This window comes from Microtus pennsylvanicus, chromosome 9 (assembly GCF_037038515.1).
Source record: "Microtus pennsylvanicus isolate mMicPen1 chromosome 9, mMicPen1.hap1, whole genome shotgun sequence".
Lineage (NCBI taxonomy): Eukaryota > Metazoa > Chordata > Mammalia > Rodentia > Cricetidae > Microtus > Microtus pennsylvanicus.
In genome coordinates this window covers 110,195,701-110,339,879 of record NC_134587.1, presented here as the reverse complement: position 1 = coordinate 110,339,879, position 144,179 = coordinate 110,195,701, and positions in this window count along the sequence as shown.

The window sequence follows — 144,179 nt, the reverse complement described above, 5'->3', positions numbered from 1 at the left end:
GCGATTCCAATGTTTTCAGAGGAAGGTGCTCGCTGGTAATAATAAATGTGCTGGTAAATAAGGCTGGAAATAGCTGAATATTAAATCATTAAAACTCTTCAAATAAATAAAAAGCAATTCCATTTCTCTCTCTCTCTCTTTCTCACCATATACCAGCACATCTGAACTGACTGCAACATACAAAAGAAGAAGAAACACGGAAAGAAGACATCCCTGCTGGACAGGATCTGAGATGAGAATAAATTCATCGAATGGCTGCCAACAGCATTTCATTGAGAAGAGATTCCACATTTTATGCTGTACAGTTACTTAGTTAGATAGATAGATAAAGAGAGGCCTGTGAACTGGGGTGGGCTGTGGCTTCTCAGGTCACCTCAGGTCAGGGAGGGGCTGAGGAGTGTCCCATTGGCCTTGACAATAGGCAGGAGTCAGAGGTTAATGTCAGGGCAGGGCCTGAGAGTTCCTCAAAGGGAATGAATGGAGACCCTTGCTTACCTAAGAAATGCCTGACCTTGGAAAAGGACTTGTGGAAAGCGGGCCCTTGAAACTGTGGTTTCACGTCTTACTAGAAAGCTCCCTCTTGGAAGGGAAAGTCATCGTGATATCTTACTCTTTTCCCAAGGATACCCTACCTACCCTTCTGATCATTCTTACTGAATTAAGTCTTCCACTGCAAATAAATAAATAAATAAATAATAAATGAAGTGGGTGAGTGAGTGAGTGAGTGAGTAAGTAAGTAAGTAAGTAAGTAAACAAGCAAATACGTGGATGGACAAATAAATACAAAGTTTGCTGTTGTTGACTGACTTTTGATTTCATAATGAATCTCTCTCTCTCTCTCTCTCTCTCTCACACATACACACACACACACACGCACACTAAATATACAATAAAAGGAAGCATAACACCTTTACTCAGGGGGCAGAGTGAACTCTGAAAGTTTTCCAGGCGGGGTGGGGGGGGGGAGAGACAGAATATAAGAACAAAATGAGAAACAAGGAAAAATAGTGTTGGCTGGCTGGCCGGCTTTCAGTTCCCTGACAGAAATGAGCACATTGTGGAGGAAACACAAAGTTGTTACACTATGTGGGTGTGATGAGGAGAGATTGTGAGTGAGTGTCCTGTCAGAACAAAGTTAGTCCCATAGTTGATGAAATTCATTATCCCAAAACTTCAGCAGAATATATCCCAAGTTTGCAAATGTGTGATCACCTTGTGACAGGTTGGGCTGGAGATGCTGAGAACTGGGGAGCCCTCAATGCAAGAGCAGACACTCATTCCCATGAAGAGGGAGAGAGGGAGGGAGGGAGGGATCATTCATTCCTATACTCAAGTTTAAAGAAAGATGAGTGGCTATCTATGGAGAGACCACTCACAGATATGAAAAATCATTTCCTAAAAATCAAATTTCTCAGTCAGTATGCAACTGCTATGGTGCTTCTCCTAGATAGAGCAAAACACACAAACAAACTGATTCCTTGATCTAGAGCCACAGTGCACATGCTGTGGAAAAGGGGACATGGCCAACTTGAATCACAATATTCATCAGAGCATGAAAAGAGCGTAAAAAGGACACAGAGGAGAGATAATTGTGGTCCTTCCTTCCTCCCTCCCTCCCTCCCTCCCTCCTTCCCTCAGGAAGTGACTGACAGATGAGACTTTGTCCAAGCAGGTTCTGTCTGAAATACCAGACTTGAGCTTCCCCCTCTGTGGGTATTAGCTAATCAGTCCTCCCTTCTTTCTGTAGGAAGGTGGTGCATGTCTCTCAGAACTTACCTGGTTTCCTCTGCACCAGGTGAACCAGGGAAAAGCTTTCTAAGCCTTATTCAGACCTATAGAGGCTGCGCTGTGTGTGACTTCAGAGACCTCAGGGAGTATAGGGGTGGGTGGGTGCTTGATGCTTCAGACTCATGTCATTGAAGGACATAACATAGTCTGGATTCACAGAGATTCACAACACAGAGCCATTGTCACTTACTAACAGCTCAGGACACCCAGAGCTAACAAGAAATTGCAGTCTCAGCCGGGCTTTAATCACAGCACACACACAGATCTCTGTGAATTCAAAGATGGCCTGATTTACAGAGTGAGTTTTAGGACAGCCCAAGATACACAAAGAAACCCTTTCTTGAAAAACAAAGCAAAACAGCAAAAGAAAGAAAGAAAAGGAAAAAGAAAAAAATGGCAGTCTCTTTCCACTCTCTCCTCCATTGGCTCTTAAAGAGCTCTCAAGCTGAACTGGAGACCATGGTGTCACTCAAAACTGGGAAGCCAGAAACCTTAGGGGGGTCACAGGAGTCGGACTGACTGCAGCACTTGATGCCTCAACCCTGCTAATGGCTGTGATATAAGGCATGGTAAAATACGGGCTTTGGCAGAGCGCTACTCCCCTTTCTCTATTATTATTGCTACACAACGAAAAGGACCGGGGGGGAGGGGGGTGATGATGTGCAGTCAGTGCTGGTATTGAAATCTCACTGACTCCTTCCGCACTCCTTGTCAATTCCCGACTTTGTCAAATCAACTATCGTGAATCTTTGATGTGGGTTGGCCCTTTAGGAACTCAGAGAAACAAGGCAGACAGACCTGTTTCATCCCAGAAACCTCCCAGTTCCTGAGCCCTAGCCCTGGAAGTCTCAAAGCCATCACATCCAGAAATCTCTCTAGTCCCTGCTAGTGGTGAACTCACTTCGTCTTCCCCAGGACCACTAATTATTTCTCCATGTTTTCCTGTGAGATCTGAGGCCAGCTTTCTTCTTCCTCCCTCTGGCCTCTCCACGAACGATCTCCATTCTCTAGACAACATGTCTAGAACCGAGTCTTATAGGCACCGAGAGAGTGTGTCTTGAGGGCAGTTGGCGTTTCTAGGACACGAGTGACATCACAAAATTCCAAGAGCTCTCTGGGATACCGTGGAATTTCCAGAGAAGGGACTGCTGATGTCGTGAGGCACGGCCTTTACCTCCTTGCTGATATTTCTCCCCGAACTGACCGACCAACCGACCGACCGACCGACCGGAACCTGAGGTTTCCTTTCCAGGAGTCTCTCCTCCGACACAGAGGGAGCCATTCAGGATTTCCTCCTTCCAAAACCAGAAATTTCTCTCTGCTTCATTAATATCTTCTCACTACTTCCTGAACCCATGGGGAGTTAGTTAGTTGAACACTCACTTTTTTCATGAATGACCCTTCCTCCCTCTCCTGAACATCTCATATTACTGATTCATACTCAGTAAAACAGTAATATGAGAAATTAGGCCAGGAGGACATGGAAGATGAGGGTTGAGTCTTCTGAAGTGAACAAGTACTTAGGGAAGGCTAAACTTAAGGGAATTTGACTCTGAGTGGCAAGACATGAATAGCTGCTGCCAAGGCACAGATACAGGCACCAACTGAGCCCTCGGCATCCTCCTGCATCATCAGAGCTGTGTGGGAAACTCAGCCCAAAGGAGGGGCCGTGTTCAAAGGGAGAGGGCATTTTCGAGGACAGCACTGTTTTCTTTTTCTTCTTTCTTTCTTTCTTTCTTTCTTTCTTTCATTCTTTCTTTCTTTTTTTTTTCGAGACAGGGTTGTTCTGTAGTTTTATTTTTTTGGAGCCTGTCCTGGAACTAGCTCTTGTAGACCAGGCTGGTCTTGAACTCACATGCTTTCTTTTTTTTTCTATTGGATATTTTTGACTTCTTTATCAAAGATCAGGTGTTCGAAGATGTGTGGATCGATATCCGGGTCTTCTATTTGGTTCCATTGGTCCTCCTGTCTGTTCTTATGCCAGGACCAGGCTGTTTTCAGAACTGTAGCTTACAGAGTGTTCTTGCAGGTGGGGCACAGAAGAGGTTAATTACGGTACCTTAGTTCTTCTGCTTTTCTAGCAGACCGGAGCCCAGCTGACAGGAATCCAGTAGAGATGGTGTCAAGGTTCACACTGACACTAACAGCTGTAACTTGAGCAGGATTTGTGATCCACATGAAATTTGCAATGAATTGCAGCAAATCTGTGACACTCTAACTTGCTCAGGCTCAGTATCTGAACATACAGATGTTTGCAATGATCACTGGCTTCAGGATTTTTTTTGTTGTTGTTGTTGTTGTTTTGTTTTTCCACGAGACAGGGTTTCCCTGTAGCTGAAGTTTAACGGCCTGGTGTTTTTGTGACTTACTGCTTCAAAGAACTTCTCCATTTCTTTATCCCTAAGGGAAAAGAAATATAATCACTAAATACATTTAAGTGTCTTTCAACCATTTTAGATCCCTCTGTTGAGAGTTCTCTGTTTAGGTCTGTACTCCATTTTTTAAAATTGGATTATTTGTTCTTTGGATGACCAATTTCTCGACTTCTTTGTGTATTTTGGAGATTAGTGAAGATCTTTTCCCATTCTGTAAGGCCGTCGTTTTGTCTTGTTGGCCATGTTCTTTGCTTTACAGAAGCTTTTCAGTTTCAGGAGGTCTCACTTATTAATTGTTTCTCTCAGTGTCTGTTTTTTTTTCTTTTTTTTTCTTTTTTCTTCCTTTTTTTTTTCTTTTTTTTCTTTTTTTCTTTTTTTCTTTTTTTCTTCTTCTTCTTTTCTTTTTTTTCTTTTTTTTCTCTCTTTAGTTTTTTTCTTTGTTCTTTTTGTTTTGTTTTGTTTTTCTTTTTTTTTTCTTTTTTCTTTTTTTTCTTTTTCTCTCAGTGTCTGTGCTACTGGGGTTCTATTTAGCAAGCGTTCTCCTGTGCCAATGTGTTCAAGTGCATTTGATATTTTTATTTTTATATTCTTTTATTGTGGATGAAGTCAATTATTTGAACTCTCAAATATTTTTATTGTTATTATCTCTCTATTTGTTTGCTTATTTGTGGTTGTTCAACATAAGGTTTCGTTGTGTACCCTTGTATGCCCTGGGACTCACTTTGTAGACAAGACTGGCCTCAGACTCACAGAGAGTCATCTGCCTCTGCCTCCTAGTGCTGAGATTAAAGGCATGCACTAAACACCTTTTCTATATATTTATTTTCCTAATAATTTATTTATTTTCATTTTATTGTCATTGGTGTTTTGCCTGCATGTATGTCTATCTGAGGGTGTCCGATCTTGGAGTTACCGACAGCTGTTGACTGCCATGTGGGTGGTAAGGAATTGAACCTGGGTCCTCTGGAAGAGCAGTCAGAAGTCATAACCACAGAGCCATCTCTCTCCAGCCCTCACCTTTTTTTTTTTTTTTTTTTTGAAAACGGGGTTTCTCTGTGTCACTTTGCCTGGCCTTGAATCTCAATCTGCAGAACAAGGGAGCCTTAAACTCACAGTGATCTGCCTGCCTTGGTCTCCCTGATCTTGGAGGTGTTTTTATCATCTCTCTCTCTCTCTCTTTCTCTCTCTCTCTCTCTCTCTCTCTCTCTCTCTCTCTCTCTTTCTCTGTGTGTGTGTCTGGCTATCTAGCTATCTATCCATTCATTTATTAGTTTATGTATTTATTTATTTTTTGGTTGTTCTTGTTGTTTTCTGAGACAGGATTTCTCTCTAGCATTGGAGTCTGTCCTGGATCCAGACCTGGTCACAGCTGTACCAGAAAATAAAATAAAACAAACAAACAAAAACAAAAACAAAGCAAAGCAAAAGCCAGGCAGGACTGTCTGGTTGACCTTCCCTTTTCCCCTCCCCCATGGGCTCCTCAGAGGCGGTGCGGTCTCCTGCAGGGAATCCACAGAGCCTCTGCCCAAGGCTCTCCAGGGAACCCACTCTCTCCCTTTCCCCCAGCCCCAGGGCTGCCGGCCACATCTATCTCTCAGGCGTACATCTATCTCTCAGGCGTAGGTGGCGGGCACTCTGGCTATCCAGGACGTGACAGACACAGATACACAGAAGCAGGGAGGAACGGTGCCCACTCTCTCACTAGATGCAGGCATGCAGGAGGAACAATGAAAGAATGAGAACTGGAGAGATGGAATTTCTGGAATGTCCAGAAACCACATGGTGGGGATCTAGTGACCTCTTTTGGTGACAGGGAGTACAGCACAGATTGGGTTCTTGTGCTCCTGAGATGTAACCCCCACAAGGCAGCAGCTCATAAGTGATTGTAAATCCAGTTTCACGGCGCGCGAGCGGAGGTCGGCGGCGGAGGTTGGGCGCACTTTTTTTTCCCCCCTCTCCACCTCCTTCTCCAAAGGACCGGGGTAGACCAGTAGTCCCTCCCACCGGGCGGGAGGCCATTTTTTTCCCCGGGGATGCGGCGGGTCGACCAGATGTCCCGCTGGACTCTTTTTTTTTTTTTTTTTAATGTATAATATATATTATATCTTCCTAGACCTGACGGATCGACCAGTTGTCTCTGTGCACTTCCTTTTTTTTGACGGACTGGAAGCGGGTCGACCAGTTGTCCGATTAAATATTTGGCCTTAAAATGCTAAGTACCGGGGTCGACCAGTTGGCCTTGTGAACTTGGGTCGACCAGTTGTCTTTTTCCATGTCTTGATTGACTGATGTCATTCTTCAATGTGTTGGTGGTTAGTTTATCTCTTTTGTTCTCTATGCCAACACGCCCCACTCACCAAACACTTTTTTTTTAATTTATTTATTTACTTATTTTTATTTTACTTTTTTATTATTTATTTATTTATACATACATACATACATACATACATCCTGTCTATCTGTCCAGATGGGGCAGGGGTAGAAGGGGCTAGCTATGAGAGGAAGGTGCTCGGTGGGCATCCAGTTGTAAATAAGGCTGGGAATAAATAGCTGAATATTAATTCATTTGAGTAATATTAAAACTGTTCAAGTAGAAAACAATTGCTTTCTTTTTCTGTTTGCCCAGAGATCTGACTGACTGCAACTTGGAAAGAAGACGGCCCTGCTGGACAGAGACCTCCCTCCTGCTTTGGGTGGGTCGACCAGTTTACATGTTTATTTCCACGTTTTGTCTTTTATGGATTGAATGGATGTGTCTCTCTCTTTTTTTTTTTTGGTTTTTCGAGACAGGGTTTCTCTGTGGCTTTGGAGCCTGTCCTGGAACTAGCACTGTAGACCAGGCTGGTCTCAAACTCACAGAGATCCGCCTACCTCTGCCTCCCGAGTACTGGGATTAAAGGCGTGCGCCACCATCGCCCGGCTCTCATTTTTTTTTCACGATTGCTTGCTTGCTTGCTTGCTTGCTTGCTTACTTACTTACTTACTTATCTGTTCAGCCCATCTCATTTACTTGCTTCTTTAAAAAAAATGACCCACCTAGTTATTTACTTACTTACTTACTTACTTACTTGTTCATTCATTCCTTCACTTCCTTATCTTCTTTCATATATCTGTTTATTTATCTGCTGATTTAGCGTGACTCATTTACTTATTGAATGTTTCAATTATTATTTAGTTTTATTCATTTATTCATTCTTTATGTCTATTTTTATGTATGTATTTACTTACTTTCTTAATTTTTTTTTTACCTTTTAAAATTTACTTAAATTTTTTCTTTCTTTGGGAATGTAGATTCTTTCTTCCTTTCTTCCTTTCTTTCCTTCTTTCTGTCTCCTGACTGTCACTGGCTAAGAAAATGGTGGCCTCCATGTCACTGGTCAGCATAGCAGCTCCTAAAATGGAATTTGATGAAGGGATACATAGATAGATAGATAGATAGATAGATAGATAGATAGATAGATAGATAGATAGATAGATAGATAGATAGATGGGATGCGCACACGCTCACACACACACACACACACACACACACATATGCACGCACGTGCATGACATGTACAGATGGGGGGCGATTCCAATGTTTTCAGAGGAAGGTGCTCGCTGGTAATAATAAATGTGCTGGTAAATAAGGCTGGAAATAGCTGAATATTAAATCATTAAAACTCTTCAAATAAATAAAAAGCAATTCCATTTCTCTCTCTCTCTCTTTCTCACCATATACCAGCACATCTGAACTGACTGCAATATACAAAAGAAGAAGAAACACGGAAAGAAGACATCCCTGCTGGACAGGATCTGAGATGAGAATAAATTCATCGAATGGCTGCCAACAGCATTTCATTGAGAAGAGATTCCACATTTTATGCTGTACAGTTACTTAGTTAGATAGATAGATAAAGAGAGGCCTGTGAACTGGGGTGGGGTGTGGCTTCTCAGGTCACCTCAGGTCAGGGAGGGGCTGAGGAGTGTCCCATTGGCCTTGACAATAGGCACGAGTCAGAGGTTAATGTCAGGGCAGGGCCTGAGAGTTCCTCAAAGGGAATGAATGGAGACCCTTGCTTACCTAAGAAATGCCTGACCTTGGAAAAGGACTTGTGGAAAGCGGGCCCTTGAAACTGTGGTTTCACGTCTTACTAGAAAGCTCCCTCTTGGAAGGGAAAGTCATCGTGATATCTTACTCTTTTCCCAAGGATACCCTACCTACCCTTCTGCTCATTCTTACTGAATTAAGTCTTCCACTGCAAATAAATAAATAAATAATAAATGAAGTGGGTGAGTGAGTGAGTGAGTGAGTGAGTGAGTGAGTGAGTGAGTAAGTAAACAAGCAAATACGTGGATGGACAAATAAATACAAAGTTTGCTGTTGTTGACTGACTTTTGATTTCATAATGAATCTCTCTCTCTCTCTCCCTCTCTCTCTCTCTCACACACACACACACACACACACACACACACACACACTAAATATACAATAAAAGGAAGCATAACACCTTTACTCAGGGGGCAGAGTGAACTCTGAAAGTTTTCCAGGCGGGGGGGGGAGAGACAGAATATAAGAACAAAATGAGAAACAAGGAAAAATAGTGTTGGCTGGCTGGACGGCTTTCAGTTCCCTGACAGAAATGAGCACATTGTGGAGGAAACACAAAGTTGTTACACTATGTGGGTGTGATGAGGAGAGATTGTGAGTGAGTGTCCTGTCAGAACAAAGTTAGTCCCATAGTTGATGAAATTCATTATCCCAAAACTTCAGCAGAATATATCCCAAGTTTGCAAATGTGTGATCACCTTGTGACAGGTTGGGCTGGAGATGCTGAGAACTGGGGAGCCCTCAATGCAAGAGCAGACACTCATTCCCATGAAGAGGGAGAGAGGGAGGGAGGGAGGGAGGGAGGGATCATTCATTCCTATACTCAAGTTTAAAGAAAGATGAGTGGCTATCTATGGAGAGACCACTCACAGATATGAAAAATCATTTCCTAAAAATCAAATTTCTCAGTCAGTATGCAACTGCTATGGTGCTTCTCCTAGATAGAGCAAAACACACAAACAAACTGATTCCTTGATCTAGAGCCACAGTGCACATGCTGTGGAAAAGGGGACATGGCCAACTTGAATCACAATATTCATCAGAGCATGAAAAGAGCGTAAAAAGGACACAGAGGAGAGATAATTGTGGTCCTTCCTTCCTCCCTCCCTCCCTCCCTCCCTCCTTCCCTCAGGAAGTGACTGACAGATGAGACTTTGTCCAAGCAGGTTCTGTCTGAAATACCAGACTTGAGCTTCCCCCTCTGTGGGTATTAGCTAATCAGTCCTCCCTTCTTTCTGTAGGAAGGTGGTGCATGTCTCTCAGAACTTACCTGGTTTCCTCTGCACCAGGTGAACCAGGGAAAAGCTTTCTAAGCCTTATTCAGACCTATAGAGGCTGCGCTGTGTGTGACTTCAGAGACCTCAGGGAGTATAGGGGTGGGTGGGTGCTTGATGCTTCAGACTCATGTCATTGAAGGACATAACATAGTCTGGATTCACAGAGATTCACAACACAGAGCCATTGTCACTTACTAACAGCTCAGGACACCCAGAGCTAACAAGAAATTGCAGTCTCAGCCGGGCTTTAATCACAGCACACACACAGATCTCTGTGAATTCAAAGATGGCCTGATTTACAGAGTGAGTTTTAGGACAGCCCAAGATACACAAAGAAACCCTTTCTTGAAAAACAAAGCAAAACAGCAAAAGAAAGAAAGAAAAGGAAAAAGAAAAAAATGGCAGTCTCTTTCCACTCTCTCCTCCATTGGCTCTTAAAGAGCTCTCAAGCTGAACTGGAGACCATGGTGTCACTCAAAACTGGGAAGCCAGAAACCTTAGGGGGGTCACAGGAGTCGGACTGACTGCAGCACTTGATGCCTCAACCCTGCTAATGGCTGTGATATAAGGCATGGTAAAATACGGGCTTTGGCAGAGCGCTACTCCCCTTTCTCTATTATTATTGCTACACAACGAAAAGGACCGGGGGGGGGGGGGGGGTGATGATGTGCAGTCAGTGCTGGTATTGAAATCTCACTGACTCCTTCCGCACTCCTTGTCAATTCCCGACTTTGTCAAATCAACTATCGTGAATCTTTGATGTGGGTTGGCCCTTTAGGAACTCAGAGAAACAAGGCAGACAGACCTGTTTCATCCCAGAAACCTCCCAGTTCCTGAGCCCTAGCCCTGGAAGTCTCAAAGCCATCACATCCAGAAATCTCTCTAGTCCCTGCTAGTGGTGAACTCACTTCGTCTTCCCCAGGACCACTAATTATTTCTCCATGTTTTCCTGTGAGATCTGAGGCCAGCTTTCTTCTTCCTCCCTCTGGCCTCTCCACGAACGATCTCCATTCTCTAGACAACATGTCTAGAACCGAGTCTTATAGGCACCGAGAGAGTGTGTCTTGAGGGCAGTTGGCGTTTCTAGGACACGAGTGACATCACAAAATTCCAAGAGCTCTCTGGGATACCGTGGAATTTCCAGAGAAGGGACTGCTGATGTCGTGAGGCACGGCCTTTACCTCCTTGCTGATATTTCTCCCCGAACTGACCGACCGACCGACCGACCGACCGACCGACCAACCGGAACCTGAGGTTTCCTTTCCAGGAGTCTCTCCTCCGACACAGAGGGAGCCATTCAGGATTTCCTCCTTCCAAAACCAGAAATTTCTCTCTGCTTCATTAATATCTTCTCACTACTTCCTGAACCCATGGGGAGTTAGTTAGTTGAACACTCACTTTTTTCATGAATGACCCTTCCTCCCTCTCCTGAACATCTCATATTACTGATTCATACTCAGTAAAACAGTAATATGAGAAATTAGGCCAGGAGGACATGGAAGATGAGGGTTGAGTCTTCTGAAGTGAACAAGCACTTAGGGAAGGCTAAACTTAAGGGAATTTGACTCTGAGTGGCAAGACATGAATAGCTGCTGCCAAGGCACAGATACAGGCACCAACTGGGCCCTCGGCATCCTCCTGCATCATCAGAGCTGTGTGGGAAACTCAGCCCAAAGGAGGGGCCGTGTTCAAAGGGAGAGGGCATTTTCGAGGACAGCACTGTTTTCTTTTTCTTCTTTCTTTCTTTCTTTCTTTCTTTCTTTCTTTCTTTCTTTCTTTTTTTTTTCGAGACAGGGTTGTTCTGTAGTTTTATTTTTTTGGAGCCTGTCCTGGAACTAGCTCTTGTAGACCAGGCTGGTCTTGAACTCACATGCTTTCTTTTTTTTTCTATTGGATATTTTTGACTTCTTTATCAAAGATCAGGTGTTCGAAGATGTGTGGATCGATATCCGGGTCTTCTATTTGGTTCCATTGGTCCTCCTGTCTGTTCTTATGCCAGGACCAGGCTGTTTTCAGAACTGTAGCTTACAGAGTGTTCTTGCAGGTGGGGCACAGAAGAGGTTAATTACGGTACCTTAGTTCTTCTGCTTTTCTAGCAGACCGGAGCCCAGCTGACAGGAATCCAGTAGAGATGGTGTCAAGGTTCACACTGACACTAACAGCTGTAACTTGAGCAGGATTTGTGATCCACATGAAATTTGCAATGAATTGCAGCAAATCTGTGACACTCTAACTTGCTCAGGCTCAGTATCTGAACATACAGATGTTTGCAATGATCACTGGCTTCAGGATTTTTTTTTTGTTGTTGTTGTTGTTGTTTTGTTTTTCCACGAGACAGGGTTTCCCTGTAGCTGAAGTTTAACGGCCTGGTGTTTTTGTGACTTACTGCTTCAAAGAACTTCTCCATTTCTTTATCCCTAAGGGAAAAGAAATATAATCACTAAATACATTTAAGTGTCTTTCAACCATTTTAGATCCCTCTGTTGAGAGTTCTCTGTTTAGGTCTGTACTCCATTTTTTAAAATTGGATTATTTGTTCTTTGGATGACCAATTTCTCGACTTCTTTGTGTATTTTGGAGATTAGTGAAGATCTTTTCCCATTCTGTAAGGCCGTCGTTTTGTCTTGTTGGCCATGTTCTTTGCTTTACAGAAGCTTTTCAGTTTCAGGAGGTCTCACTTATTAATTGTTTCTCTCAGTGTCTGTTTTTTTTTCTTTTTTTTTCTTTTTTCTTTCTTTTTTTTTCTTTTTTTTCTTTTTTTCTTTTTTTCTTTTTTTTCTTCTTCTTCTTTTCTTTTTTTTCTTTTTTTTCTCTCTTTAGTTTTTTTCTTTGTTCTTTTTTTTTTGTTTTGTTTTTCTTTTTTTTTTCTTTTTTCTTTTTTTTCTTTTTCTCTCAGTGTCTGTGCTACTGGGGTTCTATTTAGCAAGCGTTCTCCTGTGCCAATGTGTTCAAGTGCATTTGATATTTTTATTTTTATATTCTTTTATTGTGGATGAAGTCAATTATTTGAACTCTCAAATATTTTTATTGTTATTATCTCTCTATTTGTTTGCTTATTTGTGGTTGTTCAACATAAGGTTTCGTTGTGTACCCTTGTATGCCCTGGGACTCACTTTGTAGACAAGACTGGCCTCAGACTCACAGAGAGTCATCTGCCTCTGCCTCCTAGTGCTGAGATTGAAGGCATGCACTAAACACCTTTTCTATATATTTATTTTCCTAATAATTTATTTATTTTCATTTTATTGTCATTGGTGTTTTGCCTGCATGTATGTCTATCTGAGGGTGTCCGATCTTGGAGTTACCGACAGCTGTTGACTGCCATGTGGGTGGTAAGGAATTGAACCTGGGTCCTCTGGAAGAGCAGTCAGAACTCATAACCACAGAGCCATCTCTCTCCAGCCCTCACCTTTTTTTTTTTTTTTTTTTTTTGAAAACGGGGTTTCTCTGTGTCACTTTGCCTGGCCTTGAATCTCAATCTGCAGAACAAGGGAGCCTTAAACTCACAGTGATCTGCCTGCCTTGGTCTCCCTGATCTTGGAGGTGTTTTTATCATCTCTCTCTCTCTCTCTCTCTCTCTCTCTCTCTCTCTCTCTCTCTCTCTCTCTGTGTGTGTGTGTGTGTCTGGCTATCTAGCTATCTATCCATTCATTTATTAGTTTATGTATTTATTTATTTTTTGGTTGTTCTTGTTGTTTTCTGAGACAGGATTTCTCTCTAGCTTTGGAGTCTGTCCTGGATCCAGACCTGGTCACAGCTGTACCAGAAAATAAAATAAAACAAACAAACAAAAACAAAAACAAAGCAAAGCAAAAGCCAGGCAGGACTGTCTGGTTGACCTTCCCTTTTCCCCTCCCCCATGGGCTCCTCAGAGGCGGTGCGGCCTCCTGCAGGGAATCCACAGAGCCTCTGCCCAAGGCTCTCCAGGGAACCCACTCTCTCCCTTTCCCCCAGCCCCAGGGCTGCAGGCCACATCTATCTCTCAGGCGTACATCTATCTCTCAGGCGTAGGTGGCGGGCACTCTGGCTATCCAGGACGTGACAGACACAGATACACAGAAGCAGGGAGGAACGGTGCCCACTCTCTCACTAGATGCAGGCATGCAGGAGGAACAATGAAAGAATGAGAACTGGAGAGATGGAATTTCTGGAATGTCCAGAAACCACATGGTGGGGATCTAGTGACCTCTTTTGGTGACAGGGAGTACAGCACAGATTGGGTTCTTGTGCTCCTGAGATGTAACCCCCACAAGGCAGCAGCTCATAAGTGATTGTAAATCCAGTTTCACGGCGCGCGAGCGGAGGTCGGCGGCGGAGGTTGGGCGCACTTTTTTTCCCCCCTCTCCACCTCCTTCTCCAAAGGACCGGGGTAGACCAGTAGTCCCTCCCACCGGGCGGGAGGCCATTTTTTTCCCCAGGGATGCGGCGGGTCGACCAGATGTCCCGCTGGACTCTTTTTTTTTTTTTTTTTTAATGTATAATATATATTATATCTTCCTAGACCTGACGGATCGACCAGTTGTCTCTGTGCACTTCCTTTTTTTTGACGGACTGGAAGCGGGTCGACCAGTTGTCCGATTAAATATTTGGCCTTAAAATGCTAAGTACCGGGGTCGACCAGTTGGCCTTGTGAACTTGGGTCGACCAGTTGTCTTTTTCCATGTCTTGATTGACTGATGTCATTCTTCAATGTGTTGGTGGTTAGTTTATCTCTTTTGTTCTCTATGCCAACACGCCCCACTCACCAAACACTTTTTTTTTAATTTATTTATTTACTTATTTTTATTTTACTTTTTTATTATTTATTTATTTATACATACATACATACATACATACATCCTGTCTATCTGTCCAGATGGGGCAGGGGTAGAAGGGGCTAGCTATGAGAGGAAGGTGCTCGGTGGGCATCCAGTTGTAAATAAGGCTGGGAATAAATAGCTGAATATTAATTCATTTGAGTAATATTAAAACTGTTCAAGTAGAAAACAATTGCTTTCTTTTTCTGTTTGCCCAGAGATCTGACTGACTGCAACTTGGAAAGAAGACGGCCCTGCTGGACAGAGACCTCCCTCCTGCTTTGGGTGGGTCGACCAGTTTACATGTTTATTTCCACGTTTTGTCTTTTATGGATTGAATGGATGTGTCTCTCTCTTTTTTTTTTTTGGTTTTTCGAGACAGGGTTTCTCTGTGGCTTTGGAGCCTGTCCTGGAACTAGCACTGTAGACCAGGCTGGTCTCAAACTCACAGAGATCCGCCTACCTCTGCCTCCCGAGTACTGGGATTAAAGGCGTGCGCCACCATCGCCCGGCTCTCATTTTTTTTTCACGATTGCTTGCTTGCTTGCTTGCTTGCTTGCTTACTTACTTACTTACTTATCTGTTCAGCCCATCTCATTTACTTGCTTCTTTAAAAAAAATGACCCACCTAGTTATTTACTTACTTACTTACTTACTTACTTACTTACTTACTTGTTCATTCATTCCTTCACTTCCTTATCTTCTTTCATATATCTGTTTATTTATCTGCTGATTTAGCGTGACTCATTTACTTATTGAATGTTTCAATTATTATTTAGTTTTATTCATTTATTCATTCTTTATGTCTATTTTTATGTATGTATTTACTTACTTTCTTAATTTTTTTTTTACTTTTTAAAATTTACTTAAATTTTTTCTTTCTTTGGGAATGTAGATTCTTTCTTCCTTTCTTCCTTTCTTTCCTTCTTTCTGTCTCCTGACTGTCACTGGCTAAGAAAATGGTGGCCTCCATGTCACTGGTCAGCATAGCAGCTCCTAAAATGGAATTTGATGAAGGGATACATAGATAGATAGATAGATAGATAGATAGATAGATAGATAGATAGATAGATAGATAGATAGATGGGATGCGCACACGCTCACACACACACACACACACACACACACACACACACACATATGCACGCACGTGCATGACATGTACAGATGGGGGGCGATTCCAATGTTTTCAGAGGAAGGTGCTCGCTGGTAATAATAAATGTGCTGGTAAATAAGGCTGGAAATAGCTGAATATTAAATCATTAAAACTCTTCAAATAAATAAAAAGCAATTCCATTTCTCTCTCTCTCTCTTTCTCACCATATACCAGCACATCTGAACTGACTGCAACATACAAAAGAAGAAGAAACACGGAAAGAAGACATCCCTGCTGGACAGGATCTGAGATGAGAATAAATTCATCGAATGGCTGCCAACAGCATTTCATTGAGAAGAGATTCCACATTTTATGCTGTACAGTTACTTAGTTAGATAGATAGATAAAGAGAGGCCTGTGAACTGGGGTGGGGTGTGGCTTCTCAGGTCACCTCAGGTCAGGGAGGGGCTGAGGAGTGTCCCATTGGCCTTGACAATAGGCACGAGTCAGAGGTTAATGTCAGGGCAGGGCCTGAGAGTTCCTCAAAGGGAATGAATGGAGACCCTTGCTTACCTAAGAAATGCCTGACCTTGGAAAAGGACTTGTGGAAAGCGGGCCCTTGAAACTGTGGTTTCACGTCTTACTAGAAAGCTCCCTCTTGGAAGGGAAAGTCATCGTGATATCTTACTCTTTTCCCAAGGATACCCTACCTACCCTTCTGATCATTCTTACTGAATTAAGTCTTCCACTGCAAATAAATAAATAAATAATAAATGAAGTGGGTGAGTGAATGAGTGAGTGAGTAAGTAAACAAGCAAATACGTGGATGGACAAATAAATACAAAGTTTGCTGTTGTTGACTGACTTTTGATTTCATAATGAATCTCTCTCTCTCTCTCCCTCTCTCTCTCTCTCTCTCTCACACACACACACACACACACACACACACACACACACTAAATATACAATAAAAGGAAGCATAACACCTTTACTCAGGGGGCAGAGTGAACTCTGAAAGTTTTCCAGGCGGGGGGGGGAGAGACAGAATATAAGAACAAAATGAGAAACAAGGAAAAATAGTGTTGGCTGGCTGGACGGCTTTCAGTTCCCTGACAGAAATGAGCACATTGTGGAGGAAACACAAAGTTGTTACACTATGTGGGTGTGATGAGGAGAGATTGTGAGTGAGTGTCCTGTCAGAACAAAGTTAGTCCCATAGTTGATGAAATTCATTATCCCAAAACTTCAGCAGAATATATCCCAAGTTTGCAAATGTGTGATCACCTTGTGACAGGTTGGGCTGGAGATGCTGAGAACTGGGGAGCCCTCAATGCAAGAGCAGACACTCATTCCCATGAAGAGGGAGAGAGGGAGGGAGGGAGGGATCATTCATTCCTATACTCAAGTTTAAAGAAAGATGAGTGGCTATCTATGGAGAGACCACTCACAGATATGAAAAATCATTTCCTAAAAATCAAATTTCTCAGTCAGTATGCAACTGCTATGGTGCTTCTCCTAGATAGAGCAAAACACACAAACAAACTGATTCCTTGATCTAGAGCCACAGTGCACATGCTGTGGAAAAGGGGACATGGCCAACTTGAATCACAATATTCATCAGAGCATGAAAAGAGCGTAAAAAGGACACAGAGGAGAGATAATTGTGGTCCTTCCTTCCTCCCTCCCTCCCTCCCTCCCTCCTTCCCTCAGGAAGTGACTGACAGATGAGACTTTGTCCAAGCAGGTTCTGTCTGAAATACCAGACTTGAGCTTCCCCCTCTGTGGGTATTAGCTAATCAGTCCTCCCTTCTTTCTGTAGGAAGGTGGTGCATGTCTCTCAGAACTTACCTGGTTTCCTCTGCACCAGGTGAACCAGGGAAAAGCTTTCTAAGCCTTATTCAGACCTATAGAGGCTGCGCTGTGTGTGACTTCAGAGACCTCAGGGAGTATAGGGGTGGGTGGGTGCTTGATGCTTCAGACTCATGTCATTGAAGGACATAACATAGTCTGGATTCACAGAGATTCACAACACAGAGCCATTGTCACTTACTAACAGCTCAGGACACCCAGAGCTAACAAGAAATTGCAGTCTCAGCCGGGCTTTAATCACAGCACACACACAGATCTCTGTGAATTCAAAGATGGCCTGATTTACAGAGTGAGTTTTAGGACAGCCCAAGATACACAAAGAAACCCTTTCTTGAAAAACAAAGCAAAACAGCAAAAGAAAGAAAGAAAAGGAAAAAGAAAAAAATGGCAGTCTCTTTCCACTCTCTCCTCCATTGGCTCTTAAAGAGCTCTCAAGCTGAACTGGAGACCATGGTGTCACTCAAAACTGGGAAGCCAGAAACCTTAGGGGGGTCACAGGAGTCGGACTGACTGCAGCACTTGATGCCTCAACCCTGCTAATGGCTGTGATATAAGGCATGGTAAAATACGGGCTTTGGCAGAGCGCTACTCCCCTTTCTCTATTATTATTGCTACACAACGAAAAGGACCGGGGGGGGGGGGGTGATGATGTGCAGTCAGTGCTGGTAATGAAATATCACTGACTCCTTCCGCACTCCTTGTCAATTCCCGACTTTGTCAAATCAACTATCGTGAATCTTTGATGTGGGTGGGCACTTTAGGAACTCAGAGAAACAAGGCAGACAGACCTGTTTCATCCCAGAAACCTCCCAGTTCCTGAGCCCTAGCCCTGGAAGTCTCAAAGCCATCACATCCAGAAATCTCTCTAGTCCCTGCTAGTGGTGAACTCACTTCGTCTTCCCCAGGACCACTAATTATTTCTCCATGTTTTCCTGTGAGATCTGAGGCCAGCTTTCTTCTTCCTCCCTCTGGCCTCTCCACGAACGATCTCCATTCTCTAGACAACATGTCTAGAACCGAGTCTTATAGGCACCGAGAGAGTGTGTCTTGAGGGCAGTTGGCGTTTCTAGGACACGAGTGACATCACAAAATTCCGAGAGCTCTCTGGGATACCGTGGAATTTCCAGAGAAGGGACTGCTGATGTCGTGAGGCACGGCCTTTACCTCCTTGCTGATATTTCTCCCCGAACTGACCGACCGACCGACCGACCGACCGACCAACCGGAACCTGAGGTTTCCTTTCCAGGAGTCTCTCCTCCGACACAGAGGGAGCCATTCAGGATTTCCTCCTTCCAAAACCAGAAATTTCTCTCTGCTTCATTAATATCTTCTCACTACTTCCTGAACCCATGGGGAGTTAGTTAGTTGAACACTCACTTTTTTCATGAATGACCCTTCCTCCCTCTCCTGAACATCTCATATTACTGATTCATACTCAGTAAAACAGTAATATGAGAAATTAGGCCAGGAGGACATGGAAGATGAGGGTTGAGTCTTCTGAAGTGAACAAGCACTTAGGGAAGGCTAAACTTAAGGGAATTTGACTCTGAGTGGCAAGACATGAATAGCTGCTGCCAAGGCACAGATACAGGCACCAACTGGGCCCTCGGCATCCTCCTGCATCATCAGAGCTGTGTGGGAAACTCAGCCCAAAGGAGGGGCCGTGTTCAAAGGGAGAGGGCATTTTCGAGGACAGCACTGTTTTCTTTTTCTTCTTTCTTTCTTTCTTTTTTTTTTCGAGACAGGGTTGTTCTGTAGTTTTATTTTTTTGGAGCCTGTCCTGGAACTAGCTCTTGTAGACCAGGCTGGTCTTGAACTCACATGCTTTCTTTTTTTTTCTATTGGATATTTTTGACTTCTTTATCAAAGATCAGGTGTTCGAAGATGTGTGGATCGATATCCGGGTCTTCTATTTGGTTCCATTGGTCCTCCTGTCTGTTCTTATGCCAGGACCAGGCTGTTTTCAGAACTGTAGCTTACAGAGTGTTCTTGCAGGTGGGGCACAGAAGAGGTTAATTACGGTACCTTAGTTCTTCTGCTTTTCTAGCAGACCGGAGCCCAGCTGACAGGAATCCAGTAGAGATGGTGTCAAGGTTCACACTGACACTAACAGCTGTAACTTGAGCAGGATTTGTGATCCACATGAAATTTGCAATGAATTGCAGCAAATCTGTGACACTCTAACTTGCTCAGGCTCAGTATCTGAACATACAGATGTTTGCAATGATCACTGGCTTCAGGATTTTTTGTTGTTGTTGTTGTTGTTGTTTTGTTTTTCCACGAGACAGGGTTTCCCTGTAGCTGAAGTTTAACGGCCTGGTGTTTTTGTGACTTACTGCTTCAAAGAACTTCTCCATTTCTTTATCCCTAAGGGAAAAGAAATATAATCACTAAATACATTTAAGTGTCTTTCAACCATTTTAGATCCCTCTGTTGAGAGTTCTCTGTTTAGGTCTGTACTCCATTTTTTAAAATTGGATTATTTGTTCTTTGGATGACCAATTTCTCGACTTCTTTGTGTATTTTGGAGATTAGTGAAGATCTTTTCCCATTCTGTAAGGCCGTCGTTTTGTCTTGTTGGCCATGTTCTTTGCTTTACAGAAGCTTTTCAGTTTCAGGAGGTCTCACTTATTAATTGTTTCTCTCAGTGTCTGTTTTTTTTTCTTTTTTCTTTCTTTTTTTTTCTTTTTTTTCTTTTTTTCTTTTTTGTCTTCTTCTTCTTTTCTTTTTTTTCTTTTTTTTCTCCCTTTAGTTTTTTTCTTTGTTCTTTTTTTTGTTTTGTATTTCTTTTTTTTTCTTTTTTCTTTTTTTTCTTTTTCTCTCAGTGTCTGTGCTACTGGGGTTCTATTTAGCAAGCGTTCTCCTGTGCCAATGTGTTCAAGTGCATTTGATATTTTTATTTTTATATTCTTTTATTGTGGATGAAGTCAATTATTTGAACTCTCAAATATTTTTATTGTTATTATCTCTCTATTTGTTTGCTTATTTGTGGTTGTTCAACATAAGGTTTCGTTGTGTACCCTTGTATGCCCTGGGACTCACTTTGTAGACAAGACTGGCCTCAGACTCACAGAGAGTCATCTGCCTCTGCCTCCTAGTGCTGAGGTTGAAGGCATGCACTAAACACCTTTTCTATATATTTATTTTCCTAATAATTTATTTATTTTCATTTTATTGTCATTGGTGTTTTGCCTGCATGTATGTCTATCTGAGGGTGTCCGATCTTGGAGTTACCGACAGCTGTTGACTGCCATGTGGGTGGTAAGGAATTGAACCTGGGTCCTCTGGAAGAGCAGTCAGAATTCTTAACCACAGAGCCATCTCTCTCCAGCCCTCACCTTTTTTTTTTTTTTTTGAAAACGGGGTTTCTCTGTGTCACTTTGCCTGGCCTTGAATCTCAATCTGCAGAACAAGGGAGCCTTAAACTCACAGTGATCTGCCTGCCTTGGTCTCCCTGATCTTGGAGGTGTTTTTATCATCTCTCTCTCTCTCTCTCTCTCTCTCTCTCTCTCTCTCTCTCTCTCTCTGTGTGTGTGTGTCTGGCTATCTAGCTATCTATCCATTCATTTATTAGTTTATGTATTTATTTATTTTTTGGTTGTTCTTGTTGTTTTCTGAGACAGGATTTCTCTCTAGCTTTGGAGTCTGTCCTGGATCCAGACCTGGTCACAGCTGTACCAGAAAATAAAATAAAACAAACAAACAAAAACAAAAACAAAGCAAAGCAAAAGCCAGGCAGGACTGTCTGGTTGACCTTCCCTTTTCCCCTCCCCCATGGGCTCCTCAGAGGCGGTGCGGCCTCCTGCAGGGAATCCACAGAGCCTCTGCCCAAGGCTCTCCAGGGAACCCACTCTCTCCCTTTCCCCCAGCCCCAGGGCTGCAGGCCACATCTATCTCTCAGGCGTACATCTATCTCTCAGGCGTAGGTGGCGGGCACTCTGGCTATCCAGGACGTGACAGACACAGATACACAGAAGCAGGGAGGAACGGTGCCCACTCTCTCACTAGATGCAGGCATGCAGGAGGAACAATGAAAGAATGAGAACTGGAGAGATGGAATTTCTGGAATGTCCAGAAACCACATGGTGGGGATCTAGTGACCTCTTTTGGTGACAGGGAGTACAGCACAGATTGGGTTCTTGTGCTCCTGAGATGTAACCCCCACAAGGCAGCAGCTCATAAGTGATTGTAAATCCAGTTTCACGCCGGGCGGTGGTGGCACACGCCTTTAATCCCAGCACTCGGGAGGCAGAGGCAGGCGGATCTCTGTGAGTTCGAGACCAGCCTGGTCTACAAGAGCTAGTTCCAGGACAGGCTCCAAAACTACAGAGAAACCCTGTCTCGAAAAAACAAAAAAAAAAAAAAAAAAAATCCAGTTTCACGGCGCGCAAGTGGAGGTCGGCGGCGGAGGTTGGGCGCACTTTTTTTTCCCCCCTCTCCACCTCCTTCTCCAAAGGACCGGGGTAGACCAGTAGTCCCTCCCACCGGGCGGGAGGCCATTTTTTTCCCTGGGGATGCGGCGGGTCGACCAGATGTCCCGCTGGACTCTTTTTTTTTTTTTTTTTTTTTAATGTATAATATATATTATATCTTCCTAGACCTGACGGATCGACCAGTTGTCTCTGTGCACTTCCTTTTTTTTGACGGACTGGAAGCGGGTCGACCAGTTGTCCGATTAAATATTTGGCCTTAAAATGCTAAGTACCGGGGTCGACCAGTTGGCCTTGTGAACTTGGGTCGACCAGTTGTCTTTTTCCATGTCTTGATTGACTGATGTCATTCTTCAATGTGTTGGTGGTTAGTTTATCTCTTTTGTTCTCTATGCCAACACGCCCCACTCACCAAACACTTTTTTTTAATTTATTTATTTACTTATTTTTATTTTACTTTTTTATTATTTATTTATTTATACATACATACATACATACATACATCCTGTCTATCTGTCCAGATGGGGCAGGGGTAGAAGGGGCTAGCTATGAGAGGAAGGTGCTCGGTGGGCATCCAGTTGTAAATAAGGCTGGGAATAAATAGCTGAATATTAATTCATTTGAGTAATATTAAAACTGTTCAAGTAGAAAACAATTGCTTTCTTTTTCTGTTTGCCCAGAGATCTGACTGACTGCAACTTGGAAAGAAGACGGCCCTGCTGGACAGAGACCTCCCTCCTGCTTTGGGTGGGTCGACCAGTTTACATGTTTATTTCCACGTTTTGTCTTTTATGGATTGAATGGATGTGTCTCTCTTTTTTTTTTTTTGGTTTTTCGAGACAGGGTTTCTCTGTGGCTTTGGAGCCTGTCCTGGAACTAGCACTGTAGACCAGGCTGGTCTCAAACTCACAGAGATCCGCCTACCTCTGCCTCCCGAGTACTGGGATTAAAGGCGTGCGCCACCATCGCCCGGCTCTCATTTTTTTTTCACGATTGCTTGCTTGCTTGCTTGCTTACTTACTTACTTACTTATCTGTTCAGCCCATCTCATTTACTTGCTTCTTTAAAAAAAATGACCCACCTAGTTATTTACTTACTTACTTACTTACTTACTTACTTACTTGTTCATTCATTCCTTCACTTCCTTATCTTCTTTCATATATCTGTTTATTTATCTGCTGATTTAGCGTGACTCATTTACTTTTTGAATGTTTCAATTATTATTTAGTTTTATTCATTTATTCATTCTTTATGTCTATTTTTATGTATGTATTTACTTACTTTCTTAATTTTTTTTTTACTTTTTAAAATTTACTTAAATTTTTTCTTTCTTTGGGAATGTAGATTCTTTCTTCCTTTCTTCCTTTCTTTCCTTCTTTCTGTCTCCTGACTGTCACTGGCTAAGAAAATGGTGGCCTCCATGTCACTGGTCAGCATAGCAGCTCCTAAAATGGAATTTGATGAAGTGATACATAGATAGATAGATAGATAGATAGATAGATAGATAGATAGATAGATAGATAGATAGATAGATAGATGGGATGCGCACACGCTCACACACACACACACACACACACACACACATATGCACGCACGTGCATGACATGTACAGATGGGGGGCGATTCCAATGTTTTCAGAGGAAGGTGCTCGCTGGTAATAATAAATGTGCTGGTAAATAAGGCTGGAAATAGCTGAATATTAAATCATTAAAACTCTTCAAATAAATAAAAAGCAATTCCATTTCTCTCTCTCTCTCTTTCTCACCATATACCAGCACATCTGAACTGACTGCAACATACAAAAGAAGAAGAAACACGGAAAGAAGACATCCCTGCTGGACAGGATCTGAGATGAGAATAAATTCATCGAATGGCTGCCAACAGCATTTCATTGAGAAGAGATTCCACATTTTATGCTGTACAGTTACTTAGTTAGATAGATAGATAAAGAGAGGCCTGTGAACTGGGGTGGGGTGTGGCTTCTCAGGTCACCTCAGGTCAGGGAGGGGCTGAGGAGTGTCCCATTGGCCTTGACAATAGGCACGAGTCAGAGGTTAATGTCAGGGCAGGGCCTGAGAGTTCCTCAAAGGGAATGAATGGAGACCCTTGCTTACCTAAGAAATGCCTGACCTTGGAAAAGGACTTGTGGAAAGCGGGCCCTTGAAACTGTGGTTTCACGTCTTACTAGAAAGCTCCCTCTTGGAAGGGAAAGTCATCGTGATATCTTACTCTTTTCCCAAGGATACCCTACCTACCCTTCTGATCATTCTTACTGAATTAAGTCTTCCACTGCAAATAAATAAATAAATAATAAATGAAGTGGGTGAGTGAATGAGTGAGTGAGTAAGTAAACAAGCAAATACGTGGATGGACAAATAAATACAAAGTTTGCTGTTGTTGACTGACTTTTGATTTCATAATGAATCTCTCTCTCTCTCTCCCTCTCTCTCTCTCTCTCTCTCTCACACACACACACACACACACACACACACACACACACACACACTAAATATACAATAAAAGGAAGCATAACACCTTTACTCAGGGGGCAGAGTGAACTCTGAAAGTTTTCCAGGCGGGGGGGGGAGAGACAGAATATAAGAACAAAATGAGAAACAAGGAAAAATAGTGTTGGCTGGCTGGACGGCTTTCAGTTCCCTGACAGAAATGAGCACATTGTGGAGGAAACACAAAGTTGTTACACTATGTGGGTGTGATGAGGAGAGATTGTGAGTGAGTGTCCTGTCAGAACAAAGTTAGTCCCATAGTTGATGAAATTCATTATCCCAAAACTTCAGCAGAATATATCCCAAGTTTGCAAATGTGTGATCACCTTGTGACAGGTTGGGCTGGAGATGCTGAGAACTGGGGAGCCCTCAATGCAAGAGCAGACACTCATTCCCATGAAGAGGGAGAGAGGGAGGGAGGGAGGGATCATTCATTCCTATACTCAAGTTTAAAGAAAGATGAGTGGCTATCTATGGAGAGACCACTCACAGATATGAAAAATCATTTCCTAAAAATCAAATTTCTCAGTCAGTATGCAACTGCTATGGTGCTTCTCCTAGATAGAGCAAAACACACAAACAAACTGATTCCTTGATCTAGAGCCACAGTGCACATGCTGTGGAAAAGGGGACATGGCCAACTTGAATCACAATATTCATCAGAGCATGAAAAGAGCGTAAAAAGGACACAGAGGAGAGATAATTGTGGTCCTTCCTTCCTCCCTCCCTCCCTCCCTCCCTCCTTCCCTCAGGAAGTGACTGACAGATGAGACTTTGTCCAAGCAGGTTCTGTCTGAAATACCAGACTTGAGCTTCCCCCTCTGTGGGTATTAGCTAATCAGTCCTCCCTTCTTTCTGTAGGAAGGTGGTGCATGTCTCTCAGAACTTACCTGGTTTCCTCTGCACCAGGTGAACCAGGGAAAAGCTTTCTAAGCCTTATTCAGACCTATAGAGGCTGCGCTGTGTGTGACTTCAGAGACCTCAGGGAGTATAGGGGTGGGTGGGTGCTTGATGCTTCAGACTCATGTCATTGAAGGACATAACATAGTCTGGATTCACAGAGATTCACAACACAGAGCCATTGTCACTTACTAACAGCTCAGGACACCCAGAGCTAACAAGAAATTGCAGTCTCAGCCGGGCTTTAATCACAGCACACACACAGATCTCTGTGAATTCAAAGATGGCCTGATTTACAGAGTGAGTTTTAGGACAGCCCAAGATACACAAAGAAACCCTTTCTTGAAAAACAAAGCAAAACAGCAAAAGAAAGAAAGAAAAGGAAAAAGAAAAAAATGGCAGTCTCTTTCCACTCTCTCCTCCATTGGCTCTTAAAGAGCTCTCAAGCTGAACTGGAGACCATGGTGTCACTCAAAACTGGGAAGCCAGAAACCTTAGGGGGGTCACAGGAGTCGGACTGACTGCAGCACTTGATGCCTCAACCCTGCTAATGGCTGTGATATAAGGCATGGTAAAATACGGGCTTTGGCAGAGCGCTACTCCCCTTTCTCTATTATTATTGCTACACAACGAAAAGGACCGGGGGGGGGGGGGGGGGGTGATGATGTGCAGTCAGTGCTGGTATTGAAATCTCACTGACTCCTTCCGCACTCCTTGTCAATTCCCGGCTTTGTCAAATCAACTATCGTGAATCTTTGATGTGGGTTGGCCCTTTAGGAACTCAGAGAAACAAGGCAGACAGACCTGTTTCATCCCAGAAACCTCCCAGTTCCTGAGCCCTAGCCCTGGAAGTCTCAAAGCCATCACATCCAGAAATCTCTCTAGTCCCTGCTAGTGGTGAACTCACTTCGTCTTCCCCAGGACCACTAATTATTTCTCCATGTTTTCCTGTGAGATCTGAGGCCAGCTTTCTTCTTCCTCCCTCTGGCCTCTCCACGAACGATCTCCATTCTCTAGACAACATGTCTAGAACCGAGTCTTATAGGCACCGAGAGAGTGTGTCTTGAGGGCAGTTGGCGTTTCTAGGACACGAGTGACATCACAAAATTCCAAGAGCTCTCTGGGATACCGTGGAATTTCCAGAGAAGGGACTGCTGATGTCGTGAGGCACGGCCTTTACCTCCTTGCTGATATTTCTCCCCGAACTGACCGACCGACCGACCGACCGACCGACCAACCGGAACCTGAGGTTTCCTTTCCAGGAGTCTCTCCTCCGACACAGAGGGAGCCATTCAGGATTTCCTCCTTCCAAAACCAGAAATTTCTCTCTGCTTCATTAATATCTTCTCACTACTTCCTGAACCCATGGGGAGTTAGTTAGTTGAACACTCACTTTTTTCATGAATGACCCTTCCTCCCTCTCCTGAACATCTCATATTACTGATTCATACTCAGTAAAACAGTAATATGAGAAATTAGGCCAGGAGGACATGGAAGATGAGGGTTGAGTCTTCTGAAGTGAATAAGCACTTAGGGAAGGCTAAACTTAAGGGAATTTGACTCTGAGTGGCAAGACATGAATAGCTGCTGCCAAGGCACAGATACAGGCAACAACTGGGCCCTCGGCATCCTCCTGCAGCATCAGAGCTGTGTGGGAAACTCAGCCCAAAGGAGGGGCCGTGTTCAAAGGGAGAGGGCATTTTCGAGGACAGCACTGTTTTCTTTTTCTTCTTTCTTTCTTTCTTTCTTTCTTTCTTTCTTTCTTTCTTTCTTTCTTTTTTTTTTTCGAGACAGGGTTGTTCTGTAGTTTTTTTTTTTTGGAGCCTGTCCTGGAACTAGCTCTTGTAGACCAGGCTGGTCTTGAACTCACATGCTTTCTTTTTTTTTCTATTGGATATTTTTGACTTCTTTATCAAAGATCAGGTGTTCGAAAATGTGTGGATCGATATCCGGGTCTTCTATTTGGTTCCATTGGTCCTCCTGTCTGTTCTTATGCCAGGACCAGGCTGTTTTCAGAACTGTAGCTTACAGAGTGTTCTTGCAGGTGGGGCACAGAAGAGGTTAATTACGGTACCTTAGTTCTTCTGCTTTTCTAGCAGACCGGAGCCCAGCTGACAGGAATCCAGTAGAGATGGTGTCAAGGTTCACACTGACACTAACAGCTGTAACTTGAGCAGGATTTGTGATCCACATGAAATTTGCAATGAATTGCAGCAAATCTGTGACACTCTAACTTGCTCAGGCTCAGTATCGGAACATACAGATGTTTGCAATGATCACTGGCTTCAGGATTTTTTTTTTGTTGTTGTTGTTGTTTTGTTTTTCCACGAGACAGGGTTTCCCTGTAGCTGAAGTTTAACGGCCTGGTGTTTTTGTGACTTACTGCTTCAAAGAACTTCTCCATTTCTTTATCCCTAAGGGAAAAGAAATATAATCACTAAATACATTTAAGTGTCTTTCAACCATTTTAGATCCCTCTGTTGAGAGTTCTCTGTTTAGGTCTGTACTCCATTTTTTAAAATTGGATTATTTGTTCTTTGGATGACCAATTTCTCGACTTCTTTGTGTATTTTGGAGATTAGTGAAGATCTTTTCCCATTCTGTAAGGCCGTCGTTTTGTCTTGTTGGCCATGTTCTTTGCTTTACAGAAGCTTTTCAGTTTCAGGAGGTCTCACTTATTAATTGTTTCTCTCAGTGTCTGTTTTTTTTTCTTTTTTTTTCTTTTTTCTTTCTTTTTTTTTTCTTTTTTTTCTTTTTTTCTTTTTTTTTTCTTCTTCTTCTTTTCTTTTTTTTTCTTTTTTTTCTCTCTTTAGTTTTTTTCTTTGTTCTTTTTTTTGTTTTGTATTTCTTTTTCTTTCTTTTTTCTTTTTTTTCTTTTTCTCTCAGTGTCTGTGCTACTGGGGTTCTATTTAGCAAGCGTTCTCCTGTGCCAATGTGTTCAAGTGCATTTGATATTTTTATTTTTATATTCTTTTATTGTGGATGAAGTCAATTATTTGAACTCTCAAATATTTTTATTGTTATTATCTCTCTATTTGTTTGCTTATTTGTGGTTGTTCAACATAAGGTTTCGTTGTGTACCCTTGTATGCCCTGGGACTCACTTTGTAGACAAGACTGGCCTCAGACTCACAGAGAGTCATCTGCCTCTGCCTCCTAGTGCTGAGATTGAAGGCATGCACTAAACACCTTTTCTATATGTTTATTTTCCTAATAATTTATTTATTTTCATTTTATTGTCATTGGTGTTTTGCCTGCATGTATGTCTATCTGAGGGTGTCCGATCTTGGAGTTACCGACAGCTGTTGACTGCCATGTGGGTGGTAAGGAATTGAACCTGGGTCCTCTGGAAGAGCAGTCAGAATTCTTAACCACAGAGCCATCTCTCTCCAGCCCTCACCTTTTTTTTTTTTTTTGAAAACGGGGTTTCTCTGTGTCACTTTGCCTGGCCTTGAATCTCAATCTGCAGAACAAGGGAGCCTTAAACTCACAGTGATCTGCCTGCCTTGGTCTCCCTGATCTTGGAGGTGTTTTTATCATCTCTCTCTCTCTCTCTCTCTCTCTCTCTCTCTCTCTCTCTCTCTCTCTGTGTGTGTGTGTGTCTGGCTATCTAGCTATCTATCCATTCATTTATTAGTTTATGTATTTATTTATTTTTTGGTTGTTCTTGTTGTTTTCTGAGACAGGATTTCTCTCTAGCTTTGGAGTCTGTCCTGGATCCAGACCTGGTCACAGCTGTACCAGAAAATAAAATAAAACAAACAAACAAAAACAAAAACAAAGCAAAGCAAAAGCCAGGCAGGACTGTCTGGTTGACCTTCCCTTTTCCCCTCCCCCATGGGCTCCTCAGAGGCGGTGCGGCCTCCTGCAGGGAATCCACAGAGCCTCTGCCCAAGGCTCTCCAGGGAACCCACTCTCTCCCTTTCCCCCAGCCCCAGGGCTGCAGGCCACATCTATCTCTCAGGCGTACATCTATCTCTCAGGCGTAGGTGGCGGGCACTCTGGCTATCCAGGACGTGACAGACACAGATACACAGAAGCAGGGAGGAACGGTGCCCACTCTCTCACTAGATGCAGGCATGCAGGAGGAACAATGAAAGAATGAGAACTGGAGAGATGGAATTTCTGGAATGTCCAGAAACCACATGGTGGGGATCTAGTGACCTCTTTTGGTGACAGGGAGTACAGCACAGATTGGGTTCTTGTGCTCCTGAGATGTAACCCCCACAAGGCAGCAGCTCATAAGTGATTGTAAATCCAGTTTCACGGCGCGCGAGCGGAGGTCGGCGGCGGAGGTTGGGCGCACTTTTTTTTCCCCCCTCTCCACCTCCTTCTCCAAAGGACCGGGGTAGACCAGTAGTCCCTCCCACCGGGCGGGAGGCCATTTTTTTCCCCAGGGATGCGGCGGGTCGACCAGATGTCCCGCTGGACTCTTTTTTTTTTTTTTTTTTTTAATGTATAATATATATTATATCTTCCTAGACCTGACGGATCGACCAGTTGTCTCTGTGCACTTCCTTTTTTTTGACGGACTGGAAGCGGGTCGACCAGTTGTCCGATTAAATATTTGGCCTTAAAATGCTAAGTACCGGGGTCGACCAGTTGGCCTTGTGAACTTGGGTCGACCAGTTGTCTTTTTCCATGTCTTGATTGACTGATGTCATTCTTCAATGTGTTGGTGGTTAGTTTATCTCTTTTGTTCTCTATGCCAACACGCCCCACTCACCAAACACTTTTTTTTTAATTTATTTATTTACTTATTTTTATTTTACTTTTTTATTATTTATTTATTTATACATACATACATACATACATACATCCTGTCTATCTGTCCAGATGGGGCAGGGGTAGAAGGGGCTAGCTATGAGAGGAAGGTGCTCGGTGGGCATCCAGTTGTAAATAAGGCTGGGAATAAATAGCTGAATATTAATTCATTTGAGTAATATTAAAACTGTTCAAGTAGAAAACAATTGCTTTCTTTTTCTGTTTGCCCAGAGATCTGACTGACTGCAACTTGGAAAGAAGACGGCCCTGCTGGACAGAGACCTCCCTCCTGCTTTGGGTGGGTCGACCAGTTTACATGTTTATTTCCACGTTTTGTCTTTTATGGATTGAATGGATGTGTCTCTCTCTTTTTTTTTTTTTGGTTTTTCGAGACAGGGTTTCTCTGTGGCTTTGGAGCCTGTCCTGGAACTAGCACTGTAGACCAGGCTGGTCTCAAACTCACAGAGATCCGCCTACCTCTGCCTCCCGAGTACTGGGATTAAAGGCGTGCGCCACCATCGCCCGGCTCTCATTTTTTTTTCACGATTGCTTGCTTGCTTGCTTGCTTGCTTGCTTACTTACTTACTTACTTATCTGTTCAGCCCATCTCATTTACTTGCTTCTTTAAAAAAAATGACCCACCTAGTTATTTACTTACTTACTTACTTACTTACTTGTTCATTCATTCCTTCACTTCCTTATCTTCTTTCATATATCTGTTTATTTATCTGCTGATTTAGCGTGACTCATTTACTTATTGAATGTTTCAATTATTATTTAGTTTTATTCATTTATTCATTCTTTATGTCTATTTTTATGTATGTATTTACTTACTTTCTTAATTTTTTTTTTACTTTTTAAAATTTACTTAAATTTTTTCTTTCTTTGGGAATGTAGATTCTTTCTTCCTTTCTTCCTTTCTTTCCTTCTTTCTGTCTCCTGACTGTCACTGGCTAAGAAAATGGTGGCCTCCATGTCACTGGTCAGCATAGCAGCTCCTAAAATGGAATTTGATGAAGGGATACATAGATAGATAGATAGATAGATAGATAGATAGATAGATAGATAGATAGATAGATAGATAGATGGGATGCGCACACGCTCACACACAAACACACACACACACACACACACACACACACATATGCACGCACGTGCATGACATGTACAGATGGGGGGCGATTCCAATGTTTTCAGAGGAAGGTGCTCGCTGGTAATAATAAATGTGCTGGTAAATAAGGCTGGAAATAGCTGAATATTAAATCATTAAAACTCTTCAAATAAATAAAAAGCAATTCCATTTCTCTCTCTCTCTCTTTCTCACCATATACCAGCACATCTGAACTGACTGCAACATACAAAAGAAGAAGAAACACGGAAAGAAGACATCCCTGCTGGACAGGATCTGAGATGAGAATAAATTCATCGAATGGCTGCCAACAGCATTTCATTGAGAAGAGATTCCACATTTTATGCTGTACAGTTACTTAGTTAGATAGATAGATAAAGAGAGGCCTGTGAACTGGGGTGGGGTGTGGCTTCTCAGGTCACCTCAGGTCAGGGAGGGGCTGAGGAGTGTCCCATTGGCCTTGACAATAGGCACGAGTCAGAGGTTAATGTCAGGGCAGGGCCTGAGAGTTCCTCAAAGGGAATGAATGGAGACCCTTGCTTACCTAAGAAATGCCTGACCTTGGAAAAGGACTTGTGGAAAGCGGGCCCTTGAAACTGTGGTTTCACGTCTTACTAGAAAGCTCCCTCTTGGAAGGGAAAGTCATCGTGATATCTTACTCTTTTCCCAAGGATACCCTACCTACCCTTCTGATCATTCTTACTGAATTAAGTCTTCCACTGCAAATAAATAAATAAATAATAAATGAAGTGGGTGAGTGAATGAGTGAGTGAGTAAGTAAACAAGCAAATACGTGGATGGACAAATAAATACAAAGTTTGCTGTTGTTGACTGACTTTTGATTTCATAATGAATCTCTCTCTCTCTCTCCCTCTCTCTCTCTCTCTCTCTCACACACACACACACACACACACACACACACACACACACTAAATATACAATAAAAGGAAGCATAACACCTTTACTCAGGGGGCAGAGTGAACTCTGAAAGTTTTCCAGGCGGGGGGGGGAGAGACAGAATATAAGAACAAAATGAGAAACAAGGAAAAATAGTGTTGGCTGGCTGGACGGCTTTCAGTTCCCTGACAGAAATGAGCACATTGTGGAGGAAACACAAAGTTGTTACACTATGTGGGTGTGATGAGGAGAGATTGTGAGTGAGTGTCCTGTCAGAACAAAGTTAGTCCCATAGTTGATGAAATTCATTATCCCAAAACTTCAGCAGAATATATCCCAAGTTTGCAAATGTGTGATCACCTTGTGACAGGTTGGGCTGGAGATGCTGAGAACTGGGGAGCCCTCAATGCAAGAGCAGACACTCATTCCCATGAAGAGGGAGAGAGGGAGGGAGGGAGGGATCATTCATTCCTATACTCAAGTTTAAAGAAAGATGAGTGGCTATCTATGGAGAGACCACTCACAGATATGAAAAATCATTTCCTAAAAATCAAATTTCTCAGTCAGTATGCAACTGCTATGGTGCTTCTCCTAGATAGAGCAAAACACACAAACAAACTGATTCCTTGATCTAGAGCCACAGTGCACATGCTGTGGAAAAGGGGACATGGCCAACTTGAATCACAATATTCATCAGAGCATGAAAAGAGCGTAAAAAGGACACAGAGGAGAGTTAATTGTGGTCCTTCCTTCCTCCCTCCCTCCCTCCCTCCCTCCTTCCCTCAGGAAGTGACTGACAGATGAGACTTTGTCCAAGCAGGTTCTGTCTGAAATACCAGACTTGAGCTTCCCCCTCTGTGGGTATTAGCTAATCAGTCCTCCCTTCTTTCTGTGGGAAGGTGGTGCATGTCTCTCAGAACTTACCTGGTTTCCTCTGCACCAGGTGAACCAGGGAAAAGCTTTCTAAGCCTTATTCAGACCTATAGAGGCTGCGCTGTGTGTGACTTCAGAGACCTCAGGGAGTATAGGGGTGGGTGGGTGCTTGATGCTTCAGACTCATGTCATTGAAGGACATAACATAGTCTGGATTCACAGAGATTCACAACACAGAGCCATTGTCACTTACTAACAGCTCAGGACACCCAGAGCTAACAAGAAATTGCAGTCTCAGCCGGGCTTTAATCACAGCACACACACAGATCTCTGTGAATTCAAAGATGGCCTGATTTACAGAGTGAGTTTTAGGACAGCCCAAGATACACAAAGAAACCCTTTCTTGAAAAACAAAGCAAAACAGCAAAAGAAAGAAAGAAAAGGAAAAAGAAAAAAATGGCAGTCTCTTTCCACTCTCTCCTCCATTGGCTCTTAAAGAGCTCTCAAGCTGAACTGGAGACCATGGTGTCACTCAAAACTGGGAAGCCAGAAACCTTAGGGGGGTCACAGGAGTCGGACTGACTGCAGCACTTGATGCCTCAACCCTGCTAATGGCTGTGATATAAGGCATGGTAAAATACGGGCTTTGGCAGAGCGCTACTCCCCTTTCTCTATTATTATTGCTACACAACGAAAAGGACCGGGGGGGGGGGGGGTGATGATGTGCAGTCAGTGCTGGTATTGAAATCTCACTGACTCCTTCCGCACTCCTTGTCAATTCCCGACTTTGTCAAATCAACTATCGTGAATCTTTGATGTGGGTTGGCCCTTTAGGAACTCAGAGAAACAAGGCAGACAGACCTGTTTCATCCCAGAAACCTCCCAGTTCCTGAGCCCTAGCCCTGGAAGTCTCAAAGCCATCACATCCAGAAATCTCTCTAGTCCCTGCTAGTGGTGAACTCACTTCGTCTTCCCCAGGACCACTAATTATTTCTCCATGTTTTCCTGTGAGATCTGAGGCCAGCTTTCTTCTTCCTCCCTCTGGCCTCTCCACGAACGATCTCCATTCTCTAGACAACATGTCTAGAACCGAGTCTTATAGGCACCGAGAGAGTGTGTCTTGAGGGCAGTTGGCGTTTCTAGGACACGAGTGACATCACAAAATTCCGAGAGCTCTCTGGGATACCGTGGAATTTCCAGAGAAGGGACTGCTGATGTCGTGAGGCACGGCCTTTACCTCCTTGCTGATATTTCTCCCCGAACTGACCGACCGACCGACCGACCGACCGACCAACCGGAACCTGAGGTTTCCTTTCCAGGAGTCTCTCCTCCGACACAGAGGGAGCCATTCAGGATTTCCTCCTTCCAAAACCAGAAATTTCTCTCTGCTTCATTAATATCTTCTCACTACTTCCTGAACCCATGGGGAGTTAGTTAGTTGAACACTCACTTTTTTCATGAATGACCCTTCCTCCCTCTCCTGAACATCTCATATTACTGATTCATACTCAGTAAAACAGTAATATGAGAAATTAGGCCAGGAGGACATGGAAGATGAGGGTTGAGTCTTCTGAAGTGAACAAGCACTTAGGGAAGGCTAAACTTAAGGGAATTTGACTCTGAGTGGCAAGACATGAATAGCTGCTGCCAAGGCACAGATACAGGCACCAACTGGGCCCTCGGCATCCTCCTGCATCATCAGAGCTGTGTGGGAAACTCAGCCCAAAGGAGGGGCCGTGTTCAAAGGGAGAGGGCATTTTCGAGGACAGCACTGTTTTCTTTTTCTTCTTTCTTTCTTTCTTTTTTTTTTCGAGACAGGGTTGTTCTGTAGTTTTATTTTTTTGGAGCCTGTCCTGGAACTAGCTCTTGTAGACCAGGCTGGTCTTGAACTCACATGCTTTCTTTTTTTTTCTATTGGATATTTTTGACTTCTTTATCAAAGATCAGGTGTTCGAAGATGTGTGGATCGATATCCGGGTCTTCTATTTGGTTCCATTGGTCCTCCTGTCTGTTCTTATGCCAGGACCAGGCTGTTTTCAGAACTGTAGCTTACAGAGTGTTCTTGCAGGTGGGGCACAGAAGAGGTTAATTACGGTACCTTAGTTCTTCTGCTTTTCTAGCAGACCGGAGCCCAGCTGACAGGAATCCAGTAGAGATGGTGTCAAGGTTCACACTGACACTAACAGCTGTAACTTGAGCAGGATTTGTGATCCACATGAAATTTGCAATGAATTGCAGCAAATCTGTGACACTCTAACTTGCTCAGGCTCAGTATCTGAACATACAGATGTTTGCAATGATCACTGGCTTCAGGATTTTTTGTTGTTGTTGTTGTTGTTGTTTTGTTTTTCCACGAGACAGGGTTTCCCTGTAGCTGAAGTTTAACGGCCTGGTGTTTTTGTGACTTACTGCTTCAAAGAACTTCTCCATTTCTTTATCCCTAAGGGAAAAGAAATATAATCACTAAATACATTTAAGTGTCTTTCAACCATTTTAGATCCCTCTGTTGAGAGTTCTCTGTTTAGGTCTGTACTCCATTTTTTAAAATTGGATTATTTGTTCTTTGGATGACCAATTTCTCGACTTCTTTGTGTATTTTGGAGATTAGTGAAGATCTTTTCCCATTCTGTAAGGCCGTCGTTTTGTCTTGTTGGCCATGTTCTTTGCTTTACAGAAGCTTTTCAGTTTCAGGAGGTCTCACTTATTAATTGTTTCTCTCAGTGTCTGTTTTTTTTTCTTTTTTCTTTCTTTTTTTTTCTTTTTTTTCTTTTTTTCTTTTTTGTCTTCTTCTTCTTTTCTTTTTTTTCTTTTTTTTCTCCCTTTAGTTTTTTTCTTTGTTCTTTTTTTTGTTTTGTATTTCTTTTTTTTTCTTTTTTCTTTTTTTTCTTTTTCTCTCAGTGTCTGTGCTACTGGGGTTCTATTTAGCAAGCGTTCTCCTGTGCCAATGTGTTCAAGTGCATTTGATATTTTTATTTTTATATTCTTTTATTGTGGATGAAGTCAATTATTTGAACTCTCAAATATTTTTATTGTTATTATCTCTCTATTTGTTTGCTTATTTGTGGTTGTTCAACATAAGGTTTCGTTGTGTACCCTTGTATGCCCTGGGACTCACTTTGTAGACAAGACTGGCCTCAGACTCACAGAGAGTCATCTGCCTCTGCCTCCTAGTGCTGAGATTGAAGGCATGCACTAAACACCTTTTCTATATATTTATTTTCCTAATAATTTATTTATTTTCATTTTATTGTCATTGGTGTTTTGCCTGCATGTATGTCTATCTGAGGGTGTCCGATCTTGGAGTTACCGACAGCTGTTGACTGCCATGTGGGTGGTAAGGAATTGAACCTGGGTCCTCTGGAAGAGCAGTCAGAATTCTTAACCACAGAGCCATCTCTCTCCAGCCCTCACCTTTTTTTTTTTTTTTTTGAAAACGGGGTTTCTCTGTGTCACTTTGCCTGGCCTTGAATCTCAATCTGCAGAACAAGGGAGCCTTAAACTCACAGTGATCTGCCTGCCTTGGTCTCCCTGATCTTGGAGGTGTTTTTATCATCTCTCTCTCTCTCTCTCTCTCTCTCTCTCTCTCTCTCTGTGTGTGTGTGTCTGGCTATCTAGCTATCTATCCATTCATTTATTAGTTTATGTATTTATTTATTTTTTGGTTGTTCTTGTTGTTTTCTGAGACAGGATTTCTCTCTAGCTTTGGAGTCTGTCCTGGATCCAGACCTGGTCACAGCTGTACCAGAAAATAAAATAAAACAAACAAACAAAAACAAAAACAAAGCAAAGCAAAAGCCAGGCAGGACTGTCTGGTTGACCTTCCCTTTTCCCCTCCCCCATGGGCTCCTCAGAGGAGGTGCGGCCTCCTGCAGGGAATCCACAGAGCCTCTGCCCAAGGCTCTCCAGGGAACCCACTCTCTCCCTTTCCCCCAGCCCCAGGGCTGCAGGCCACATCTATCTCTCAGGCGTACATCTATCTCTCAGGCGTAGGTGGCGGGCACTCTGGCTATCCAGGACGTGACAGACACAGATACACAGAAGCAGGGAGGAACGGTGCCCACTCTCTCACTAGATGCAGGCATGCAGGAGGAACAATGAAAGAATGAGAACTGGAGAGATGGAATTTCTGGAATGTCCAGAAACCACATGGTGGGGATCTAGTGACCTCTTTTGGTGACAGGGAGTACAGCACAGATTGGGTTCTTGTGCTCCTGAGATGTAACCCCCACAAGGCAGCAGCTCATAAGTGATTGTAAATCCAGTTTCACGCCGGGCGGTGGTGGCACACGCCTTTAATCCCAGCACTCGGGAGGCAGAGGCAGGCGGATCTCTGTGAGTTCGAGACCAGCCTGGTCTACAAGAGCTAGTTCCAGGACAGGCTCCAAAACTACAGAGAAACCCTGTCTCGAAAAAACAAAAAAAAAAAAAAAAAAAATCCAGTTTCACGGCGCGCGAGTGGAGGTCGGCGGCGGAGGTTGGGCGCACTTTTTTTTCCCCCCTCTCCACCTCCTTCTCCAAAGGACCGGGGTAGACCAGTAGTCCCTCCCACCGGGCGGGAGGCCATTTTTTTCCCTGGGGATGCGGCGGGTCGACCAGATGTCCCGCTGGACTCTTTTTTTTTTTTTTTTTTTTTTTTTTAATGTATAATATATATTATATCTTCCTAGACCTGACGGATCGACCAGTTGTCTCTGTGCACTTCCTTTTTTTTGACGGACTGGAAGCGGGTCGACCAGTTGTCCGATTAAATATTTGGCCTTAAAATGCTAAGTACCGGGGTCGACCAGTTGGCCTTGTGAACTTGGGTCGACCAGTTGTCTTTTTCCATGTCTTGATTGACTGATGTCATTCTTCAATGTGTTGGTGGTTAGTTTATCTCTTTTGTTCTCTATGCCAACACGCCCCACTCACCAAACACTTTTTTTTAATTTATTTATTTACTTATTTTTATTTTACTTTTTTATTATTTATTTATTTATACATACATACATACATACATACATCCTGTCTATCTGTCCAGATGGGGCAGGGGTAGAAGGGGCTAGCTATGAGAGGAAGGTGCTCGGTGGGCATCCAGTTGTAAATAAGGCTGGGAATAAATAGCTGAATATTAATTCATTTGAGTAATATTAAAACTGTTCAAGTAGAAAACAATTGCTTTCTTTTTCTGTTTGCCCAGAGATCTGACTGACTGCAACTTGGAAAGAAGATGGCCCTGCTGGACAGAGACCTCCCTCCTGCTTTGGGTGGGTTGACCAGTTTACATGTTTATTTCCACGTTTTGTCTTTTATGGATTGAATGGATGTGTCTCTCTCTTTTTTTTTTTTGGTTTTTCGAGACAGGGTTTCTCTGTGGCTTTGGAGCCTGTCCTGGAACTAGCACTGTAGACCAGGCTGGTCTCAAACTCACAGAGATCCGCCTACCTCTGCCTCCCGAGTACTGGGATTAAAGGCGTGCGCCACCATCGCCCGGCTCTCATTTTTTTTTCACGATTGCTTGCTTGCTTGCTTGCTTACTTACTTACTTACTTATCTGTTCAGCCCATCTCATTTACTTGCTTCTTTAAAAAAAATGACCCACCTAGTTATTTACTTACTTACTTACTTACTTACTTACTTACTTGTTCATTCATTCCTTCACTTCCTTATCTTCTTTCATATATCTGTTTATTTATCTGCTGATTTAGCGTGACTCATTTACTTTTTGAATGTTTCAATTATTATTTAGTTTTATTCATTTATTCATTCTTTATGTCTATTTTTATGTATGTATTTACTTACTATCTTAATTTTTTTTTTACTTTTTAAAATTTACTTAAATTTTTTCTTTCTTTGGGAATGTAGATTCTTTCTTCCTTTCTTCCTTTCTTTCCTTCTTTCTGTCTCCTGACTGTCACTGGCTAAGAAAATGGTGGCCTCCATGTCACTGGTCAGCATAGCAGCTCCTAAAATGGAATTTGATGAAGTGATACATAGATAGATAGATAGATAGATAGATAGATAGATAGATAGATAGATAGATAGATAGATAGATAGATAGATGGGATGCGCACACGCTCACACACACACACACACACACACACACATATGCACGCACGTGCATGACATGTACAGATGGGGGGCGATTCCAATGTTTTCAGAGGAAGGTGCTCGCTGGTAATAATAAATGTGCTGGTAAATAAGGCTGGAAATAGCTGAATATTAAATCATTAAAACTCTTCAAATAAATAAAAAGCAATTCCATTTCTCTCTCTCTCTCTTTCTCACCATATACCAGCACATCTGAACTGACTGCAACATACAAAAGAAGAAGAAACACGGAAAGAAGACATCCCTGCTGGACAGGATCTGAGATGAGAATAAATTCATCGAATGGCTGCCAACAGCATTTCATTGAGAAGAGATTCCACATTTTATGCTGTACAGTTACTTAGTTAGATAGATAGATAAAGAGAGGCCTGTGAACTGGGGTGGGGTGTGGCTTCTCAGGTCACCTCAGGTCAGGGAGGGGCTGAGGAGTGTCCCATTGGCCTTGACAATAGGCACGAGTCAGAGGTTAATGTCAGGGCAGGGCCTGAGAGTTCCTCAAAGGGAATGAATGGAGACCCTTGCTTACCTAAGAAATGCCTGACCTTGGAAAAGGACTTGTGGAAAGCGGGCCCTTGAAACTGTGGTTTCACGTCTTACTAGAAAGCTCCCTCTTGGAAGGGAAAGTCATCGTGATATCTTACTCTTTTCCCAAGGATACCCTACCTACCCTTCTGATCATTCTTACTGAATTAAGTCTTCCACTGCAAATAAATAAATAAATAATAAATGAAGTGGGTGAGTGAATGAGTGAGTGAGTAAGTAAACAAGCAAATACGTGGATGGACAAATAAATACAAAGTTTGCTGTTGTTGACTGACTTTTGATTTCATAATGAATCTCTCTCTCTCTCTCCCTCTCTCTCTCTCTCTCTCTCACACACACACACACACACACACACACACACACACACACACACACACTAAATATACAATAAAAGGAAGCATAACACCTTTACTCAGGGGGCAGAGTGAACTCTGAAAGTTTTCCAGGCGGGGGGGGGAGAGACAGAATATAAGAACAAAATGAGAAACAAGGAAAAATAGTGTTGGCTGGCTGGACGGCTTTCAGTTCCCTGACAGAAATGAGCACATTGTGGAGGAAACACAAAGTTGTTACACTATGTGGGTGTGATGAGGAGAGATTGTGAGTGAGTGTCCTGTCAGAACAAAGTTAGTCCCATAGTTGATGAAATTCATTATCCCAAAACTTCAGCAGAATATATCCCAAGTTTGCAAATGTGTGATCACCTTGTGACAGGTTGGGCTGGAGATGCTGAGAACTGGGGAGCCCTCAATGCAAGAGCAGACACTCATTCCCATGAAGAGGGAGAGAGGGAGGGAGGGAGGGATCATTCATTCCTATACTCAAGTTTAAAGAAAGATGAGTGGCTATCTATGGAGAGACCACTCACAGATATGAAAAATCATTTCCTAAAAATCAAATTTCTCAGTCAGTATGCAACTGCTATGGTGCTTCTCCTAGATAGAGCAAAACACACAAACAAACTGATTCCTTGATCTAGAGCCACAGTGCACATGCTGTGGAAAAGGGGACATGGCCAACTTGAATCACAATATTCATCAGAGCATGAAAAGAGCGTAAAAAGGACACAGAGGAGAGATAATTGTGGTCCTTCCTTCCTCCCTCCCTCCCTCCCTCCCTCCTTCCCTCAGGAAGTGACTGACAGATGAGACTTTGTCCAAGCAGGTTCTGTCTGAAATACCAGACTTGAGCTTCCCCCTCTGTGGGTATTAGCTAATCAGTCCTCCCTTCTTTCTGTAGGAAGGTGGTGCATGTCTCTCAGAACTTACCTGGTTTCCTCTGCACCAGGTGAACCAGGGAAAAGCTTTCTAAGCCTTATTCAGACCTATAGAGGCTGCGCTGTGTGTGACTTCAGAGACCTCAGGGAGTATAGGGGTGGGTGGGTGCTTGATGCTTCAGACTCATGTCATTGAAGGACATAACATAGTCTGGATTCACAGAGATTCACAACACAGAGCCATTGTCACTTACTAACAGCTCAGGACACCCAGAGCTAACAAGAAATTGCAGTCTCAGCCGGGCTTTAATCACAGCACACACACAGATCTCTGTGAATTCAAAGATGGCCTGATTTACAGAGTGAGTTTTAGGACAGCCCAAGATACACAAAGAAACCCTTTCTTGAAAAACAAAGCAAAACAGCAAAAGAAAGAAAGAAAAGGAAAAAGAAAAAAATGGCAGTCTCTTTCCACTCTCTCCTCCATTGGCTCTTAAAGAGCTCTCAAGCTGAACTGGAGACCATGGTGTCACTCAAAACTGGGAAGCCAGAAACCTTAGGGGGGTCACAGGAGTCGGACTGACTGCAGCACTTGATGCCTCAACCCTGCTAATGGCTGTGATATAAGGCATGGTAAAATACGGGCTTTGGCAGAGCGCTACTCCCCTTTCTCTATTATTATTGCTACACAACGAAAAGGACCGGGGGGGGGGGGGGTGATGATGTGCAGTCAGTGCTGGTATTGAAATCTCACTGACTCCTTCCGCACTCCTTGTCAATTCCCGGCTTTGTCAAATCAACTATCGTGAATCTTTGATGTGGGTTGGCCCTTTAGGAACTCAGAGAAACAAGACAGACAGACCTGTTTCATCCCAGAAACCTCCCAGTTCCTGAGCCCTAGCCCTGGAAGTCTCAAAGCCATCACATCCAGAAATCTCTCTAGTCCCTGCTAGTGGTGAACTCACTTCGTCTTCCCCAGGACCACTAATTATTTCTCCATGTTTTCCTGTGAGATCTGAGGCCAGCTTTCTTCTTCCTCCCTCTGGCCTCTCCACGAACGATCTCCATTCTCTAGACAACATGTCTAGAACCGAGTCTTATAGGCACCGAGAGAGTGTGTCTTGAGGGCAGTTGGCGTTTCTAGGACACGAGTGACATCACAAAATTCCAAGAGCTCTCTGGGATACCGTGGAATTTCCAGAGAAGGGACTGCTGATGTCGTGAGGCACGGCCTTTACCTCCTTGCTGATATTTCTCCCCGAACTGACCGACCGACCGACCGACCGACCGACCAACCGGAACCTGAGGTTTCCTTTCCAGGAGTCTCTCCTCCGACACAGAGGGAGCCATTCAGGATTTCCTCCTTCCAAAACCAGAAATTTCTCTCTGCTTCATTAATATCTTCTCACTACTTCCTGAACCCATGGGGAGTTAGTTAGTTGAACACTCACTTTTTTCATGAATGACCCTTCCTCCCTCTCCTGAACATCTCATATTACTGATTCATACTCAGTAAAACAGTAATATGAGAAATTAGGCCAGGAGGACATGGAAGATGAGGGTTGAGTCTTCTGAAGTGAATAAGCACTTAGGGAAGGCTAAACTTAAGGGAATTTGACTCTGAGTGGCAAGACATGAATAGCTGCTGCCAAGGCACAGATACAGGCAACAACTGGGCCCTCGGCATCCTCCTGCAGCATCAGAGCTGTGTGGGAAACTCAGCCCAAAGGAGGGGCCGTGTTCAAAGGGAGAGGGCATTTTCGAGGACAGCACTGTTTTCTTTTTCTTCTTTCTTTCTTTCTTTCTTTCTTTCTTTCTTTCTTTTTTTTTTTCGAGACAGGGTTGTTCTGTAGTTTTTTTTTTTTGGAGCCTGTCCTGGAACTAGCTCTTGTAGACCAGGCTGGTCTTGAACTCACATGCTTTCTTTTTTTTTCTATTGGATATTTTTGACTTCTTTATCAAAGATCAGGTGTTCGAAAATGTGTGGATCGATATCCGGGTCTTCTATTTGGTTCCATTGGTCCTCCTGTCTGTTCTTATGCCAGGACCAGGCTGTTTTCAGAACTGTAGCTTACAGAGTGTTCTTGCAGGTGGGGCACAGAAGAGGTTAATTACGGTACCTTAGTTCTTCTGCTTTTCTAGCAGACCGGAGCCCAGCTGACAGGAATCCAGTAGAGATGGTGTCAAGGTTCACACTGACACTAACAGCTGTAACTTGAGCAGGATTTGTGATCCACATGAAATTTGCAATGAATTGCAGCAAATCTGTGACACTCTAACTTGCTCAGGCTCAGTATCGGAACATACAGATGTTTGCAATGATCACTGGCTTCAGGATTTTTTTTTTTGTTGTTGTTGTTGTTTTGTTTTTCCACGAGACAGGGTTTCCCTGTAGCTGAAGTTTAACGGCCTGGTGTTTTTGTGACTTACTGCTTCAAAGAACTTCTCCATTTCTTTATCCCTAAGGGAAAAGAAATATAATCACTAAATACATTTAAGTGTCTTTCAACCATTTTAGATCCCTCTGTTGAGAGTTCTCTGTTTAGGTCTGTACTCCATTTTTTAAAATTGGATTATTTGTTCTTTGGATGACCAATTTCTCGACTTCTTTGTGTATTTTGGAGATTAGTGAAGATCTTTTCCCATTCTGTAAGGCCGTCGTTTTGTCTTGTTGGCCATGTTCTTTGCTTTACAGAAGCTTTTCAGTTTCAGGAGGTCTCACTTATTAATTGTTTCTCTCAGTGTCTGTTTTTTTTTCTTTTTTTTTCTTTTTTCTTTCTTTTTTTTTTCTTTTTTTTCTTTTTTTCTTTTTTTTTTCTTCTTCTTCTTTTCTTTTTTTTTCTTTTTTTTCTCTCTTTAGTTTTTTTCTTTGTTCTTTTTTTTGTTTTGTATTTCTTTTTTTTTCTTTTTTCTTTTTTTTCTTTTTCTCTCAGTGTCTGTGCTACTGGGGTTCTATTTAGCAAGCGTTCTCCTGTGCCAATGTGTTCAAGTGCATTTGATATTTTTATTTTTATATTCTTTTATTGTGGATGAAGTCAATTATTTGAACTCTCAAATATTTTTATTGTTATTATCTCTCTATTTGTTTGCTTATTTGTGGTTGTTCAACATAAGGTTTCGTTGTGTACCCTTGTATGCCCTGGGACTCACTTTGTAGACAAGACTGGCCTCAGACTCACAGAGAGTCATCTGCCTCTGCCTCCTAGTGCTGAGATTGAAGGCATGCACTAAACACCTTTTCTATATATTTATTTTCCTAATAATTTATTTATTTTCATTTTATTGTCATTGGTGTTTTGCCTGCATGTATGTCTATCTGAGGGTGTCCGATCTTGGAGTTACCGACAGCTGTTGACTGCCATGTGGGTGGTAAGGAATTGAACCTGGGTCCTCTGGAAGAGCAGTCAGAATTCTTAACCACAGAGCCATCTCTCTCCAGCCCTCACCTTTTTTTTTTTTTTTGAAAACGGGGTTTCTCTGTGTCACTTTGCCTGGCCTTGAATCTCAATCTGCAGAACAAGGGAGCCTTAAACTCACAGTGATCTGCCTGCCTTGGTCTCCCTGATCTTGGAGGTGTTTTTATCATCTCTCTCTCTCTCTCTCTCTCTCTCTCTCTCTCTCTCTCTCTCTCTCTCTCTCTCTGTGTGTGTGTGTGTCTGGCTATCTAGCTATCTATCCATTCATTTATTAGTTTATGTATTTATTTATTTTTTGGTTGTTCTTGTTGTTTTCTGAGACAGGATTTCTCTCTAGCTTTGGAGTCTGTCCTGGATCCAGACCTGGTCACAGCTGTACCAGAAAATAAAATAAAACAAACAAACAAAAACAAAAACAAAGCAAAGCAAAAGCCAGGCAGGACTGTCTGGTTGACCTTCCCTTTTCCCCTCCCCCATGGGCTCCTCAGAGGCGGTGCGGCCTCCTGCAGGGAATCCACAGAGCCTCTGCCCAAGGCTCTCCAGGGAACCCACTCTCTCCCTTTCCCCCAGCCCCAGGGCTGCAGGCCACATCTATCTCTCAGGCGTACATCTATCTCTCAGGCGTAGGTGGCGGGCACTCTGGCTATCCAGGACGTGACAGACACAGATACACAGAAGCAGGGAGGAACGGTGCCCACTCTCTCACTAGATGCAGGCATGCAGGAGGAACAATGAAAGAATGAGAACTGGAGAGATGGAATTTCTGGAATGTCCAGAAACCACATGGTGGGGATCTAGTGACCTCTTTTGGTGACAGGGAGTACAGCACAGATTGGGTTCTTGTGCTCCTGAGATGTAACCCCCACAAGGCAGCAGCTCATAAGTGATTGTAAATCCAGTTTCACGCCGGGCGGTGGTGGCGCACGCCTTTAATCCCAGCACTCGGGAGGCAGAGGCAGGCGGATCTCTGTGAGTTCGAGACCAGCCTGGTCTACAAGAGCTAGTTCCAGGACAGGCTCCAAAACTACAGAGAAACCCTGTCTCGAAAAAACAAAAAAAAAAAAAAAAAAAAAAAATCCAGTTTCACGGCGCGCAAGTGGAGGTCGGCGGCGGAGGTTGGGCGCACTTTTTTTTCCCCCCTCTCCACCTCCTTCTCCAAAGGACCGGGGTAGACCAGTAGTCCCTCCCACCGGGCGGGAGGCCATTTTTTTCCCTGGGGATGCGGCGGGTCGACCAGATGTCCCGCTGGACTCTTTTTTTTTTTTTTTTTTTTTAATGTATAATATATATTATATCTTCCTAGACCTGACGGATCGACCAGTTGTCTCTGTGCACTTCCTTTTTTTTGACGGACTGGAAGCGGGTCGACCAGTTGTCCGATTAAATATTTGGCCTTAAAATGCTAAGTACCGGGGTCGACCAGTTGGCCTTGTGAACTTGGGTCGACCAGTTGTCTTTTTCCATGTCTTGATTGACTGATGTCATTCTTCAATGTGTTGGTGGTTAGTTTATCTCTTTTGTTCTCTATGCCAACACGCCCCACTCACCAAACACTTTTTTTTAATTTATTTATTTACTTATTTTTATTTTACTTTTTTATTATTTATTTATTTATACATACATACATACATACATACATCCTGTCTATCTGTCCAGATGGGGCAGGGGTAGAAGGGGCTAGCTATGAGAGGAAGGTGCTCGGTGGGCATCCAGTTGTAAATAAGGCTGGGAATAAATAGCTGAATATTAATTCATTTGAGTAATATTAAAACTGTTCAAGTAGAAAACAATTGCTTTCTTTTTCTGTTTGCCCAGAGATCTGACTGACTGCAACTTGGAAAGAAGACGGCCCTGCTGGACAGAGACCTCCCTCCTGCTTTGGGTGGGTCGACCAGTTTACATGTTTATTTCCACGTTTTGTCTTTTATGGATTGAATGGATGTGTCTCTCTCTTTTTTTTTTTTGGTTTTTCGAGACAGGGTTTCTCTGTGGCTTTGGAGCCTGTCCTGGAACTAGCACTGTAGACCAGGCTGGTCTCAAACTCACAGAGATCCGCCTACCTCTGCCTCCCGAGTACTGGGATTAAAGGCGTGCGCCACCATCGCCCGGCTCTCATTTTTTTTTCACGATTGCTTGCTTGCTTGCTTGCTTACTTACTTACTTACTTATCTGTTCAGCCCATCTCATTTACTTGCTTCTTTAAAAAAAGTGACCCACCTAGTTATTTACTTACTTACTTACTTACTTACTTACTTACTTGTTCATTCATTCCTTCACTTCCTTATCTTCTTTCATATATCTGTTTATTTATCTGCTGATTTAGCGTGACTCATTTACTTTTTGAATGTTTCAATTATTATTTAGTTTTATTCATTTATTCATTCTTTATGTCTATTTTTATGTATGTATTTACTTACTATCTTAATTTTTTTTTTACTTTTTAAAATTTACTTAAATTTTTTCTTTCTTTGGGAATGTAGATTCTTTCTTCCTTTCTTCCTTTCTTTCCTTCTTTCTGTCTCCTGACTGTCACTGGCTAAGAAAATGGTGGCCTCCATGTCACTGGTCAGCATAGCAGCTCCTAAAATGGAATTTGATGAAGTGATACATAGATAGATAGATAGATAGATAGATAGATAGATAGATAGATAGATAGATAGATAGATAGATAGATGGGATGCGCACACGCTCACACACACACACACACACACACACACATATGCACGCACGTGCATGACATGTACAGATGGGGGGCGATTCCAATGTTTTCAGAGGAAGGTGCTCGCTGGTAATAATAAATGTGCTGGTAAATAAGGCTGGAAATAGCTGAATATTAAATCATTAAAACTCTTCAAATAAATAAAAAGCAATTCCATTTCTCTCTCTCTCTCTTTCTCACCATATACCAGCACATCTGAACTGACTGCAACATACAAAAGAAGAAGAAACACGGAAAGAAGACATCCCTGCTGGACAGGATCTGAGATGAGAATAAATTCATCGAATGGCTGCCAACAGCATTTCATTGAGAAGAGATTCCACATTTTATGCTGTACAGTTACTTAGTTAGATAGATAGATAAAGAGAGGCCTGTGAACTGGGGTGGGGTGTGGCTTCTCAGGTCACCTCAGGTCAGGGAGGGGCTGAGGAGTGTCCCATTGGCCTTGACAATAGGCACGAGTCAGAGGTTAATGTCAGGGCCGGGCCTGAGAGTTCCTCAAAGGGAATGAATGGAGACCCTTGCTTACCTAAGAAATGCCTGACCTTGGAAAAGGACTTGTGGAAAGCGGGCCCTTGAAACTGTGGTTTCACGTCTTACTAGAAAGCTCCCTCTTGGAAGGGAAAGTCATCGTGATACCTTACTCTTTTCCCAAGGATACCCTACCTACCCTTCTGATCATTCTTACTGAATTAAGTCTTCCACTGCAAATAAATAAATAAATAATAAATGAAGTGGGTGAGTGAATGAGTGAGTGAGTAAGTAAACAAGCAAATACGTGGATGGACAAATAAATACAAAGTTTGCTGTTGTTGACTGACTTTTGATTTCATAATGAATCTCTCTCTCTCTCTCCCTCTCTCTCTCTCTCTCTCTCACACACACACACACACACACACACACACACACACACACACTAAATATACAATAAAAGGAAGCATAACACCTTTACTCAGGGGGCAGAGTGAACTCTGAAAGTTTTCCAGGCGGGGGGGGGAGAGACAGAATATAAGAACAAAATGAGAAACAAGGAAAAATAGTGTTGGCTGGCTGGACGGCTTTCAGTTCCCTGACAGAAATGAGCACATTGTGGAGGAAACACAAAGTTGTTACACTATGTGGGTGTGATGAGGAGAGATTGTGAGTGAGTGTCCTGTCAGAACAAAGTTAGTCCCATAGTTGATGAAATTCATTATCCCAAAACTTCAGCAGAATATATCCCAAGTTTGCAAATGTGTGATCACCTTGTGACAGGTTGGGCTGGAGATGCTGAGAACTGGGGAGCCCTCAATGCAAGAGCAGACACTCATTCCCATGAAGAGGGAGAGAGGGAGGGAGGGAGGGATCATTCATTCCTATACTCAAGTTTAAAGAAAGATGAGTGGCTATCTATGGAGAGACCACTCACAGATATGAAAAATCATTTCCTAAAAATCAAATTTCTCAGTCAGTATGCAACTGCTATGGTGCTTCTCCTAGATAGAGCAAAACACACAAACAAACTGATTCCTTGATCTAGAGCCACAGTGCACATGCTGTGGAAAAGGGGACATGGCCAACTTGAATCACAATATTCATCAGAGCATGAAAAGAGCGTAAAAAGGACACAGAGGAGAGATAATTGTGGTCCTTCCTTCCTCCCTCCCTCCCTCCCTCCCTCCTTCCCTCAGGAAGTGACTGACAGATGAGACTTTGTCCAAGCAGGTTCTGTCTGAAATACCAGACTTGAGCTTCCCCCTCTGTGGGTATTAGCTAATCAGTCCTCCCTTCTTTCTGTAGGAAGGTGGTGCATGTCTCTCAGAACTTACCTGGTTTCCTCTGCACCAGGTGAACCAGGGAAAAGCTTTCTAAGCCTTATTCAGACCTATAGAGGCTGCGCTGTGTGTGACTTCAGAGACCTCAGGGAGTATAGGGGTGGGTGGGTGCTTGATGCTTCAGACTCATGTCATTGAAGGACATAACATAGTCTGGATTCACAGAGATTCACAACACAGAGCCATTGTCACTTACTAACAGCTCAGGACACCCAGAGCTAACAAGAAATTGCAGTCTCAGCCGGGCTTTAATCACAGCACACACACAGATCTCTGTGAATTCAAAGATGGCCTGATTTACAGAGTGAGTTTTAGGACAGCCCAAGATACACAAAGAAACCCTTTCTTGAAAAACAAAGCAAAACAGCAAAAGAAAGAAAGAAAAGGAAAAAGAAAAAAATGGCAGTCTCTTTCCACTCTCTCCTCCATTGGCTCTTAAAGAGCTCTCAAGCTGAACTGGAGACCATGGTGTCACTCAAAACTGGGAAGCCAGAAACCTTAGGGGGGTCACAGGAGTCGGACTGACTGCAGCACTTGATGCCTCAACCCTGCTAATGGCTGTGATATAAGGCATGGTAAAATACGGGCTTTGGCAGAGCGCTACTCCCCTTTCTCTATTATTATTGCTACACAACGAAAAGGACCGGGGGGGGGGGGTGATGATGTGCAGTCAGTGCTGGTATTGAAATCTCACTGACTCCTTCCGCACTCCTTGTCAATTCCCGGCTTTGTCAAATCAACTATCGTGAATCTTTGATGTGGGTTGGCCCTTTAGGAACTCAGAGAAACAAGGCAGACAGACCTGTTTCATCCCAGAAACCTCCCAGTTCCTGAGCCCTAGCCCTGGAAGTCTCAAAGCCATCACATCCAGAAATCTCTCTAGTCCCTGCTAGTGGTGAACTCACTTCGTCTTCCCCAGGACCACTAATTATTTCTCCATGTTTTCCTGTGAGATCTGAGGCCAGCTTTCTTCTTCCTCCCTCTGGCCTCTCCACGAACGATCTCCATTCTCTAGACAACATGTCTAGAACCGAGTCTTATAGGCACCGAGAGAGTGTGTCTTGAGGGCAGTTGGCGTTTCTAGGACACGAGTGACATCACAAAATTCCAAGAGCTCTCTGGGATACCGTGGAATTTCCAGAGAAGGGACTGCTGATGTCGTGAGGCACGGCCTTTACCTCCTTGCTGATATTTCTCCCCGAACTGACCGACCGACCGACCGACCGACCGACCAACCGGAACCTGAGGTTTCCTTTCCAGGAGTCTCTCCTCCGACACAGAGGGAGCCATTCAGGATTTCCTCCTTCCAAAACCAGAAATTTCTCTCTGCTTCATTAATATCTTCTCACTACTTCCTGAACCCATGGGGAGTTAGTTAGTTGAACACTCACTTTTTTCATGAATGACCCTTCCTCCCTCTCCTGAACATCTCATATTACTGATTCATACTCAGTAAAACAGTAATATGAGAAATTAGGCCAGGAGGACATGGAAGATGAGGGTTGAGTCTTCTGAAGTGAATAAGCACTTAGGGAAGGCTAAACTTAAGGGAATTTGACTCTGAGTGGCAAGACATGAATAGCTGCTGCCAAGGCACAGATACAGGCAACAACTGGGCCCTCGGCATCCTCCTGCAGCATCAGAGCTGTGTGGGAAACTCAGCCCAAAGGAGGGGCCGTGTTCAAAGGGAGAGGGCATTTTCGAGGACAGCACTGTTTTCTTTTTCTTCTTTCTTTCTTTCTTTCTTTCTTTCTTTCTTTCTTTCTTTTTTTTTTTCGAGACAGGGTTGTTCTGTAGTTTTTTTTTTTTGGAGCCTGTCCTGGAACTAGCTCTTGTAGACCAGGCTGGTCTTGAACTCACATGCTTTCTTTTTTTTTCTATTGGATATTTTTGACTTCTTTATCAAAGATCAGGTGTTCGAAAATGTGTGGATCGATATCCGGGTCTTCTATTTGGTTCCATTGGTCCTCCTGTCTGTTCTTATGCCAGGACCAGGCTGTTTTCAGAACTGTAGCTTACAGAGTGTTCTTGCAGGTGGGGCACAGAAGAGGTTAATTACGGTACCTTAGTTCTTCTGCTTTTCTAGCAGACCGGAGCCCAGCTGACAGGAATCCAGTAGAGATGGTGTCAAGGTTCACACTGACACTAACAGCTGTAACTTGAGCAGGATTTGTGATCCACATGAAATTTGCAATGAATTGCAGCAAATCTGTGACACTCTAACTTGCTCAGGCTCAGTATCGGAACATACAGATGTTTGCAATGATCACTGGCTTCAGGATTTTTTTTTTTGTTGTTGTTGTTGTTTTGTTTTTCCACGAGACAGGGTTTCCCTGTAGCTGAAGTTTAACGGCCTGGTGTTTTTGTGACTTACTGCTTCAAAGAACTTCTCCATTTCTTTATCCCTAAGGGAAAAGAAATATAATCACTAAATACATTTAAGTGTCTTTCAACCATTTTAGATCCCTCTGTTGAGAGTTCTCTGTTTAGGTCTGTACTCCATTTTTTAAAATTGGATTATTTGTTCTTTGGATGACCAATTTCTCGACTTCTTTGTGTATTTTGGAGATTAGTGAAGATCTTTTCCCATTCTGTAAGGCCGTCGTTTTGTCTTGTTGGCCATGTTCTTTGCTTTACAGAAGCTTTTCAGTTTCAGGAGGTCTCACTTATTAATTGTTTCTCTCAGTGTCTGTTTTTTTTTCTTTTTTTTTCTTTTTTCTTTCTTTTTTTTTTCTTTTTTTTCTTTTTTTCTTTTTTTTTTCTTCTTCTTCTTTTCTTTTTTTTTCTTTTTTTTCTCTCTTTAGTTTTTTTCTTTGTTCTTTTTTTTGTTTTGTATTTCTTTTTTTTTCTTTTTTCTTTTTTTTCTTTTTCTCTCAGTGTCTGTGCTACTGGGGTTCTATTTAGCAAGCGTTCTCCTGTGCCAATGTGTTCAAGTGCATTTGATATTTTTATTTTTATATTCTTTTATTGTGGATGAAGTCAATTATTTGAACTCTCAAATATTTTTATTGTTATTATCTCTCTATTTGTTTGCTTATTTGTGGTTGTTCAACATAAGGTTTCGTTGTGTACCCTTGTATGCCCTGGGACTCACTTTGTAGACAAGACTGGCCTCAGACTCACAGAGAGTCATCTGCCTCTGCCTCCTAGTGCTGAGATTGAAGGCATGCACTAAACACCTTTTCTATATATTTATTTTCCTAATAATTTATTTATTTTCATTTTATTGTCATTGGTGTTTTGCCTGCATGTATGTCTATCTGAGGGTGTCCGATCTTGGAGTTACCGACAGCTGTTGACTGCCATGTGGGTGGTAAGGAATTGAACCTGGGTCCTCTGGAAGAGCAGTCAGAATTCTTAACCACAGAGCCATCTCTCTCCAGCCCTCACCTTTTTTTTTTTTTTTGAAAACGGGGTTTCTCTGTGTCACTTTGCCTGGCCTTGAATCTCAATCTGCAGAACAAGGGAGCCTTAAACTCACAGTGATCTGCCTGCCTTGGTCTCCCTGATCTTGGAGGTGTTTTTATCATCTCTCTCTCTCTCTCTCTCTCTCTCTCTCTCTCTCTCTCTCTCTCTCTCTCTCTGTGTGTGTGTGTGTGTCTGGCTATCTAGCTATCTATCCATTCATTTATTAGTTTATGTATTTATTTATTTTTTGGTTGTTCTTGTTGTTTTCTGAGACAGGATTTCTCTCTAGCTTTGGAGTCTGTCCTGGATCCAGACCTGGTCACAGCTGTACCAGAAAATAAAATAAAACAAACAAACAAAAACAAAAACAAAGCAAAGCAAAAGCCAGGCAGGACTGTCTGGTTGACCTTCCCTTTTCCCCTCCCCCATGGGCTCCTCAGAGGCGGTGCGGCCTCCTGCAGGGAATCCACAGAGCCTCTGCCCAAGGCTCTCCAGGGAACCCACTCTCTCCCTTTCCCCCAGCCCCAGGGCTGCAGGCCACATCTATCTCTCAGGCGTACATCTATCTCTCAGGCGTAGGTGGCGGGCACTCTGGCTATCCAGGACGTGACAGACACAGATACACAGAAGCAGGGAGGAACGGTGCCCACTCTCTCACTAGATGCAGGCATGCAGGAGGAACAATGAAAGAATGAGAACTGGAGAGATGGAATTTCTGGAATGTCCAGAAACCACATGGTGGGGATCTAGTGACCTCTTTTGGTGACAGGGAGTACAGCACAGATTGGGTTCTTGTGCTCCTGAGATGTAACCCCCACAAGGCAGCAGCTCATAAGTGATTGTAAATCCAGTTTCACGCCGGGCGGTGGTGGCGCACGCCTTTAATCCCAGCACTCGGGAGGCAGAGGCAGGCGGATCTCTGTGAGTTCGAGACCAGCCTGGTCTACAAGAGCTAGTTCCAGGACAGGCTCCAAAACTACAGAGAAACCCTGTCTCGAAAAAACAAAAAAAAAAAAAAAAAAAAAAAAATCCAGTTTCACGGCGCGCAAGTGGAGGTCGGCGGCGGAGGTTGGGCGCACTTTTTTTTCCCCCCTCTCCACCTCCTTCTCCAAAGGACCGGGGTAGACCAGTAGTCCCTCCCACCGGGCGGGAGGCCATTTTTTTCCCTGGGGATGCGGCGGGTCGACCAGATGTCCCGCTGGACTCTTTTTTTTTTTTTTTTTTTTTTAATGTATAATATATATTATATCTTCCTAGACCTGACGGATCGACCAGTTGTCTCTGTGCACTTCCTTTTTTTTGACGGACTGGAAGCGGGTCGACCAGTTGTCCGATTAAATATTTGGCCTTAAAATGCTAAGTACCGGGGTCGACCAGTTGGCCTTGTGAACTTGGGTCGACCAGTTGTCTTTTTCCATGTCTTGATTGACTGATGTCATTCTTCAATGTGTTGGTGGTTAGTTTATCTCTTTTGTTCTCTATGCCAACACGCCCCACTCACCAAACACTTTTTTTTAATTTATTTATTTACTTATTTTTATTTTACTTTTTTATTATTTATTTATTTATACATACATACATACATACATACATCCTGTCTATCTGTCCAGATGGGGCAGGGGTAGAAGGGGCTAGCTATGAGAGGAAGGTGCTCGGTGGGCATCCAGTTGTAAATAAGGCTGGAATAAATAGCTGAATATTAATTCATTTGAGTAATATTAAAACTGTTCAAGTAGAAAACAATTGCTTTCTTTTTCTGTTTGCCCAGAGATCTGACTGACTGCAACTTGGAAAGAAGACGGCCCTGCTGGACAGAGACCTCCCTCCTGCTTTGGGTGGGTCGACCAGTTTACATGTTTATTTCCACGTTTTGTCTTTTATGGATTGAATGGATGTGTCTCTCTCTTTTTTTTTTTTTGGTTTTTCGAGACAGGGTTTCTCTGTGGCTTTGGAGCCTGTCCTGGAACTAGCACTGTAGACCAGGCTGGTCTCAAACTCACAGAGATCCGCCTACCTCTGCCTCCCGAGTACTGGGATTAAAGGCGTGCGCCACCATCGCCCGGCTCTCATTTTTTTTTCACGATTGCTTGCTTGCTTGCTTGCTTACTTACTTACTTACTTATCTGTTCAGCCCATCTCATTTACTTGCTTCTTTAAAAAAAGTGACCCACCTAGTTATTTACTTACTTACTTACTTACTTACTTACTTACTTGTTCATTCATTCCTTCACTTCCTTATCTTCTTTCATATATCTGTTTATTTATCTGCTGATTTAGCGTGACTCATTTACTTTTTGAATGTTTCAATTATTATTTAGTTTTATTCATTTATTCATTCTTTATGTCTATTTTTATGTATGTATTTACTTACTATCTTAATTTTTTTTTTACTTTTTAAAATTTACTTAAATTTTTTCTTTCTTTGGGAATGTAGATTCTTTCTTCCTTTCTTCCTTTCTTTCCTTCTTTCTGTCTCCTGACTGTCACTGGCTAAGAAAATGGTGGCCTCCATGTCACTGGTCAGCATAGCAGCTCCTAAAATGGAATTTGATGAAGTGATACATAGATAGATAGATAGATAGATAGATAGATAGATAGATAGATAGATAGATAGATAGATAGATGGGATGCGCACACGCTCACACACACACACACACACACACACACATATGCACGCACGTGCATGACATGTACAGATGGGGGGCGATTCCAATGTTTTCAGAGGAAGGTGCTCGCTGGTAATAATAAATGTGCTGGTAAATAAGGCTGGAAATAGCTGAATATTAAATCATTAAAACTCTTCAAATAAATAAAAAGCAATTCCATTTCTCTCTCTCTCTCTTTCTCACCATATACCAGCACATCTGAACTGACTGCAACATACAAAAGAAGAAGAAACACGGAAAGAAGACATCCCTGCTGGACAGGATCTGAGATGAGAATAAATTCATCGAATGGCTGCCAACAGCATTTCATTGAGAAGAGATTCCACATTTTATGCTGTACAGTTACTTAGTTAGATAGATAGATAAAGAGAGGCCTGTGAACTGGGGTGGGGTGTGGCTTCTCAGGTCACCTCAGGTCAGGGAGGGGCTGAGGAGTGTCCCATTGGCCTTGACAATAGGCACGAGTCAGAGGTTAATGTCAGGGCCGGGCCTGAGAGTTCCTCAAAGGGAATGAATGGAGACCCTTGCTTACCTAAGAAATGCCTGACCTTGGAAAAGGACTTGTGGAAAGCGGGCCCTTGAAACTGTGGTTTCACGTCTTACTAGAAAGCTCCCTCTTGGAAGGGAAAGTCATCGTGATACCTTACTCTTTTCCCAAGGATACCCTACCTACCCTTCTGATCATTCTTACTGAATTAAGTCTTCCACTGCAAATAAATAAATAAATAATAAATGAAGTGGGTGAGTGAATGAGTGAGTGAGTAAGTAAACAAGCAAATACGTGGATGGACAATAAATACAAAGTTTGCTGTTGTTGACTGACTTTTGATTTCATAATGAATCTCTCTCCTCTCCTCCCTCTCTCCTCTTCATGATTCTCTCTCATAGCTCACCACTCACACACACACCACCTCACAAGACACACACAACTTCTAAATTGATACATTCAAGGAAGCATCACACCTCTTACTCCAGGGGCAGAGTGAACTCTGAAGTTTTCCAGAGACAGAATATAAGAACAAAATGAGAAACAAGGAAAAATAGTGTTGGCTGGCTGGACGGCTTTCAGTTCCCTGACAGAAATGAGCACATTGTGGAGGAAACACAAAGTTGTTACACTATGTGGGTGTGATGAGGAGAGATTGTGAGTGAGTGTCCTGTCAGAACAAAGTTAGTCCCATAGTTGATGAAATTCATTATCCCAAAACTTCAGCAGAATATATCCCAAGTTTGCAAATGTGTGATCACCTTGTGACAGGTTGGGCTGGAGATGCTGAGAACTGGGGAGCCCTCAATGCAAGAGCAGACACTCATTCCCATGAAGAGGGAGAGAGGGAGGGAGGGAGGGATCATTCATTCCTATACTCAAGTTTAAAGAAAGATGAGTGGCTATCTATGGAGAGACCACTCACAGATATGAAAAATCATTTCCTAAAAATCAAATTTCTCAGTCAGTATGCAACTGCTATGGTGCTTCTCCTAGATAGAGCAAAACACACAAACAAACTGATTCCTTGATCTAGAGCCACAGTGCACATGCTGTGGAAAAGGGGACATGGCCAACTTGAATCACAATATTCATCAGAGCATGAAAAGAGCGTAAAAAGGACACAGAGGAGAGATAATTGTGGTCCTTCCTTCCTCCCTCCCTCCCTCCCTCCCTCCTTCCCTCAGGAAGTGACTGACAGATGAGACTTTGTCCAAGCAGGTTCTGTCTGAAATACCAGACTTGAGCTTCCCCCTCTGTGGGTATTAGCTAATCAGTCCTCCCTTCTTTCTGTAGGAAGGTGGTGCATGTCTCTCAGAACTTACCTGGTTTCCTCTGCACCAGGTGAACCAGGGAAAAGCTTTCTAAGCCTTATTCAGACCTATAGAGGCTGCGCTGTGTGTGACTTCAGAGACCTCAGGGAGTATAGGGGTGGGTGGGTGCTTGATGCTTCAGACTCATGTCATTGAAGGACATAACATAGTCTGGATTCACAGAGATTCACAACACAGAGCCATTGTCACTTACTAACAGCTCAGGACACCCAGAGCTAACAAGAAATTGCAGTCTCAGCCGGGCTTTAATCACAGCACACACACAGATCTCTGTGAATTCAAAGATGGCCTGATTTACAGAGTGAGTTTTAGGACAGCCCAAGATACACAAAGAAACCCTTTCTTGAAAAACAAAGCAAAACAGCAAAAGAAAGAAAGAAAAGGAAAAAGAAAAAAATGGCAGTCTCTTTCCACTCTCTCCTCCATTGGCTCTTAAAGAGCTCTCAAGCTGAACTGGAGACCATGGTGTCACTCAAAACTGGGAAGCCAGAAACCTTAGGGGGGTCACAGGAGTCGGACTGACTGCAGCACTTGATGCCTCAACCCTGCTAATGGCTGTGATATAAGGCATGGTAAAATACGGGCTTTGGCAGAGCGCTACTCCCCTTTCTCTATTATTATTGCTACACAACGAAAAGGACCGGGGGGGGGGGGGGGGGGTGATGATGTGCAGTCAGTGCTGGTATTGAAATCTCACTGACTCCTTCCGCACTCCTTGTCAATTCCCGACTTTGTCAAATCAACTATCGTGAATCTTTGATGTGGGTTGGCCCTTTAGGAACTCAGAGAAACAAGGCAGACAGACCTGTTTCATCCCAGAAACCTCCCAGTTCCTGAGCCCTAGCCCTGGAAGTCTCAAAGCCATCACATCCAGAAATCTCTCTAGTCCCTGCTAGTGGTGAACTCACTTCGTCTTCCCCAGGACCACTAATTATTTCTCCATGTTTTCCTGTGAGATCTGAGGCCAGCTTTCTTCTTCCTCCCTCTGGCCTCTCCACGAACGATCTCCATTCTCTAGACAACATGTCTAGAACCGAGTCTTATAGGCACCGAGAGAGTGTGTCTTGAGGGCAGTTGGCGTTTCTAGGACACGAGTGACATCACAAAATTCCAAGAGCTCTCTGGGATACCGTGGAATTTCCAGAGAAGGGACTGCTGATGTCGTGAGGCACGGCCTTTACCTCCTTGCTGATATTTCTCCCCGAACTGACCGACCGACCGACCGACCGACCGACCGACCAACCGGAACCTGAGGTTTCCTTTCCAGGAGTCTCTCCTCCGACACAGAGGGAGCCATTCAGGATTTCCTCCTTCCAAAACCAGAAATTTCTCTCTGCTTCATTAATATCTTCTCACTACTTCCTGAACCCATGGGGAGTTAGTTAGTTGAACACTCACTTTTTTCATGAATGACCCTTCCTCCCTCTCCTGAACATCTCATATTACTGATTCATACTCAGTAAAACAGTAATATGAGAAATTAGGCCAGGAGGACATGGAAGATGAGGGTTGAGTCTTCTGAAGTGAATAAGCACTTAGGGAAGGCTAAACTTAAGGGAATTTGACTCTGAGTGGCAAGACATGAATAGCTGCTGCCAAGGCACAGATACAGGCAACAACTGGGCCCTCGGCATCCTCCTGCAGCATCAGAGCTGTGTGGGAAACTCAGCCCAAAGGAGGGGCCGTGTTCAAAGGGAGAGGGCATTTTCGAGGACAGCACTGTTTTCTTTTTCTTCTTTCTTTCTTTCTTTCTTTCTTTCTTTCTTTCTTTCTTTCTTTTTTTTTTTCGAGACAGGGTTGTTCTGTAGTTTTATTTTTTTGGAGCCTGTCCTGGAACTAGCTCTTGTAGACCAGGCTGGTCTTGAACTCACATGCTTTCTTTTTTTTTCTATTGGATATTTTTGACTTCTTTATCAAAGATCAGGTGTTCGAAAATGTGTGGATCGATATCCGGGTCTTCTATTTGGTTCCATTGGTCCTCCTGTCTGTTCTTATGCCAGGACCAGGCTGTTTTCAGAACTGTAGCTTACAGAGTGTTCTTGCAGGTGGGGCACAGAAGAGGTTAATTACGGTACCTTAGTTCTTCTGCTTTTCTAGCAGACCGGAGCCCAGCTGACAGGAATCCAGTAGAGATGGTGTCAAGGTTCACACTGACACTAACAGCTGTAACTTGAGCAGGATTTGTGATCCACATGAAATTTGCAATGAATTGCAGCAAATCTGTGACACTCTAACTTGCTCAGGCTCAGTATCGGAACATACAGATGTTTGCAATGATCACTGGCTTCAGGATTTTTTTTTTTGTTGTTGTTGTTGTTTTGTTTTTCCACGAGACAGGGTTTCCCTGTAGCTGAAGTTTAACGGCCTGGTGTTTTTGTGACTTACTGCTTCAAAGAACTTCTCCATTTCTTTATCCCTAAGGGAAAAGAAATATAATCACTAAATACATTTAAGTGTCTTTCAACCATTTTAGATCCCTCTGTTGAGAGTTCTCTGTTTAGGTCTGTACTCCATTTTTTAAAATTGGATTATTTGTTCTTTGGATGACCAATTTCTCGACTTCTTTGTGTATTTTGGAGATTAGTGAAGGTCTTTTCCCATTCTGTAAGGCCGTCGTTTTGTCTTGTTGGCCATGTTCTTTGCTTTACAGAAGCTTTTCAGTTTCAGGAGGTCTCACTTATTAATTGTTTCTCTCAGTGTCTGTTTTTTTTTCTTTTTTTTTCTTTTTTCTTTCTTTTTTTTTCTTTTTTTCTTTTTTTCTTTTTTTTTTCTTCTTCTTCTTTTCTTTTTTTTTCTTTTTTTTCTCTCTTTAGTTTTTTTCTTTGTTGTTTTTTTTGTTTTGTTTTTCTTTTTTTTTTCTTTTTTCTTTTTTTTCTTTTTCTCTCAGTGTCTGTGCTACTGGGGTTCTATTTAGCAAGCGTTCTCCTGTGCCAATGTGTTCAAGTGCATTTGATATTTTTATTTTTATATTCTTTTATTGTGGATGAAGTCAATTATTTGAACTCTCAAATATTTTTATTGTTATTATCTCTCTATTTGTTTGCTTATTTGTGGTTGTTCAACATAAGGTTTCGTTGTGTACCCTTGTATGCCCTGGGACTCACTTTGTAGACAAGACTGGCCTCAGACTCACAGAGAGTCATCTGCCTCTGCCTCCTAGTGCTGAGATTAAAGGCATGCACTAAACACCTTTTCTATATATTTATTTTCCTAATAATTTATTTATTTTCATTTTATTGTCATTGGTGTTTTGCCTGCATGTATGTCTATCTGAGGGTGTCCGATCTTGGAGTTACCGACAGCTGTTGACTGCCATGTGGGTGGTAAGGAATTGAACCTGGGTCCTCTGGAAGAGCAGTCAGAACTCTTAACCACAGAGCCATCTCTGTCCAGCCCTCACCTTTTTTTTTTTTTTTTTGAAAACGGGGTTTCTCTGTGTCACTTTGCCTGGCCTTGAATCTCAATCTGCAGAACAAGGGAGCCTTAAACTCACAGTGATCTGCCTGCCTTGGTCTCCCTGATCTTGGAGGTGTTTTTATCATCTCTCTCTCTCTCTCTCTCTCTCTCTCTCTCTCTCTCTCTCTCTCTCTCTGTGTGTGTGTGTGTGTGTGTGTGTCTGGCTATCTAGCTATCTATCCATTCATTTATTAGTTTATGTATTTATTTATTTTTTGGTTGTTCTTGTTGTTTTCTGAGACAGGATTTCTCTCTAGCTTTGGAGTCTGTCCTGGATCCAGACCTGGTCACAGCTGTACCAGAAAATAAAATAAAACAAACAAACAAAAACAAAAACAAAGCAAAGCAAAAGCCAGGCAGGACTGTCTGGTTGACCTTCCCTTTTCCCCTCCCCCATGGGCTCCTCAGAGGCGGTGCGGCCTCCTGCAGGGTATCCACAGAGCCTCTGCCCAAGGCTCTCCAGGGAACCCACTCTCTCCCTTTCCCCCAGCCCCAGGGCTGCCGGCCACATCTATCTCTCAGGCGTACATCTATCTCTCAGGCGTAGGTGGCGGGCACTCTGGCTATCCAGGACGTGACAGACACAGATACACAGAAGCAGGGAGGAACGGTGCCCACTCTCTCACTAGATGCAGGCATGCAGGAGGAACAATGAAAGAATGAGAACTGGAGAGATGGAATTTCTGGAATGTCCAGAAACCACATGGTGGGGATCTAGTGACCTCTTTTGGTGACAGGGAGTACAGCACAGATTGGGTTCTTGTGCTCCTGAGATGTAACCCCCACAAGGCAGCAGCTCATAAGTGATTGTAAATCCAGTTTCACGGCGCGCGAGCGGAGGTCGGCGGCGGAGGTTGGGCGCACTTTTTTTTCCCCCCTCTCCACCTCCTTCTCCAAAGGACCGGGGTAGACCAGTAGTCCCTCCCACCGGGCGGGAGGCCATTTTTTTCCCCGGGGATGCGGCGGGTCGACCAGATGTCCCGCTGGACTCTTTTTTTTTTTTTTTAATGTATAATATATATTATATCTTCCTAGACCTGACGGATCGACCAGTTGTCTCTGTGCACTTCCTTTTTTTTGACGGACTGGAAGCGGGTCGACCAGTTGTCCGATTAAATATTTGGCCTTAAAATGCTAAGTACCGGGGTCGACCAGTTGGCCTTGTGAACTTGGGTCGACCAGTTGTCTTTTTCCATGTCTTGATTGACTGATGTCATTCTTCAATGTGTTGGTGGTTAGTTTATCTCTTTTGTTCTCTATGCCAACACGCCCCACTCACCAAACACTTTTTTTTAATTTATTTATTTACTTATTTTTATTTTACTTTTTTATTATTTATTTATTTATACATACATACATACATACATACATCCTGTCTATCTGTCCAGATGGGGCAGGGGTAGAAGGGGCTAGCTATGAGAGGAAGGTGCTCGGTGGGCATCCAGTTGTAAATAAGGCTGGGAATAAATAGCTGAATATTAATTCATTTGAGTAATATTAAAACTGTTCAAGTAGAAAACAATTGCTTTCTTTTTCTGTTTGCCCAGAGATCTGACTGACTGCAACTTGGAAAGAAGACGGCCCTGCTGGACAGAGACCTCCCTCCTGCTTTGGGTGGGTCGACCAGTTTACATGTTTATTTCCACGTTTTGTCTTTTATGGATTGAATGGATGTGTCTCTCTTTTTTTTTTTTGGTTTTTCGAGACAGGGTTTCTCTGTGGCTTTGGAGCCTGTCCTGGAACTAGCACTGTAGACCAGGCTGGTCTCAAACTCACAGAGATCCGCCTACCTCTGCCTCCCGAGTACTGGGATTAAAGGCGTGCGCCACCATCGCCCGGCTCTCATTTTTTTTTCACGATTGCTTGCTTGCTTGCTTGCTTACTTACTTACTTACTTATCTGTTCAGCCCATCTCATTTACTTGCTTCTTTAAAAAAAGTGACCCACCTAGTTATTTACTTACTTACTTACTTACTTACTTACTTACTTGTTCATTCATTCCTTCACTTCCTTATCTTCTTTCATATATCTGTTTATTTATCTGCTGATTTAGCGTGACTCATTTACTTTTTGAATGTTTCAATTATTATTTAGTTTTATTCATTTATTCATTCTTTATGTCTATTTTTATGTATGTATTTACTTACTATCTTAATTTTTTTTTTACTTTTTAAAATTTACTTAAATTTTTTCTTTCTTTGGGAATGTAGATTCTTTCTTCCTTTCTTCCTTTCTTTCCTTCTTTCTGTCTCCTGACTGTCACTGGCTAAGAAAATGGTGGCCTCCATGTCACTGGTCAGCATAGCAGCTCCTAAAATGGAATTTGATGAAGTGATACATAGATAGATAGATAGATAGATAGATAGATAGATAGATAGATAGATAGATAGATAGATAGATGGGATGCGCACACGCTCACACACACACACACACACACACACACATATGCACGCACGTGCATGACATGTACAGATGGGGGGCGATTCCAATGTTTTCAGAGGAAGGTGCTCGCTGGTAATAATAAATGTGCTGGTAAATAAGGCTGGAAATAGCTGAATATTAAATCATTAAAACTCTTCAAATAAATAAAAAGCAATTCCATTTCTCTCTCTCTCTCTTTCTCACCATATACCAGCACATCTGAACTGACTGCAACATACAAAAGAAGAAGAAACACGGAAAGAAGACATCCCTGCTGGACAGGATCTGAGATGAGAATAAATTCATCGAATGGCTGCCAACAGCATTTCATTGAGAAGAGATTCCACATTTTATGCTGTACAGTTACTTAGTTAGATAGATAGATAAAGAGAGGCCTGTGAACTGGGGTGGGGTGTGGCTTCTCAGGTCACCTCAGGTCAGGGAGGGGCTGAGGAGTGTCCCATTGGCCTTGACAATAGGCACGAGTCAGAGGTTAATGTCAGGGCAGGGCCTGAGAGTTCCTCAAAGGGAATGAATGGAGACCCTTGCTTACCTAAGAAATGCCTGACCTTGGAAAAGGACTTGTGGAAAGCGGGCCCTTGAAACTGTGGTTTCACGTCTTACTAGAAAGCTCCCTCTTGGAAGGGAAAGTCATCGTGATACCTTACTCTTTTCCCAAGGATACCCTACCTACCCTTCTGATCATTCTTACTGAATTAAGTCTTCCACTGCAAATAAATAAATAAATAATAAATGAAGTGGGTGAGTGAATGAGTGAGTGAGTAAGTAAACAAGCAAATACGTGGATGGACAAATAAATACAAAGTTTGCTGTTGTTGACTGACTTTTGATTTCATAATGAATCTCTCTCTCTCTCTCCCTCTCTCTCTCTCTCTCTCTCTCACACACACACACACACACACACACACACACACACACACTAAATATACAATAAAAGGAAGCATAACACCTTTACTCAGGGGGCAGAGTGAACTCTGAAAGTTTTCCAGGCGGGGGGGGGAGAGACAGAATATAAGAACAAAATGAGAAACAAGGAAAAATAGTGTTGGCTGGCTGGACGGCTTTCAGTTCCCTGACAGAAATGAGCACATTGTGGAGGAAACACAAAGTTGTTACACTATGTGGGTGTGATGAGGAGAGATTGTGAGTGAGTGTCCTGTCAGAACAAAGTTAGTCCCATAGTTGATGAAATTCATTATCCCAAAACTTCAGCAGAATATATCCCAAGTTTGCAAATGTGTGATCACCTTGTGACAGGTTGGGCTGGAGATGCTGAGAACTGGGGAGCCCTCAATGCAAGAGCAGACACTCATTCCCATGAAGAGGGAGAGAGGGAGGGAGGGAGGGATCATTCATTCCTATACTCAAGTTTAAAGAAAGATGAGTGGCTATCTATGGAGAGACCACTCACAGATATGAAAAATCATTTCCTAAAAATCAAATTTCTCAGTCAGTATGCAACTGCTATGGTGCTTCTCCTAGATAGAGCAAAACACACAAACAAACTGATTCCTTGATCTAGAGCCACAGTGCACATGCTGTGGAAAAGGGGACATGGCCAACTTGAATCACAATATTCATCAGAGCATGAAAAGAGCGTAAAAAGGACACAGAGGAGAGATAATTGTGGTCCTTCCTTCCTCCCTCCCTCCCTCCCTCCCTCCTTCCCTCAGGAAGTGACTGACAGATGAGACTTTGTCCAAGCAGGTTCTGTCTGAAATACCAGACTTGAGCTTCCCCCTCTGTGGGTATTAGCTAATCAGTCCTCCCTTCTTTCTGTAGGAAGGTGGTGCATGTCTCTCAGAACTTACCTGGTTTCCTCTGCACCAGGTGAACCAGGGAAAAGCTTTCTAAGCCTTATTCAGACCTATAGAGGCTGCGCTGTGTGTGACTTCAGAGACCTCAGGGAGTATAGGGGTGGGTGGGTGCTTGATGCTTCAGACTCATGTCATTGAAGGACATAACATAGTCTGGATTCACAGAGATTCACAACACAGAGCCATTGTCACTTACTAACAGCTCAGGACACCCAGAGCTAACAAGAAATTGCAGTCTCAGCCGGGCTTTAATCACAGCACACACACAGATCTCTGTGAATTCAAAGATGGCCTGATTTACAGAGTGAGTTTTAGGACAGCCCAAGATACACAAAGAAACCCTTTCTTGAAAAACAAAGCAAAACAGCAAAAGAAAGAAAGAAAAGGAAAAAGAAAAAAATGGCAGTCTCTTTCCACTCTCTCCTCCATTGGCTCTTAAAGAGCTCTCAAGCTGAACTGGAGACCATGGTGTCACTCAAAACTGGGAAGCCAGAAACCTTAGGGGGGGTCACAGGAGTCGGACTGACTGCAGCACTTGATGCCTCAACCCTGCTAATGGCTGTGATATAAGGCATGGTAAAATACGGGCTTTGGCAGAGCGCTACTCCCCTTTCTCTATTATTATTGCTACACAACGAAAAGGACCGGGGGGGGGGGGGGGGTGATGATGTGCAGTCAGTGCTGGTATTGAAATCTCACTGACTCCTTCCGCACTCCTTGTCAATTCCCGACTTTGTCAAATCAACTATCGTGAATCTTTGATGTGGGTTGGCCCTTTAGGAACTCAGAGAAACAAGGCAGACAGACCTGTTTCATCCCAGAAACCTCCCAGTTCCTGAGCCCTAGCCCTGGAAGTCTCAAAGCCATCACATCCAGAAATCTCTCTAGTCCCTGCTAGTGGTGAACTCACTTCGTCTTCCCCAGGACCACTAATTATTTCTCCATGTTTTCCTGTGAGATCTGAGGCCAGCTTTCTTCTTCCTCCCTCTGGCCTCTCCACGAACGATCTCCATTCTCTAGACAACATGTCTAGAACCGAGTCTTATAGGCACCGAGAGAGTGTGTCTTGAGGGCAGTTGGCGTTTCTAGGACACGAGTGACATCACAAAATTCCAAGAGCTCTCTGGGATACCGTGGAATTTCCAGAGAAGGGACTGCTGATGTCGTGAGGCACGGCCTTTACCTCCTTGCTGATATTTCTCCCCGAACTGACCGACCGACCGACCGACCGACCGACCGACCAACCGGAACCTGAGGTTTCCTTTCCAGGAGTCTCTCCTCCGACACAGAGGGAGCCATTCAGGATTTCCTCCTTCCAAAACCAGAAATTTCTCTCTGCTTCATTAATATCTTCTCACTACTTCCTGAACCCATGGGGAGTTAGTTAGTTGAACACTCACTTTTTTCATGAATGACCCTTCCTCCCTCTCCTGAACATCTCATATTACTGATTCATACTCAGTAAAACAGTAATATGAGAAATTAGGCCAGGAGGACATGGAAGATGAGGGTTGAGTCTTCTGAAGTGAATAAGCACTTAGGGAAGGCTAAACTTAAGGGAATTTGACTCTGAGTGGCAAGACATGAATAGCTGCTGCCAAGGCACAGATACAGGCAACAACTGGGCCCTCGGCATCCTCCTGCAGCATCAGAGCTGTGTGGGAAACTCAGCCCAAAGGAGGGGCCGTGTTCAAAGGGAGAGGGCATTTTCGAGGACAGCACTGTTTTCTTTTTCTTCTTTCTTTCTTTCTTTCTTTCTTTCTTTCTTTCTTTCTTTTTTTTTTTCGAGACAGGGTTGTTCTGTAGTTTTATTTTTTTGGAGCCTGTCCTGGAACTAGCTCTTGTAGACCAGGCTGGTCTTGAACTCACATGCTTTCTTTTTTTTTCTATTGGATATTTTTGACTTCTTTATCAAAGATCAGGTGTTCGAAAATGTGTGGATCGATATCCGGGTCTTCTATTTGGTTCCATTGGTCCTCCTGTCTGTTCTTATGCCAGGACCAGGCTGTTTTCAGAACTGTAGCTTACAGAGTGTTCTTGCAGGTGGGGCACAGAAGAGGTTAATTACGGTACCTTAGTTCTTCTGCTTTTCTAGCAGACCGGAGCCCAGCTGACAGGAATCCAGTAGAGATGGTGTCAAGGTTCACACTGACACTAACAGCTGTAACTTGAGCAGGATTTGTGATCCACATGAAATTTGCAATGAATTGCAGCAAATCTGTGACACTCTAACTTGCTCAGGCTCAGTATCGGAACATACAGATGTTTGCAATGATCACTGGCTTCAGGATTTTTTTTTTTGTTGTTGTTGTTGTTTTGTTTTTCCACGAGACAGGGTTTCCCTGTAGCTGAAGTTTAACGGCCTGGTGTTTTTGTGACTTACTGCTTCAAAGAACTTCTCCATTTCTTTATCCCTAAGGGAAAAGAAATATAATCACTAAATACATTTAAGTGTCTTTCAACCATTTTAGATCCCTCTGTTGAGAGTTCTCTGTTTAGGTCTGTACTCCATTTTTTAAAATTGGATTATTTGTTCTTTGGATGACCAATTTCTCGACTTCTTTGTGTATTTTGGAGATTAGTGAAGGTCTTTTCCCATTCTGTAAGGCCGTCGTTTTGTCTTGTTGGCCATGTTCTTTGCTTTACAGAAGCTTTTCAGTTTCAGGAGGTCTCACTTATTAATTGTTTCTCTCAGTGTCTGTTTTTTTTTCTTTTTTTTTCTTTTTTCTTTCTTTTTTTTTCTTTTTTTCTTTTTTTCTTTTTTTTTTCTTCTTCTTCTTTTCTTTTTTTTTCTTTTTTTTCTCTCTTTAGTTTTTTTCTTTGTTGTTTTTTTTGTTTTGTTTTTCTTTTTTTTTTCTTTTTTCTTTTTTTTCTTTTTCTCTCAGTGTCTGTGCTACTGGGGTTCTATTTAGCAAGCGTTCTCCTGTGCCAATGTGTTCAAGTGCATTTGATATTTTTATTTTTATATTCTTTTATTGTGGATGAAGTCAATTATTTGAACTCTCAAATATTTTTATTGTTATTATCTCTCTATTTGTTTGCTTATTTGTGGTTGTTCAACATAAGGTTTCGTTGTGTACCCTTGTATGCCCTGGGACTCACTTTGTAGACAAGACTGGCCTCAGACTCACAGAGAGTCATCTGCCTCTGCCTCCTAGTGCTGAGATTAAAGGCATGCACTAAACACCTTTTCTATATATTTATTTTCCTAATAATTTATTTATTTTCATTTTATTGTCATTGGTGTTTTGCCTGCATGTATGTCTATCTGAGGGTGTCCGATCTTGGAGTTACCGACAGCTGTTGACTGCCATGTGGGTGGTAAGGAATTGAACCTGGGTCCTCTGGAAGAGCAGTCAGAACTCTTAACCACAGAGCCATCTCTCTCCAGCCCTCACCTTTTTTTTTTTTTTTGAAAACGGGGTTTCTCTGTGTCACTTTGCCTGGCCTTGAATCTCAATCTGCAGAACAAGGGAGCCTTAAACTCACAGTGATCTGCCTGCCTTGGTCTCCCTGATCTTGGAGGTGTTTTTATCATCTCTCTCTCTCTCTCTCTCTCTCTCTCTCTCTCTCTCTCTCTCTCTGTGTGTGTGTGTGTGTGTGTGTGTCTGGCTATCTAGCTATCTATCCATTCATTTATTAGTTTATGTATTTATTTATTTTTTGGTTGTTCTTGTTGTTTTCTGAGACAGGATTTCTCTCTAGCTTTGGAGTCTGTCCTGGATCCAGACCTGGTCACAGCTGTACCAGAAAATAAAATAAAACAAACAAACAAAAACAAAAACAAAGCAAAGCAAAAGCCAGGCAGGACTGTCTGGTTGACCTTCCCTTTTCCCCTCCCCCATGGGCTCCTCAGAGGCGGTGCGGCCTCCTGCAGGGAATCCACAGAGCCTCTGCCCAAGGCTCTCCAGGGAACCCACTCTCTCCCTTTCCCCCAGCCCCAGGGCTGCCGGCCACATCTATCTCTCAGGCATACATCTATCTCTCAGGCGTAGGTGGTGGGCACTCTGGCTATCCAGGACGTGACAGACACAGATACACAGAAGCACGGAGGAACGGTGCCCACTCTCTCACTAGATGCAGGCATGCAGGAGGAACAATGAAAGAATGAGAACTGGAGAGATGGAATTTCTGGAATGTCCAGAAACCACATGGTGGGGATCTAGTGACCTCTTTTGGTGACAGGGAGTACAGCACAGATTGGGTTCTTGTGCTCCTGAGATGTAACCCCCACAAGGCAGCAGCTCATAAGTGATTGTAAATCCAGTTTCACGGCGCGCGAGCGGAGGTCGGCGGCGGAGGTTGGGCGCACTTTTTTTTCCCCCCTCTCCACCTCCTTCTCCAAAGGACCGGGGTAGACCAGTAGTCTCTCCCACCGGGCGGGAGGCCATTTTTTTCCCCGGGGATGCGGCGGGTCGACCAGATGTCCCGCTGGACTCTTTTTTTTTTTTTTTTAATGTATAATATATATTATATCTTCCTAGACCTGACGGATCGACCAGTTGTCTCTGTGCACTTCCTTTTTTTTGACGGACTGGAAGCGGGTCGACCAGTTGTCCGATTAAATATTTGGCCTTAAAATGCTAAGTACCGGGGTCGACCAGTTGGCCTTGTGAACTTGGGTCGACCAGTTGTCTTTTTCCATGTCTTGATTGACTGATGTCATTCTTCAATGTGTTGGTGGTTAGTTTATCTCTTTTGTTCTCTATGCCAACACGCCCCACTCACCAAACACTTTTTTTTAATTTATTTATTTACTTATTTTTATTTTACTTTTTTATTATTTATTTATTTATACATACATACATACATACATACATACATACATACATACATCCTGTCTATCTGTCCAGATGGGGCAGGGGTAGAAGGGGCTAGCTATGAGAGGAAGGTGCTCGGTGGGCATCCAGTTGTAAATAAGGCTGGGAATAAATAGCTGAATATTAATTCATTTGAGTAATATTAAAACTGTTCAAGTAGAAAACAATTGCTTTCTTTTTCTGTTTGCCCAGAGATCTGACTGACTGCAACTTGGAAAGAAGACGGCCCTGCTGGACAGAGACCTCCCTCCTGCTTTGGGTGGGTCGACCAGTTTACATGTTTATTTCCACGTTTTGTCTTTTATGGATTGAATGGATGTGTCTCTCTCTTTTTTTTTTTTTTTTTGGTTTTTCGAGACAGGGTTTCTCTGTGGCTTTGGAGCCTGTCCTGGAACTAGCACTGTAGACCAGGCTGGTCTCAAACTCACAGAGATCCGCCTACCTCTGCCTCCCGAGTACTGGGATTAAAGGCGTGCGCCACCATCGCCCGGCTCTCATTTTTTTTTCACGATTGCTTGCTTGCTTGCTTGCTTGCTTGCTTACTTACTTACTTACTTATCTGTTCAGCCCATCTCATTTACTTGCTTCTTTAAAAAAAATGACCCACCTAGTTATTTACTTACTTACTTACTTACTTACTTACTTGTTCATTCATTCCTTCACTTCCTTATCTTCTTTCATATATCTGTTTATTTATCTGCTGATTTAGCGTGACTCATTTACTTATTGAATGTTTCAATTATTATTTAGTTTTATTCATTTATTCATTCTTTATGTCTATTTTTATGTATGTATTTACTTACTTTCTTAATTTTTTTTTTACTTTTTAAAATTTACTTAAATTTTTTCTTTCTTTGGGAATGTAGATTCTTTCTTCCTTTCTTTCCTTCTTTCTGTCTCCTGACTGTCACTGGCTAAGAAAATGGTGGCCTCCATGTCACTGGTCAGCATAGCAGCTCCTAAAATGGAATTTGATGAAGGGATACATAGATAGATAGATAGATAGATAGATAGATAGATAGATAGATAGATAGATAGATAGATAGATAGATGGGATGCGCACACGCTCTCACACACACACACACACACACACACACACACACACACATATGCACGCATGTGCATGACATGTACAGATGGGGGGCGATTCCAATGTTTTCAGAGGAAGGTGCTCGCTGGTAATAATAAATGTGCTGGTAAATAAGGCTGGAAATAGCTGAATATTAAATCATTAAAACTCTTCAAATAAATAAAAAGCAATTCCATTTCTCTCTCTCTCTCTTTCTCACCATATACCAGCACATCTGAACTGACTGCAACATACAAAAGAAGAAGAAACATTGAAAGAAGACATCCCTGCTGGACAGGATCTGAGATGAGAATAAATTCATCGAATGGCTGCCAACAGCATTTCATTGAGAAGAGATTCCACATTTTATGCTGTACAGTTACTTAGTTAGATAGATAGATAAAGAGAGGCCTGTGAACTGGGGTGGGGTGTGGCTTCTCAGGTCACCTCAGGTCAGGGAGGGGCTGAGGAGTGTCCCATTGGCCTTGACAATAGGCACGAGTCAGAGGTTAATGTCAGGGCAGGGCCTGAGAGTTCCTCAAAGGGAATGAATGGAGACCCTTGCTTACCTAAGAAATGCCTGACCTTGGAAAAGGACTTGTGGAAAGCGGGCCCTTGAAACTGTGGTTTCACGTCTTACTAGAAAGCTCCCTCTTGGAAGGGAAAGTCATCGTGATATCTTACTCTTTTCCCAAGGATACCCTACCTACCCTTCTGATCATTCTTACTGAATTAAGTCTTCCACTGCAAATAAATAAATAAATAATAAATGAAGTGGGTGAGTGAGTGAGTGAGTGAGTGAGTGAGTGAGTGAGTGAGTGAGTAAACAAGCAAATACGTGGATGGACAAATAAATACAAAGTTTGCTGTTGTTGACTGACTTTTGATTTCATAATGAATCTCTCTCTCTCTCTCCCTCTCTCTCTCTCTCACACACACACACACACACACACACACACTAAATATACAATAAAAGGAAGCATAACACCTTTACTCAGGGGGCAGAGTGAACTCTGAAAGTTTTCCAGGCGGGGGGGGGAGAGACAGAATATAAGAACAAAATGAGAAACAAGGAAAAATAGTGTTGGCTGGCTGGACGGCTTTCAGTTCCCTGACAGAAATGAGCACATTGTGGAGGAAACACAAAGTTGTTACACTATGTGGGTGTGATGAGGAGAGATTGTGAGTGAGTGTCCTGTCAGAACAAAGTTAGTCCCATAGTTGATGAAATTCATTATCCCAAAACTTCAGCAGAATATATCCCAAGTTTGCAAATGTGTGATCACCTTGTGACAGGTTGGGCTGGAGATGCTGAGAACTGGGGAGCCCTCAATGCAAGAGCAGACACTCATTCCCATGAAGAGGGAGAGAGGGAGGGAGGGAGGGATCATTCATTCCTATACTCAAGTTTAAAGAAAGATGAGTGGCTATCTATGGAGAGACCACTCACAGATATGAAAAATCATTTCCTAAAAATCAAATTTCTCAGTCAGTATGCAACTGCTATGGTGCTTCTCCTAGATAGAGCAAAACACACAAACAAACTGATTCCTTGATCTAGAGCCACAGTGCACATGCTGTGGAAAAGGGGACATGGCCAACTTGAATCACAATATTCATCAGAGCATGAAAAGAGCGTAAAAAGGACACAGAGGAGAGATAATTGTGGTCCTTCCTTCCTCCCTCCCTCCCTCCCTCCCTCCTTCCCTCAGGAAGTGACTGACAGATGAGACTTTGTCCAAGCAGGTTCTGTCTGAAATACCAGACTTGAGCTTCCCCCTCTGTGGGTATTAGCTAATCAGTCCTCCCTTCTTTCTGTAGGAAGGTGGTGCATGTCTCTCAGAACTTACCTGGTTTCCTCTGCACCAGGTGAACCAGGGAAAAGCTTTCTAAGCCTTATTCAGACCTATAGAGGCTGCGCTGTGTGTGACTTCAGAGACCTCAGGGAGTATAGGGGTGGGTGGGTGCTTGATGCTTCAGACTCATGTCATTGAAGGACATAACATAGTCTGGATTCACAGAGATTCACAACACAGAGCCATTGTCACTTACTAACAGCTCAGGACACCCAGAGCTAACAAGAAATTGCAGTCTCAGCCGGGCTTTAATCACAGCACACACACAGATCTCTGTGAATTCAAAGATGGCCTGATTTACAGAGTGAGTTTTAGGACAGCCCAAGATACACAAAGAAACCCTTTCTTGAAAAACAAAGCAAAACAGCAAAAGAAAGAAAGACAAGGAAAAAGAAAAAAATGGCAGTCTCTTTCCACTCTCTCCTCCATTGGCTCTTAAAGAGCTCTCAAGCTGAACTGGAGACCATGGTGTCACTCAAAACTGGGAAGCCAGAAACCTTAGGGGGGTCACAGGAGTCGGACTGACTGCAGCACTTGATGCCTCAACCCTGCTAATGGCTGTGATATAAGGTGAAGGCGTAAGTCACAAACAATGCCACACCAATTTGGGTGATATTTATTTAAAGGGGAAAAACTTACAGATCACTGTCCCAGTCAACAGCCCTCTACGCGACCAGGAGTCTAGTCGCCGGCGGAGCAGGAAGTGAAGAGAGAGAGGAGAGGGAAGTGGCCGCTTTTTTAAAGGGAGAGAGACCACGCCCCAAGGGGCTGGTATCTCAGCGGCGATAGGTTGGAGGAGTGGGAGATCCTCCCGCAACACCTCCCCCTTCTGTTTAAATAAGAGAATTCTAAACCTACTATGAAATTATATACAATAAGTACAAATATCCTATTCTAACTAGCTTAGGTCTTGTATAATAAATAACTTGGCCAAGTCATGAGAGAAAGTAACTACATTTATATAGTCTTCAACCCCATCAAAGATCTGAGAAGGGAAATAATGTTACCTGGGTAATTAGGAAGCTCAGTAAAACAACTTCCAAAACATGCAATAAATCACAGAGACAACTAGCTACCTAGGCAATCACCCAAAGTCACATTAGCAGCGTTGAAGCAACCAACTTTGGCTAAGGCCTAACATAACTGACACACCATTTTCAAAGGCAAGCAACTTTCAAAACTATCTTACCCTGTCTTGGCAGGATAAGACAGCCCTGTTTTATCCATTGATGCATGCTCTGTATCTTTGTCAGTGGTTGAGGTATGGGCATTTCTTTGCCCCAAGGCCAGTTCTGCCAAAAAGAAATGCTCCAGGTGGAGTGTCTTTGGTGCTCAACATTCTCTCGGGAATAGAGTGGTGTTGCCAGGAGCAATTGTGTCTCACTACCACAAAACTCTGAGTTAGATTAAAGGCCATTTTCTACAGCTCTTTGAAGAAGTTGAAGATTATCTATCTATACTGAGTATAATCTCTATATATCTAAAGAACCTGATTAGTCTAATTATAAATGACAAACTTAGATGACTATTAGTCTATATAATTCTCAATATCTATCTAACTTAAAGACTAAGACAATAAACGACTGTGAAACAAATGAGGACAATGACCTCCAAATATAAACAATGTACAAATATACATTGCAGTAGGTAAATATATATCAATACACAAACATTATATAAGTATCTTAATCAGAGGTAGAAATGTACACTGCAATATGGTAAATATATACAATATATATACATCAATACAATATATGTCAATACATAAAAAATGTTTTAAACAGAGGTAGAAACATGAATGCATACAATAGTCAATACAATTTAACTTTGTATCAATATACAAGAATCTATATCAATATATTTGTCTAACAACAGTAACTCACAATTACAAATCTATTATCCCATCATCCCTCTTTTTTTTTTTCAAAATGATCCCTGAGCTTATAAAATTCCTCCCCCAACCCTCAATCATATACTAATTATAATCAACCCCTAAATGATGTCCCTAAACCCAAGGGCAAACTTTACTGGGAGAGGGGACGTCGTCCTCTAAAATTACTTCCAGCTGTCATAGGGGCGACGTTCTTTCTGGGGGATCCTGTGAAAGTAAAATGATGGTTAAATTTCAAGATCAATGTCTTTTAAAATTGCCAATAGTCTCTGAGTATTTTGTGCAGGTCTGGCCAAAATGTTGTATAAGATGTGCACCATTTCAGCTAACCAAGTTGGAACTGTCTTGTGCAGCTGGTACCCAAAGCAGGTCTTGTTGTAGCGCTATCAGTATCATGACGTCATATCAACCAGGTGGAGTTGTTGTTATGGGGCCCCATCTTCTTCCTGGAAACTTCAAATGTCACTTCAGGAAAAACTCATTGTTCATTGTGAAAAACTTAAACATTAATCATATAGACATATATATACATTTTCACTGAAAGGCATGATAGATATGTTCAATGAAAAGTATGATAGATATGAAGAAAAGCAAAGATGTTTTCTAAACTCATATTTCTTTCTGTCCCATATCATGGCTCTTGACATGAGACAGAAACTCCAGAAACTCTGGGTTTTTCTCTTACTAACAGGCTTGGAATTGGAGAAGGACTGAGCCAGAGTCCAACTTCAAAACCAGCTTTATAAATTTAGAAATATGGTTTAATATTACTTACACAACCCTTTCAGTTTTCTTGATATTTCCTATCGGGCAGGTATTTTTCCATCTGTCAGTATCCAAACATCCAGGGTCCCTTGAATTTCTCAAAGATGAGTGTTTTCCTGTGGAGATAAGAACAGAACCCTGCCCCCATTCTATATGTTTTTCTTACCACCTGTATGAATATCATCATTGTGGATGAGTTGTCATTTCTCCTTTCCAAGAGGTTTCTCCTCTTCAAATCGAAACTTTATTAATTTTGATGGTATCCACAATTTTTCTTCTCCTGTGGAAACAAGAGCAAAACCCCTTCCCCAACGTAGCACATCTCCTGGCTTCCATTGAGAGGTCAGCACATCTTTGAAATAAATCGGTTGATTTAGTTCAGCAGACTTTTCCATTATCCAATGTCTCTCTGCTGCTGTCGTTCCTTTCTCATTAGCGTTAAGAAAATTCAAGGTTAATAAAGCATTATGTAATCTATTTCTGGGGGTATTTTCGGTCCCTTTCTGTTTGTTCAGCATATCCTTTATAGTACGATTTGATCTTTCTATAACTGCCTGACCTGTAGGATTATTTGGTATACCTGTAATGTGTTTTATATTATAATAATCAAAAAAGCATTTCATTTTCTTAGATACATATGCTGGACCATTATCTGTCTTTATTTGTGCAGGTATACCCATGATGGCCATAACTTCCAATAAATGTGTGATTACTGAATCAGCCTTTTCTGAGCTCAGGGCAGTAGCCCATTGAAAACCTGAATACGTGTCTATGGTATGGTGTACATATTTTAATTTACCAAATTCCATAAAGTGGAACACATCCATCTGCCAGATTTCATTTCTCTTAGTACCCTTTGGGTTACTCCCTGCAGGCAACGGTGTTTGATTATAGAAAGAACAAGTAGGACATCTCTTTATAATGTCCTTAGCTTGTTGCCAAGTAATGGAAAATTCTTTCTTTAGGCCTTTACTATTGACATGATGCTTCTTATGAAATTCTGAGGCCTGCAACACACTTCCAATCAATAATTGATCAATCTCAGCATTGCCTTGGGCTAGAGGACCAGGCAGACCTGTATGGGACCGGATGTGTGTTATGTACATCGGACAAAGCCTGTTCCTGATTATGTCTTGTACCTGGATAAACAATGAAGTCAACTCTGTGTCATCTGGTATAAATTCAGCTGTCTCAATATGCAAGATAACTCTTTCTGCATATTGTGAATCTGTAACTATATTAAGAGGTTCTTTAAAATCCCTTAGCACCATAAGAATGGCATATAATTCTGCCTTCTGGACAGAATTATAAGGGCTTTGTTCCACTTTACTCAATTCATCTGACTTGTAACCTGCTTTCCCTGATTTATTTGCATCAGTATAGAAAGTACGGGCTCCAGTTATTGGAGCATCACGTACAATTCTAGGAAGAATCCAAGAAGTTCTTTTTATGAGGTTAAGTCTACCACTTTTGGGATAGTTGCTATTAATTTCTCCCAAAAAATTAGCACAAGCTCTTTGCCACGGTTCATTGTCTTCCCATAACTTTTTTATTTCTTCAGTAGTAAAAGGCACTATAATTTCTGCTGGGTCTATACCTGCTAGTTGACGAAGTCTCAGCTTACCTTTTATAATTAATTCAGAGACTTTTTCCACATAAGTTTTTAATTTTTTACTTGGTTTATTAGGTATAAATATCCACTCTAAAATAATATCTTCCCTCTGCATTAGAATCCCTGTAGGAGAAATTCTGGAAGGCAATATGACTAGGATGCAGCTAAGATTTGGGTTCACCCTATCCACATGTGCCTCCTGTAATTTTTCCTCAATCATTGTCAGTTCCTTTTCTGCTTCAGCTGTCAGTTCTCTTGGACTATTCAAATCTTTATCACCATCTAAGGTTTTGTTTAAATGAACTACTAGATCAGGTGTTATCCCAACAGCTGGTCGTAGACTGGAAATGTCTCCTAACAATCTTTGGAAGTCATTAAGAGTCTTTAAGCGGTCTCTCCTAATTTGTGCCTTTTGCGTTTTAATTTTCTCTAACCCTATTCTGTAACCTAGGTAATTAATAGAGTTTCCTCTTTGAATCTTTTCAGGGGCAATTTGTAATCCCCACCTAGGCAAGACTTTCTTTACTTCTTCAAACATCCTTTCTAAAGTATCTTTATTTGAATCAGATAACAAGATGTCATCCATGTAATGATAAATGATGGACTTGGGGAATTGTTTACGAATTATTTCCAATGGCTTACTTACAAAATATTGGCACAGTGTAGGACTATTGAGCATACCCTGTGGGAGGACAGTCCACTGATATCTCTTATTAGGCTGAGAATTATTATAAGTAGGCACTGTGAAGGCAAATTTTTCTCTATCCTTTTCTTGTAACGGTATAGTGAAAAAACAATCTTTCAAATCAATAACTATAAGAGGCCATCCTTTTGGTAACAGAGAAGGCAAAGGAATTCCAGACTGTAGTGGGCCCATAGGTTGAATTACTTTGTTGACAGCTCTTAGATCTGTCACCATTCTCCATTTACCAGATTTCTTTTTTACAACAAACACAGGAGAACTCCAAGGGCTGGTTGATTCTTCAATATGGTGAGCATCTAGTTGCTCTTGCACCAGCTGTTCCAATGCCTGTAGTTTATCTTCAGCTAGAGGCCACTGTTTGATCCATATTGGCTTCTCAGTTAGCCATTTTAAAGGTAGGGCTGTTGGTACCTCTAAAGGTTTGGTATTTGCTGTATGTTCTTGTACAGCCTGAATGGCTGGTGACCTTTTTTCATAATACCTCATCATATCCTTCCCAGAATTATGAATTCCTGGAAATACAGGAATGTTAATCTGGGTATTCCATTGCTGTAGCAGGTCACGGCCCCATAAATTTATGGCAATATTGGCTATATATGGCCTTAGTCTTCCTATTTGCCCTTCGGGCCCTATGCATTCAACCCATCTTGTGCTTTGTTTTACACGAGATAGGGTTCCAATTCCTAGGAACTGAACATCTACCTCTTGAAGAGGCCAATTCGGATGCCAAGATTCTGGCGTAATGATACTTACATCCGCACCTGTGTCTAATAAGCCTTCAATAAAAGTGCCATTTATACAGACTCTTAGCTTTGGTCTTTGATCATTAATAGAAGTCTGCCAAAATATACGTTTACTCTGTCCTACTGGGTTTTTTGACTCATCCTCCACACGTAATTCATCATTTAGACCAGTATTACTTTTTACAGCAGAAATTGGAGCTTTTAATTTTCTTGGTGAGGCACGTTCTCCACTGTGACTGGGAATGACTGGGCCACTGTTGGCTTGGGGGCCTGCGAGAGGCCCCCCATGGAGTTTCCCGATGATATCGGATTGCCCCGTCTATCTGTTGTTGACCTACATTCGTTGGACCAATGCCTGCCTTTACCACATCTCCTACATATACCTGAAGGCTGAGGTCTCCTATTTTTGTCATTCCCAGAAGAGATATTATTCCTAGAAATTCTTTGCCTGCAATCCCTTTGTAAATGTCCTAATTTACCACAATTAAAACACCTGGCAGTTTGATGTCTCCTCATTGCTTTGGAAATCACTTCTCCTACCCAAGATTCATCATTATAGCTAAACATCTCAACATTCATCGTATGCTGAATCCATTCATCCATAGGTGCTGATCTAGACTTTAAAGGCCCAATTATCTTTTTGCATTCTATGTTTGCATTCTCAAAAGCTAGAGATTCAAGAAGTATTCGTCTAGATTCTGGGTCTGTTACCCCTATGTCCAGAGCCTTAATCAATCTTTGCAAAAAGTCAATAAAGGGTTCTCTCTGTCCCTGCCTAATTCTGGTATATGATTCAACCCTTTTTGCTGGATCTTGTATCCTATTCAAAGCATTTAAAGCTGCTTGGTGACATAGACACAGTACTTCATCGTCATAAAGAGCTTGGACCTGTGGATCAGCATATTCTCCTGCACCAAGAATTTGATCTTGGGAAACCTCAATACCTTTTGCTCTTCCTTGCTGTTCCATATGTTTGGATTCTTCTCTGAAATAAATTCCAAACATCAAGGAAGGTCCCTTATCTAAAACTGCAGACACTAACTGATGGAAATCATGGGGGATAGCTCTAGCATTAGAAGCCCAAGTCTTTATCATTTCCTTTACATATGCATTGTGCAAGCCAAAATTAACAACAGCTTGCTTAATTTCTTTCAGATCATTCATTGCTATTGGTGTCCATCTAGCTTCTCTGACTCCCTTTGAGCCTTTAGAAGTTGACGCTTTGTCAGAATTAAGTACAGGGTATGTCGCTAGAACCCTGGGTAAGCCAGTTCTAATAGCTGGTGGAGGCATTGTATCCTGTCCTTGTGCCTCCTTACTCTGTTCACCAGCTGCAATAATTTCTCCAATCTTTTCAAACCTTTTTATCATTGTCTCTCTTAAATCCTGAATCTCCTGACCTGTATATATTTCCAGTGATTTCACTGAGGTATCAATTTTTTGGTCCCCATTCTGCACCGGTGATTCCAAAGCTTTAATTTTTTCCTTCAAAGATAACATGTCCTCCTTAAACTTTTCTTGTATATCATGTAGATTCCCATCTTGGAGGTACATTCTGTCTGTTACCTTATCAAAACTTTGTGATAAACTCTGAAGGTCAAATTCAACAGCCTGAACCCTTTCAGGTAACTTTCTAATACCCTTGGATATGGAATCAATTTTGTCTGTCATAGTATCCACTTGTTCAGATAACTTCTGATTTTCAATAATTTTAATCCTGTCAATTAGTTGTTCATTATTAGTTCGTAAAGATTCTATCATTCTTAGGAGTGCCATATTCTTCTGTTCATTATTAGTTTGTAAAGATTCAATCATTCTTAGGAGTGCCATATTCTTCCTTAATGATAGAATATGGAAAAGAAAACTGAAGCCTAGTAACAAGCAAATTAAGGTATTCCCATACTCATATAAACCTTGTATGATGTAATTCATTGTATTAGTAAATATAAAATTACTAATCCATTGTATTAGTGAAAACAAAGCAGTAAAATTTGCGTTAGAAACGAAAATTGCCATATTACCTATTGTCCAGCAGGTGGCGCTGTTGCAGAATCGCGATGAAAACATGGTCCTGTTTCAGTGCCTTAGTAGATGTTAAAAACTGGAAAACGCAAGTTTCTCAACAAAGTAAATGTAATTAAATCAATTCCAGAGACGGAACCAGAAACCCAGAATCCAGGGGTAGAGAAGAGCAATCTGGAAGCTGCTTATGCCTCCACGTGACAGAGTCACCCTGAGGGGTTGCAGCTTTCAGCAACCGCGTGCTCTGGTTCGCGCCACTTTAAGAGCTGTGCTTGCGAGAGAGATTTAAAAACAATTCAGAAAAGAGCAAACCACGGGAGGCCAAGGCCGCCGCTGCAAGGCACAGGCAGTGGCTGAGGAAGCAAGGGCTCCCGCCAAGCCGAACTTGCGGCCGCCAAGCCGAACTTGCGGCCGCCAAGCCGAACTTGTGGCCGCCAAGCCGAACTTCCGGCTGCCAAGCCGAACTCGCGGCTGCGAGCCGGGAGAGGTTCTAAAACCAAACGTTGGGTGCCAAATGAAGGCGTAAGTCACAAACAATGCCACACCAATTTGGGTGATATTTATTTAAAGGGGAAAAACTTACAGATCACTGTCCCAGTCAACAGCCCTCTACGCGACCAGGAGTCTAGTCGCCGGCGGAGCAGGAAGTGAAGAGAGAGAGGAGAGGGAAGTGGCCGCTTTTTTAAAGGGAGAGAGACCACGCCCCAAGGGGCTGGTATCTCAGCGGCGATAGGTTGGAGGAGTGGGAGATCCTCCCGCAACAATAAGGCATGGTAAAATACGGGCTTTGGCAGAGCACTACTCCCCTTTCTCTATTATTATTGCTACACAACGAAAAGGACCGGGGGGGGGGGGGGGGGGGTGATGATGTGCAGTCAGTGCTGGTATTGAAATCTCACTGACTCCTTCCGCACTCCTTGTCAATTCCCGACTTTGTCAAATCAACTATCGTGAATCTTTGATGTGGGTTGGCCCTTTAGGAACTCAGAGAAACAAGGCAGACAGACCTGTTTCATCCCAGAAACCTCCCAGTTCCTGAGCCCTAGCCCTGGAAGTCTCAAAGCCATCACATCCAGAAATCTCTCTAGTCCCTGCTAGTGGTGAACTCACTTCGTCTTCCCCAGGACCACTAATTATTTCTCCATGTTTTCCTGTGAGATCTGAGGCCAGCTTTCTTCTTCCTCCCTCTGGCCTCTCCACGAACGATCTCCATTCTCTAGACAACATGTCTAGAACCGAGTCTTATAGGCACCAAGAGAGTGTGTCTTGAGGGCAGTTGGCATTTCTAGGACACGAGTGACATCACAAAATTCCGAGAGCTCTCTGGGATACCGTGGAATTTCCAGAGAAGGGACTGCTGATGTCGTGAGGCACGGCCTTTACCTCCTTGCTGATATTTCTCCCCGAACTGACCGACCGACCGACCAACCGGAACCTGAGGTTTCCTTTCCAGGAGTCTCTCCTCCGACACAGAGGGAGCCATTCAGGATTTCCTCCTTCCAAAACCAGAAATTTCTCTCTGCTTCATTAATATCTTCTCACTACTTCCTGAACCCATGGGGAGTTAGTTAGTTGAACACTCACTTTTTTCATGAATGACCCTTCCTCCCTCTCCTGAACATCTCATATTACTGATTCATACTCAGTAAAACAGTAATATGAGAAATTAGGCCAGGAGGACATGGAAGATGAGGGTTGAGTCTTCTGAAGTGAACAAGCACTTAGGGAAGGCTAAACTTAAGGGAATTTGACTCTGAGTGGCAAGACATGAATAGCTGCTGCCAAGGCACAGATACAGGCACCAACTGGGCCCTCGGCATCCTCCTGCATCATCAGAGCTGTGTGGGAAACTCAGCCCAAAGGAGGGGCCGTGTTCAAAGGGAGAGGGCATTTTCGAGGACAGCACTGTTTTCTTTTTCTTCTTTCTTTCTTTCTTTCTTTCTTTCTTTCTTTCTTTCTTTTTTTTTTCGAGACAGGGTTGTTCTGTAGTTTTATTTTTTTGGAGCCTGTCCTGGAACTAGCTCTTGTAGACCAGGCTGGTCTTGAACTCACATGCTTTCTTTTTTTTTCTATTGGATATTTTTGACTTCTTTATCAAAGATCAGGTGTTCGAAGATGTGTGGATCGATATCCGGGTCTTCTATTTGGTTCCATTGGTCCTCCTGTCTGTTCTTATGCCAGGACCAGGCTGTTTTCAGAACTGTAGCTTACAGAGTGTTCTTGCAGGTGGGGCACAGAAGAGGTTAATTACGGTACCTTAGTTCTTCTGCTTTTCTAGCAGACCGGAGCCCAGCTGACAGGAATCCAGTAGAGATGGTGTCAAGGTTCACACTGACACTAACAGCTGTAACTTGAGCAGGATTTGTGATCCACATGAAATTTGCAATGAATTGCAGCAAATCTGTGACACTCTAACTTGCTCAGGCTCAGTATCTGAACATACAGATGTTTGCAATGATCACTGGCTTCAGGATTTTTTTTTTTTGTTGTTGTTGTTTTGTTTTTCCACGAGACAGGGTTTCCCTGTAGCTGAAGTTTAACGGCCTGGTGTTTTTGTGACTTACTGCTTCAAAGAACTTCTCCATTTCTTTATCCCTAAGGGAAAAGAAATATAATCACTAAATACATTTAAGTGTCTTTCAACCATTTTAGATCCCTCTGTTGAGAGTTCTCTGTTTAGGTCTGTACTCCATTTTTTAAAATTGGATTATTTGTTCTTTGGATGACCAATTTCTCGACTTCTTTGTGTATTTTGGAGATTAGTGAAGATCTTTTCCCATTCTGTAAGGCCGTCGTTTTGTCTTGTTGGCCATGTTCTTTGCTTTACAGAAGCTTTTCAGTTTCAGGAGGTCTCACTTATTAATTGTTTCTCTCAGTGTCTGTTTTTTTTTCTTTTTTTTTCTTTTTTCTTTCTTTTTTTTTCTTTTTTTTCTTTTTTTCTTTTTTTCTTTTTTTTCTTCTTCTTCTTTTCTTTTTTTTCTTTTTTTCCTCTCTTTAGTTTTTTTCTTTGTTCTTTTTTTTTGTTTTGTTTTTCTTTTTTTTTTCTTTTTTCTTTTTTTTCTTTTTCTCTCAGTGTCTGTGCTACTGGGGTTCTATTTAGCAAGCGTTCTCCTGTGCCAATGTGTTCAAGTGCATTTGATATTTTTATTTTTATATTCTTTTATTGTGGATGAAGTCAATTATTTGAACTCTCAAATATTTTTATTGTTATTATCTCTCTATTTGTTTGCTTATTTGTGGTTGTTCAACATAAGGTTTCGTTGTGTACCCTTGTATGCCCTGGGACTCACTTTGTAGACAAGACTGGCCTCAGACTCACAGAGAGTCATCTGCCTCTGCCTCCTAGTGCTGAGATTAAAGGCATGCACTAAACACCTTTTCTATATATTTATTTTCCTAATAATTTATTTATTTTCATTTTATTGTCATTGGTGTTTTGCCTGCATGTATGTCTATCTGAGGGTGTCCGATCTTGGAGTTACCGACAGCTGTTGACTGCCATGTGGGTGGTAAGGAATTGAACCTGGGTCCTCTGGAAGAGCAGTCAGAACTCTTAACCACAGAGCCATCTCTCTCCAGCCCTCACCTTTTTTTTTTTTTTTTTTTTTTGAAAACGGGGTTTCTCTGTGTCACTTTGCCTGGCCTTGAATCTCAATCTGCAGAACAAGGGAGCCTTAAACTCACAGTGATCTGCCTGCCTTGGTCTCCCTGATCTTGGAGGTGTTTTTATCATCTCTCTCTCTCTCTCTCTCTCTCTCTCTCTCTCTCTCTCTCTCTCTCTGTGTGTGTGTGTCTGGCTATCTAGCTATCTATCCATTCATTTATTAGTTTATGTATTTATTTATTTTTTGGTTGTTCTTGTTGTTTTCTGAGACAGGATTTCTCTCTAGCTTTGGAGTCTGTCCTGGATCCAGACCTGGTCACAGCTGTACCAGAAAATAAAATAAAACAAACAAACAAAAACAAAAACAAAGCAAAGCAAAAGCCAGGCAGGACTGTCTGGTTGACCTTCCCTTTCCCCCTCCCCCATGGGCTCCTCAGAGGCGGTGCGGCCTCCTGCAGGGTATCCACAGAGCCTCTGCCCAAGGCTCTCCAGGGAACCCACTCTCTCCCTTTCCCCCAGCCCCAGGGCTGCAGGCCACATCTATCTCTCAGGCGTACATCTATCTCTCAGGCGTAGGTGGCGGGCACTCTGGCTATCCAGGACGTGACAGACACAGATACACAGAAGCAGGGAGGAACGGTGCCCACTCTCTCACTAGATGCAGGCATGCAGGAGGAACAATGAAAGAATGAGAACTGGAGAGATGGAATTTCTGGAATGTCCAGAAACCACATGGTGGGGATCTAGTGACCTCTTTTGGTGACAGGGAGTACAGCACAGATTGGGTTCTTGTGCTCCTGAGATGTAACCCCCACAAGGCAGCAGCTCATAAGTGATTGTAAATCCAGTTTCACGGCGCGCGAGCGGAGGTCGGCGGCGGAGGTTGGGCGCACTTTTTTTTCCCCCCTCTCCACCTCCTTCTCCAAAGGACCGGAGAAGACCAGTAGTCCCTCCCACCGGGCGGGAGGCCATTTTTTTCCCCAGGGATGCGGCGGGTCGACCAGATGTCCCGCTGGACTCTTTTTTTTTTTTTTTTAATGTATAATATATATTATATCTTCCTAGACCTGACGGATCGACCAGTTGTCTCTGTGCACTTCCTTTTTTTTGATGGACTGGAAGCGGGTCGACCAGTTGTCCGATTAAATATTTGGCCTTAAAATGCTAAGTACCGGGGTCGACCAGTTGGCCTTGTGAACTTGGGTCGACCAGTTGTCTTTTTCCATGTCTTGATTGACTGATGTCATTCTTCAATGTGTTGGTGGTTAGTTTATCTCTTTTGTTCTCTATGCCAACACGCCCCACTCACCAAACACTTTTTTTTTAATTTATTTATTTACTTATTTTTATTTTACTTTTTTATTATTTATTTATTTATACATACATACATACATACATACATCCTGTCTATCTGTCCAGATGGGGCAGGGGTAGAAGGGGCTAGCTATGAGAGGAAGGTGCTCGGTGGGCATCCAGTTGTAAATAAGGCTGGGAATAAATAGCTGAATATTAATTCATTTGAGTAATATTAAAACTGTTCAAGTAGAAAACAATTGCTTTCTTTTTCTGTTTGCCCAGAGATCTGACTGACTGCAACTTGGAAAGAAGACGGCCCTGCTGGACAGAGACCTCCCTCCTGCTTTGGGTGGGTCGACCAGTTTACATGTTTATTTCCACGTTTTGTCTTTTATGGATTGAATGGATGTGTCTCTCTCTTTTTTTTTTTTTGGTTTTTCGAGACAGGGTTTCTCTGTGGCTTTGGAGCCTGTCCTGGAACTAGCACTGTAGACCAGGCTGGTCTCAAACTCACAGAGATCCGCCTACCTCTGCCTCCCGAGTACTGGGATTAAAGGCGTGCGCCACCATCGCCCGGCTCTCATTTTTTTTTCACGATTGCTTGCTTGCTTGCTTGCTTGCTTGCTTACTTACTTACTTACTTATCTGTTCAGCCCATCTCATTTACTTGCTTCTTTAAAAAAAATGACCCACCTAGTTATTTACTTACTTACTTACTTACTTACTTACTTGTTCATTCATTCCTTCACTTCCTTATCTTCTTTCATATATCTGTTTATTTATCTGCTGATTTAGCGTGACTCATTTACTTATTGAATGTTTCAATTATTATTTAGTTTTATTCATTTATTCATTCTTTATGTCTATTTTTATGTATGTATTTACTTACTTTCTTAATTTTTTTTTTACTTTTTAAAATTTACTTAAATTTTTTCTTTCTTTGGGAATGTAGATTCTTTCTTCCTTTCTTTCCTTCTTTCTGTCTCCTGACTGTCACTGGCTAAGAAAATGGTGGCCTCCATGTCACTGGTCAGCATAGCAGCTCCTAAAATGGAATTTGATGAAGGGATACATAGATAGATAGATAGATAGATAGATAGATAGATAGATAGATATAGATAGATAGATAGATAGATAGATAGATGGGATGCGCACACGCTCTCACACACACACACACACACAGACACACACACATATGCACGCACGTGCATGACATGTACAGATGGGGGGCGATTCCAATGTTTTCAGAGGAAGGTGCTCGCTGGTAATAATAAATGTGCTGGTAAATAAGGCTGGAAATAGCTGAATATTAAATCATTAAAACTCTTCAAATAAATAAAAAGCAATTCCATTTCTCTCTCTCTCTCTTTCTCACCATATACCAGCACATCTGAACTGACTGCAACATACAAAAGAAGAAGAAACATTGAAAGAAGACATCCCTGCTGGACAGGATCTGAGATGAGAATAAATTCATCGAATGGCTGCCAACAGCATTTCATTGAGAAGAGATTCCACATTTTATGCTGTACAGTTACTTAGTTAGATAGATAGATAAAGAGAGGCCTGTGAACTGGGGTGGGGTGTGGCTTCTCAGGTCACCTCAGGTCAGGGAGGGGCTGAGGAGTGTCCCATTGGCCTTGACAATAGGCACGAGTCAGAGGTTAATGTCAGGGCAGGGCCTGAGAGTTCCTCAAAGGGAATGAATGGAGACCCTTGCTTACCTAAGAAATGCCTGACCTTGGAAAAGGACTTGTGGAAAGCGGGCCCTTGAAACTGTGGTTTCACGTCTTACTAGAAAGCTCCCTCTTGGAAGGGAAAGTCATCGTGATATCTTACTCTTTTCCCAAGGATACCCTACCTACCCTTCTGATCATTCTTACTGAATTAAGTCTTCCACTGCAAATAAATAAATAAATAATAAATGAAGTGGGTGAGTGAGTGAGTGAGTGAGTGAGTGAGTGAGTGAGTAAGTAAACAAGCAAATACGTGGATGGACAAATAAATACAAAGTTTGCTGTTGTTGACTGACTTTTGATTTCATAATGAATCTCTCTCTCTCTCTCCCTCTCTCTCTCTCTCTCTCACACACACACACACACACACACACACACTAAATATACAATAAAAGGAAGCATAACACCTTTACTCAGGGGGCAGAGTGAACTCTGAAAGTTTTCCAGGCGGGGGGGGGAGAGACAGAATATAAGAACAAAATGAGAAACAAGGAAAAATAGTGTTGGCTGGCTGGACGGCTTTCAGTTCCCTGACAGAAATGAGCACATTGTGGAGGAAACACAAAGTTGTTACACTATGTGGGTGTGATGAGGAGAGATTGTGAGTGAGTGTCCTGTCAGAACAAAGTTAGTCCCATAGTTGATGAAATTCATTATCCCAAAACTTCAGCAGAATATATCCCAAGTTTGCAAATGTGTGATCACCTTGTGACAGGTTGGGCTGGAGATGCTGAGAACTGGGGAGCCCTCAATGCAAGAGCAGACACTCATTCCCATGAAGAGGGAGAGAGGGAGGGAGGGAGGGATCATTCATTCCTATACTCAAGTTTAAAGAAAGATGAGTGGCTATCTATGGAGAGACCACTCACAGATATGAAAAATCATTTCCTAAAAATCAAATTTCTCAGTCAGTATGCAACTGCTATGGTGCTTCTCCTAGATAGAGCAAAACACACAAACAAACTGATTCCTTGATCTAGAGCCACAGTGCACATGCTGTGGAAAAGGGGACATGGCCAACTTGAATCACAATATTCATCAGAGCATGAAAAGAGCGTAAAAAGGACACAGAGGAGAGATAATTGTGGTCCTTCCTTCCTCCCTCCCTCCCTCCCTCCCTCCTTCCCTCAGGAAGTGACTGACAGATGAGACTTTGTCCAAGCAGGTTCTGTCTGAAATACCAGACTTGAGCTTCCCCCTCTGTGGGTATTAGCTAATCAGTCCTCCCTTCTTTCTGTAGGAAGGTGGTGCATGTCTCTCAGAACTTACCTGGTTTCCTCTGCACCAGGTGAACCAGGGAAAAGCTTTCTAAGCCTTATTCAGACCTATAGAGGCTGCGCTGTGTGTGACTTCAGAGACCTCAGGGAGTATAGGGGTGGGTGGGTGCTTGATGCTTCAGACTCATGTCATTGAAGGACATAACATAGTCTGGATTCACAGAGATTCACAACACAGAGCCATTGTCACTTACTAACAGCTCAGGACACCCAGAGCTAACAAGAAATTGCAGTCTCAGCCGGGCTTTAATCACAGCACACACACAGATCTCTGTGAATTCAAAGATGGCCTGATTTACAGAGTGAGTTTTAGGACAGCCCAAGATACACAAAGAAACCCTTTCTTGAAAAACAAAGCAAAACAGCAAAAGAAAGAAAGACAAGGAAAAAGAAAAAAATGGCAGTCTCTTTCCACTCTCTCCTCCATTGGCTCTTAAAGAGCTCTCAAGCTGAACTGGAGACCATGGTGTCACTCAAAACTGGGAAGCCAGAAACCTTAGGGGGGTCACAGGAGTCGGACTGACTGCAGCACTTGATGCCTCAACCCTGCTAATGGCTGTGATATAAGGCATGGTAAAATACGGGCTTTGGCAGAGCACTACTCCCCTTTCTCTATTATTATTGCTACACAACGAAAAGGACCGGGGGGGGGGGGTGATGATGTGCAGTCAGTGCTGGTATTGAAATCTCACTGACTCCTTCCGCACTCCTTGTCAATTCCCGACTTTGTCAAATCAACTATCGTGAATCTTTGATGTGGGTTGGCCCTTTAGGAACTCAGAGAAACAAGGCAGACAGACCTGTTTCATCCCAGAAACCTCCCAGTTCCTGAGCCCTAGCCCTGGAAGTCTCAAAGCCATCACATCCAGAAATCTCTCTAGTCCCTGCTAGTGGTGAACTCACTTCGTCTTCCCCAGGACCACTAATTATTTCTCCATGTTTTCCTGTGAGATCTGAGGCCAGCTTTCTTCTTCCTCCCTCTGGCCTCTCCACGAACGATCTCCATTCTCTAGACAACATGTCTAGAACCGAGTCTTATAGGCACCGAGAGAGTGTGTCTTGAGGGCAGTTGGCATTTCTAGGACACGAGTGACATCACAAAATTCCGAGAGCTCTCTGGGATACCGTGGAATTTCCAGAGAAGGGACTGCTGATGTCGTGAGGCACGGCCTTTACCTCCTTGCTGATATTTCTCCCCGAACTGACCGACCGACCGACCGACCGAACGACCAACCGGAACCTGAGGTTTCCTTTCCAGGAGTCTCTCCTCCGACACAGAGGGAGCCATTCAGGATTTCCTCCTTCCAAAACCAGAAATTTCTCTCTGCTTCATTAATATCTTCTCACTACTTCCTGAACCCATGGGGAGTTAGTTAGTTGAACACTCACTTTTTTCATGAATGACCCTTCCTCCCTCTCCTGAACATCTCATATTACTGATTCATACTCAGTAAAACAGTAATATGAGAAATTAGGCCAGGAGGACATGGAAGATGAGGGTTGAGTCTTCTGAAGTGAACAAGCACTTAGGGAAGGCTAAACTTAAGGGAATTTGACTCTGAGTGGCAAGACATGAATAGCTGCTGCCAAGGCACAGATACAGGCACCAACTGGGCCCTCAGCATCCTCCTGCATCATCAGAGCTGTGTGGGAAACTCAGCCCAAAGGAGGGGCCGTGTTCAAAGGGAGAGGGCATTTTCGAGGACAGCACTGTTTTCTTTTTCTTCTTTCTTTCTTTCTTTCTTTCTTTCTTTCTTTCTTTCTTTCTTTCTTTTTTTTTCGAGACAGGGTTGTTCTGTAGTTTTTTTTTTTTGGAGCCTGTCCTGGAACTAGCTCTTGTAGACCAGGCTGGTCTTGAACTCACATGCTTTCTTTTTTTTTCTATTGGATATTTTTGACTTCTTTATCAAAGATCAGGTGTTCGAAGATGTGCGGATCGATATCCGGGTCTTCTATTTGGTTCCATTGGTCCTCCTGTCTGTTCTTATGCCAGGACCAGGCTGTTTTCAGAACTGTAGCTTACAGAGTGTTCTTGCAGGTGGGGCACAGAAGAGGTTAATTACGGTACCTTAGTTCTTCTGCTTTTCTAGCAGACCGGAGCCCAGCTGACAGGAATCCAGTAGAGATGGTGTCAAGGTTCACACTGACACTAACAGCTGTAACTTGAGCAGGATTTGTGATCCACATGAAATTTGCAATGAATTGCAGCAAATCTGTGACACTCTAACTTGCTCAGGCTCAGTATCGGAACATACAGATGTTTGCAATGATCACTGGCTTCAGGATTTTTTTTTTTGTTGTTGTTGTTGTTGTTTTGTTTTTCCACGAGACAGGGTTTCCCTGTAGCTGAAGTTTAACGGCCTGGTGTTTTTGTGACTTACTGCTTCAAAGAACTTCTCCATTTCTTTATCCCTAAGGGAAAAGAAATATAATCACTAAATACATTTAAGTGTCTTTCAACCATTTTAGATCCCTCTGTTGAGAGTTCTCTGTTTAGGTCTGTACTCCATTTTTTAAAATTGGATTATTTGTTCTTTGGATGACCAATTTCTCGACTTCTTTGTGTATTTTGGAGATTAGTGAAGATCTTTTCCCATTCTGTAAGGCCGTCGTTTTGTCTTGTTGGCCATGTTCTTTGCTTTACAGAAGCTTTTCAGTTTCAGGAGGTCTCACTTATTAATTCTTTCTCTCAGTGTCTGTTTTTTTTTCTTTTTTTTCTTTCTTTTTTTTTCTTTTTTTTCTTTTTTCTTTTTTCTTTTTTTTCTTCTTCTTCTTTTCTTTTTTTTCTCTCTTTAGTTTTTTTCTTTGTTCTTTTTTTTTGTTTTGTTTTTCTTTTTTTTTCTTTTTTCTTTTTTTTCTTTTTCTCTCAGTGTCTGTGCTACTGGGGTTCTATTTAGCAAGCGTTCTCCTGTGCCAATGTGTTCAAGTGCATTTGATATTTTTATTTTTATATTCTTTTATTGTGGATGAAGTCAATTATTTGAACTCTCAAATATTTTTATTGTTATTATCTCTCTATTTGTTTGCTTATTTGTGGTTGTTCAACATAAGGTTTCGTTGTGTACCCTTGTATGCCCTGGGACTCACTTTGTAGACAAGACTGGCCTCAGACTCACAGAGAGTCATCTGCCTCTGCCTCCTAGTGCTGAGATTAAAGGCATGCACTAAACACCTTTTCTATATATTTATTTTCCTAATAATTTATTTATTTTCATTTTATTGTCATTGGTGTTTTGCCTGCATGTATGTCTATCTGAGGGTGTCCGATCTTGGAGTTACCGACAGCTGTTGACTGCCATGTGGGTGGTAAGGAATTGAACCTGGGTCCTCTGGAAGAGCAGTCAGAACTCTTAACCACAGAGCCATCTCTGTCCAGCCCTCACCTTTTTTTTTTTTTTTTGAAAACGGGGTTTCTCTGTGTCACTTTGCCTGGCCTTGAATCTCAATCTGCAGAACAAGGGAGCCTTAAACTCACAGTGATCTGCCTGCCTTGGTCTCCCTGATCTTGGAGGTGTTTTTATCATCTCTCTCTCTCTCTCTCTCTCTCTCTCTCTCTCTCTCTCTCTCTCTCTCTCTGTGTGTGTGTGTGTGTGTGTGTGTGTCTGGCTATCTAGCTATCTATCCATTCATTTATTAGTTTATGTATTTATTTATTTTTTGGTTGTTCTTGTTGTTTTCTGAGACAGGATTTCTCTCTAGCTTTGGAGTCTGTCCTGGATCCAGACCTGGTCACAGCTGTACCAGAAAATAAAATAAAACAAACAAACAAAAACAAAAACAAAGCAAAGCAAAAGCCAGGCAGGACTGTCTGGTTGACCTTCCCTTTTCCCCTCCCCCATGGGCTCCTCAGAGGCGGTGCGGCCTCCTGCAGGGTATCCACAGAGCCTCTGCCCAAGGCTCTCCAGGGAACCCACTCTCTCCCTTTCCCCCAGCCCCAGGGCTGCCGGCCACATCTATCTCTCAGGCGTACATCTATCTCTCAGGCGTAGGTGGCGGGCACTCTGGCTATCCAGGACGTGACAGACACAGATACACAGAAGCAGGGAGGAACGGTGCCCACTCTCTCACTAGATGCAGGCATGCAGGAGGAACAATGAAAGAATGAGAACTGGAGAGATGGAATTTCTGGAATGTCCAGAAACCACATGGTGGGGATCTAGTGACCTCTTTTGGTGACAGGGAGTACAGCACAGATTGGGTTCTTGTGCTCCTGAGATGTAACCCCCACAAGGCAGCAGCTCATAAGTGATTGTAAATCCAGTTTCACGGCGCGCGAGCGGAGGTCGGCGGCGGAGGTTGGGCGCACTTTTTTTTCCCCCCTCTCCACCTCCTTCTCCAAAGGACCGGGGTAGACCAGTAGTCCCTCCCACCGGGCGGGAGGCCATTTTTTTCCCCGGGGATGCGGCGGGTCGACCAGATGTCCCGCTGGACTCTTTTTTTTTTTTTTTTTAATGTATAATATATATTATATCTTCCTAGACCTGACGGATCGACCAGTTGTCTCTGTGCACTTCCTTTTTTTTGACGGACTGGAAGCGGGTCGACCAGTTGTCCGATTAAATATTTGGCCTTAAAATGCTAAGTACCGGGGTCGACCAGTTGGCCTTGTGAACTTGGGTCGACCAGTTGTCTTTTTCCATGTCTTGATTGACTGATGTCATTCTTCAATGTGTTGGTGGTTAGTTTATCTCTTTTGTTCTCTATGCCAACACGCCCCACTCACCAAACACTTTTTTTTAATTTATTTATTTACTTATTTTTATTTTACTTTTTTATTATTTATTTATTTATACATACATACATACATACATACATCCTGTCTATCTGTCCAGATGGGGCAGGGGTAGAAGGGGCTAGCTATGAGAGGAAGGTGCTCGGTGGGCATCCAGTTGTAAATAAGGCTGGGAATAAATAGCTGAATATTAATTCATTTGAGTAATATTGAAACTGTTCAAGTAGAAAACAATTGCTTTCTTTTTCTGTTTGCCCAGAGATCTGACTGACTGCAACTTGGAAAGAAGACGGCCCTGCTGGACAGAGACCTCCCTCCTGCTTTGGGTGGGTCGACCAGTTTACATGTTTATTTCCACGTTTTGTCTTTTATGGATTGAATGGATGTGTCTCTCTCTTTTTTTTTTTTGGTTTTTCGAGACAGGGTTTCTCTGTGGCTTTGGAGCCTGTCCTGGAACTAGCACTGTAGACCAGGCTGGTCTCAAACTCACAGAGATCCGCCTACCTCTGCCTCCCGAGTACTGGGATTAAAGGCGTGCGCCACCATCGCCCGGCTCTCATTTTTTTTTCACGATTGCTTGCTTGCTTGCTTGCTTGCTTGCTTACTTACTTACTTACTTATCTGTTCAGCCCATCTCATTTACTTGCTTCTTTAAAAAAAATGACCCACCTAGTTATTTACTTACTTACTTACTTACTTACTTGTTCATTCATTCCTTCACTTCCTTATCTTCTTTCATATATCTGTTTATTTATCTGCTGATTTAGCGTGACTCATTTACTTATTGAATGTTTCAATTATTATTTAGTTTTATTCATTTATTCATTCTTTATGTCTATTTTTATGTATGTATTTACTTACTTTCTTAATTTTTTTTTTACTTTTTAAAATTTACTTAAATTTTTTCTTTCTTTGGGAATGTAGATTCTTTCTTCCTTTCTTCCTTTCTTTCCTTCTTTCTGTCTCCTGACTGTCACTGGCTAAGAAAATGGTGGCCTCCATGTCACTGGTCAGCATAGCAGCTCCTAAAATGGAATTTGATGAAGGGATACATAGATAGATAGATAGATAGATAGATAGATAGATAGATAGATAGATAGATAGATAGATAGATAGATGGGATGCGCACACGCTCACACACACACACACACACACACACACATATGCACGCACGTGCATGACATGTACAGATGGGGGGCGATTCCAATGTTTTCAGAGGAAGGTGCTCGCTGGTAATAATAAATGTGCTGGTAAATAAGGCTGGAAATAGCTGAATATTAAATCATTAAAACTCTTCAAATAAATAAAAAGCAATTCCATTTCTCTCTCTCTCTCTTTCTCACCATATACCAGCACATCTGAACTGACTGCAACATACAAAAGAAGAAGAAACACGGAAAGAAGACATCCCTGCTGGACAGGATCTGAGATGAGAATAAATTCATCGAATGGCTGCCAACAGCATTTCATTGAGAAGAGATTCCACATTTTATGCTGTACAGTTACTTAGTTAGATAGATAGATAAAGAGAGGCCTGTGAACTGGGGTGGGCTGTGGCTTCTCAGGTCACCTCAGGTCAGGGAGGGGCTGAGGAGTGTCCCATTGGCCTTGACAATAGGCACGAGTCAGAGGTTAATGTCAGGGCAGGGCCTGAGAGTTCCTCAAAGGGAATGAATGGAGACCCTTGCTTACCTAAGAAATGCCTGACCTTGGAAAAGGACTTGTGGAAAGCGGGCCCTTGAAACTGTGGTTTCACGTCTTACTAGAAAGCTCCCTCTTGGAAGGGAAAGTCATCGTGATATCTTACTCTTTTCCCAAGGATACCCTACCTACCCTTCTGATCATTCTTACTGAATTAAGTCTTCCACTGCAAATAAATAAATAAATAATAAATGAAGTGGGTGAGTGAGTGAGTGAGTGAGTGAGTGAGTAAGTAAACAAGCAAATACGTGGATGGACAAATAAATACAAAGTTTGCTGTTGTTGACTGACTTTTGATTTCATAATGAATCTCTCTCTCTCTCTCCCTCTCTCTCTCTCTCTCTCTCACACACACACACACACACACACACACACACACTAAATATACAATAAAAGGAAGCATAACACCTTTACTCAGGGGGCAGAGTGAACTCTGAAAGTTTTCCAGGCGGGGGGGGGGGGGAGAGACAGAATATAAGAACAAAATGAGAAACAAGGACAAATAGTGTTGGCTGGCTGGACGGCTTTCAGTTCCCTGACAGAAATGAGCACATTGTGGAGGAAACACAAAGTTGTTACACTATGTGGGTGTGATGAGGAGAGATTGTGAGTGAGTGTCCTGTCAGAACAAAGTTAGTCCCATAGTTGATGAAATTCATTATCCCAAAACTTCAGCAGAATATATCCCAAGTTTGCAAATGTGTGATCACCTTGTGACAGGTTGGGCTGGAGATGCTGAGAACTGGGGAGCCCTCAATGCAAGAGCAGACACTCATTCCCATGAAGAGGGAGAGAGGGAGGGAGGGAGGGATCATTCATTCCTATACTCAAGTTTAAAGAAAGATGAGTGGCTATCTATGGAGAGACCACTCACAGATATGAAAAATCATTTCCTAAAAATCAAATTTCTCAGTCAGTATGCAACTGCTATGGTGCTTCTCCTAGATAGAGCAAAACACACAAACAAACTGATTCCTTGATCTAGAGCCACAGTGCACATGCTGTGGAAAAGGGGACATGGCCAACTTGAATCACAATATTCATCAGAGCATGAAAAGAGCGTAAAAAGGACACAGAGGAGAGATAATTGTGGTCCTTCCTTCCTCCCTCCCTCCCTCCCTCCCTCCTTCCCTCAGGAAGTGACTGACAGATGAGACTTTGTCCAAGCAGGTTCGGTCTGAAATACCAGACTTGAGCTTCCCCCTCTGTGGGTATTAGCTAATCAGTCCTCCCTTCTTTCTGTAGGAAGGTGGTGCATGTCTCTCAGAACTTACCTGGTTTCCTCTGCACCAGGTGAACCAGGGAAAAGCTTTTTTTTTTTTCAGACCTATAGAGGCTGCGCTGTGTGTGACTTCAGAGACCTCAGGGAGTATAGGGGTGGGTGGGTGCTTGATGCTTCAGACTCATGTCATTGAAGGACATAACATAGTCTGGATTCACAGAGATTCACAACACAGAGCCATTGTCACTTACTAACAGCTCAGGACACCCAGAGCTAACAAGAAACTGCAGTCTCAGCTGGGCTTTAATCACAGCACACACACAGATCTCTGTGAATTCAAAGATGGCCTGATTTACAGAGTGAGTTTTAGGACAGCCCAAGATACACAAAGAAACCCTTTCTTGAAAAACAAAGCAAAACAGCAAAAGAAAGAAAGAAAAGGAAAAAGAAAAAAATGGCAGTCTCTTTCCACTCTCTCCTCCATTGGCTCTTAAAGAGCTCTCAAGCTGAACTGGAGACCATGGTGTCACTCAAAACTGGGAAGCCAGAAACCTTAGGGGGGTCACAGGAGTCGGACTGACTGCAGCACTTGATGCCTCAACCCTGCTAATGGCTGTGATATAAGGCATGGTAAAATACGGGCTTTGGCAGAGCGCTACTCCCCTTTCTCTATTATTATTGCTACACAACGAAAAGGACCGGGGGGGGGGGGTGATGATGTGCAGTCAGTGCTGGTATTGAAATCTCACTGACTCCTTCCGCACTCCTTGTCAATTCCCGACTTTGTCAAATCAACTATCGTGAATCTTTGATGTGGGTTGGCCCTTTAGGAACTCAGAGAAACAAGGCAGACAGACCTGTTTCATCCCAGAAACCTCCCAGTTCCTGAGCCCTAGCCCTGGAAGTCTCAAAGCCATCACATCCAGAAATCTCTCTAGTCCCTGCTAGTGGTGAACTCACTTCGTCTTCCCCAGGACCACTAATTATTTCTCCATGTTTTCCTGTGAGATCTGAGGCCAGCTTTCTTCTTCCTCCCTCTGGCCTCTCCACGAACGATCTCCATTCTCTAGACAACATGTCTAGAACCGAGTCTTATAGGCACCGAGAGAGTGTGTCTTGAGGGCAGTTGGCGTTTCTAGGACACGAGTGACATCACAAAATTCCAAGAGCTCTCTGGGATACCGTGGAATTTCCAGAGAAGGGACTGCTGATGTCGTGAGGCACGGCCTTTACCTCCTTGCTGATATTTCTCCCCGAACTGACCGACCGACCGACCGACCGACCGACCGACCGACCAACCGGAACCTGAGGTTTCCTTTCCAGGAGTCTCTCCTCTGACACAGAGGGAGCCATTCAGGATTTCCTCCTTCCAAAACCAGAAATTTCTCTCTGCTTCATTAATATCTTCTCACTACTTCCTGAACCCATGGGGAGTTAGTTAGTTGAACACTCACTTTTTTCATGAATGACCCTTCCTCCCTCTCCTGAACATCTCATATTACTGATTCATACTCAGTAAAACAGTAATATGAGAAATTAGGCCAGGAGGACATGGAAGATGAGGGTTGAGTCTTCTGAAGTGAACAAGCACTTAGGGAAGGCTAAACTTAAGGGAATTTGACTCTGAGTGGCAAGACATGAATAGCTGCTGCCAAGGCACAGATACAGGCACCAACTGGGCCCTCGGCATCCTCCTGCATCGTCAGAGCTGTGTGGGAAACTCAGCCCAAAGGAGGGGCCGTGTTCAAAGGGAGAGGGCATTTTCGAGGACAGCACTGTTTTCTTTTTCTTCTTTCTTTCTTTCTTTCTTTCTTTCTTTCTTTCTTTCTTTCTTTCTTTTTTTTTTCGAGACAGGGTTGTTCTGTAGTTTTATTTTTTTGGAGCCTGTCCTGGAACTAGCTCTTGTAGACCAGGCTGGTCTTGAACTCACATGCTTTCTTTTTTTTTCTATTGGATATTTTTGACTTCTTTATCAAAGATCAGGTGTTCGAAGATGTGTGGATCGATATCCGGGTCTTCTATTTGGTTCCATTGGTCCTCCTGTCTGTTCTTATGCCAGGACCAGGCTGTTTTCAGAACTGTAGCTTACAGAGTGTTCTTGCAGGTGGGGCACAGAAGAGGTTAATTACGGTACCTTAGTTCTTCTGCTTTTCTAGCAGACCGGAGCCCAGCTGACAGGAATCCAGTAGAGATGGTGTCAAGGTTCACACTGACACTAACAGCTGTAACTTGAGCAGGATTTGTGATCCACATGAAATTTGCAATGAATTGCAGCAAATCTGTGACACTCTAACTTGCTCAGGCTCAGTATCTGAACATACAGATGTTTGCAATGATCACTGGCTTCAGGATTTTTTTTGTTGTTGTTGTTTTGTTTTTCCACGAGACAGGGTTTCCCTGTAGCTGAAGTTTAACGGCCTGGTGTTTTTGTGACTTACTGCTTCAAAGAACTTCTCCATTTCTTTATCCCTAAGGGAAAAGAAATATAATCACTAAATACATTTAAGTGTCTTTCAACCATTTTAGATCCCTCTGTTGAGAGTTCTCTGTTTAGGTCTGTACTCCATTTTTTAAAATTGGATTATTTGTTCTTTGGATGACCAATTTCTCGACTTCTTTGTGTATTTTGGAGATTAGTGAAGATCTTTTCCCATTCTGTAAGGCCGTCGTTTTGTCTTGTTGGCCATGTTCTTTGCTTTACAGAAGCTTTTCAGTTTCAGGAGGTCTCACTTATTAATTCTTTCTCTCAGTGTCTGTTTTTTTTTCTTTTTTTTCTTTCTTTTTTTTTCTTTTTTTTCTTTTTTCTTTTTTCTTTTTTTTCTTCTTCTTCTTTTCTTTTTTTTCTCTCTTTAGTTTTTTTCTTTGTTCTTTTTTTTTGTTTTGTTTTTCTTTTTTTTTCTTTTTTCTTTTTTTTCTTTTTCTCTCAGTGTCTGTGCTACTGGGGTTCTATTTAGCAAGCGTTCTCCTGTGCCAATGTGTTCAAGTGCATTTGATATTTTTATTTTTATATTCTTTTATTGTGGATGAAGTCAATTATTTGAACTCTCAAATATTTTTATTGTTATTATCTCTCTATTTGTTTGCTTATTTGTGGTTGTTCAACATAAGGTTTCGTTGTGTACCCTTGTATGCCCTGGGACTCACTTTGTAGACAAGACTGGCCTCAGACTCACAGAGAGTCATCTGCCTCTGCCTCCTAGTGCTGAGATTAAAGGCATGCACTAAACACCTTTTCTATATATTTATTTTCCTAATAATTTATTTATTTTCATTTTATTGTCATTGGTGTTTTGCCTGCATGTATGTCTATCTGAGGGTGTCCGATCTTGGAGTTACCGACAGCTGTTGACTGCCATGTGGGTGGTAAGGAATTGAACCTGGGTCCTCTGGAAGAGCAGTCAGAACTCTTAACCACAGAGCCATCTCTCTCCAGCCCTCACCTTTTTTTTTTTTTTTTTGAAAACGGGGTTTCTCTGTGTCACTTTGCCTGGCCTTGAATCTCAATCTGCAGAACAAGGGAGCCTTAAACTCACAGTGATCTGCCTGCCTTGGTCTCCCTGATCTTGGAGGTGTTTTTATCATCTCTCTCTCTCTCTCTCTCTCTCTCTCTCTCTCTCTCTCTCTCTCTCTGTGTGTGTGTGTGTGTGTGTGTCTGGCTATCTAGCTATCTATCCATTCATTTATTAGTTTATGTATTTATTTATTTTTTGGTTGTTCTTGTTGTTTTCTGAGACAGGATTTCTCTCTAGCTTTGGAGTCTGTCCTGGATCCAGACCTGGTCACAGCTGTACCAGAAAATAAAATAAAACAAACAAACAAAAACAAAAACAAAGCAAAGCAAAAGCCAGGCAGGACTGTCTGGTTGACCTTCCCTTTTCCCCTCCCCCATGGGCTCCTCAGAGGCGGTGCGGCCTCCTGCAGGGTATCCACAGAGCCTCTGCCCAAGGCTCTCCAGGGAACCCACTCTCTCCCTTTCCCCCAGCCCCAGGGCTGCCGGCCACATCTATCTCTCAGGCGTACATCTATCTCTCAGGCGTAGGTGGCGGGCACTCTGGCTATCCAGGACGTGACAGACACAGATACACAGAAGCAGGGAGGAACGGTGCCCACTCTCTCACTAGATGCAGGCATGCAGGAGGAACAATGAAAGAATGAGAACTGGAGAGATGGAATTTCTGGAATGTCCAGAAACCACATGGTGGGGATCTAGTGACCTCTTTTGGTGACAGGGAGTACAGCACAGATTGGGTTCTTGTGCTCCTGAGATGTAACCCCCACAAGGCAGCAGCTCATAAGTGATTGTAAATCCAGTTTCACGGCGCGCGAGCGGAGGTCGGCGGCGGAGGTTGGGCGCACTTTTTTTTCCCCCCTCTCCACCTCCTTCTCCAAAGGACCGGGGTAGACCAGTAGTCCCTCCCACCGGGCGGGAGGCCATTTTTTTCCCCGGGGATGCGGCGGGTCGACCAGATGTCCCGCTGGACTCTTTTTTTTTTTTTTAATGTATAATATATATTATATCTTCCTAGACCTGACGGATCGACCAGTTGTCTCTGTGCACTTCCTTTTTTTTGACGGACTGGAAGCGGGTCGACCAGTTGTCCGATTAAATATTTGGCCTTAAAATGCTAAGTACCGGGGTCGACCAGTTGGCCTTGTGAACTTGGGTCGACCAGTTGTCTTTTTCCATGTCTTGATTGACTGATGTCATTCTTCAATGTGTTGGTGGTTAGTTTATCTCTTTTGTTCTCTATGCCAACACGCCCCACTCACCAAACACTTTTTTTTAATTTATTTATTTACTTATTTTTATTTTACTTTTTTATTATTTATTTATTTATACATACATACATACATACATACATCCTGTCTATCTGTCCAGATGGGGCAGGGGTAGAAGGGGCTAGCTATGAGAGGAAGGTGCTCGGTGGGCATCCAGTTGTAAATAAGGCTGGGAATAAATAGCTGAATATTAATTCATTTGAGTAATATTGAAACTGTTCAAGTAGAAAACAATTGCTTTCTTTTTCTGTTTGCCCAGAGATCTGACTGACTGCAACTTGGAAAGAAGACGGCCCTGCTGGACAGAGACCTCCCTCCTGCTTTGGGTGGGTCGACCAGTTTACATGTTTATTTCCACGTTTTGTCTTTTATGGATTGAATGGATGTGTCTCTCTCTTTTTTTTTTTTGGTTTTTCGAGACAGGGTTTCTCTGTGGCTTTGGAGCCTGTCCTGGAACTAGCACTGTAGACCAGGCTGGTCTCAAACTCACAGAGATCCGCCTACCTCTGCCTCCCGAGTACTGGGATTAAAGGCGTGCGCCACCATCGCCCGGCTCTCATTTTTTTTTCACGATTGCTTGCTTGCTTGCTTGCTTGCTTGCTTACTTACTTACTTACTTATCTGTTCAGCCCATCTCATTTACTTGCTTCTTTAAAAAAAATGACCCACCTAGTTATTTACTTACTTACTTACTTACTTACTTACTTGTTCATTCATTCCTTCACTTCCTTATCTTCTTTCATATATCTGTTTATTTATCTGCTGATTTAGCGTGACTCATTTACTTATTGAATGTTTCAATTATTATTTAGTTTTATTCATTTATTCATTCTTTATGTCTATTTTTATGTATGTATTTACTTACTTTCTTAATTTTTTTTTTACTTTTTAAAATTTACTTAAATTTTTTCTTTCTTTGGGAATGTAGATTCTTTCTTCCTTTCTTCCTTTCTTTCCTTCTTTCTGTCTCCTGACTGTCACTGGCTAAGAAAATGGTGGCCTCCATGTCACTGGTCAGCATAGCAGCTCCTAAAATGGAATTTGATGAAGGGATACATAGATAGATAGATAGATAGATAGATAGATAGATAGATAGATAGATAGATAGATAGATAGATAGATAGATGGGATGCGCACACGCTCACACACACACACACACACACACACATATGCACGCACGTGCATGACATGTACAGATGGGGGGCGATTCCAATGTTTTCAGAGGAAGGTGCTCGCTGGTAATAATAAATGTGCTGGTAAATAAGGCTGGAAATAGCTGAATATTAAATCATTAAAACTCTTCAAATAAATAAAAAGCAATTCCATTTCTCTCTCTCTCTCTTTCTCACCATATACCAGCACATCTGAACTGACTGCAACATACAAAAGAAGAAGAAACACGGAAAGAAGACATCCCTGCTGGACAGGATCTGAGATGAGAATAAATTCATCGAATGGCTGCCAACAGCATTTCATTGAGAAGAGATTCCACATTTTATGCTGTACAGTTACTTAGTTAGATAGATAGATAAAGAGAGGCCTGTGAACTGGGGTGGGCTGTGGCTTCTCAGGTCACCTCAGGTCAGGGAGGGGCTGAGGAGTGTCCCATTGGCCTTGACAATAGGCACGAGTCAGAGGTTAATGTCAGGGCAGGGCCTGAGAGTTCCTCAAAGGGAATGAATGGAGACCCTTGCTTACCTAAGAAATGCCTGACCTTGGAAAAGGACTTGTGGAAAGCGGGCCCTTGAAACTGTGGTTTCACGTCTTACTAGAAAGCTCCCTCTTGGAAGGGAAAGTCATCGTGATATCTTACTCTTTTCCCAAGGATACCCTACCTACCCTTCTGATCATTCTTACTGAATTAAGTCTTCCACTGCAAATAAATAAATAAATAATAAATGAAGTGGGTGAGTGAGTGAGTGAGTGAGTGAGTGAGTAAGTAAACAAGCAAATACGTGGATGGACAAATAAATACAAAGTTTGCTGTTGTTGACTGACTTTTGATTTCATAATGAATCTCTCTCTCTCTCTCCCTCTCTCTCTCTCTCTCTCTCACACACACACACACACACACACACACACACACACACACACACTAAATATACAATAAAAGGAAGCATAACACCTTTACTGAGGGGGCAGAGTGAACTCTGAAAGTTTTCCAGGCGGGGGGGGGGGGAGAGACAGAATATAAGAACAAAATGAGAAACAAGGACAAATAGTGTTGGCTGGCTGGACGGCTTTCAGTTCCCTGACAGAAATGAGCACATTGTGGAGGAAACACAAAGTTGTTACACTATGTGGGTGTGATGAGGAGAGATTGTGAGTGAGTGTCCTGTCAGAACAAAGTTAGTCCCATAGTTGATGAAATTCATTATCCCAAAACTTCAGCAGAATATATCCCAAGTTTGCAAATGTGTGATCACCTTGTGACAGGTTGGGCTGGAGATGCTGAGAACTGGGGAGCCCTCAATGCAAGAGCAGACACTCATTCCCATGAAGAGGGAGAGAGGGAGGGAGGGAGGGATCATTCATTCCTATACTCAAGTTTAAAGAAAGATGAGTGGCTATCTATGGAGAGACCACTCACAGATATGAAAAATCATTTCCTAAAAATCAAATTTCTCAGTCAGTATGCAACTGCTATGGTGCTTCTCCTAGATAGAGCAAAACACACAAACAAACTGATTCCTTGATCTAGAGCCACAGTGCACATGCTGTGGAAAAGGGGACATGGCCAACTTGAATCACAATATTCATCAGAGCATGAAAAGAGCGTAAAAAGGACACAGAGGAGAGATAATTGTGGTCCTTCCTTCCTCCCTCCCTCCCTCCCTCCCTCCTTCCCTCAGGAAGTGACTGACAGATGAGACTTTGTCCAAGCAGGTTCTGTCTGAAATACCAGACTTGAGCTTCCCCCTCTGTGGGTATTAGCTAATCAGTCCTCCCTTCTTTCTGTAGGAAGGTGGTGCATGTCTCTCAGAACTTACCTGGTTTCCTCTGCACCAGGTGAACCAGGGAAAAGCTTTCTAAGCCTTATTCAGACCTATAGAGGCTGCGCTGTGTGTGACTTCAGAGACCTCAGGGAGTATAGGGGTGGGTGGGTGCTTGATGCTTCAGACTCATGTCATTGAAGGACATAACATAGTCTGGATTCACAGAGATTCACAACACAGAGCCATTGTCACTTACTAACAGCTCAGGACACCCAGAGCTAACAAGAAACTGCAGTCTCAGCTGGGCTTTAATCACAGCACACACACAGATCTCTGTGAATTCAAAGATGGCCTGATTTACAGAGTGAGTTTTAGGACAGCCCAAGATACACAAAGAAACCCTTTCTTGAAAAACAAAGCAAAACAGCAAAAGAAAGAAAGAAAAGGAAAAAGAAAAAAATGGCAGTCTCTTTCCACTCTCTCCTCCATTGGCTCTTAAAGAGCTCTCAAGCTGAACTGGAGACCATGGTGTCACTCAAAACTGGGAAGCCAGAAACCTTAGGGGGGTCACAGGAGTCGGACTGACTGCAGCACTTGATGCCTCAACCCTGCTAATGGCTGTGATATAAGGCATGGTAAAATACGGGCTTTGGCAGAGCGCTACTCCCCTTTCTCTATTATTATTGCTACACAACGAAAAGGACCGGGGGGGGGGGGGGTGATGATGTGCAGTCAGTGCTGGTATTGAAATCTCACTGACTCCTTCCGCACTCCTTGTCAATTCCCGACTTTGTCAAATCAACTATCGTGAATCTTTGATGTGGGTTGGCCCTTTAGGAACTCAGAGAAACAAGGCAGACAGACCTGTTTCATCCCAGAAACCTCCCAGTTCCTGAGCCCTAGCCCTGGAAGTCTCAAAGCCATCACATCCAGAAATCTCTCTAGTCCCTGCTAGTGGTGAACTCACTTCGTCTTCCCCAGGACCACTAATTATTTCTCCATGTTTTCCTGTGAGATCTGAGGCCAGCTTTCTTCTTCCTCCCTCTGGCCTCTCCACGAACGATCTCCATTCTCTAGACAACATGTCTAGAACCGAGTCTTATAGGCACCGAGAGAGTGTGTCTTGAGGGCAGTTGGCGTTTCTAGGACACGAGTGACATCACAAAATTCCAAGAGCTCTCTGGGATACCGTGGAATTTCCAGAGAAGGGACTGCTGATGTCGTGAGGCACGGCCTTTACCTCCTTGCTGATATTTCTCCCCGAACTGACCGACCGACCGACCGACCGAACGACCGACCAACCGGAACCTGAGGTTTCCTTTCCAGGAGTCTCTCCTCTGACACAGAGGGAGCCATTCAGGATTTCCTCCTTCCAAAACCAGAAATTTCTCTCTGCTTCATTAATATCTTCTCACTACTTCCTGAACCCATGGGGAGTTAGTTAGTTGAACACTCACTTTTTTCATGAATGACCCTTCCTCCCTCTCCTGAACATCTCATATTACTGATTCATACTCAGTAAAACAGTAATATGAGAAATTAGGCCAGGAGGACATGGAAGATGAGGGTTGAGTCTTCTGAAGTGAACAAGCACTTAGGGAAGGCTAAACTTAAGGGAATTTGACTCTGAGTGGCAAGACATGAATAGCTGCTGCCAAGGCACAGATACAGGCACCAACTGGGCCCTCGGCATCCTCCTGCATCGTCAGAGCTGTGTGGGAAACTCAGCCCAAAGGAGGGGCCGTGTTCAAAGGGAGAGGGCATTTTCGAGGACAGCACTGTTTTCTTTTTCTTCTTTCTTTCTTTCTTTCTTTCTTTCTTTCTTTCTTTTTTTTTTCGAGACAGGGTTGTTCTGTAGTTTTATTTTTTTGGAGCCTGTCCTGGAACTAGCTCTTGTAGACCAGGCTGGTCTTGAACTCACATGCTTTCTTTTTTTTTCTATTGGATATTTTTGACTTCTTTATCAAAGATCAGGTGTTCGAAGATGTGTGGATCGATATCCGGGTCTTCTATTTGGTTCCATTGGTCCTCCTGTCTGTTCTTATGCCAGGACCAGGCTGTTTTCAGAACTGTAGCTTACAGAGTGTTCTTGCAGGTGGGGCACAGAAGAGGTTAATTACGGTACCTTAGTTCTTCTGCTTTTCTAGCAGACCGGAGCCCAGCTGACAGGAATCCAGTAGAGATGGTGTCAAGGTTCACACTGACACTAACAGCTGTAACTTGAGCAGGATTTGTGATCCACATGAAATTTGCAATGAATTGCAGCAAATCTGTGACACTCTAACTTGCTCAGGCTCAGTATCTGAACATACAGATGTTTGCAATGATCACTGGCTTCAGGATTTTTTTTTTGTTGTTGTTGTTGTTGTTTTGTTTTTCCACGAGACAGGGTTTCCCTGTAGCTGAAGTTTAACGGCCTGGTGTTTTTGTGACTTACTGCTTCAAAGAACTTCTCCATTTCTTTATCCCTAAGGGAAAAGAAATATAATCACTAAATACATTTAAGTGTCTTTCAACCATTTTAGATCCCTCTGTTGAGAGTTCTCTGTTTAGGTCTGTACTCCATTTTTTAAAATTGGATTATTTGTTCTTTGGATGACCAATTTCTCGACTTCTTTGTGTATTTTGGAGATTAGTGAAGATCTTTTCCCATTCTGTAAGGCCGTCGTTTTGTCTTGTTGGCCATGTTCTTTGCTTTACAGAAGCTTTTCAGTTTCAGGAGGTCTCACTTATTAATTGTTTCTCTCAGTGTCTGTTTTTTTTTCTTTTTTTTTCTTTTTTCTTTCTTTTTTTTTCTTTTTTTTCTTTTTTTCTTTTTTTCTTTTTTTCTTCTTCTTCCTTTCTTTTTTTCTTTTTTTTCTCTCTTTAGTTTTTTTCTTTGTTCTTTTTTTTGTTTTGTTTTTCTTTTTTTTTTCTTTTTTCTTTTTTTTCTTTTTCTCTCAGTGTCTGTGCTACTGGGGTTCTATTTAGCAAGCGTTCTCCTGTGCCAATGTGTTCAAGTGCATTTGATATTTTTATTTTTATATTCTTTTATTGTGGATGAAGTCAATTATTTGAACTCTCAAATATTTTTATTGTTATTATCTCTCTATTTGTTTGCTTATTTGTGGTTGTTCAACATAAGGTTTCGTTGTGTACCCTTGTATGCCCTGGGACTCACTTTGTAGACAAGACTGGCCTCAGACTCACAGAGAGTCATCTGCCTCTGCCTCCTAGTGCTGAGATTAAAGGCATGCACTAAACACCTTTTCTATATATTTATTTTCCTAATAATTTATTTATTTTCATTTTATTGTCATTGGTGTTTTGCCTGCATGTATGTCTATCTGAGGGTGTCCGATCTTGGAGTTACCGACAGCTGTTGACTGCCATGTGGGTGGTAAGGAATTGAACCTGGGTCCTCTGGAAGAGCAGTCAGAACTCTTAACCACAGAGCCATCTCTCTCCAGCCCTCACCTTTTTTTTTTTTTTTTTTTGAAAACGGGGTTTCTCTGTGTCACTTTGCCTGGCCTTGAATCTCAATCTGCAGAACAAGGGAGCCTTAAACTCACAGTGATCTGCCTGCCTTGGTCTCCCTGATCTTGGAGGTGTTTTTATCATCTCTCTCTCTCTCTCTCTCTCTCTCTCTCTCTCTCTCTCTCTCTCTCTGTGTGTGTGTGTGTGTGTGTGTGTCTGGCTATCTAGCTATCTATCCATTCATTTATTAGTTTATGTATTTATTTATTTTTTGGTTGTTCTTGTTGTTTTCTGAGACAGGATTTCTCTCTAGCTTTGGAGTCTGTCCTGGATCCAGACCTGGTCACAGCTGTACCAGAAAATAAAATAAAACAAACAAACAAAAACAAAAACAAAGCAAAGCAAAAGCCAGGCAGGACTGTCTGGTTGACCTTCCCTTTTCCCCTCCCCCATGGGCTCCTCAGAGGCGGTGCGGCCTCCTGCAGGGTATCCACAGAGCCTCTGCCCAAGGCTCTCCAGGGAACCCACTCTCTCCCTTTCCCCCAGCCCCAGGGCTGCCGGCCACATCTATCTCTCAGGCGTACATCTATCTCTCAGGCGTAGGTGGCGGGCACTCTGGCTATCCAGGACGTGACAGACACAGATACACAGAAGCAGGGAGGAACGGTGCCCACTCTCTCACTAGATGCAGGCATGCAGGAGGAACAATGAAAGAATGAGAACTGGAGAGATGGAATTTCTGGAATGTCCAGAAACCACATGGTGGGGATCTAGTGACCTCTTTTGGTGACAGGGAGTACAGCACAGATTGGGTTCTTGTGCTCCTGAGATGTAACCCCCACAAGGCAGCAGCTCATAAGTGATTGTAAATCCAGTTTCACGGCGCGCGAGCGGAGGTCGGCGGCGGAGGTTGGGCGCACTTTTTTTTCCCCCCTCTCCACCTCCTTCTCCAAAGGACCGGGGTAGACCAGTAGTCCCTCCCACCGGGCGGGAGGCCATTTTTTTCCCGGGGATGCGGCGGGTCGACCAGATGTCCCGCTGGACTCTTTTTTTTTTTTTTTAATGTATAATATATATTATATCTTCCTAGACCTGACGGATCGACCAGTTGTCTCTGTGCACTTCCTTTTTTTTGACGGACTGGAAGCGGGTCGACCAGTTGTCCGATTAAATATTTGGCCTTAAAATGCTAAGTACCGGGGTCGACCAGTTGGCCTTGTGAACTTGGGTCGACCAGTTGTCTTTTTCCATGTCTTGATTGACTGATGTCATTCTTCAATGTGTTGGTGGTTAGTTTATCTCTTTTGTTCTCTATGCCAACACGCCCCACTCACCAAACACTTTTTTTAATTTATTTATTTACTTATTTTTATTTTACTTTTTTATTATTTATTTATTTATACATACATACATACATACATACATCCTGTCTATCTGTCCAGATGGGGCAGGGGTAGAAGGGGCTAGCTATGAGAGGAAGGTGCTCGGTGGGCATCCAGTTGTAAATAAGGCTGGGAATAAATAGCTGAATATTAATTCATTTGAGTAATATTAAAACTGTTCAAGTAGAAAACAATTGCTTTCTTTTTCTGTTTGCCCAGAGATCTGACTGACTGCAACTTGGAAAGAAGACGGCCCTGCTGGACAGAGACCTCCCTCCTGCTTTGGGTGGGTCGACCAGTTTACATGTTTATTTCCACGTTTTGTCTTTTATGGATTGAATGGATGTGTCTCTCTCTTTTTTTTTTTTGGTTTTTCGAGACAGGGTTTCTCTGTGGCTTTGGAGCCTGTCCTGGAACTAGCACTGTAGACCAGGCTGGTCTCAAACTCACAGAGATCCGCCTACCTCTGCCTCCCGAGTACTGGGATTAAAGGCGTGCGCCACCATCGCCCGGCTCTCATTTTTTTTTCACGATTGCTTGCTTGCTTGCTTGCTTACTTACTTACTTACTTATCTGTTCAGCCCATCTCATTTACTTGCTTCTTTAAAAAAAATGACCCACCTAGTTATTTACTTACTTACTTACTTACTTACTTGTTCATTCATTCCTTCACTTCCTTATCTTCTTTCATATATCTGTTTATTTATCTGCTGATTTAGCGTGACTCATTTACTTATTGAATGTTTCAATTATTATTTAGTTTTATTCATTTATTCATTCTTTATGTCTATTTTTATGTATGTATTTACTTACTTTCTTAATTTTTTTTTTACTTTTTAAAATTTACTTAAATTTTTTCTTTCTTTGGGAATGTAGATTCTTTCTTCCTTTCTTCCTTTCTTTCCTTCTTTCTGTCTCCTGACTGTCACTGGCTAAGAAAATGGTGGCCTCCATGTCACTGGTCAGCATAGCAGCTCCTAAAATGGAATTTGATGAAGGGATACATAGATAGATAGATAGATAGATAGATAGATAGATAGATAGATAGATAGATAGATAGATAGATGGGATGCGCACACGCTCACACACACACACACACACACACACACACATATGCACGCACGTGCATGACATGTACAGATGGGGGGCGATTCCAATGTTTTCAGAGGAAGGTGCTCGCTGGTAATAATAAATGTGCTGGTAAATAAGGCTGGAAATAGCTGAATATTAAATCATTAAAACTCTTCAAATAAATAAAAAGCAATTCCATTTCTCTCTCTCTCTCTTTCTCACCATATACCAGCACATCTGAACTGACTGCAACATACAAAAGAAGAAGAAACACGGAAAGAAGACATCCCTGCTGGACAGGATCTGAGATGAGAATAAATTCATCGAATGGCTGCCAACAGCATTTCATTGAGAAGAGATTCCACATTTTATGCTGTACAGTTACTTAGTTAGATAGATAGATAAAGAGAGGCCTGTGAACTGGGGTGGGGTGTGGCTTCTCAGGTCACCTCAGGTCGGGGAGGGGCTGAGGAGTGTCCCATTGGCCTTGACAATAGGCACGAGTCAGAGGTTAATGTCAGGGCAGGGCCTGAGAGTTCCTCAAAGGGAATGAATGGAGACCCTTGCTTACCTAAGAAATGCCTGACCTTGGAAAAGGACTTGTGGAAAGCGGGCCCTTGAAACTGTGGTTTCACGTCTTACTAGAAAGCTCCCTCTTGGAAGGGAAAGTCATCGTGATATCTTACTCTTTTCCCAAGGATACCCTACCTACCCTTCTGATCATTCTTACTGAATTAAGTCTTCCACTGCAAATAAATAAATAAATAATAAATGAAGTGGGTGAGTGAGTGAGTGAGTGAGTGAGTGAGTGAGTGAGTGAGTGAGTAAACAAGCAAATACGTGGATGGACAAATAAATACAAAGTTTGCTGTTGTTGACTGACTTTTGATTTCATAATGAATCTCTCTCTCTCTCTCCCTCTCTCTCTCTCTCACACACACACACACACACACACACACACACACTAAATATACAATAAAAGGAAGCATAACACCTTTACTGAGGGGGCAGAGTGAACTCTGAAAGTTTTCCAGGCGGGGGGGGGGGGGAGAGACAGAATATAAGAACAAAATGAGAAACAAGGAAAAATAGTGTTGGCTGGCTGGACGGCTTTCAGTTCCCTGACAGAAATGAGCACATTGTGGAGGAAACACAAAGTTGTTACACTATGTGGGTGTGATGAGGAGAGATTGTGAGTGAGTGTCCTGTCAGAACAAAGTTAGTCCCATAGTTGATGAAATTCATTATCCCAAAACTTCAGCAGAATATATCCCAAGTTTGCAAATGTGTGATCACCTTGTGACAGGTTGGGCTGGAGATGCTGAGAACTGGGGAGCCCTCAATGCAAGAGCAGACACTCATTCCCATGAAGAGGGAGAGAGGGAGGGAGGGAGGGATCATTCATTCCTATACTCAAGTTTAAAGAAAGATGAGTGGCTATCTATGGAGAGACCACTCACAGATATGAAAAATCATTTCCTAAAAATCAAATTTCTCAGTCAGTATGCAACTGCTATGGTGCTTCTCCTAGATAGAGCAAAACACACAAACAAACTGATTCCTTGATCTAGAGCCACAGTGCACATGCTGTGGAAAAGGGGACATGGCCAACTTGAATCACAATATTCATCAGAGCATGAAAAGAGCGTAAAAAGGACACAGAGGAGAGATAATTGTGGTCCTTCCTTCCTCCCTCCCTCCCTCCCTCCCTCCTTCCCTCAGGAAGTGACTGACAGATGAGACTTTGTCCAAGCAGGTTCTGTCTGAAATACCAGACTTGAGTTTCCCCCTCTGTGGGTATTAGCTAATCAGTCCTCCCTTCTTTCTGTAGGAAGGTGGTGCATGTCTCTCAGAACTTACCTGGTTTCCTCTGCACCAGGTGAACCAGGGAAAAGCTTTCTAAGCCTTATTCAGACCTATAGAGGCTGCGCTGTGTGTGACTTCAGAGACCTCAGGGAGTATAGGGGTGGGTGGGTGCTTGATGCTTCAGACTCATGTCATTGAAGGACATAACATAGTCTGGATTCACAGAGATTCACAACACAGAGCCATTGTCACTTACTAACAGCTCAGGACACCCAGAGCTAACAAGAAATTGCAGTCTCAGCCGGGCTTTAATCACAGCACACACACAGATCTCTGTGAATTCAAAGATGGCCTGATTTACAGAGTGAGTTTTAGGACAGCCCAAGATACACAAAGAAACCCTTTCTTGAAAAACAAAGCAAAACAGCAAAAGAAAGAAAGAAAAGGAAAAAGAAAAAAATGGCAGTCTCTTTCCACTCTCTCCTCCATTGGCTCTTAAAGAGCTCTCAAGCTGAACTGGAGACCATGGTGTCACTCAAAACTGGGAAGCCAGAAACCTTAGGGGGGTCACAGGAGTCGGACTGACTGCAGCACTTGATGCCTCAACCCTGCTAATGGCTGTGATATAAGGCATGGTAAAATACGGGCTTTGGCAGAGCGCTACTCCCCTTTCTCTATTATTATTGCTACACAACGAAAAGGACCGGGGGGGGGGGTGATGATGTGCAGTCAGTGCTGGTATTGAAATCTCACTGACTCCTTCCGCACTCCTTGTCAATTCCCGACTTTGTCAAATCAACTATCGTGAATCTTTGATGTGGGTTGGCCCTTTAGGAACTCAGAGAAACAAGGCAGACAGACCTGTTTCATCCCAGAAACCTCCCAGTTCCTGAGCCCTAGCCCTGGAAGTCTCAAAGCCATCACATCCAGAAATCTCTCTAGTCCCTGCTAGTGGTGAACTCACTTCGTCTTCCCCAGGACCACTAATTATTTCTCCATGTTTTCCTGTGAGATCTGAGGCCAGCTTTCTTCTTCCTCCCTCTGGCCTCTCCACGAACGATCTCCATTCTCTAGACAACATGTCTAGAACCGAGTCTTATAGGCACCGAGAGAGTGTGTCTTGAGGGCAGTTGGCGTTTCTAGGACACGAGTGACATCACAAAATTCCAAGAGCTCTCTGGGATACCGTGGAATTTCCAGAGAAGGGACTGCTGATGTCGTGAGGCACGGCCTTTACCTCCTTGCTGATATTTCTCCCCGAACTGACCGACCGACCGACCGACCGACCGACCGACCAACCGGAACCTGAGGTTTCCTTTCCAGGAGTCTCTCCTCCGACACAGAGGGAGCCATTCAGGATTTCCTCCTTCCAAAACCAGAAATTTCTCTCTGCTTCATTAATATCTTCTCACTACTTCCTGAACCCATGGGGAGTTAGTTAGTTGAACACTCACTTTTTTCATGAATGACCCTTCCTCCCTCTCCTGAACATCTCATATTACTGATTCATACTCAGTAAAACAGTAATATGAGAAATTAGGCCAGGAGGACATGGAAGATGAGGGTTGAGTCTTCTGAAGTGAACAAGCACTTAGGGAAGGCTAAACTTAAGGGAATTTGACTCTGAGTGGCAAGACATGAATAGCTGCTGCCAAGGCACAGATACAGGCACCAACTGGGCCCTCGGCATCCTCCTGCATCATCAGAGCTGTGTGGGAAACTCAGCCCAAAGGAGGGGCCGTGTTCAAAGGGAGAGGGCATTTTCGAGGACAGCACTGTTTTCTTTTTCTTCTTTCTTTCTTTCTTTCTTTCTTTCTTTCTTTCTTTTTTTTTTCGAGACAGGGTTGTTCTGTAGTTTTATTTTTTTGGAGCCTGTCCTGGAACTAGCTCTTGTAGACCAGGCTGGTCTTGAACTCACATGCTTTCTTTTTTTTTCTATTGGATATTTTTGACTTCTTTATCAAAGATCAGGTGTTCGAAGATGTGTGGATCGATATCCGGGTCTTCTATTTGGTTCCATTGGTCCTCCTGTCTGTTCTTATGCCAGGACCAGGCTGTTTTCAGAACTGTAGCTTACAGAGTGTTCTTGCAGGTGGGGCACAGAAGAGGTTAATTACGGTACCTTAGTTCTTCTGCTTTTCTAGCAGACCGGAGCCCAGCTGACAGGAATCCAGTAGAGATGGTGTCAAGGTTCACACTGACACTAACAGCTGTAACTTGAGCAGGATTTGTGATCCACATGAAATTTGCAATGAATTGCAGCAAATCTGTGACACTCTAACTTGCTCAGGCTCAGTATCTGAACATACAGATGTTTGCAATGATCACTGGCTTCAGGATTTTTTTTTTTGTTGTTGTTGTTGTTTTGTTTTTCCACGAGACAGGGTTTCCCTGTAGCTGAAGTTTAACGGCCTGGTGTTTTTGTGACTTACTGCTTCAAAGAACTTCTCCATTTCTTTATCCCTAAGGGAAAAGAAATATAATCACTAAATACATTTAAGTGTCTTTCAACCATTTTAGATCCCTCTGTTGAGAGTTCTCTGTTTAGGTCTGTACTCCATTTTTTAAAATTGGATTATTTGTTCTTTGGATGACCAATTTCTCGACTTCTTTGTGTATTTTGGAGATTAGTGAAGATCTTTTCCCATTCTGTAAGGCCGTCGTTTTGTCTTGTTGGCCATGTTCTTTGCTTTACAGAAGCTTTTCAGTTTCAGGAGGTCTCACTTATTAATTGTTTCTCTCAGTGTCTGTTTTTTTTTCTTTTTTTTTCTTTTTTCTTTCTTTTTTTTTCTTTTTTTTCTTTTTTTCTTTTTTTCTTTTTTTTCTTCTTCTTCTTTTCTTTTTTTTCTTTTTTTCCTCTCTTTAGTTTTTTTCTTTGTTCTTTTTTTTTTGTTTTGTTTTTCTTTTTTTTTTCTTTTTTCTTTTTTTTCTTTTTCTCTCAGTGTCTGTGCTACTGGGGTTCTATTTAGCAAGCGTTCTCCTGTGCCAATGTGTTCAAGTGCATTTGATATTTTTATTTTTATATTCTTTTATTGTGGATGAAGTCAATTATTTGAACTCTCAAATATTTTTATTGTTATTATCTCTCTATTTGTTTGCTTATTTGTGGTTGTTCAACATAAGGTTTCGTTGTGTACCCTTGTATGCCCTGGGACTCACTTTGTAGACAAGACTGGCCTCAGACTCACAGAGAGTCATCTGCCTCTGCCTCCTAGTGCTGAGATTAAAGGCATGCACTAAACACCTTTTCTATATATTTATTTTCCTAATAATTTATTTATTTTCATTTTATTGTCATTGGTGTTTTGCCTGCATGTATGTCTATCTGAGGGTGTCCGATCTTGGAGTTACCGACAGCTGTTGACTGCCATGTGGGTGGTAAGGAATTGAACCTGGGTCCTCTGGAAGAGCAGTCAGAACTCTTAACCACAGAGCCATCTCTCTCCAGCCCTCACCTTTTTTTTTTTTTTTTTTTTTTGAAAACGGGGTTTCTCTGTGTCACTTTGCCTGGCCTTGAATCTCAATCTGCAGAACAAGGGAGCCTTAAACTCACAGTGATCTGCCTGCCTTGGTCTCCCTGATCTTGGAGGTGTTTTTATCATCTCTCTCTCTCTCTCTCTCTCTCTCTCTCTCTCTCTCTCTCTCTCTCTGTGTGTGTGTGTCTGGCTATCTAGCTATCTATCCATTCATTTATTAGTTTATGTATTTATTTATTTTTTGGTTGTTCTTGTTGTTTTCTGAGACAGGATTTCTCTCTAGCTTTGGAGTCTGTCCTGGATCCAGACCTGGTCACAGCTGTACCAGAAAATAAAATAAAACAAACAAACAAAAACAAAAACAAAGCAAAGCAAAAGCCAGGCAGGACTGTCTGGTTGACCTTCCCTTTCCCCCTCCCCCATGGGCTCCTCAGAGGCGGTGCGGCCTCCTGCAGGGTATCCACAGAGCCTCTGCCCAAGGCTCTCCAGGGAACCCACTCTCTCCCTTTCCCCCAGCCCCAGGGCTGCAGGCCACATCTATCTCTCAGGCGTACATCTATCTCTCAGGCGTAGGTGGCGGGCACTCTGGCTATCCAGGACGTGACAGACACAGATACACAGAAGCAGGGAGGAACGGTGCCCACTCTCTCACTAGATGCAGGCATGCAGGAGGAACAATGAAAGAATGAGAACTGGAGAGATGGAATTTCTGGAATGTCCAGAAACCACATGGTGGGGATCTAGTGACCTCTTTTGGTGACAGGGAGTACAGCACAGATTGGGTTCTTGTGCTCCTGAGATGTAACCCCCACAAGGCAGCAGCTCATAAGTGATTGTAAATCCAGTTTCACGGCGCGCGAGCGGAGGTCGGCGGCGGAGGTTGGGCGCACTTTTTTTTCCCCCCTCTCCACCTCCTTCTCCAAAGGACCGGAGTAGACCAGTAGTCCCTCCCACCGGGCGGGAGGCCATTTTTTTCCCCAGGGATGCGGCGGGTCGACCAGATGTCCCGCTGGACTCTTTTTTTTTTTTTTTTAATGTATAATATATATTATATCTTCCTAGACCTGACGGATCGACCAGTTGTCTCTGTGCACTTCCTTTTTTTTGACGGACTGGAAGCGGGTCGACCAGTTGTCCGATTAAATATTTGGCCTTAAAATGCTAAGTACCGGGGTCGACCAGTTGGCCTTGTGAACTTGGGTCGACCAGTTGTCTTTTGCCATGTCTTGATTGACTGATGTCATTCTTCAATGTGTTGGTGGTTAGTTTATCTCTTTTGTTCTCTATGCCAACACGCCCCACTCACCAAACACTTTTTTTTTAATTTATTTATTTACTTATTTTTATTTTACTTTTTTATTATTTATTTATTTATACATACATACATACATACATCCTGTCTATCTGTCCAGATGGGGCAGGGGTAGAAGGGGCTAGCTATGAGAGGAAGGTGCTCGGTGGGCATCCAGTTGTAAATAAGGCTGGGAATAAATAGCTGAATATTAATTCATTTGAGTAATATTAAAACTGTTCAAGTAGAAAACAATTGCTTTCTTTTTCTGTTTGCCCAGAGATCTGACTGACTGCAACTTGGAAAGAAGACGGCCCTGCTGGACAGAGACCTCCCTCCTGCTTTGGGTGGGTCGACCAGTTTACATGTTTATTTCCACGTTTTGTCTTTTATGGATTGAATGGATGTGTCTCTCTCTTTTTTTTTTTTTGGTTTTTCGAGACAGGGTTTCTCTGTGGCTTTGGAGCCTGTCCTGGAACTAGCACTGTAGACCAGGCTGGTCTCAAACTCACAGAGATCCGCCTACCTCTGCCTCCCGAGTACTGGGATTAAAGGCGTGCGCCACCATCGCCCGGCTCTCATTTTTTTTTCACGATTGCTTGCTTGCTTGCTTGCTTGCTTGCTTGCTTGCTTACTTACTTACTTACTTATCTGTTCAGCCCATCTCATTTACTTGCTTCTTTAAAAAAAATGACCCACCTAGTTATTTACTTACTTACTTACTTACTTACTTACTTACTTACTTGTTCATTCATTCCTTCACTTCCTTATCTTCTTTCATATATCTGTTTATTTATCTGCTGATTTAGCGTGACTCATTTACTTATTGAATGTTTCAATTATTATTTAGTTTTATTCATTTATTCATTCTTTATGTCTATTTTTATGTATGTATTTACTTACTTTCTTAATTTTTTTTTTACTTTTTAAAATTTACTTAATTTTTTTCTTTCTTTGGGAATGTAGATTCTTTCTTCCTTTCTTCCTTTCTTTCCTTCTTTCTGTCTCCTGACTGTCACTGGCTAAGAAAATGGTGGCCTCCATGTCACTGGTCAGCATAGCAGCTCCTAAAATGGAATTTGATGAAGGGATACATAGATAGATAGATAGATAGATAGATAGATAGATAGATAGATAGATAGATAGATAGATAGATAGATGGATGCGCACACGCTCACACACACACACACACACACACACACATATGCACGCACGTGCATGACATGTACAGATGGGGGGCGATTCCAATGTTTTCAGAGGAAGGTGCTCGCTGGTAATAATAAATGTGCTGGTAAATAAGGCTGGAAATAGCTGAATATTAAATCATTAAAACTCTTCAAATAAATAAAAAGCAATTCCATTTCTCTCTCTCTCTCTTTCTCACCATATACCAGCACATCTGAACTGACTGCAACATACAAAAGAAGAAGAAACACGGAAAGAAGACATCCCTGCTGGACAGGATCTGAGATGAGAATAAATTCATCGAATGGCTGCCAACAGCATTTCATTGAGAAGAGATTCCACATTTTATGCTGTACAGTTACTTAGTTAGATAGATAGATAAAGAGAGGCCTGTGAACTGGGGTGGGGTGTGGCTTCTCAGGTCACCTCAGGTCAGGGAGGGGCTGAGGAGTGTCCCATTGGCCTTGACAATAGGCACGAGTCAGAGGTTAATGTCAGGGCAGGGCCTGAGAGTTCCTCAAAGGGAATGAATGGAGACCCTTGCTTACCTAAGAAATGCCTGACCTTGGAAAAGGACTTGTGGAAAGCGGGCCCTTGAAACTGTGGTTTCACGTCTTACTAGAAAGCTCCCTCTTGGAAGGGAAAGTCATCGTGATATCTTACTCTTTTCCCAAGGATACCCTACCTACCCTTCTGATCATTCTTACTGAATTAAGTCTTCCACTGCAAATAAATAAATAAATAATAAATGAAGTGGGTGAGTGAGTGAGTGAGTGAGTAAGTAAACAAGCAAATACGTGGATGGACAAATAAATACAAAGTTTGCTGTTGTTGACTGACTTTTGATTTCATAATGAATCTCTCTCTCTCTCTTCCTCTCTCTCTCTCTCTCTCTCACACACACACACACACACACACACACACACTAAATATACAATAAAAGGAAGCATAACACCTTTACTCAGGGGGCAGAGTGAACTCTGAAAGTTTTCCAGGCGGGGGGGGGAGAGACAGAATATAAGAACAAAATGAGAAACAAGGAAAAATAGTGTTGGCTGGCTGGACGGCTTTCAGTTCCCTGACAGAAATGAGCACATTGTGGAGGAAACACAAAGTTGTTACACTATGTGGGTGTGATGAGGAGAGATTGTGAGTGAGTGTCCTGTCAGAACAAAGTTAGTCCCATAGTTGATGAAATTCATTATCCCAAAACTTCAGCAGAATATATCCCAAGTTTGCAAATGTGTGATCACCTTGTGACAGGTTGGGCTGGAGATGCTGAGAACTGGGGAGCCCTCAATGCAAGAGCAGACACTCATTCCCATGAAGAGGGAGAGAGGGAGGGAGGGAGGGATCATTCATTCCTATACTCAAGTTTAAAGAAAGATGAGTGGCTATCTATGGAGAGACCACTCACAGATATGAAAAATCATTTCCTAAAAATCAAATTTCTCAGTCAGTATGCAACTGCTATGGTGCTTCTCCTAGATAGAGCAAAACACACAAACAAACTGATTCCTTGATCTAGAGCCACAGTGCACATGCTGTGGAAAAGGGGACATGGCCAACTTGAATCACAATATTCATCAGAGCATGAAAAGAGCGTAAAAAGGACACAGAGGAGAGATAATTGTGGTCCTTCCTTCCTCCCTCCCTCCCTCCCTCCCTCCTTCCCTCAGGAAGTGACTGACAGATGAGACTTTGTCCAAGCAGGTTCTGTCTGAAATACCAGACTTGAGCTTCCCCCTCTGTGGGTATTAGCTAATCAGTCCTCCCTTCTTTCTGTAGGAAGGTGGTGCATGTCTCTCAGAACTTACCTGGTTTCCTCTGCACCAGGTGAACCAGGGAAAAGCTTTCTAAGCCTTATTCAGACCTATAGAGGCTGCGCTGTGTGTGACTTCAGAGACCTCAGGGAGTATAGGGGTGGGTGGGTGCTTGATGCTTCAGACTCATGTCATTGAAGGACATAACATAGTCTGGATTCACAGAGATTCACAACACAGAGCCATTGTCACTTACTAACAGCTCAGGACACCCAGAGCTAACAAGAAATTGCAGTCTCAGCCGGGCTTTAATCACAGCACACACACAGATCTCTGTGAATTCAAAGATGGCCTGATTTACAGAGTGAGTTTTAGGACAGCCCAAGATACACAAAGAAACCCTTTCTTGAAAAACAAAGCAAAACAGCAAAAGAAAGAAAGAAAAGGAAAAAGAAAAAAATGGCAGTCTCTTTCCACTCTCTCCTCCATTGGCTCTTAAAGAGCTCTCAAGCTGAACTGGAGACCATGGTGTCACTCAAAACTGGGAAGCCAGAAACCTTAGGGGGGTCACAGGAGTCGGACTGACTGCAGCACTTGATGCCTCAACCCTGCTAATGGCTGTGATATAAGGCATGGTAAAATACGGGCTTTGGCAGAGCGCTACTCCCCTTTCTCTATTATTATTGCTACACAACGAAAAGGACCGGGGGGGGGGGGGGTGGTGATGATGTGCAGTCAGTGCTGGTAATGAAATCTCACTGACTCCTTCCGCACTCCTTGTCAATTCCCGACTTTGTCAAATCAACTATCGTGAATCTTTGATGTGGGTGGGCCCTTTAGGAACTCAGAGAAACAAGGCAGACAGACCTGTTTCATCCCAGAAACCTCCCAGTTCCTGAGCCCTAGCCCGGGAAGTCTCAAAGCCATCACATCCAGAAATCTCTCTAGTCCCTGCTAGTGGTGAACTCACTTCGTCTTCCCCAGGACCACTAATTATTTCTCCATGTTTTCCTGTGAGATCTGAGGCCAGCTTTCTTCTTCCTCCCTCTGGCCTCTCCACGAACGATCTCCATTCTCTAGACAACATGTCTAGAACCGAGTCTTATAGGCACCGAGAGAGTGTGTCTTGAGGGCAGTTGGCGTTTCTAGGACACGAGTGACATCACAAAATTCCGAGAGCTCTCTGGGATACCGTGGAATTTCCAGAGAAGGGACTGCTGATGTCGTGAGGCACGGCCTTTACCTCCTTGCTGATATTTCTCCCCGAACTGACCGACCGACCGACCGACCGACCGACCGACCGACCAACCGGAACCTGAGGTTTCCTTTCCAGGAGTCTCTCCTCCGACACAGAGGGAGCCATTCAGGATTTCCTCCTTCCAAAACCAGAAATTTCTCTCTGCTTCATTAATATCTTCTCACTACTTCCTGAACCCATGGGGAGTTAGTTAGTTGAACACTCACTTTTTTCATGAATGACCCTTCCTCCCTCTCCTGAACATCTCATATTACTGATTCATACTCAGTAAAACAGTAATATGAGAAATTAGGCCAGGAGGACATGGAAGATGAGGGTTGAGTCTTCTGAAGTGAATAAGCACTTAGGGAAGGCTAAACTTAAGGGAATTTGACTCTGAGTGGCAAGACATGAATAGCTGCTGCCAAGGCACAGATACAGGCAACAACTGGGCCCTCGGCATCCTCCTGCAGCATCAGAGCTGTGTGGGAAACTCAGCCCAAAGGAGGGGCCGTGTTCAAAGGGAGAGGGCATTTTCGAGGACAGCACTGTTTTCTTTTTCTTCTTTCTTTCTTTCTTTCTTTCTTTCTTTCTTTCTTTCTTTCTTTTTTTTTTTCGAGACAGGGTTGTTCTGTAGTTTTATTTTTTTGGAGCCTGTCCTGGAACTAGCTCTTGTAGACCAGGCTGGTCTTGAACTCACATGCTTTCTTTTTTTTTCTATTGGATATTTTTGACTTCTTTATCAAAGATCAGGTGTTCGAAGATGTGTGGATCGATATCCGGGTCTTCTATTTGGTTCCATTGGTCCTCCTGTCTGTTCTTATGCCAGGACCAGGCTGTTTTCAGAACTGTAGCTTACAGAGTGTTCTTGCAGGTGGGGCACAGAAGAGGTTAATTACGGTACCTTAGTTCTTCTGCTTTTCTAGCAGACCGGAGCCCAGCTGACAGGAATCCAGTAGAGATGGTGTCAAGGTTCACACTGACACTAACAGCTGTAACTTGAGCAGGATTTGTGATCCACATGAAATTTGCAATGAATTGCAGCAAATCTGTGACACTCTAACTTGCTCAGGCTCAGTATCGGAACATACAGATGTTTGCAATGATCACTGGCTTCAGGATTTTTTTTTTTGTTGTTGTTGTTGTTTTGTTTTTCCACGAGACAGGGTTTCCCTGTAGCTGAAGTTTAACGGCCTGGTGTTTTTGTGACTTACTGCTTCAAAGAACTTCTCCATTTCTTTATCCCTAAGGGAAAAGAAATATAATCACTAAATACATTTAAGTGTCTTTCAACCATTTTAGATCCCTCTGTTGAGAGTTCTCTGTTTAGGTCTGTACTCCATTTTTTAAAATTGGATTATTTGTTCTTTGGATGACCAATTTCTCGACTTCTTTGTGTATTTTGGAGATTAGTGAAGATCTTTTCCCATTCTGTAAGGCCGTCGTTTTGTCTTGTTGGCCATGTTCTTTGCTTTACAGAAGCTTTTCAGTTTCAGGAGGTCTCACTTATTAATTGTTTCTCTCAGTGTCTGTTTTTTTTTCTTTTTTTTTCTTTTTTCTTTCTTTTTTTTTCTTTTTTTTCTTTTTTTCTTTTTTTTTCTTCTTCTTCTTTTCTTTTTTTTTCTTTTTTTTCTCTCTTTAGTTTTTTTCTTTGTTGTTTTTTTTGTTTTGTTTTTCTTTTTTTTTCTTTTTTCTTTTTTTTCTTTTTCTCTCAGTGTCTGTGCTACTGGGGTTCTATTTAGCAAGCGTTCTCCTGTGCCAATGTGTTCAAGTGCATTTGATATTTTTATTTTTATATTCTTTTATTGTGGATGAAGTCAATTATTTGAACTCTCAAATATTTTTATTGTTATTATCTCTCTATTTGTTTGCTTATTTGTGGTTGTTCAACATAAGGTTTCGTTGTGTACCCTTGTATGCCCTGGGACTCACTTTGTAGACAAGACTGGCCTCAGACTCACAGAGAGTCATCTGCCTCTGCCTCCTAGTGCTGAGATTAAAGGCATGCACTAAACACCTTTTCTATATATTTATTTTCCTAATAATTTATTTATTTTCATTTTATTGTCATTGGTGTTTTGCCTGCATGTATGTCTATCTGAGGGTGTCCGATCTTGGAGTTACCGACAGCTGTTGACTGCCATGTGGGTGGTAAGGAATTGAACCTGGGTCCTCTGGAAGAGCAGTCAGAACTCTTAACCACAGAGCCATCTCTCTCCAGCCCTCACCTTTTTTTTTTTTTTTTGAAAACGGGGTTTCTCTGTGTCACTTTGCCTGGCCTTGAATCTCAATCTGCAGAACAAGGGAGCCTTAAACTCACAGTGATCTGCCTGCCTTGGTCTCCCTGATCTTGGAGGTGTTTTTATCATCTCTCTCTCTCTCTCTCTCTCTCTCTCTCTCTCTCTCTCTCTCTCTCTGTGTGTGTGTGTGTGTGTCTGGCTATCTAGCTATCTATCCATTCATTTATTAGTTTATGTATTTATTTATTTTTTGGTTGTTCTTGTTGTTTTCTGAGACAGGATTTCTCTCTAGCTTTGGAGTCTGTCCTGGATCCAGACCTGGTCACAGCTGTACCAGAAAATAAAATAAAACAAACAAACAAAAACAAAAACAAAGCAAAGCAAAAGCCAGGCAGGACTGTCTGGTTGACCTTCCCTTTTCCCCTCCCCCATGGGCTCCTCAGAGGCGGTGCGGCCTCCTGCAGGGAATCCACAGAGCCTCTGCCCAAGGCTCTCCAGGGAACCCACTCTCTCCCTTTCCCCCAGCCCCAGGGCTGCCGGCCACATCTATCTCTCAGGCGTACATCTATCTCTCAGGCGTAGGTGGTGGGCACTCTGGCTATCCAGGACGTGACAGACACAGATACACAGAAGCAGGGAGGAACGGTGCCCACTCTCTCACTAGATGCAGGCATGCAGGAGGAACAATGAAAGAATGAGAACTGGAGAGATGGAATTTCTGGAATGTCCAGAAACCACATGGTGGGGATCTAGTGACCTCTTTTGGTGACAGGGAGTACAGCACAGATTGGGTTCTTGTGCTCCTGAGATGTAACCCCCACAAGGCAGCAGCTCATAAGTGATTGTAAATCCAGTTTCACGGCGCGCGAGCGGAGGTCGGCGGCGGAGGTTGGGCGCACTTTTTTTTCCCCCCTCTCCACCTCCTTCTCCAAAGGACCGGGGTAGACCAGTAGTCTCTCCCACCGGGCGGGAGGCCATTTTTTTCCCCGGGGATGCGGCGGGTCGACCAGATGTCCCGCTGGACTCTTTTTTTTTTTTTTTTTTTTAATGTATAATATATATTATATCTTCCTAGACCTGACGGATCGACCAGTTGTCTCTGTGCACTTCCTTTTTTTTGACGGACTGGAAGCGGGTCGACCAGTTGTCCGATTAAATATTTGGCCTTAAAATGCTAAGTACCGGGGTCGACCTTGTGAACTTGGGTCGACCAGTTGTCTTTTGCCATGTCTTGATTGACTGATGTCATTCTTCAATGTGTTGGTGGTTAGTTTATCTCTTTTGTTCTCTATGCCAACACGCCCCACTCACCAAACACTTTTTTTTAATTTATTTATTTACTTATTTTTATTTTACTTTTTTATTATTTATTTATTTATACATACATACATACATACATACATACATACATACATACATCCTGTCTATCTGTCCAGATGGGGCAGGGGTAGAAGGGGCTAGCTATGAGAGGAAGGTGCTCGGTGGGCATCCAGTTGTAAATAAGGCTGGGAATAAATAGCTGAATATTAATTCATTTGAGTAATATTAAAACTGTTCAAGTAGAAAACAATTGCTTTCTTTTTCTGTTTGCCCAGAGATCTGACTGACTGCAACTTGGAAAGAAGACGGCCCTGCTGGACAGAGACCTCCCTCCTGCTTTGGGTGGGTCGACCAGTTTACATGTTTATTTCCACGTTTTGTCTTTTATGGATTGAATGGATGTGTCTCTCTCTTTTTTTTTTTTGGTTTTTCGAGACAGGGTTTCTCTGTGGCTTTGGAGCCTGTCCTGGAACTAGCACTGTAGACCAGGCTGGTCTCAAACTCACAGAGATCCGCCTACCTCTGCCTCCCGAGTACTGGGATTAAAGGCGTGCGCCACCATCGCCCGGCTCTCATTTTTTTTTCACGATTGCTTGCTTGCTTGCTTGCTTGCTTGCTTACTTACTTACTTACTTATCTGTTCAGCCCATCTCATTTACTTGCTTCTTTAAAAAAAATGACCCACCTAGTTATTTACTTACTTACTTACTTACTTACTTACTTGTTCATTCATTCCTTCACTTCCTTATCTTCTTTCATATATCTGTTTATTTATCTGCTGATTTAGCGTGACTCATTTACTTATTGAATGTTTCAATTATTATTTAGTTTTATTCATTTATTCATTCTTTATGTCTATTTTTATGTATGTATTTACTTACTTTCTTAATTTTTTTTTTACTTTTTAAAATTTACTTAAATTTTTTCTTTCTTTGGGAATGTAGATTCTTTCTTCCTTTCTTTCCTTCTTTCTGTCTCCTGACTGTCACTGGCTAAGAAAATGGTGGCCTCCATGTCACTGGTCAGCATAGCAGCTCCTAAAATGGAATTTGATGAAGGGATACATAGATAGATAGATAGATAGATAGATAGATAGATAGATAGATAGATAGATAGATAGATAGATAGATGGGATGCGCACACGCTCTCACACACACACACACACACACACACACACACATATGCACGCACGTGCATGACATGTACAGATGGGGGGCGATTCCAATGTTTTCAGAGGAAGGTGCTCGCTGGTAATAATAAATGTGCTGGTAAATAAGGCTGGAAATAGCTGAATATTAAATCATTAAAACTCTTCAAATAAATAAAAAGCAATTCCATTTCTCTCTCTCTCTCTTTCTCACCATATACCAGCACATCTGAACTGACTGCAACATACAAAAGAAGAAGAAACATTGAAAGAAGACATCCCTGCTGGATAGGATCTGAGATGAGAATAAATTCATCGAATGGCTGCCAACAGCATTTCATTGAGAAGAGATTCCACATTTTATGCTGTACAGTTACTTAGTTAGATAGATAGATAAAGAGAGGCCTGTGAACTGGGGTGGGGTGTGGCTTCTCAGGTCACCTCAGGTCAGGGAGGGGCTGAGGAGTGTCCCATTGGCCTTGACAATAGGCACGAGTCAGAGGTTAATGTCAGGGCAGGGCCTGAGAGTTCCTCAAAGGGAATGAATGGAGACCCTTGCTTACCTAAGAAATGCCTGACCTTGGAAAAGGACTTGTGGAAAGCGGGCCCTTGAAACTGTGGTTTCACGTCTTACTAGAAAGCTCCCTCTTGGAAGGGAAAGTCATCGTGATATCTTACTCTTTTCCCAAGGATACCCTACCTACCCTTCTGATCATTCTTACTGAATTAAGTCTTCCACTGCAAATAAATAAATAAATAATAAATGAAGTGGGTGAGTGAGTGAGTGAGTGAGTGAGTGAGTGAGTGAGTAAGTAAGTAAACAAGCAAATACGTGGATGGACAAATAAATACAAAGTTTGCTGTTGTTGACTGACTTTTGATTTCATAATGAATCTCTCTCTCTCTCTCTCTCTCTCTCTCTCTCTCTCTCTCTCTCTCTCACACACACACACACACACACTAAATATACAATAAAAGGAAGCATAACACCTTTACTCAGGGGGCAGAGTGAACTCTGAAAGTTTTCCAGGCGGGGGGGGGGGGAGAGACAGAATATAAGAACAAAATGAGAAACAAGGAAAAATAGTGTTGGCTGGCTGGACGGCTTTCAGTTCCCTGACAGAAATGAGCACATTGTGGAGGAAACACAAAGTTGTTACACTATGTGGGTGTGATGAGGAGAGATTGTGAGTGAGTGTCCTGTCAGAACAAAGTTAGTCCCATAGTTGATGAAATTCATTATCCCAAAACTTCAGCAGAATATATCCCAAGTTTGCAAATGTGTGATCACCTTGTGACAGGTTGGGCTGGAGATGCTGAGAACTGGGGAGCCCTCAATGCAAGAGCAGACACTCATTCCCATGAAGAGGGAGAGAGGGAGGGAGGGAGGGATCATTCATTCCTATACTCAAGTTTAAAGAAAGATGAGTGGCTATCTATGGAGAGACCACTCACAGATATGAAAAATCATTTCCTAAAAATCAAATTTCTCAGTCAGTATGCAACTGCTATGGTGCTTCTCCTAGATAGAGCAAAACACACAAACAAACTGATTCCTTGATCTAGAGCCACAGTGCACATGCTGTGGAAAAGGGGACATGGCCAACTTGAATCACAATATTCATCAGAGCATGAAAAGAGCGTAAAAAGGACACAGAGGAGAGATAATTGTGGTCCTTCCTTCCTCCCTCCCTCCCTCCCTCCCTCCTTCCCTCAGGAAGTGACTGACAGATGAGACTTTGTCCAAGCAGGTTCTGTCTGAAATACCAGACTTGAGCTTCCCCCTCTGTGGGTATTAGCTAATCAGTCCTCCCTTCTTTCTGTAGGAAGGTGGTGCATGTCTCTCAGAACTTACCTGGTTTCCTCTGCACCAGGTGAACCAGGGAAAAGCTTTCTAAGCCTTATTCAGACCTATAGAGGCTGCGCTGTGTGTGACTTCAGAGACCTCAGGGAGTATAGGGGTGGGTGGGTGCTTGATGCTTCAGACTCATGTCATTGAAGGACATAACATAGTCTGGATTCACAGAGATTCACAACACAGAGCCATTGTCACTTACTAACAGCTCAGGACACCCAGAGCTAACAAGAAATTGCAGTCTCAGCCGGGCTTTAATCACAGCACACACACAGATCTCTGTGAATTCAAAGATGGCCTGATTTACAGAGTGAGTTTTAGGACAGCCCAAGATACACAAAGAAACCCTTTCTTGAAAAACAAAGCAAAACAGCAAAAGAAAGAAAGAAAAGGAAAAAGAAAAAAATGGCAGTCTCTTTCCACTCTCTCCTCCATTGGCTCTTAAAGAGCTCTCAAGCTGAACTGGAGACCATGGTGTCACTCAAAACTGGGAAGCCAGAAACCTTAGGGGGGTCACAGGAGTCGGACTGACTGCAGCACTTGATGCCTCAACCCTGCTAATGGCTGTGATATAAGGCATGGTAAAATACGGGCTTTGGCAGAGCGCTACTCCCCTTTCTCTATTATTATTGCTACACAACGAAAAGGACCGGGGGGGGGGGGGGGTGATGATGTGCAGTCAGTGCTGGTATTGAAATCTCACTGACTCCTTCCGCACTCCTTGTCAATTCCCGACTTTGTCAAATCAACTATCGTGAATCTTTGATGTGGGTTGGCCCTTTAGGAACTCAGAGAAACAAGGCAGACAGACCTGTTTCATCCCAGAAACCTCCCAGTTCCTGAGCCCTAGCCCTGGAAGTCTCAAAGCCATCACATCCAGAAATCTCTCTAGTCCCTGCTAGTGGTGAACTCACTTCGTCTTCCCCAGGACCACTAATTATTTCTCCATGTTTTCCTGTGAGATCTGAGGCCAGCTTTCTTCTTCCTCCCTCTGGCCTCTCCACGAACGATCTCCATTCTCTAGACAACATGTCTAGAACCGAGTCTTATAGGCACCGAGAGAGTGTGTCTTGAGGGCAGTTGGCGTTTCTAGGACACGAGTGACATCACAAAATTCCGAGAGCTCTCTGGGATACCGTGGAATTTCCAGAGAAGGGACTGCTGATGTCGTGAGGCACGGCCTTTACCTCCTTGCTGATATTTCTCCCCGAACTGACCGACCGACCGACCGACCGACCGACCAACCGGAACCTGAGGTTTCCTTTCCAGGAGTCTCTCCTCCGACACAGAGGGAGCCATTCAGGATTTCCTCCTTCCAAAACCAGAAATTTCTCTCTGCTTCATTAATATCTTCTCACTACTTCCTGAACCCATGGGGAGTTAGTTAGTTGAACACTCACTTTTTTCATGAATGACCCTTCCTCCCTCTCCTGAACATCTCATATTACTGATTCATACTCAGTAAAACAGTAATATGAGAAATTAGACCAGGAGGACATGGAAGATGAGGGTTGAGTCTTCTGAAGTGAACAAGCACTTAGGGAAGGCTAAACTTAAGGGAATTTGACTCTGAGTGGCAAGACATGAATAGCTGCTGCCAAGGCACAGATACAGGCACCAACTGGGCCCTCGGCATCCTCCTGCATCATCAGAGCTGTGTGGGAAACTCAGCCCAAAGGAGGGGCCGTGTTCAAAGGGAGAGGGCATTTTCGAGGACAGCACTGTTTTCTTTTTCTTCTTTCTTTCTTTCTTTCTTTCTTTCTTTTTTTTTTTTCGAGACAGGGTTGTTCTGTAGTTTTTTTTTTTTGGAGCCTGTCCTGGAACTAGCTCTTGTAGACCAGGCTGGTCTTGAACTCACATGCTTTCTTTTTTTTTCTATTGGATATTTTTGACTTCTTTATCAAAGATCAGGTGTTCGAAGATGTGCGGATCGATATCCGGGTCTTCTATTTGGTTCCATTGGTCCTCCTGTCTGTTCTTATGCCAGGACCAGGCTGTTTTCAGAACTGTAGCTTACAGAGTGTTCTTGCAGGTGGGGCACAGAAGAGGTTAATTACGGTACCTTAGTTCTTCTGCTTTTCTAGCAGACCGGAGCCCAGCTGACAGGAATCCAGTAGAGATGGTGTCAAGGTTCACACTGACACTAACAGCTGTAACTTGAGCAGGATTTGTGATCCACATGAAATTTGCAATGAATTGCAGCAAATCTGTGACACTCTAACTTGCTCAGGCTCAGTATCTGAACATACAGATGTTTGCAATGATCACTGGCTTCAGGATTTTTTTGTTGTTGTTGTTGTTGTTGTTTTGTTTTTCCACGAGACAGGGTTTCCCTGTAGCTGAAGTTTAACGGCCTGGTGTTTTTGTGACTTACTGCTTCAAAGAACTTCTCCATTTCTTTATCCCTAAGGGAAAAGAAATATAATCACTAAATACATTTAAGTGTCTTTCAACCATTTTAGATCCCTCTGTTGAGAGTTCTCTGTTTAGGTCTGTACTCCATTTTTTAAAATTGGATTATTTGTTCTTTGGATGACCAATTTCTCGACTTCTTTGTGTATTTTGGAGATTAGTGAAGATCTTTTCCCATTCTGTAAGGCCGTCGTTTTGTCTTGTTGGCCATGTTCTTTGCTTTACAGAAGCTTTTCAGTTTCAGGAGGTCTCACTTATTAATTGTTTCTCTCAGTGTCTGTTTTTTTTTTCTTTTTTTTTCTTTTTTCTTTCTTTTTTTTTCTTTTTTTTTCTTTTTTTCTTTTTTTCTTTTTTTTCTTCTTCTTCTTTTCTTTTTTTTCTTTTTTTTCTCTCTTTAGTTTTTTTCTTTGTTCTTTTTTTTTGTTTTGTTTTTCTTTTTTTTTTTTTCTTTTTTTTCTTTTTCTCTCAGTGTCTGTGCTACTGGGGTTCTATTTAGCAAGCGTTCTCCTGTGCCAATGTGTTCAAGTGCATTTGATATTTTTATTTTTATATTCTTTTATTGTGGATGAAGTCAATTATTTGAACTCTCAAATATTTTTATTGTTATTATCTCTCTATTTGTTTGCTTATTTGTGGTTGTTCAACATAAGGTTTCGTTGTGTACCCTTGTATGCCCTGGGACTCACTTTGTAGACAAGACTGGCCTCAGACTCACAGAGAGTCATCTGCCTCTGCCTCCTAGTGCTGAGATTAAAGGCATGCACTAAACACCTTTTCTATATATTTATTTTCCTAATAATTTATTTATTTTCATTTTATTGTCATTGGTGTTTTGCCTGCATGTATGTCTATCTGAGGGTGTCCGATCTTGGAGTTACCGACAGCTGTTGACTGCCATGTGGGTGGTAAGGAATTGAACCTGGGTCCTCTGGAAGAGCAGTCAGAACTCTTAACCACAGAGCCATCTCTGTCCAGCCCTCACCTTTTTTTTTTTTTTTTGAAAACGGGGTTTCTCTGTGTCACTTTGCCTGGCCTTGAATCTCAATCTGCAGAACAAGGGAGCCTTAAACTCACAGTGATCTGCCTGCCTTGGTCTCCCTGATCTTGGAGGTGTTTTTATCATCTCTCTCTCTCTCTCTCTCTCTCTCTCTCTCTCTCTCTCTCTCTCTCTGTGTGTGTGTGTGTGTGTGTCTGGCTATCTAGCTATCTATCCATTCATTTATTAGTTTATGTATTTATTTATTTTTTGGTTGTTCTTGTTGTTTTCTGAGACAGGATTTCTCTCTAGCTTTGGAGTCTGTCCTGGATCCAGACCTGGTCACAGCTGTACCAGAAAATAAAATAAAACAAACAAACAAAAACAAAAACAAAGCAAAGCAAAAGCCAGGCAGGACTGTCTGGTTGACCTTCCCTTTTCCCCTCCCCCATGGGCTCCTCAGAGGCGGTGCGGCCTCCTGCAGGGAATCCACAGAGCCTCTGCCCAAGGCTCTCCAGGGAACCCACTCTCTCCCTTTCCCCCAGCCCCAGGGCTGCCGGCCACATCTATCTCTCAGGCGTACATCTATCTCTCAGGCGTAGGTGGCGGGCACTCTGACTATCCAGGACGTGACAGACACAGATACACAGAAGCAGGGAGGAACGGTGCCCACTCTCTCACTAGATGCAGGCATGCAGGAGGAACAATGAAAGAATGAGAACTGGAGAGATGGAATTTCTGGAATGTCCAGAAACCACATGGTGGGGATCTAGTGACCTCTTTTGGTGACAGGGAGTACAGCACAGATTGGGTTCTTGTGCTCCTGAGATGTAACCCCCACAAGGCAGCAGCTCATAAGTGATTGTAAATCCAGTTTCACAGCGCGCGAGCGGAGGTCGGCGGCGGAGGTTGGGCGCACTTTTTTTTCCCCCCTCTCCACCTCCTTCTCCAAAGGACCGGGGTAGACCAGTAGTCCCTCCCACCGGGCGGGAGGCCATTTTTTTACCCGGGGATGCGGCGGGTCGACCAGATGTCCCGCTGGACTCTTTTTTTTTTTTTTTTTTTTTTTTTTTTTTTTTAATGTATAATATATATTATATCTTCCTAGACCTGACGGGTCGACCAGTTGTCTCTGTGCACTTCCTTTTTTTTGACGGACTGGAAGCGGGTCGACCAGTTGTCCGATTAAATATTTGGCCTTAAAATGCTAAGTACCGGGGTCGACCAGTTGGCCTTGTGAACTTGGGTCGACCAGTTGTCTTTTGCCATGTCTTGATTGACTAATGTCATTCTTCAATGTGTTGGTGGTTAGTTTATCTCTTTTGTTCTCTATGCCAACACGCCCCACTCACCAAACACTTTTTTTTAATTTATTTATTTACTTATTTTTATTTTACTTTTTTATTATTTATTTATTTATACATACATACATACATACATACATACATCCTGTCTATCTGTCCAGATGGGGCAGGGGTAGAAGGGGCTAGCTATGAGAGGAAGGTGCTCGGTGGGCATCCAGTTGTAAATAAGGCTGGGAATAAATAGCTGAATATTAATTCATTTGAGTAATATTAAAACTGTTCAAGTAGAAAACAATTGCTTTCTTTTTCTGTTTGCCCAGAGATCTGACTGACTGCAACTTGGAAAGAAGACGGCCCTGCTGGACAGAGACCTCCCTCCTGCTTTGGGTGGGTCGACCAGTTTACATGTTTATTTCCACGTTTTGTCTTTTATGGATTGAATGGATGTGTCTCTCTCTTTTTTTTTTTTTGGTTTTTCGAGACAGGGTTTCTCTGTGGCTTTGGAGCCTGTCCTGGAACTAGCACTGTAGACCAGGCTGGTCTCAAACTCACAGAGATCCGCCTACCTCTGCCTCCCGAGTACTGGGATTAAAGGCGTGCGCCACCATCGCCAGGCTCTCATTTTTTTTTCACGATTGCTTGCTTGCTTGCTTGCTTGCTTGCTTACTTACTTACTTACTTATCTGTTCAGCCCATCTCATTTACTTGCTTCTTTAAAAAAAATGACCCACCTAGTTATTTACTTACTTACTTACTTACTTACATACTTACTTGTTCATTCATTCCTTCACTTCCTTATCTTCTTTCATATATCTGTTTATTTATCTGCTGATTTAGCGTGACTCATTTACTTATTGAATGTTTCAATTATTATTTAGTTTTATTCATTTATTCATTCTTTATGTCTATTTTTATGTATGTATTTACTTACTTTCTTAATTTTTTTTTTACTTTTTAAAATTTACTTAAATTTTTTCTTTCTTTGGGAATGTAGATTCTTTCTTCCTTTCTTCCTTTCTTTCCTTCTTTCTGTCTCCTGACTGTCACTGGCTAAGAAAATGGTGGCCTCCATGTCACTGGTCAGCATAGCAGCTCCTAAAATGGAATTTGATGAAGGGATACATAGATAGATAGATAGATAGATAGATAGATAGATAGATAGATAGATAGATAGATAGATAGATAGATAGATAGATAGATGGGATGCGCACACACACACACACACACACACACACACATATGCACGCACGTGCATGACATGTACAGATGGGGGGCGATTCCAATGTTTTCAGAGGAAGGTGCTCGCTGGTAATAATAAATGTGCTGGTAAATAAGGCTGGAAATAGCTGAATATTAAATCATTAAAACTCTTCAAATAAATAAAAAGCAATTCCATTTCTCTCTCTCTCTCTTTCTCACCATATACCAGCACATCTGAACTGACTGCAACATACAAAAGAAGAAGAAACACGGAAAGAAGACATCCCTGCTGGACAGGATCTGAGATGAGAATAAATTCATCGAATGGCTGCCAACAGCATTTGATTGAGAAGAGATTCCACATTTTATGCTGTACAGTTACTTAGTTAGATAGATAGATAAAGAGAGGCCTGTGAACTGGGGTGGGGTGTGGCTTCTCAGGTCACCTCAGGTCAGGGAGGGGCTGAGGAGTGTCCCATTGGCCTTGACAATAGGCACGAGTCAGAGGTTAATGTCAGGGCAGGGCCTGAGAGTTCCTCAAAGGGAATGAATGGAGACCCTTGCTTACCTAAGAAATGCCTGACCTTGGAAAAGGACTTGTGGAAAGCGGGCCCTTGAAACTGTGGTTTCACGTCTTACTAGAAAGCTCCCTCTTGGAAGGGAAAGTCATCGTGATATCTTACTCTTTTCCCAAGGATACCCTACCTACCCTTCTGATCATTCTTACTGAATTAAGTCTTCCACTGCAAATAAATAAATAAATAATAAATGAAGTGGGTGAGTGAGTGAGTGAGTGAGTGAGTGAGTGAGTGAGTGAGTAAGTAAGTAAACAAGCAAATACGTGGATGGACAAATAAATACAAAGTTTGCTGTTGTTGACTGACTTTTGATTTCATAATGAATCTCTCTCTCTCTCTCTCTCTCTCTCCCTCTCTCTCTCTCTCTCTCTCTCACACACACACACACACACACTAAATATACAATAAAAGGAAGCATAACACCTTTACTCAGGGGGCAGAGTGAACTCTGAAAGTTTTCCAGGCGGGGGGGGGGGGGGGAGAGACAGAATATAAGAACAAAATGAGAAACAAGGAAAAATAGTGTTGGCTGGCTGGACGGCTTTCAGTTCCCTGACAGAAATGAGCACATTGTGGAGGAAACACAAAGTTGTTACACTATGTGGGTGTGATGAGGAGAGATTGTGAGTGAGTGTCCTGTCAGAACAAAGTTAGTCCCATAGTTGATGAAATTCATTATCCCAAAACTTCAGCAGAATATATCCCAAGTTTGCAAATGTGTGATCACCTTGTGACAGGTTGGGCTGGAGATGCTGAGAACTGGGGAGCCCTCAATGCAAGAGCAGACACTCATTCCCATGAAGAGGGAGAGAGGGAGGGAGGGAGGGATCATTCATTCCTATACTCAAGTTTAAAGAAAGATGAGTGGCTATCTATGGAGAGACCACTCACAGATATGAAAAATCATTTCCTAAAAATCAAATTTCTCAGTCAGTATGCAACTGCTATGGTGCTTCTCCTAGATAGAGCAAAACACACAAACAAACTGATTCCTTGATCTAGAGCCACAGTGCACATGCTGTGGAAAAGGGGACATGGCCAACTTGAATCACAATATTCATCAGAGCATGAAAAGAGCGTAAAAAGGACACAGAGGAGAGTTAATTGTGGTCCTTCCTTCCTCCCTCCCTCCCTCCCTCCCTCCTTCCCTCAGGAAGTGACTGACAGATGAGACTTTGTCCAAGCAGGTTCTGTCTGAAATACCAGACTTGAGCTTCCCCCTCTGTGGGTATTAGCTAATCAGTCCTCCCTTCTTTCTGTAGGAAGGTGGTGCATGTCTCTCAGAACTTACCTGGTTTCCTCTGCACCAGGTGAACCAGGGAAAAGCTTTCTAAGCCTTATTCAGACCTATAGAGGCTGCGCTGTGTGTGACTTCAGAGACCTCAGGGAGTATAGGGGTGGGTGGGTGCTTGATGCTTCAGACTCATGTCATTGAAGGACATAACATAGTCTGGATTCACAGAGATTCACAACACAGAGCCATTGTCACTTACTAACAGCTCAGGACACCCAGAGCTAACAAGAAATTGCAGTCTCAGCCGGGCTTTAATCACAGCACACACACAGATCTCTGTGAATTCAAAGATGGCCTGATTTACAGAGTGAGTTTTAGGACAGCCCAAGATACACAAAGAAACCCTTTCTTGAAAAACAAAGCAAAACAGCAAAAGAAAGAAAGAAAAGGAAAAAGAAAAAAATGGCAGTCTCTTTCCACTCTCTCCTCCATTGGCTCTTAAAGAGCTCTCAAGCTGAACTGGAGACCATGGTGTCACTCAAAACTGGGAAGCCAGAAACCTTAGGGGGGTCACAGGAGTCGGACTGACTGCAGCACTTGATGCCTCAACCCTGCTAATGGCTGTGATATAAGGCATGGTAAAATACGGGCTTTGGCAGAGCGCTACTCCCCTTTCTCTATTATTATTGCTACACAACGAAAAGGACCGGGGGGGGGGGGGTGATGATGTGCAGTCAGTGCTGGTATTGAAATCTCACTGACTCCTTCCGCACTCCTTGTCAATTCCCGACTTTGTCAAATCAACTATCGTGAATCTTTGATGTGGGTTGGCCCTTTAGGAACTCAGAGAAACAAGGCAGACAGACCTGTTTCATCCCAGAAACCTCCCAGTTCCTGAGCCCTAGCCCTGGAAGTCTCAAAGCCATCACATCCAGAAATCTCTCTAGTCCCTGCTAGTGGTGAACTCACTTCGTCTTCCCCAGGACCACTAATTATTTCTCCATGTTTTCCTGTGAGATCTGAGGCCAGCTTTCTTCTTCCTCCCTCTGGCCTCTCCACGAACGATCTCCATTCTCTAGACAACATGTCTAGAACCGAGTCTTATAGGCACCGAGAGAGTGTGTCTTGAGGGCAGTTGGCGTTTCTAGGACACGAGTGACATCACAAAATTCCGAGAGCTCTCTGGGATACCGTGGAATTTCCAGAGAAGGGACTGCTGATGTCGTGAGGCACGGCCTTTACCTCCTTGCTGATATTTCTCCCCGAACTGACCGACCGACCGACCGACCGACCGACCAACCGGAACCTGAGGTTTCCTTTCCAGGAGTCTCTCCTCCGACACAGAGGGAGCCATTCAGGATTTCCTCCTTCCAAAACCAGAAATTTCTCTCTGCTTCATTAATATCTTCTCACTACTTCCTAACCCATGGGGAGTTAGTTAGTTGAACACTCACTTTTTTCATGAATGACCCTTCCTCCCTCTCCTGAACATCTCATATTACTGATTCATACTCAGTAAAACAGTAATATGAGAAATTAGGCCAGGAGGACATGGAAGATGAGGGTTGAGTCTTCTGAAGTGAACAAGCACTTAGGGAAGGCTAAACTTAAGGGAATTTGACTCTGAGTGGCAAGACATGAATAGCTGCTGCCAAGGCACAGATACAGGCACCAACTGGGCCCTCGGCATCCTCCTGCATCATCAGAGCTGTGTGGGAAACTCAGCCCAAAGGAGGGGCCGTGTTCAAAGGGAGAGGGCATTTTCGAGGACAGCACTGTTTTCTTTTTCTTCTTTCTTTCTTTCTTTCTTTCTTTCTTTCTTTCTTTTTTTTTTTCGAGACAGGGTTGTTCTGTAGTTTTTTTTTTTTTGGAGCCTGTCCTGGAACTAGCTCTTGTAGACCAGGCTGGTCTTGAACTCACATGCTTTCTTTTTTTTTCTATTGGATATTTTTGACTTCTTTATCAAAGATCAGGTGTTCGAAGATGTGCGGATCGATATCCGGGTCTTCTATTTGGTTCCATTGGTCCTCCTGTCTGTTCTTATGCCAGGACCAGGCTGTTTTCAGAACTGTAGCTTACAGAGTGTTCTTGCAGGTGGGGCACAGAAGAGGTTAATTACGGTACCTTAGTTCTTCTGCTTTTCTAGCAGACCGGAGCCCAGCTGACAGGAATCCAGTAGAGATGGTGTCAAGGTTCACACTGACACTAACAGCTGTAACTTGAGCAGGATTTGTGATCCACATGAAATTTGCAATGAATTGCAGCAAATCTGTGACACTCTAACTTGCTCAGGCTCAGTATCTGAACATACAGATGTTTGCAATGATCACTGGCTTCAGGATTTTTTTGTTGTTGTTGTTGTTGTTGTTTTGTTTTTCCACGAGACAGGGTTTCCCTGTAGCTGAAGTTTAATGGCCTGGTGTTTTTGTGACTTACTGCTTCAAAGAACTTCTCCATTTCTTTATCCCTAAGGGAAAAGAAATATAATCACTAAATACATTTAAGTGTCTTTCAACCATTTTAGATCCCTCTGTTGAGAGTTCTCTGTTTAGGTCTGTACTCCATTTTTTAAAATTGGATTATTTGTTCTTTGGATGACCAATTTCTCGACTTCTTTGTGTATTTTGGAGATTAGTGAAGATCTTTTCCCATTCTGTAAGGCCGTCGTTTTGTCTTGTTGGCCATGTTCTTTGCTTTACAGAAGCTTTTCAGTTTCAGGAGGTCTCACTTATTAATTGTTTCTCTCAGTGTCTGTTTTTTTTTTTCTTTTTTTTCTTTTTTCTTTCTTTTTTTCTTTTTTTCTTTTTTTTCTTCTTCTTCTTTTCTTTTTTTTTTCTCTCTTTAGTTTTTTTCTTTGTTCTTTTTTTTGTTTTGTTTTTCTTTTTTTTTCTTTTTTCTTTTTTTTCTTTTTCTCTCAGTGTCTGTGCTACTGGGGTTCTATTTAGCAAGCGTTCTCCTGTGCCAATGTGTTCAAGTGCATTTGATATTTTTATTTTTATATTCTTTTATTGTGGATGAAGTCAATTATTTGAACTCTCAAATATTTTTATTGTTATTATCTCTCTATTTGTTTGCTTATTTGTGGTTGTTCAACATAAGGTTTCGTTGTGTACCCTTGTATGCCCTGGGACTCACTTTGTAGACAAGACTGGCCTCAGACTCACAGAGAGTCATCTGCCTCTGCCTCCTAGTGCTGAGATTAAAGGCATGCACTAAACACCTTTTCTATATATTTATTTTCCTAATAATTTATTTATTTTCATTTTATTGTCATTGGTGTTTTGCCTGCATGTATGTCTATCTGAGGGTGTCCGATCTTGGAGTTACCGACAGCTGTTGACTGCCATGTGGGTGGTAAGGAATTGAACCTGGGTCCTCTGGAAGAGCAGTCAGAACTCTTAACCACAGAGCCATCTCTCTCCAGCCCTCACCTTTTTTTTTTTTTTTTGAAAACGGGGTTTCTCTGTGTCACTTTGCCTGGCCTTGAATCTCAATCTGCAGAACAAGGGAGCCTTAAACTCACAGTGATCTGCCTGCCTTGGTCTCCCTGATCTTGGAGGTGTTTTTATCATCTCTCTCTCTCTCTCTCTCTCTCTCTCTCTCTCTCTCTCTCTCTCCGTGTGTGTGTGTGTCTGGCTATCTAGCTATCTATCCATTCATTTATTAGTTTATGTATTTATTTATTTTTTGGTTGTTCTTGTTGTTTTCTGAGACAGGATTTCTCTCTAGCTTTGGAGTCTGTCCTGGATCCAGACCTGGTCACAGCTGTACCAGAAAATAAAATAAAACAAACAAACAAAAACAAAAACAAAGCAAAGCAAAAGCCAGGCAGGACTGTCTGGTTGACCTTCCCTTTTCCCCTCCCCCATGGGCTCCTCAGAGGCGGTGCGGCCTCCTGCAGGGAATCCACAGAGCCTCTGCCCAAGGCTCTCCAGGGAACCCACTCTCTCCCTTTCCCCCAGCCCCAGGGCTGCCGGCCACATCTATCTCTCAGGCGTACATCTATCTCTCAGGCGTAGGTGGCGGGCACTCTGGCTATCCAGGACGTGACAGACACAGATACACAGAAGCAGGGAGGAACGGTGCCCACTCTCTCACTAGATGCAGGCATGCAGGAGGAACAATGAAAGAATGAGAACTGGAGAGATGGAATTTCTGGAATGTCCAGAAACCACATGGTGGGGATCTAGTGACCTCTTTTGGTGACAGGGAGTACAGCACAGATTGGGTTCTTGTGCTCCTGAGATGTAACCCCCACAAGGCAGCAGCTCATAAGTGATTGTAAATCCAGTTTCACGGCGCGCGAGCGGAGGTCGGCGGCGGAGGTTGGGCGCACTTTTTTTTCCCCCCTCTCCACCTCCTTCTCCAAAGGACCGGGGTAGACCAGTAGTCCCTCCCACCGGGCGGGAGGCCATTTTTTTCCCCGGGGATGCGGCGGGTCGACCAGATGTCCCGCTGGACTCTTTTTTTTTTTTTTTAATGTATAATATATATTATATCTTCCTAGACCTGACGGGTCGACCAGTTGTCTCTGTGCACTTCCTTTTTTTTGAAGGACTGGAAGCGGGTCGACCAGTTGTCCGATTAAATATTTGGCCTTAAAATGCTAAGTACCGGGGTCGACCAGTTGGCCTTGTGAACTTGGGTCGACCAGTTGTCTTTTGCCATGTCTTGATTGACGGATGTCATTCTTCAATGTGTTGGTGGTTAGTTTATCTCTTTTGTTCTCTATGCCAACACGCCCCACTCACCAAACACTTTTTTTTAATTTATTTATTTACTTATTTTTATTTTACTTTTTTATTATTTATTTATTTATACATACATACATACATACATACATACATCCTGTCTATCTGTCCAGATGGGGCAGGGGTAGAAGGGGCTAGCTATGAGAGGAAGGTGCTCGGTGGGCATCCAGTTGTAAATAAGGCTGGGAATAAATAGCTGAATATTAATTCATTTGAGTAATATTAAAACTGTTCAAGTAGAAAACAATTGCTTTCTTTTTCTGTTTGCCCAGAGATCTGACTGACTGCAACTTGGAAAGAAGACGGCCCTGCTGGACAGAGACCTCCCTCCTGCTTTGGGTGGGTCGACCAGTTTACATGTTTATTTCCACGTTTTGTCTTTTATGGATTGAATGGATGTGTCTCTCTCTTTTTTTTTTTTTTGGTTTTTCGAGACAGGGTTTCTCTGTGGCTTTGGAGCCTGTCCTGGAACTAGCACTGTAGACCAGGCTGGTCTCAAACTCACAGAGATCCGCCTACCTCTGCCTCCCGAGTACTGGGATTAAAGGCGTGCGCCACCATCGCCCGGCTCTCATTTTTTTTTTCACGATTGCTTGCTTGCTTGCTTGCTTGCATGCTTACTTACTTACTTACTTATCTGTTCAGCCCATCTCATTTACTTGCTTCTTTAAAAAAAATGACCCACCTAGTTATTTACTTACTTACTTACTTACTTACTTACTTGTTCATTCATTCCTTCACTTCCTTATCTTCTTTCATATATCTGTTTATTTATCTGCTGATTTAGCGTGACTCATTTACTTATTGAATGTTTCAATTATTATTTAGTTTTATTCATTTATTCATTCTTTATGTCTATTTTTATGTATGTATTTACTTACTTTCTTAATTTTTTTTTTACTTTTTAAAATTTACTTAAATTTTTTCTTTCTTTGGGAATGTAGATTCTTTCTTCCTTTCTTCCTTTCTTTCCTTCTTTCTGTCTCCTGACTGTCACTGGCTAAGAAAATGGTGGCCTCCATGTCCCTGGTCAGCATAGCAGCTCCTAAAATGGAATTTGATGAAGGGATACATAGATAGATAGATAGATAGATAGATAGATAGATAGATAGATAGATAGATAGATAGATAGATAGATAGATAGATAGATGGGATGCGCACACGCTCACACACACACACACACACACACACATATGCACGCACGTGCATGACATGTACAGATGGGGGGCGATTCCAATGTTTTCAGAGGAAGGTGCTCGCTGGTAATAATAAATGTGCTGGTAAATAAGGCTGGAAATAGCTGAATATTAAATCATTAAAACTCTTCAAATAAATAAAAAGCAATTCCATTTCTCTCTCTCTCTCTTTCTCACCATATACCAGCACATCTGAACTGACTGCAACATACAAAAGAAGAAGAAACACGGAAAGAAGACATCCCTGCTGGACAGGATCTGAGATGAGAATAAATTCATCGAATGGCTGCCAACAGCATTTCATTGAGAAGAGATTCCACATTTTATGCTGTACAGTTACTTAGTTAGATAGATAGATAAAGAGAGGCCTGTGAACTGGGGTGGGCTGTGGCTTCTCAGGTCACCTCAGGTCGGGGAGGGGCTGAGGAGTGTCCCATTGGCCTTGACAATAGGCACGAGTCAGAGGTTAATGTCAGGGCAGGGCCTGAGAGTTCCTCAAAGGGAATGAATGGAGACCCTTGCTTACCTAAGAAATGCCTGACCTTGGAAAAGGACTTGTGGAAAGCGGGCCCTTGAAACTGTGGTTTCACGTCTTACTAGAAAGCTCCCTCTTGGAAGGGAAAGTCATCGTGATATCTTACTCTTTTCCCAAGGATACCCTACCTACCCTTCTGATCATTCTTACTGAATTAAGTCTTCCACTGCAAATAAATAAATAAATAATAAATGAAGTGGGTGAGTGAGTGAGTGAGTGAGTAAGTAAACAAGCAAATACGTGGATGGACAAATAAATACAAAGTTTGCTGTTGTTGACTGACTTTTGATTTCATAATGAATCTCTCTCTCTCTCTCCCTCTCTCTCTCTCTCTCACACACACACACACACACACACACACTAAATATACAATAAAAGGAAGCATAACACCTTTACTCAGGGGGCAGAGTGAACTCTGAAAGTTTTCCAGGCGGGGGGGGGGGGGAGAGACAGAATATAAGAACAAAATGAGAAACAAGGAAAAATAGTGTTGGCTGGCTGGACGGCTTTCAGTTCCCTGACAGAAATGAGCACATTGTGGAGGAAACACAAAGTTGTTACACTATGTGGGTGTGATGAGGAGAGATTGTGAGTGAGTGTCCTGTCAGAACAAAGTTAGTCCCATAGTTGATGAAATTCATTATCCCAAAACTTCAGCAGAATATATCCCAAGTTTGCAAATGTGTGATCACCTTGTGACAGGTTGGGCTGGAGATGCTGAGAACTGGGGAGCCCTCAATGCAAGAGCAGACACTCATTCCCATGAAGAGGGAGAGAGGGAGGGAGGGAGGGATCATTCATTCCTATACTCAAGTTTAAAGAAAGATGAGTGGCTATCTATGGAGAGACCACTCACAGATATGAAAAATCATTTCCTAAAAATCAAATTTCTCAGTCAGTATGCAACTGCTATGGTGCTTCTCCTAGATAGAGCAAAACACACAAACAAACTGATTCCTTGATCTAGAGCCACAGTGCACATGCTGTGGAAAAGGGGACATGGCCAACTTGAATCACAATATTCATCAGAGCATGAAAAGAGCGTAAAAAGGACACAGAGGAGAGATAATTGTGGTCCTTCCTTCCTCCCTCCCTCCCTCCCTCCCTCCTTCCCTCAGGAAGTGACTGACAGATGAGACTTTGTCCAAGCAGGTTCTGTCTGAAATACCAGACTTGAGCTTCCCCCTCTGTGGGTATTAGCTAATCAGTCCTCCCTTCTTTCTGTAGGAAGGTGGTGCATGTCTCTCAGAACTTACCTGGTTTCCTCTGCACCAGGTGAACCAGGGAAAAGCTTTCTAAGCCTTATTCAGACCTATAGAGGCTGCGCTGTGTGTGACTTCAGAGACCTCAGGGAGTATAGGGGTGGGTGGGTGCTTGATGCTTCAGACTCATGTCATTGAAGGACATAACATAGTCTGGATTCACAGAGATTCACAACACAGAGCCATTGTCACTTACTAACAGCTCAGGACACCCAGAGCTAACAAGAAATTGCAGTCTCAGCCGGGCTTTAATCACAGCACACACACAGATCTCTGTGAATTCAAAGATGGCCTGATTTACAGAGTGAGTTTTAGGACAGCCCAAGATACACAAAGAAACCCTTTCTTGAAAAACAAAGCAAAACAGCAAAAGAAAGAAAGAAAAGGAAAAAGAAAAAAATGGCAGTCTCTTTCCACTCTCTCCTCCATTGGCTCTTAAAGAGCTCTCAAGCTGAACTGGAGACCATGGTGTCACTCAAAACTGGGAAGCCAGAAACCTTAGGGGGGTCACAGGAGTCGGACTGACTGCAGCACTTGATGCCTCAACCCTGCTAATGGCTGTGATATAAGGCATGGTAAAATACGGGCTTTGGCAGAGCGCTACTCCCCTTTCTCTATTATTATTGCTACACAACGAAAAGGACCGGGGGGGGGGGTGATGATGTGCAGTCAGTGCTGGTATTGAAATCTCACTGACTCCTTCCGCACTCCTTGTCAATTCCCGACTTTGTCAAATCAACTATCGTGAATCTTTGATGTGGGTTGGCCCTTTAGGAACTCAGAGAAACAAGGCAGACAGACCTGTTTCATCCCAGAAACCTCCCAGTTCCTGAGCCCTAGCCCTGGAAGTCTCAAAGCCATCACATCCAGAAATCTCTCTAGTCCCTGCTAGTGGTGAACTCACTTCGTCTTCCCCAGGACCACTAATTATTTCTCCATGTTTTCCTGTGAGATCTGAGGCCAGCTTTCTTCTTCCTCCCTCTGGCCTCTCCACGAACGATCTCCATTCTCTAGACAACATGTCTAGAACCGAGTCTTATAGGCACCGAGAGAGTGTGTCTTGAGGGCAGTTGGCGTTTCTAGGACACGAGTGACATCACAAAATTCCGAGAGCTCTCTGGGATACCGTGGAATTTCCAGAGAAGGGACTGCTGATGTCGTGAGGCACGGCCTTTACCTCCTTGCTGATATTTCTCCCCGAACTGACCGACCGACCGACCGACCGACCGACCAACCGGAACCTGAGGTTTCCTTTCCAGGAGTCTCTCCTCCGACACAGAGGGAGCCATTCAGGATTTCCTCCTTCCAAAACCAGAAATTTCTCTCTGCTTCATTAATATCTTCTCACTACTTCCTGAACCCATGGGGAGTTAGTTAGTTGAACACTCACTTTTTTCATGAATGACCCTTCCTCCCTCTCCTGAACATCTCATATTACTGATTCATACTCAGTAAAACAGTAATATGAGAAATTAGGCCAGGAGGACATGGAAGATGAGGGTTGAGTCTTCTGAAGTGAACAAGCACTTAGGGAAGGCTAAACTTAAGGGAATTTGACTCTGAGTGGCAAGACATGAATAGCTGCTGCCAAGGCACAGATACAGGCACCAACTGGGCCCTCGGCATCCTCCTGCATCATCAGAGCTGTGTGGGAAACTCAGCCCAAAGGAGGGGCCGTGTTCAAAGGGAGAGGGCATTTTCGAGGACAGCACTGTTTTCTTTTTCTTCTTTCTTTCTTTCTTTCTTTCTTTCTTTCTTTTTTTTTTTTCGAGACAGGGTTGTTCTGTAGTTTTTTTTTTTTGGAGCCTGTCCTGGAACTAGCTCTTGTAGACCAGGCTGGTCTTGAACTCACATGCTTTCTTTTTTTTTCTATTGGATATTTTTGACTTCTTTATCAAAGATCAGGTGTTCGAAGATGTGCGGATCGATATCCGGGTCTTCTATTTGGTTCCATTGGTCCTCCTGTCTGTTCTTATGCCAGGACCAGGCTGTTTTCAGAACTGTAGCTTACAGAGTGTTCTTGCAGGTGGGGCACAGAAGAGGTTAATTACGGTACCTTAGTTCTTCTGCTTTTCTAGCAGACCGGAGCCCAGCTGACAGGAATCCAGTAGAGATGGTGTCAAGGTTCACACTGACACTAACAGCTGTAACTTGAGCAGGATTTGTGATCCACATGAAATTTGCAATGAATTGCAGCAAATCTGTGACACTCTAACTTGCTCAGGCTCAGTATCTGAACATACAGATGTTTGCAATGATCACTGGCTTCAGGATTTTTTTTTTGTTGTTGTTGTTGTTGTTTTGTTTTTCCACGAGACAGGGTTTCCCTGTAGCTGAAGTTTAACGGCCTGGTGTTTTTGTGACTTACTGCTTCAAAGAACTTCTCCATTTCTTTATCCCTAAGGGAAAAGAAATATAATCACTAAATACATTTAAGTGTCTTTCAACCATTTTAGATCCCTCTGTTGAGAGTTCTCTGTTTAGGTCTGTACTCCATTTTTTAAAATTGGATTATTTGTTCTTTGGATGACCAATTTCTC